Consider the following 130861-nt stretch of genomic DNA (forward strand, 5'->3'; position numbering starts at 1 on the left):
CCTCCATTTCATCAACAACCTCATCATAGTATTCATTATGCTCAAAATTATCTGTCTGCAGCATCGGTAAAACAAAAAAAATGAGATACAGACAACTTAACTCAACAGAGTCGCACAAAAATGGTCTTATACGGATAAAATCAGGCTGCCATAGTATATTACTACAAATATCATTTACCAGCAATTCACTGGCAAAAGGTGGTGTACTAATATGCACAAATTGCTGATAACAAGCATTGGCAAGCTGCACACACGATTGAATAAGAGCATAACACAAGCACCCATCCAAGTCAAGACTCGAATTTTCTTTGAAGACTAACATAAGCTATATGTTTCCTGAGTATCAAGAATTGGACAGAAAATAAATATAGAGATACTTCTTGGAGTATCACAACACGCATAATATGCATTAAATATTCACAAACACGAAATCGTATGTGGCTTAGGCCAATCGAATGAAAATATAATTAAGTTGAATAATAATAATCTAGTGCCACTCAAAAGAAAAAGTGTACTGAGCATGACTAACCTTAACTGGCATAGGATGTTCTTCAAGGATATCTTCTGAAACAGAACTTTTCGTTGTATTATTTTCAAAAATTGATGGCAGTGTACTTGGCTTATGGTCCTCAAGGAAGTCTGTCTCCACATTTCCCGAAGTTCTGGTTGAATGGATGCTAATTTGATTAGTTGATTGATCAGAAAGGGGGTCTAGTTTAACTTTTAAAGTCCCCAACTTTTTCTTTTCTAAATCTTGACCGTGATCAATATCAATGACTTCACCGGTATTCATATACGTATGCACATCAGAAACACCATCATCCAAAATGCTCAAACCCTTTTTGTTAGGACTTTCTTTTGCTTGTGGATCCGGCTGAATATTTAAGGCATTGCCAACCAAGGAAGCCTTATTATGTTTTGCTGATTCGTCGGGACCTGGAGCTTGATTCTTGGTGAAAAGCATATCTCTTGAATCTTTTACCTCTGGTTCTTGAACATTTTGAAAAGGGATCGTAAAAGAACTTTTGGTGAGCTCAACCGAGTCATCAATAGCTTGAACTTGATAACTGGCCACAGGAATGTCCTTCACATCTACTACTCTATCGGTTTCAAGAAAACTTGGAGAACTAGCTAGCTTCATGGAACTGTTAACATTTTCTACCAATTTATCATCAGCTTGAACTTGTTTGCATCCAGGCTGCACATCTTTCACATCATTTCCTTGCTCGGTTTGACATGCATTCTGATGCTCAACTGAAGTGATGGAAGTGGAATTCGAAATTTTCCTTTTAGTTTCAACATTCCGTCCTCTCCTGCCCTCAAATAAGTTCCTAGTGAAAGAATCTAAATTACTCCCGCCACTTTCTTGCATGAAATCATCCCAATCATCGGAACCAAAGGCTACGGATGAGTTAATAAGAAACGGATTTTCATTCTGGGGTTTCTCTTGCTGATAATAGTGGACATTCCTCTGCTGACTAAAGCCGCTCTTGCGCTCATCATCCGAACCATAGTTGTACATAGACCCCTCATCCTCTGAATACTCATTTCTAGATGATGTCCCTTCTTCCCTATCCATCTCTCCTCCATCAAATTCTTCAACTTCGGGTACAAACTGGTTCCGAATTCCTTCCCCATTCGAACCATTAGTCTCTTGGGCTGCCACACCTTCAACTCCAATATTATCATTTCCCACAACCCCCCTCCAAACTTCCATACCCTTTTCACTGTCCTCGTCACTATTATCCGAACCATACTTCACATCCGAAACCCCCCCTAAACCCGACGGTCCACTCTCAAGCTTCCAAGACATCAATTCATTTACATCATCAGCTCCACCAGCATCCTCATTGCCATACAATTCCAACCCACTAGACCCGTAACTCGCCCTCCTCCGTCCTCCAATATTACCATCCTCCTTCCCAAACTCAATCCTACCACTACTCAAACATCTCCGATCCTCTCGATTTCTCTCAATCCTCCCTCCCAAGCTAAAATTATCCAAACCACCACTCCCCTCCCCAAGTCCCAAACTTTTCAACGACCCAAATTCGGGCTCCGGGAAATCATTGAAAACCGTGATTGTGCTACACATGCTCGGCGTGCCCATCATCGAGTTGGCGCTGCAATAGCGCTCGTACTCGGACTCGCCGAACGAGGAGTAGCGCGACGGAGGCGATCGGGGCGAAACATCGCCATAGCAATCGCTACCGTCACCAACGCCGTCCGATTTGGGATCGAACGGGATGGACGGATCGGGAGAGGCCGCCTCGGCAATCTTCTCTCCATTAATCATTGGAAAGTCAATGAATCATAAATTCGAGCTCGAAATTTATGAAATCCAGAGAGAGGGAGAGTTAGAGAGAGAAGAGCGAGGAAGTGACCTGGGAGGAACCGACGGCTGTGATTCGATTGGGAGGTGGAGCTCCGATGGACGTGAGCGCAGTTTATGGAAGCCCAGATTGTGAAGCGAGTTTAGCATCAAGGATTCGGTTGCAGAGGGTTGAATAAGTGGCGTGAGGAGAGAGAGAGAGAGAGAGAGATTGAATTGAAGAAGTGGAAAGTTGTTATTTTTAGTTTCAGGTGTGGATGTGTGCGCGACTGGTTACTTGTGAGATGAGAAATTGCGATGTCGAAAATGTTGTCTTTGTTTTCGTTCCGGCTTTCGAAATCAATTAGCTTTGTGAGCTCTATTGCTCGGACCGGCTTCTCTGCCGTCCCACAACTTGTATATTCTTATTCTCTCATATTTTGTATGATCACGATTAAGATATATTAATTTTTTATATTAATTTTTTTTATAGAAATAATAAAATAATAATAATATAAAATGTTGACGTGATTTAACCGTAATCGCACAAATAGGAGGAGATAAGAGTATATGAAAAGTGGAAGGGCAGTGAAGTCAGATCTCTATTGCTCTCCATGTCAATGTCAACTTACTATGTAGTTTTATTATTTTTCTAATAAAGACACGACTTGCTAATATAGATGAGTTCTATCTAGTACAAATAATAATACAATTAAACGAAAAACGTAACATTTTTGCTATCGTATATTTTTTTATTATAAAAATAATGTTCAACGATTTATTTGTCTTTTATTAATATGCCAAAAGAAATTCGAAAAATTATTTTAAAACACATGCTTAAATTTTTTACTCTACATCCAAAAGTTCTACTCCAAAAATACGAACTAGTCTAAGTTTTTATTTATTTCTTTATTTTTTGAAAGAAAAAAAAACTAGAACAATTTTGTTGAAGACGATGTTAAGTTTTTATTATTGCACTGAGTGTTAGAGATGTAGAGTAATTTACAATTCTAGTTTCCCATTTTCTCACCTACCATTCTCATGTCTCATGTCTCTTTCATCGATTGTTTGTTCAATCAATTAAATATATGATTGATTTTTACTATTGAAAATGCTAGTTAAATTTGATTATGGTTTTCTCTCTTTGTTCTAACAGTTTGAGCATTTGAAGTTTCAACATATCTATAGGGAGAAAAACATGGTAACTAATAGTTAGGTTCGATTATCGTTAAATGAGAATTTGAATCATATTATTGCTAGTCAATTGTCAGGCTAAGCCCATTTTTTTTCTTTTAACATAGATAATATCGTTTATTAAAAAAAAAAAAAAAAAAAAGTTGATTCTCTCTTTTGACCTTGGTTGTAACTGATTTGAGCACCCACTCTTCCACTCGGTTTTGGTAGATGATTTTTGCGTTGTATCGAGACTGAGGACCATTTGTATAAACCCTCCGGATAGTTTTTTTTTTTTTTTTTTTTTGGGCTGTTTGACAAAAAAAAAAAAAAAAACAAAATACTAATTAAATACTATTTGGTAAATTTCTTCTTCTTTTTTTTTTTTGGTGAAAGATGCTAGATAGGTAAACTTATATAGTTTTTAGTTAGTTGTATGCCTCCTTTAATTATTGAGTAAATTGTAGCAATGTTCCTTCAACTTTAATTAAATTGAAGTAATGGTCTCTCAACTAAAAATCCATTATCATTGGTCTCTCAACTTATCAAAATTTGTAGCTATGGTCATTTTCGTCAACTTCGTCATAATTTTGTCAAAATAAGTTATGTTGGAAGGATTATTGCTACAATTGGAGTCCCTCAACTAATCAAAACGTGTATCTATGGTTCTTTTTGCCAACTTTGTCAAAATTTTGTCAAACTGAGTTATGTTGAAAGGACTATTGCTACAATTGGGTTAAAGTTTGAGGGATCATTGCTCCAATTGAGTTAAAGTTGAAGGACCATTTCTCCAGTTGAATTAAAGTTAAGGGACTAATGGTAATGGATTTTCAGTTGAGAGACCATAACTGCACGCTTTGATAAGTTGAGGGACCAATGGTAATGAATTTTTAGTTGAGGGATCATTGCTACAATTTACTCTTAATTATTTGCACCAGTTGAACTCGGAACTCCTCACTAGAGAAGGCAAATCGTCACGCAGACGTAATAACTTTGCTTTATTAACGAGTTATAAGATTCACTTGCATCGATGGTCGGAAATGATTCATTGCATCCTAAGGAAGTCACTCACTTGTGTCAGTTGTGTGTGAGTGATTGGTTGTGCATATTACTTCTCAAAAGAAACAGCCTTAAAATCTCATTTTAACATTACTAAGAGAAATACTACTAAATCAGAAGATTATTTATATCTCTTTTTTTTTGTATTTTTTTAGTATTTCAGTATTACTAACATATAAAAAGATATTTATCACGAAGTATGGTGAATTAAATATCGACATGTAAACAATAGCTACTCCCTCCCATTTAAAACCCGGAAATGGATATTTTTCGGATCCATTCTATCAAATTTACCAAATCAAAGGATTCGGTATTTGAAATTTAATCCAACGGGATCACTTTTTAAAATTATAATAGTTTTAACCGTTAGATCAAATTTCAAAGAGTCGGATTCGTTGCTTTGGTGGAATGGATCCATTCCTAAAACCCTAAACCCCTAACCGGTTGTCAGAAACAGAACACAAATCCAAAAGCTCGCATTTTCGCTCCATCTATGGCGTTCAATAACGATGCCCTGAATTCCCTGAAAGCCACAGAACCGACGCAGCTACTTGCGCCGAACCCCGCCCTCTCTCAAACGGCTCGAGCCGCCCTGCAGGGCATCTTCTCCTCTATCTGGCCGTTCACGCCCAAGTCGCCGTTTGACCAGCTCCTGGTCGACGGATTCGACGCCGAGCAGATATGGCAGCAAATCGACCTCCAATCTCAGCCCCTCATCTCCACCCTCAGCCGCGATTTGAAGCGGTTTGAGAAGAACCCGGAGGAGATTAAGACGCTGAAGGTGGTCGTGGAAGGGGAGGAGAAGGTTCTGGAAGCTCAGAGCCAGGGTTTGAGGGTTAAAATTGGGGGCGTTGACGAGGAATTGGATGGATTTGACGACGACAGTGACGAGGAGGAGGAGGAGGAGGAGGAAGAAGGTGAAGGGAGTGAGAGTGAGGAGAGAGATGGAGAGGAAGAAGAGGAGAGAGAGGAAAGTGAAAGTGAAAGTGAAAGTGAAGGGGGATATAATAATGCGATAGAGGACGGATTTTTCAAGATAAAGGATTTGAAGAAGTCTTTGGAGGAAAGTGAAGCAAGGGAATATGGGCTAGATAAGACTGATAAGAAGAAAAAGAAGAGAAGGGATGACGACGACGATGAGGATGAAGAAGATGAGGGGGTGAGGATGTGCTCGAATTTTTATGTTGGATAGTTTGTATGGTTTTTGGTCTGAGAATTTTGCTGATTTTGAAAGCTTTTGTCTTTTTTTTCGGTTTCTAACTCGATTCATTTCGTCATTTTAGCTTGGAGACTTAGACATTGACGATGATGAGGATGACAAAGACAAGTTTGCAAGGTGCTACATTTATCATTTCTCGAATTGCTTGGTTTTCGTTTCTATGTTTATTGTACCATTGTTGATTATATGACTATGGATCAATCAGTAACTGATTGCAAATTTAGGGTTCATCTGGAGTTGTTCATCGGGTATACCATATACCGTATATGGTGTATATTTCGTTTTAATCAGTTGTCTGTGCATCCATTATATGTTATTCATCTGTGGATATGTATTGTGGGAGTTCATGTATCCATTAGCATATGCTTAAGCTTAACTTTTGCTTGTGTGCGACAGATATGAAGACTTCTATGGAGGAAAAAAGGAAAAGCGTTCTACACGAAGATCAAAATTGATTGATGAATCAGAAGATTTGGGGACAAACGACGGAGAAGAAGATGAACAAGACGAGGAGGAAGATGATCAAGATGAAGATGATCAAGAAGAAGGAGATGAAGATGAACAAGAAGATGAGAAGGTACTTGCAAACCATGTAGTGTAACGGAATTTGGGAGCATGGTCTTGCAGTTGTAGATTCTTCATATTTTCAAAAGGAGTTTCATCTCATTTATTTTCATATTTTTAATATAGAAGCAAACAACTCTTTCAACCCATGAAAAGAAGCTTAAGAAGCTTCAATCCCAAATAGAAGAGATGGAAAAAGCAAATTTGGAGCCAAAAAGCTGGATCATGCAGGGAGAGGTAAGTTTCTGAAGTTCTTTTTTTGCTGGACAATAGTCATTTTAGTTATGTCATGATACCATGTATCTTTAAGTGAATTACATATAACAATTGTGGCTTTGGGAAACAGGTAACTGCAGCGACAAGGCCAAAGAACAGTGCGCTAGAAGTTGATCTGGATTTTGAGCACAATGTTAGACCTCCCCCTGTAATCACAGAGGAGGTTACAACATCAATTGAGGATATAATCAAGAAAAGGATCGAAGAGGTAAATAACATCTTTAGTGAATGCATTCCGGGGATTTGTTTGTTTATCATATTTTCTTATCTAAAATGTTCTGTTCAAAGTTAGCTATTTTTTTATGAATCGCATTTTGATCAATCACCTTTACTGGAAACTTTTCCACAGTTTATATGGATCCCTATAAGTCAGAAAAGAAATTAATACTCATGTTTTATTTGCAGGCAATTTTTATTCCTTCTGTCACCATTTGATTTATATTGTTGCTTGTTTCTTCTAATATGTGTGTGTGTGTGTAGAATACAACCAGTTCTAAATCTGCACTTAATATCTTTTATAGGGGCGGTTTGATGATGTTCAAAAGGCTCCTACTTTACCCTCTAAAGCACCAAGAGAACTTAAAGAGTTGGTCAGCATTATTCTTTTGCTATATTTGCATTCTAATTTCGATCCATTGTTTCTTAAATGAAGCAACTTGTTCAGTTTGTCTGATCCTTTTTGTTTAATGTATAGGACGAGAATAAGAGCAAGAAGGGTCTAGCTGACGTCTATGAGGTCTGGTTCTCCTGATGCAAAATGCATCACTTGATAAGCTGCCCAACATGCTTCCAAATTTTGATCTCCTTAAGCTGGATTTCCGTGCATCTAATTGAGATACATAACAATCCTTTGTTTGTCAATTTTCTGCAGGAAGAGTATGTTCAAAAGACGAATTTGGCTTCTGCTCCATTGTCATTAACAGACAAACAGAAGGACGAGGTGCATGCTTTTATCTTTGTTCTCCTATCTTTTGCTGTTTCATTTGTGTTAATAGTTGAAAATTAATTTCCTTGTATGCACACGTGTGTATACTAATATATGGTGTTTGTATGAGTATACTTTGAGATTTTGTTCTACATTTTGTATCCTTCTCTGTTCCTAAAGATGCTAATTCACTAACCTTGTGGTCATTATCTTTTATCAGGCAAGCAAGCTGTTCAAGAAACTTTGCTTGAAGTTGGATGCGCTCTCTCATTTCCACTTCAGTCCAAAACCTGTATGCTTCTGAGTCATAAAATTTATATTATATGCATGCATTGTATACTTTTGTAGTTTGTTAATTGCCAGGTTTGATATACGCTATGTGGCATAGGTTGTCGAGGATATGTCGGTACAAGCCAATGTCCCTGCTCTAGCAATGGAAGAGGTAATGTGAACTCTACAGTTTCTTTATAAAAATAAAAAAGTTCTCATGAATCCCTTGAAAGTACTACTTTTTCTGCTATAAAGTTGACAATCATAACTGAAGTATGTGATGTCTCTTCATTGGGCAGATTGCACCTGTGGCCGTGTCCGATGCAGCAATGCTAGCTCCTGAGGAAGTGTTTTCCGGCAAAGGCGACATCAAAGAAGAAGCAGAGCTTACACAGGCAGAGAGAAAGCGGAGGAGAGCTAACAAGAAAAGGAAATTTAAGGGTAAGCTTGGACAGCAAAAGTTAGATTACCCTCTCTTTTCTTTTCTTCTGTTTTATGGGGAGAAAAAGGGGTGATAAGTAAGAGTTATGGCCTTACGGGAGCTCAAACCTAGGCATGCCCCACGAAAGGGGTAGTTCGGAACCACTAGCGTCCCCATGCGTATCCTAGAGGTACTAGTGGTTAGGAACATTCGACTCTTTTGGCCAGATGATAGCTCAGTTCCACACAAACTGAATAATCATCTGGTCAAGTGAATTACTGTGGGAAATTATGTCTAGGATTGTTTTCCAGTTGGACGTGTTGTAGCAATTATTTTACTCTTGTAATGTATATCTTCTTGTTCATCCCACTTTTGTTACCAATATTCACCTTTAATTGTGGACAATATTACAGCTAGGGAAGTAAAGAGGGCGATGAAGAAGCCCCGGGGCAGCCTAGAGGATGTGAAATAAGCCGTTATACAGCAAGGTGCTCTCAACAAACGAATGAAATTGCTTTTGTAGTTTTCTTGTTGCTTTTTCGGCTCTAACCGTTCTGTATATTGCAGCCAAGGAAGGATAAGGGAAATGGTGGTTAACTCAACCCACGCCGTGGTCGCGACTCATTGATTGATTAGAAAAGAAAAGAAAGAAGACAAGGGTTAGGGGGAGTGAGCGAAAACGGCGTCTTGAGTTCTCTGGTTGTAACGACTACCCATCTGCTAAACAATTTCTATGTTGCCGAATTCGGTTTGGGTGGATTGCATCGGATCTAAAATAGCTCAAAGTACAAAATTGTAGTTTAGACTTTCCATGTTGAAGAAATCGGGACATAAATCAATTTTACGAAGAATATTGCATTAGGTAGTTAAAGCTTTGTACTTTACATATACAGCTTACCTGCCTTTGAGTTGTTCAAGCTCTTGATCCCGACGTTTGAGATTCGGTTCCTCATCTTACAGATTCAGTTCCGTGCGAAAGATCTCTATCCCTTCTAAGAATGGTTTAAATTCGTAGAGCCTGGATTTTGTGTCTCCGAGGTCGGGTTTAAACCGCTCAAGTCTTGCCCTTCACTTGTTTGACGGCATCATAGGGCACCCCAACGGTCTCTTCTAGTGTTAGAGCTGCAGCCCCTTGTGCACCATTCAACTAGAGCGTCAGGAGCCCTGCCAACTGAAGCCTATGCCACCATAACCTTGAAATACCGGTAAAAGAGCGCTAGTAACAAAGAGAACTTGATGTTGAAGCAAAGTATGAAAATAACATGCCTAAGCTAAGCCTTTACTATATTCTTGGTGGTGCTATTCACACGACCACTTTTACTTCTCAATTTTCGACTGTCATCGATTGAATTGAAGATCATAGACAAAAATTAACAAGGATGTATACGGGGAGTTCAAAATCTAACCTAAGTATCATCGTATAAGAAAATAAAAAGATTTACTGCATTTTACACCCTCAATATTCTTGGTGGCAATTCACACGCCCACTTTTATTTCTCAATTTTCGACTAACATCGACTGAATTGAAGATCATAGACAAAAATTAACAAGGATGTATACGGGGAGTTCAAAATCTAACCTAAGTATCATCGTATAAGAAAATAAAAGATTTACTGCATTTTACACCCTCAATTTGAGAATGTTTCAAAATTGACCATGAATTTTTTATTTTTCCATTAATTTCCGTTTCCTAATTGCTCTAAGGTTTGGAAATTCCTAAATATTTCCTGATTGCTCTAGGACCTTAGTATTATAAATCAATCTCCAAACTGCCGTTGGGTCTAGCTCTAGATCACTCAGAATTCACAGGTTCATTAAAATTGTGAAGAAGATGACGGTGCAGGAGAACAATGAGGGCTGGTTTTTGTTTATGTAGATGGATTTGGAGCTACTGCATTTCGATATTGGGAGATTATTGCCTATCGTTCCTGGAAGGTCGGCTATGGTGAGGCCTGAGTTTCAAGTCGTGAACAAGTATCGACTCCCAGATGGTAGTACAACAACGCCGATGGACCTGGCTTATACGGCGGTGGATGACCGTTTATACATGCTAGGCGGTAAATGGTTCGAGGGTAGCAGCTAGAACGGTACAAGCACAGGGAAGCAGTAGCAGTGGGGTAACCTCGAAGTTTATGAGTGTACGCTTGAGGTTGGTGATGGTCCGAAGACTAATCCCTTCCTTGTTTGCAAGAGAAACGACATTTTGAGTATGACGGGTCACAAAATCAACCCTATTGTGATCAACATTGACCACAAAATCTATGTCTTGGCCAGGACGTTTACCGGAGTCGTGGAAGAACACTAGTTGCCTTTTTCGAGGTTTTTGATCCCAACACTGGGTCGCGGAGGGTTCTGCCGAACATTCCTTCCATTGACGGTCCTTTAAACGCTACTTATATCTATAAACACTTTTCTTAGGGCAACAAGATCGTTGTAACATCCATGTCTCGTGCCATGCCTATTCAACCCATATGTGGACATTTGTGTTGTTTAAGCTCATATGTTTCCACCACCTCGATGCTAACGGAGAGGACAAGATTATCTGAGACGAACATTCGAAACAACACTACTCGTACATACATCACCGGGCCAGCAGACTCTAGGCGGCCCTCTACACCATCTTTGCCATTAGTGTCTTCGTCTTCTTAGGTATACGATTCTTCCAATGAAGGGAATGTTCGGCATAACCCTCCACAACCTAATGTCGGGATCAAAAACCTCGAAAAGAGAGCAGCCAGTGTTCTTCCATGACTTCGGTAAACGTCCTGGCCAAAACATAGATTTTGCAGTCAATGTTGATTACAAAAGGGTTGATTTTGTGACCCGTCATACTTGGAATGTCGTTTCTCTTGCAAAGGAGGACAAGATCGGTTTTCGAACCATCACCGACCTCGAGCTCACACTCATAAACTTGGAGGTTACCCCACTGCTGCTGCTACTTCCCAGTGCTTTTACAGTTCCAGCTGCTACCCTTAAAACATTTACTGCCTAGCATGTATAAATGGTCATCCACTGTCATATAGGGCAGATCCATCGGCGCTGTTGTACTGCCATCAGGGAGTCAATACTTGTTCATGACTTGAAACTTGGGCCTCGCCGTAGCCGATATTGCAGGAACAACATGCAATAATATCCCGATATCGAGATGCAGTAGCTCCAAATCCATCTGCATAAACAAAAACCAGCCCTCATTGTTCTCCTGCACCGCCATCTTCTTCGCAATTTTAATGAACCTGTGAATTCTGAGCGATCTAGACCTAGACCCAACGGCAGTTTGGAGATTGATTTATAATACTAAAGTTCTAGAGCAATCAGGAAATATTTAGGAATTTCCAAACCCTAGAGCAATTAGAAAACAAAAATTTGAGAAAATAAAAGAGAGAGAGAGAGAGAGAGAGAGAGAGAGAGAAATGGCATTGGGTTCTGCTCTTTGTCCTCCATCCTCCAACTGAATCACTTAGCAGTAAGGAAGGAAAAAAAAAAAAACCAGAAACAGTGAAAAAATGGAAAAAAAATCAACAAAAACTGAATAAAAAGCTTGTAATTAACAATTAAAATTGTGAGATTTTGATCAAGAAACAACTTATAGGAGACGATGGAAATAGTGATGGCAGCGGAGAGCTAAGGTGGGCTTTTGCTCCTCCCAAAGCAGCTTGCTTTTATGAATTATTGTATTTCGGAAGGAAAGGAAAGAGAATAAGTCTGAACCTTTGCGAGGGGAGATTTGTTGATGCGGATAATTGTGTTTTTCTATCGGCTGCGGTGTTCTATGAGAGTATGGGCTTTTTATTGGGCTTTGTATTATGGGCTGAATTTATTTGGACCCACGATGGGAAAAGAAAGGCTAAAGAAACTCTTGGCCCAATCCCACCCGCTTTCTTCGAATTGATATCCAAAGATTTCCTGTAAAAGGATGGTATGATGGTTTATTATAGGTTTTGGGGATATGAAAAGGATGAGCATGAGCATATGGATGAGCCGGAACATGGATAGCGTAGTGTTTCGAGCCAGCAATGGTATGAGGAGGGCTGTTATGAGACTTTTGAGGTCTGGGGCGACATAACTTCATATAAGAAAAATTATTTGCTATCATATGTAAGACTTCGATAAAGTTATACTTTAGAAAATCACTTCGAACTCAATAATTTAGACACGAAAAAAACTAATTTATTTTGTATTGAGAGAAGGGAACCAAAAAACCTTGGGCTTACAAGTAGATTGATGATGAGTTTTTTCTAAATCCTAAGGGGGCACAAAACAAACATGAATGGACCAAGTTGATATCATATATAATAAAACAATTATCAACATACTAACCCCCAAAGTTTTATGAAAACTAATATAGCATAATATGTGGTAAGTTTTTCTGAAAACCCTAGCATGACATAAAACATCTCATAAAGCATATCTTGTATATAGTGTAAATCACTAGTGAATGTCCAGTTTCACTCCAGGCCCTATGCCCGCTTCCCGTCCCTGCGCCATAGCCAGAGGAAATTTCTTCAGGCCCTATGCCAGCTCCGTGTCTCTCAGCCCGTAGCTAGAGATTATTTCTCCTGACCTTATGCCAACATCGTAAACCTCGCCCGCAGCCGGAATAGGGACTGCTAGGTAAGTACAAAACCATTGAACATAATCTTTCCAAACATAGGTACATATATCTCAAAGGCAACTTCATAGTATAAAGTCATCCATCATCTATACTATAAGGAAGTGTGTGAAAACATGTTCTAAATGGTATATCGTCATCCATCAGATACCCTACAAGAACATGGGTTTTATAGAAAATATGGTATTCCAAAATAAGCTCAGTATAACATGATAATCAATTTCTCATAAAACGTTCACAAAACGTATTCAGTAAACCATGTTTTTCATGTATGCATTTCTACTAATAAAACGTTCATTTTTAGAAGGGGTCCACTCATAGATACTCCGTCGTAGATGAGCCGTATGAAATAGGAATAACGGAATTGCCACTAGTAATTGCACCTAAGCACATAAAGGTTACAATTATTAAAACTATATTCAAATGGTTGAATTTGGGAAAACGGACATAAAAAACGAGTCCAAGACATCGAAATTAGCCTAGGAGGGGTTCCAGACGAAACCAGAAAAGTCAAGCCGAAGTCAAAGTCAACGGTCAACGGATAGGGTCAAACTAGGTCAACCGGGTTGGGTTTGGATTCGGGTTAGGTTCTAGGGTTTGGGTTGGGCCGATTAGGGCTCTATGGGTTTTGGGCTTTAGGGTTTAGTTACGTTTGGGGTTGGGCTTAGGGAATTTAGGTGGGCTGGATGCCAAGGCCTGAAGGCCTAAGCCCAACCGGCCTTAAAGCCTGAGACCTAAAGGGGTTTTGGGTTTCCAATTGGGCTAGGCACTTGGGCTTGGCCCGATTGTTTTTGGGTTTTAAATAAATAAATACAATTTAAATTAAAAAAGAAACAAGCTGGGCTTTTAAGGGTAACGAGCCTAGGGCCCGAATTTGGCACGGCCCAAAGGGCCTAGGTTTTTGGTATCTGGCCAGGGAAGAAGGCAGGAGCCTTCTGAGCTCCAGTCACCGCCAACACTTCTCCTTAGACTATGATTTAGGTACCAAAATGAAGTGCAAGGTGAGGGGAAGTGTTTTCTCACCTTTGATTCACTGTGGAAGGGCTATAAATGGCCGGGATCTGGGCTTGAAAGCCTCGGGGTACGTCGGGGTTTTTGAGAGAGGGAGGTGAGAGGGTTAGAGAGCTGAGAGAGAGAACAAGGGAGTGAGATCCAAGGAAAGAGAGATAGAGAGGAGTTAGAGGGCTGCCGCGTGGTAGCGCGGGGGAGAAAGAGAATCCAGATAAAGGGTCTGGATTAAAATAGGATAAGGGACCAAATTGCACATTTTTATAAACTTTCAAGGGGCAAAATGAAATTACAAATTAATTATGGGGGTGGGGTTTCACATTGCAACTAAATCATAAGTTTGTTTATGAGATTGCAATATTTTAAAGATGATGTATTGGTTTGTAATTGCCCTCAAACTTGAGAGTGCCAAATATAATTTACACTATGAAATATAACAAACCAACACCTTAAAGGTAGTTTATGAAGAAAGTTGAGGTTTCACTATGATTTACCCTTACGCACCATTCGATACTGCAACTCTCCTGCAAGAGCCCCGCCAAATAAAGCTTGTGCTGCCATAACCTACAATCACAACACCAGTAAAAGAACACTAGTAACAAAGAAAACTTGATGTTGGAGCAATCGAAACAAAGTATGAAAATAACATGCCTAAGCTAAGCCTTTATATTCTTGGTGGTACTATTCACACACCTATTTTTACCTCTCACACACTCATCTCTATTTTTTACCATCATCGACTAAATTGAAAAAAATCAATAGACAAAAATTAACAAAGGTGTATACGGGGTGTTTAATATCTAACCTAAATATCATCTTATAAAAAAAATAAAAAGATTTACTGCATTTTAGGCCCTCAATTTGAGAAAGTTTCAAAATTGACCACGAAGTTTTTATTTTTTCCCATTAATTTTCGTTTCCTAATTGCTCTAGGGTTTGGAAATAAGGAGAAGAAACCTCATTCCTCTTAATCCTAGAAATGGAGGGATTCCTAAATATTTCCTGATTGCTCTCGGACTTTAGTATGATAAATTGATCTCCAAACTGCCACTGAGTCTAGGTCTAGGTCGCTCAACATATCGCTAAGAATTCACAAGTTCATTAAAATTGCGAAGAAGATGGCGGTGCAGGAGAAAGAGAACAATAAGGGTTGGTTTTTGTTTATGCAAATGGATTTGGAGCTATTGTGTCTCGATATTGGGAGATTATTGTTTGTCGTTCCTGCAAGGCCGGCTACGGCGAGGCCCGAGTTTCAAGTCATGAACAAGTATCGACTCCCAGAGGGCAATACAATAGCGCCGATGGATCTGCCCTATACGGCGGTGGATGACCGTTTATACATGCTAGGCGGTAAATGGTTCGAGGGTAGCAGCTGGAATGGTAAAAGCGTTAGGAAGCAGCAACAGCAGTAGGGTAACCTCCAAGTTTATAAGTGTAAGCTCGAGGTTGGTGATGGTCCGGAGATCGATCCCGTCTTCGTTTGCAAGAAAATCGACATTCCGAGTATGACGGGTCACAAAATCAACCCTATTGTGATCAACATTGACCGCAAAATCTATGTCTTCGCCAAGACGTTTACCAGAGTCGTGGAAAAACAATGACCGCTTCTTTTCGAGGTTTTTAATCCTAACACTGGGTTGTGGAGGGTTCTGCCGAACATTCCCTCCATTGGCGATCCTTTAAACGCTACTTATATCTATAAACACTTGTCTTGGGGTAATAAGATCGTTGTAACATCTATGTCTCGTGATCCTGCCTGTTCAGCCCATTCCTTTTACACTTTCGACACAATCCAGGAGAACTGGGAGGATGCAAGAGCGATCGGGGTCGGAGGTTTTCCTAATTATCCTGTTTCTGATTTTGCTTATTACGACGCCTTTTTTATTGCCAAGCGTTCGTTAAGCTCAGAGGTTGTTTATCAGTTGGACTCCGATGGTGTCCTAAGGGAGGTTCGGGTGTTAGATGAGCTCCGAGGCATATTCTGTCCTCGTTTTGAGGCTGTACGGGACTCTCTTGTGACTCATTTGGGCGATGGCCTTACGTGCCTGGTATACCATGGCTTGGGTCTCAAGGAAGAATCGTATACCTCAGAAGACGAAGACACTAATGGTGACGATGGTGCGGGGGGCCGCCCAGAGTCTGCCAGCCCTGTGATGTCTATACGGCTAGTGTTGTTTCGACTGTCCATCTGAGATAGTCTTGTCCTCTCCGCTAGCGTCGAGGTGGTGGAAACATACGAGCTCAAACAACACAAATGTCCAAGAATTTGCTCGCCTTTTATCAAGCGTGGTGATTTGACCAAGCATGGAAGGGAGTTTGGAGATCACAGATGTTTATGAATTCAATAGGTTTTTTCTGTTTTGAGTTTCACTGTATTCCTTTAATGCAAGGAGGATTTAATAATTTGCAAAGAGGATCAATAAACCTAATTAATTCTTCTTGAGCATAGTTATAAAATCAAGAGCAATAGCGTTTTAAAATTCATACAGCCGACAGTGGGGTTAGGCTTTGAGGTTGTTGTTGAGCATAGTTGTAAACGAAACCAAAACAAACACAAGTCAACAACTCAAATCCATGATTACGTTCACAATTATCATATCATTACGGATTCTTAGATAATTCTGATGTTCGTTTTCCTAACGAAGAAAAAAAATGTTCTGCTTTAGAAATTGTAACATTTATACTGAAAACACCTTCAACAGATTCACCTAGTGTTGTTATTCCTCAATAAACGCAACAACGAATACTGCATGGTTCTTAGCTCATTTTACTAGTTTTTCTCGAAATTTTCATCCTTCTCATTTTGCGCCAGACAACGGGGAGGTCTTGCCTTACAGAAATTTATGTTCTACTTATTCAAGTTATCTTCCAGCCTCTCAATTGCAGCACCAACACCACTCCTTGCTTCTCTTTGATCTGAATCAGGATGTGCAGCCAGATTCCCTTCATTTGCCTTCCCTACCAGCTTCAAATGTGCCCACCCTGCCACGACATGCATCAACCCATGTAAGTGACATATGATCGATTAAACGTACACTTGGAAAATTACACGGGTGACTGTGTTACCTAGTGGAAAACCTAACACTGCTCCTAGGGTAGCACCTAGCATCACGTTTCTTGCTCGCCAAGCCAATGATCCAGGCACTGATTAAAGTGAAACCGAATGTTATATAACGAGAAAACATTGCATTTCACAAATTACTTCGAACATTCTGAAAGGGCCATAAGCATCACTTCGGAAGTCGATGCATTGGCACATGCCCAATGACACCAGTTAACGAAAAGAAGCCCAAAGATCAGATATACATACTTATTAGAGCGAACGTAGCAGCAGTGGCTGAACCGGCTCCAACAACATTGAAAACATCATGCTTGCCCCTTTTCTCAGCAAGCAGATTCTGTATACCACAAAAAGTAGCAGTAAACAATCCAAGGCGCACTCCACCAACTATCGAGCCCCGAGTGACACGAATGAACCTTTTCTCCATTGCATCTCTCATGAGACGATATTGTTCACGCTTGTCTGGCGTGCTCCCTAGCTTCAACATTACTTCTGCATCTTTGCTCTGCCAAAGCAAAGGCAGAAAGTCCTCACAAGTTTCAATTTTTAAGAAGATTGCGTACGATAATAATCAAACACCTCAGTTGTTCAAACATTGTCATGAATAACTACAAAGCACCAAATTAAGCAGTTTGGAACGTTGTTATTTAAGATACAAACTTACAACTGATGCAGCTGCTTCCTTGCTACCACCATAAAACAAGCCTGCAAACACTCCGATGACAGTTGCCGTGCCCCAGTTGACAGTTCCTGCTAGTTTCGCAGAATGCTAGTCCAAAGAAAACAATGCCATAGTCACTTTAACAGGAATTTCATCAAACATATGGTGGGCAATTTATAATAAACCCAAGTTCCAGAAACGCATAACAAATCATACCCAAGTTCCAAAAACGCATAACAAATCAAACCCAAGTTCCAAAAACGTATAACAAATCAAACTCAAATTTCAATTTCTCCAAATTTAAACAAGTGACACTAAATTCATAAACTTACCCAGAAACGAAGGAAATATAAACTAAAAATTAATTGGGCAAGCGTATTTAATTCCAAATTATTCAGTTTTAGAGAATTATCATATAAGAATACTAAAAAAGTTGGAAATTTTGAAGGTCCTCTTTACGTTTGAGACAGTGTCTTCGGATTCCTCCGGAGCTCCCATTTATCAAATAGTATGATCTTCACACGAACCACCTAAAGAGGACCTTCTATAACACTGGGGTGTTTGGTTTCCGAGAAAATTAGAGTTCTTCCTGTCTCCTTGGAGGAGAGGACGGCTGAATACAGCTAAAGTTACTGTTTTTTTTTTTTGTTTTTTTTTTGTTTTTTTTTTTTTTTTTTCTGGGCAGCCAAACAGAAAGGTAGGAGGCAACGCGGACGGTGGTACTGATCGCCACCGCCAGATTCTCACTTCCCGCTCAGTCAGGTGGCACGTGGAAAAAGATCGACATATATACGACAGGTCGTTTGAAATTGTACCCCACCATGGCTACGACTTGTCTTTCCTTTGGCAAATACTTGGTCTGTACGTACGACATGTCATTGTTTCGCCAAACACTTGACATGTGTACGATATGTCGGTATTTTATCTATCATTTGTTATGGATTTGACCTGTTGTTTAATAATTCAATTGGACCGTACGTTGTTGTTTTATTTATGTTGCAAAATCAGACATGTTAGACCATAACGAGTAGCCTTTTTGGTTGGCTAAATACTACCCATATTTTCAACATTTGTAATACATGAATTAAGACAAGTGATTCAGTAAAACTACGGTAAAATTTTAAGTTAGGTTGTTCTTTAATGTTGGATTCAAGGCACGGTGCTCACAAAAAAAAAACATGAGTGATTCTCTAACTAAAAAACTTTGAATACATGTAATATTTAATTGTCGTCAAATACTTGTTTCTTACTCAGTGAAATAACACGTGAAAACTACGAAATCAGTAATAAGAAATTTGAAAAATAACGTGTCTTTAAATCAAACTTATTATCTATGTCAGTAAAATATGATACCTCTTGCATGAGTGAAAAGCACTAATATAATACTATCGGTAGGGAAAACGCCTTCTTTGTCATAGTGATGGACAAGCAAAGACGTTGGAACATAAAGCAACCCCATCGGAATCATTTCGTGCAATTTTATTGCCGTCCCAAGACCCAAAAGCAAACTAAAGCTTCTGCAGGATTTCAATTTTTCAAAAGCATACACTAAAGTTTTTAAAAACAAATAATTCTCCAACCAAAAAGAGGAGCAAAACCCATTAACCATTCACCAAAAGATATTCTCAACACAAATCATCCAAGCAAGGTATCAATATCATCTGCGTTTTCCACTGTCACTCATATCACAAACCACACAGCTGACTCAAAACTCTCTCTCTCTCTCTCTCTCTCGCATCCATGAGTGGCTATAGTACTACTACTATGCTCATAATTCCCAGCTTCCTCCTCTGTCTTTTATTTTCTTCGTTTTTTCCATCGGGTTCTGCCAACACATGCAGATCGTATTGCGGAAACCTCACCATAGATTACCCGTTCGCCGTCCGCTCCGGCTGCGGGCACCCGGGTTTTCGAGATCTCTTATACTGTATCAACGATGTGCTCATGTTTCACATAAGCTCGGGATCTTACAGGGTCTTGGACATAGACTACACTTACCAAGCCCTCACGTTGCATGAACCTCACATGTCAACATGTGACAGCATAGTGCTAGGTGCCAAGGGCAATGGCTTCTCCGTCGAGCAATGGCGGGCTCCGTACATGAATCCGACCGCCGACAACGTGTTCATGCTGATCGGCTGCTCCGCTCAGTCGCCGCTCTTTCAAGGCTTTCCGGGGAAGCACTTGCCATGCAGAAACGTTTCGGGAATGAGTTGCGAGGAATACTATGGTTGTCCGGCGTGGGATATGTTGGGCCATAGGAGGGTGGGTTCCATGTTTGGTTCGGGTCCACCTGAGTGTTGTGCAGTGCCGTTTGAGGCCATCAAGGCCGTTAATCTCACCAAGCTTCAGTGTGAAGGGTATAGCAGTGCTTACAATCTGGCCCCGCTGAAGCTGGATGGGGCCCATGGGTGGTCGTATGGTATCCGAGTGAAGTACTCTGTTCAAGAAAACGATGAGTTTTGTAGAGCTTGTGAGGCTACCAGTGGCACGTGCGGGTACGGCGCTGATGGCATTAGGCAATTGTGTATGTGTGGGAGCTTCAATTCCACGTCAAATTGTGATTCTGGTTAGACATCCCCATGATTATTCTCCTTTCTATGACTCTAGCTACTTATAATGAAGCGATGCGTATATTTTAAACGAGTCTAATTTACAAGTAGGAGTATTTGTACTCGAGTTCAAGAGACGGTCAAGTCATCCTAGCATGCTTATCCAACCATTTACTAGTGCTCAACTTAATTGATCATCTTTCTGTCTGATGTGCAGTAAAATCAGCATCAACAAGAACATACTCTATGGCAGAGAGTAATACATTCAGAGGTACTTCCTTCCGCTCATCGTTATAGTACAACAACTCGTGTCAAATTTACCATTTTAATGACCTTATAAGGGCGCAAATTAGTTTCGAATGATCCAACTTTGGTGTCTAATCATTTGGGAATTTCTTTTTGCAGGATTGCTGGTGTGTCTACTAGCTTATATTACACAGAAACAATATTGAAACGGATACAGAATTTAGCATATGTAAGCAGAGAGAGAGAGAGAGAGAGAGAGAGAGAGAGAGAGAGAGAGATGTAAACATATTTTTGAAACTTATTTGCTTCCATTGTTTCACATATTTATAAAACTAAACTTGGTTTTCGAGTTGACAGACGAAGAAAAGTGTTGGGATTCTTTTCAATTCTAGTTAATTTTTCTCTAAAGTATACATGAATTCCAAAGAGAAGATTGAAAACACTCCAAAATACAACCCCTTGCTTTATTTTGCTCTCTCAACAGCGTCGGCTCAATAGCTCTGACGTCCTCAGTAAATAACCGTATCTTTAATCATTGTCTGCAATCGTTAACCAAAACGAATTAAAGAAAATGATACTTTTAATCACAAACTGAAGATATCAAATGTATGGCCAAACCACTTACATTGGAGAGTGCTACCCATTGATCAAGGATCCTAATAGCTTTCCCTGAAAGTTGTGTTTCCCGAGCCAAAGAAATTCCTTCAGCTAAGGTGTTCACCCGGCCGCTGACCAAGAGAGCAGCTGCAGCGTTTAAGATCTGGCCAATGGTTTTGGTAATGAACAGATTTGTCAAACATAGGAAGAAAGTAACAAAATTGACGCTTTATTGTAACGATTAAGGAAACTTACAAATGCATCTGCAATGGCACCCTTCTCCCCTGACAATACACGCTTTAGTGCATCGGCATTATACTCTGGGCCTCCACCTCGCAAATCATCTAGGGTGCAGCGAGGAATTCCAAAATCCACTGTATATAATGAAAATTATGAATTGATGAGAACACTGAGTTGAATGAAAAATCATCCAACAAAATATAAGCACAAGAATCAACAGTTGAAAACTAGAGACAAGATTTTCACATGGATCAAAAGAGAACTCCTCGATCTTATTGGGAGTCACATCAAGGATATGCCCAGGTCCTATATTGAAATCAATCACGCGTAAGTGAGGCTTTATGTTAAACTAGAAGCAAAATAATGATGATATTGTATTAGCAAATACATGATCTTAAAATAAAAGTAGGAATTTTACCAAGTGGGCTCATTTCGTCCAAGCCCTCAGAGTGAACGACTAGTGCTCTCTTCATTCCAAAGCTTTGCAAAGCTTTGGCCATCTTTAAGACCTATATAGATAAGAAAATTATAAACCACATGCACATGCAACTCAATAGTTATAAGGTAAAATCAAACTTCTCCAATCACTAAAATTCTACGAATAAACGATCACCAAGTCATCCTTGTATACACCAACAACAGCGAACGGTACTCTTGCTGGATTCAACATAGGTCCCAATATGTTAAACACAGTCTTCACTTTCAGTTTTTTTCTGACAGGGCGGATAATATGCATTGCTGGATGATATTTGGGTGCCATCATAAAGCCAATGCCTGCTTCATTCACACATCTAGTTACCCCCTGTTTCAAGAAGAATTCCAACCTGATTGAGCATTTGTCTGGCTAAATTTGATATCACTACTACACATTTTATTTACCATATTCGAAATAAAATATTTAGTGCACCGACCTCAGGGTCCAAATCAATTATTATTCCCAAAGCTTCTAATACATCAGCACTTCCACATGCAGAGGAACTTGAACGGTTTCCTTGCTGAGATACAAACAATTGTTTGATAGTATTTACTTTGATAAAAGAAACACGGCACATAAATATTACAATATCAATATAGATGGATGTTACCTTTGCAACTTTTGCACCACAAGCTGCAGCAAGTATTGCAGCCCCTGTGGAAATGTTTACTGTGTTTGCGCCATCACCACCAGTTCCAACAATGTCCACTGCATTGTCTAAGCCTTCTATCTTCAAACTGTGCTTCAGCATCGCCTTTGCTAATCCGACAATCTGTTTAATAATAATAACTAGTAAAAATAATTATCCAGGAAATAAGCTATATCACGGTACGCTTGACCTACTAAACAACAGGATCAGATCAGAAAAACAAAAGAAACACCCCAAAAAAACAAGCCATCACAAATGCAGAACAAAAGACCAACAAAACAAGACCAAAAGAAAAACTAGCACCCAAGTGCTACTCAGAACAGAAAAAAAAAAATCCCAGTTATCAGCTTATCACACGGACACTTATTATTAGGAAAATTATTCATATTTTTCCCAGACGAGGCTCTGTTACTCACACATTCAATGACCAGCTCACTGATTTCTACTTTTGTTCCAAATACGCCTTTCTAACGTACTCATTCCAGACAAAAGTATTGCATTGTAAGCAATTCTCAAATTAACGAGGTAAGCCTTTTCAATCAGATGCAACCATCCACCAAGAATCAGATTTTGTGAACCGGATTGGTTAGTGATCATAGATGTTGGTTCTTGTAAGAATATCAAACCAGAGTCTTTCGTGTAGATTGACTGACAACAAAAAGTAAGTGGAGCATGCTTCCTAGAATAGAGGAGCTCAGAAGAAGACTGACCTATACAATCCATTCAAAGAATCCGTCAATAACTTTAGATACCGAAATTTCACTCACCCTTATGAAGGCTAACTTAATATGCAAATTTGAACTGATTGATGCACAGAAAGGATGAAAAGTGGCCTTTCCAACGATTACTGTCAATATAGACTACATAGTCCACAAATTTGGTGGATATGAGAATAAATCACAAAAAAAAGTTCACAGTTTCTCTAATGGTAGCATCATTTTTTTAAAAATAAAATCGATTTCCGCACGGATTGTAGATTATAATATGTCCACGACGAAAACACAAGTAAAAGAATAGCCAAATCTACTAAAAATTCAAAATTTTCTGTTTTCGAAAAAAATACTTACTTCTCCATATGTCTCTCCTTTGGCTCTCAACAACACAAGAAAAGCACTGATCAAAGCCTCATTGGCATCATCCAGCAACAACTCCAACGACGCTTCAGCTTCCTCCTCCGTCAAATCCACCCGACTAATCAAAGACTCGATCAACTGCACAAACCACACCAAAATCTCACATACCCAATTCATGTTTCTCCACCAAAACAAAAACCCAAATCACAAAATCCACAGAAAATTTAAAATATAAAGAACCCCAATTGGCACCTCACTGAAAGAAGCTATCTGCGGCTTCGAATTCGAGCTGTCGGAAACACTGGTCGCGGTGGACAGTACAGCATTGACACGGGCAGCTGAGCTTCTCTGTTTTGTGCTGGAAACTGAAGGAATGCAGCAGCTGCTTCGGAATTCGAGCTTAGTACGGTGAGTCAACGAAGCAAGACTGGTCGGAGATTGGAGCTGCGTTGAAACTGCCATGGCAGCAAAACCTCTGAGATTTCAAACTGAAAAGAGTCCTACAATCAATTGCTAGGACGAAATCCCCACTGTCCAGAAAAAATTCGAGGGAAATTTCGGGGCTTCGAGGATTTTCAAAGAGTTTTGCCCTCCAAAGGCTCAGTCATTGGTGTCAGAAAAGCTTGGTGGAAGGGGATATTCTCTGTTCGCTTTCGTCTAATCCGTCCAATCAAACAATCTGTATACATTTAATCGAATAGCTAAAGTTATTATATTTTTAAAGGAAGCCCATATTTTTAACCGTTGAATCAAATTTTAAAAGTCCGAATTATTTGATAAGAAGAATTAGGTGGAAGAGATCCGGAGAATCTCTTTCTGTGGTTTTTATACTGTTAAACCATTTATAGTTTCCCAAAATAGATATACTATTCATTTGGATATACTTTTAAAATGATCAAAAACGTTTTTTATAAAAATGTTTTTGGAACCAATCCTTAGTAAAAATACAAGTAAATCTTACAAAAACACTTAAAATACTTTTAGAATCCAAAAATATTTTCTTTTAAAATGCTTTCAACCATTTTAAAATGACATCTAAACGAGCCAATACACAATTCCCATTTGGTCCTCAGTAACTTCCATAGGTCAATGTAAAAACCAAAGATGGGCCGCGGGTCATGCACCTTTTGATCTGTATTGCAAAGATTTTTCTTGAAGTGCTTGTTTGTGCTCCTCCATAAATTCTGAATTGGTAATTTTATTACGAGCTATGCTATAGATATTTTACCAAACATAAAATCTTATGGATATAAAAATAAATATCAAGCTTTGGGATCAAATGGTTGTACTGGCAATGACGTTTTATTGCAATGATAAAAATAAATAATATATGTGTATCTTAATAAAGATTCGAATCTCGTCGACTCATTTCTCTCAACAAATAACTGTCTAACTTACTAACGTCATTGCTCTACTAAAAAACAAATTTAATTGCATGATTTTCATTTGTTCATAAATTTTAGTTAGAATGTATTGAAAACTTATTATGACACATTTTTTTATCTCGAAAATGAATTTGATATCCATCCTTACCTAGAATAGTCAACCCAAGTCCTCCAAAGGGTTTATCTTTAACATATAAGACTCTACATTGTATCATAAGGTAAATAGTGTCTTCAAATTGTTGGTAATTAGTGTCTCAATTAACATGTGATTATAAAAACAAATCAAATTGTTGGTAATTAGTGTCTCGTTTAACATGTGATTATAAAAAAACAAATCGAAGGGTCCTCCGTAATCCTTTGCCAGATTTGTGCATCTTACCTACCTTAGATTTCACGAATCCTTGGGCTAATATAACCAAAACGTATGCATGTGTGCACATGCATGACTAGTGGGGATCAAGCATTTCATTAATTGGGATTGTCTTGGCTTGCCACATATAGAGGAAACCACAACTTTGAGAATCTTAATTTGATTTTGATCACCTACCTTTCATGACAGAAAGCAACTTCCTTCTTTTTTCGAATTCCAGGTGGAATTTCACACGGCACGTATGAGGTTCGATTTTTTGACTTTGGTGAATCACACGATGATAGTCAGGTGAATGTTGAAATGCCTTTTTTAATCTTTTCAGCTCTCAAAAAAGTGAATTGCCGTCAAGAAACCACCAATTAATCCTTTGAAAGAAAAAAAAAAAAAAAAAAAAACAACTTCCTGGCGTATTTGGTTTTGAGACCGCTATTTTTGTTTTAGAGACTTACTATCTCACACATTAGCACACTCTTAACAATGTTTATTCTCGTTAGAGGCCCTCTTACTGTCACTTAATTAGTCCTAGAGTCTTGTGACATTCGTAAGTAAGAAATTTAAATTCAAATCTCGTAAATAGCAAGTCAAGTTTCAAGACGTCTCAAAACTAGGTCAAACAAGCCCAGAAGGGCTTGAGGACCAGCCCATCCACAAATGACAGGGCCGTTTTCCAATCATTGGATTGGTCGTCAAATTATCGACATTTCTATTATGGATCACTTTTCAGTCAACTGAGGCCCATGACTTTAATCTAAATATGGAAAGGGCACAATACGCCAACTTTAGTAAGCAGCCCAAAATTGTTATGTGATTCTTAGTCCTTACCAACTATTTTTAGAGAGACAAAAAAAAAAAAAAAAAAAAGGTTTCCAAATTATTGTTTGACCTTTTCCATATAAAACTTTGGAATTTGAAGACAAAAACAATTTCGTTTAAAAATAATGGAGTAAATCAAATGCATGATATCATCGATACATCGCATGTATCATGTATGTACGTATGTATGGTATGTATGCTGGAACATCCAAAGAGATTCTGCAGAAATCGCATATAACCTCTTACAGAAGCAAACAGCTAACTGAAGCACACACAAAATGAGCACTCAATTTTTCAGTCAATCTGTGCAAAACATGGCCGCTCTGCCCATCATTTGTTGCATGCGGATGGAAGGTCTTTGCACGTAAACAAAACCCTTCTATAACACACACACACACATATATAAAATCAAGAACATCACAAACTTAACTAGCAAGTTGCTGCTAGAAAGGGATGGTTTGATAACTATTTCACTTATCAGAATACGTTTGAACTTTGATCGTCTCGTGGTGAGAGAAACAGATGAGCAACCATCATTAAGCTAAACATATTCTCCAGACGAAACAAAAGATAAACCCTAAACCCTAATGGCATGTATACAGGAGAAAAGGACAAAGGAGGGAGGAGGAAGACGAGGGAGGAGGCTATGAAAATGAAACGAAGAGTTCTATGCTTTGGTTTGGTTTATATAGAGGATGTGAGAGGGTCTTCTAGGGCAACTGGTGAGGGGGTTTGGGCAGCGGGCAGGTTGGTGGCATGGAAGGAAGGGTTTCGGGCAGCGGTGTCTGAGCTGCCCAAATAATAAACAAATGTGCAAGTTGGATGCTTATCTTTTGGGAAGGAAGGGTTTTGGGCAGTGGTGTCTGAGCTGCCCAAATAATAAATGTATGCGCAAGTTGGATGCTTATCTCTTCTTATGGTAGGTGATGCAGGTCACGAAGCCGCAGAGAATGGGAAGGGAAATAATAATCCGCAAGCTAACTCAATGGAAATTTCTATTCAAATTTGGTTACTCATCGTCTCAACTTAAGTACATCTTATTTAAACTCGAGAATGACACATATAATAATACAAGAGCCAATGTTCTATACACAATTCACCTACAAATTCCCAACATTATTAAGTATAATAATCTTGAAACTTGATGAGTATTTTACTCTTCCTCTTCGGAATTATCAGGTTTTCGTTTACTGACGATTCATAGTTGAGACCCAAGGGTGGCTCCTTGGCATTGGCATTGGAAATTCAAGTAATAATGGCATTTTACTTGAATTACATAAAACTTGATAAGTCGCATTAGAGATTATGGTAAGAGTTGCATTAGATGTTGTAATCTATTTGCTTTGTGCAATCGAAGTGAGTTGTTTCTCAATCTCAAATCAAGCGTTTTACTTAGCCATGTAGAGTGAATTAAAGATTAGCAACGTTGAGCTTGTTCCATTGCACCTGATTGAGTGAAGCTTACTATCCCTATTCTTTCTATTTATGTTTGGTACTTATAGGATCAATAGGTGTGACATGAAATTCATATATGTAAAATATGTGTGTGAATACACACAGTAGCATTTGTCAAAAGCATATTATAGATCAGTGTCATACAAAAGGGAATATACTCAAATTATTCCCGTTTTAGGGTCATGAGTCGGTGGAACAAAGAAAATAAACTCAAAGCTTGTCATAATCATAATTCATTATTTTGTTCTCCTCAACGCTTGAACTAGTTCTAAGAGCTCTTGTGGTTCATTATTTCATTCTCCTTATCACTTGAGATAATCTCAAGAACCTTGTGAGGAAACATATCTGAGAGACTAGCCATGTTTATTTTAGTATAATGTCTCTAAGAAAACATGAGCATGACTAAAGCGAAATGATTTATGCATTCCTATTTTTCCATTTGCACTCCTTCTAAGTGCAACGGGAGAAAAAGCTAGTGCAAAAATCACTTACTGTCATGTACACAAATGCATGCATAATACATGAACAATCTATTCCCAATGCCACTAGCAATCAAGTTTGTTTCTGAACGCCATGCCAGATGTATAATCTTGGAGCTTAGGTCATAACTACGGTTGTTACCGCACGAGCTTGAATTTTCATGCCCTGAAAAATCAGAAAAAGACGTGTTTCAATCTGCAGATGTGCATTCTATATAATAAATGGACATAGATACAATGAGGTTCAGAAGCCCAACCATGTCGGTAAAATCCTTGTGCTAGGATGCTCAAGGATGAACTCCTAGCCCTTGGAGCCGTGTGGAGACTTGGCTTCCTGCTTTCAAGTTCAGAAGGGAAGTAAAAGTTTCAGGGAGGAAACAAAACATAACTTACATACAATTGACAATTGAAATAATTTATGCACATTTCAAATCGACAATTGACTTGGTTTCAGAATTCCGACTCCCATGTACAAGCAAAATTTGCATACGCCCTCAAGTCCATGGAAACAACGAACAGTTATCAATGGAAAGTGAACCCTCCCCGCTTGACTATAAGGTTCCATTACACCAACTCGACAATTACAATTTGAGGGAATTAGAACAGACCTGTTGGGACTTATGCTAGCTTCTACTGTAGCTCCTTCTTCACTTCCACCTCCATGGGAAAAAATGCGCACTAGGTTGCTAAGTAACAATAAAAGAAAGTTGTAACACTTGGGCAACAGCAAGCAAATACAAGCTCCACAATTTTGATTGGTAACAAAGGAACTGTGACCTAAAAGGGCAATACCTATAAGACCGAGTCGCATAATGAAGTCCATCTCCACTGAAACAGCACCCAAATTTATCAAAAATGCGATCATTGTTATACAACTCGGATAACTGCAGGGGGTAAAGATGCTGTCAGCTGTAGGGATAACGGAGAAGCGGCATACAAGGTTGTACATATGAACTTAAAAATAAAAGCTGATGATACCCATTGTATTCTTTTGCAACTCAATTCACAGGTTGTTTTAGACATTAACGAGGGGGGAAATTTATGAAGGAAGTTTCTGCTCCAATTATCCACGGGAGCCAAAATGTTGTTTTTTCTTCCGCTTAGGGTGTAGGTGCTCGTGGATCTTGTATATTGCAACTGGTGAAGAGTCCATATGCATGTCCCAGAGCTAAAACAAAAACAACAGCAGCAATCAAATTAAATTTGGACCAGCAGAAGAAGAATTTTGAAAATGCCATCATAAACTTGATGACGACATAAATTTATAAGCATCGCATTTTAATAAGGAAAATCCAAAATCTAAAAGTATAACATCAACTAAAATAAAGCACCTTTAGATTCATGTAGTCGAGACTTAAGATGTGCCGCCTGTTGGTATTGACAAGAGTTTACTAACTCAATACCAAAATATGTGGGTGATAAGTTTACAAACTCTATCACACCTCTCACTTTCACTCTCAATAAAATTGGACTAACAAATGGAGAAGGGATAGGAAATAACAAGCTTCCACGAAACACACTTTCTTGATATATGAAATAAAAGGCAGTTTACAAACTGATAAAAAAAAGACAGAAGCTTACAAGCTTATGAACCTGAGAGAATACAATCAGAAAATGGGATTCGGATGATGCCTAAAGCCTAGCAAGAAAGGCCTATTTATACAAAACAGAAATTAATAAACAATAAGACAACACATGCAATAAGAGATGGTGTTCCAGCTGTTCAAACACATGCAGCATCATTCCAGGTTGTAATCACAACCTTTCGGCTAGCACATGGAGGAAACTTTAGTCTCCAAAGTTGCAGCATGTGTGGATACAACCTGTAAAGAAACTAACAGCCATTAGCTACCTTTTACAGCCTGTTTTGAGTTGAATTTCCAACACGCCCCCTCAAATCAAAACGCCTTCATGCCTAGCATTTCACGCAATAACCTGAATGTTTCAACTGGCAGTGGCTTAGTGAAGATGTCAGCCACTTGTTCCTTTGTGTGACAATAGACAAGCTCAATTGTCTTTTGCTTCACATGGTCCCTTAGAAAATGGAACCTGGTATCAATGTGCTTGCTCCTTCCATGTTGAACAGGATTCTTTGCAAGTTTGATTGCAGACACGTTATCCACATGAATCACAGTCGATTCCACTTGTAGATGACACACTGACTTCAACAGATTTCTTAACCAAATTGCCTCACACACGGTTGAGGCTACAGCAACGTACTCGGCTTCACACGATGACAAAGCAACAATTGATTGCTTCTTTGAAGTCCATGAGAAAGCTGTTGATCCTAGAAAAAACACATAGCCAGTTGTGCTTTTCCTTTCATCTTGGTCACCTCCCCAATCACTATCTGAATAACCAAATAATTTTGCTTCTTCACCAAAATTATAAAATAGACCATAGTTTAGAGTACCTCTTATGTACCTCAAAATTCTCTTGGCGGCCAGCCAATGAGACTCCCTTGGTGTTTCCATGTATCGACTCACGAGTCCAACACCATAAACTATATCAGGTCTTGTGATTGTAAGGTACCTTAAGCTTCCAACCAAGCTTTTGTACACGGTTGAGTTTACAAACTCACCTTCTCCTTCCTTGGACAGCTTCAATCCAGTTGCAACTGGAGTGTTGACAATATTGCACTTGTCCATATTGAATTTCTCCAATACATCTCTCATGTATTTTTGTTGAGAGATGTAGATACCGTCACTTCCTTGCTTCACTTCTATGCCAAGAAAGTATGACATTAATCCATTGTCAATCATCTCGAATTCACTGAACATGGATTGCTTGAACTCACAGAACATTGCTTCATTGTTTCCTGTAAACAACAAGTCATCTACATAGAGACAAATAATTAAGAACTCCCCTTTTGCACCATTCTTCATGTAAACTGAATGCTCGTATGGACATTTCTGAAATCCATTTTGGTGAAGGTAGTTATCAATCCTTGAGTTCCAAGCTCGTGGTGCTTGCTTGAGGCCATACAAAGCTTTCTTCAAACGATACACCTTATCTTCTTTTCCTTGTACTTGGAAGCCTTCCGGTTGTTCCACGTACACTTCTTCCTCAAGAACTCCATTAAGGAAGGCTGACTTGACATCTAGTTGATAAATTTTCCATTTATGATGAGCGGCAAGAGAGATTAGTAATCTTACCGTGTCAAGTCTTGCAACTGGAGCATAGACTTCATCATAGTCCACTCCATACTTCTGTTTGTAGCCCTTTGCTACAAGCCTTGATTTGTATCGATCCACACTCCCATCTGCAGTGCGTTTGATCTTGTACACCCACTTAACACCAATAGCCTTCTGATTTGGTGGAAGCTTTGTCAACTCCCAAGTGTCATTCTTCTCGATTGCATGGATCTCTTCTTCCATGGCTTTCTTCCAACAATCTTCTTCCACATCTTCATTGAATGAGAGAGGCTCGTGGTCTGCATACAAGCAGAAAAGATTGGTTTCTTCTTCTTCTTCTTGTCCATAAATCTCTGTGAGACTCCTTAACCTCACTGGAGTTGAGGAGCTGCTTTCCTCACTAGATGTAGGACCACTCCTTGCAATTCTGTGCACTGGAGTTGTTGTGATTGTTTGAGCAGGTTGTTGCTCAATAGGTGGTACAACTTCTGGTTCTTCAAAATCAGTGGAGACGATCTTCTCTTTACTGACTTCTTTGTTGTTCCACTTCCATGTCTCTTCCTCACTGAAGATGACATCTCTACTAACCACTAGTTTGCCAGTTAGTGGGTTGTAGAGCTTGTATGCCTTGGACTCTTCACTATAGCCCACAAACACACACTTCTCACCTCTATCATCAAGTTTCCTCCTCTTGGCTTCTGGAACTTGAGCATATGCAACACACCCAAAAATTCTTAGGTGTGTAACATTCGGCTTGTATCCACTCCAAGCCTCTTGTGGTGTCATCCTCTTGACACTCTTTGTTGGACATCGATTCAACAAATAAATCGAACAAGCTACAGCTTCTGCCCATAACTCTTTTGGCAAATTCTTCTCCTTAAGCATGGACCTTGTCATGTCAAGGATGGTTCGATTCTTTCTTTCGGCTATCCCATTTTGCTGTGGGGTATAGGCAGCAGTAAGTTGATGCCTAATTCCTTGCTCCTTGCAGTATGCTTGGAAAGCATTGGAGGTGTACTCTCCACCTCTATCTGATCTCACAGCCACAAGCTTGTGGTTGCTTTCAGCCTCTGTGAGTGCCTTGAACTCCTTGAAAATTTTTAGGGCAGCTGACTTCTCCTTGAGAAAATAGACCCAAGTCTTTCTACTGAAATCATCAATGAAGGTAATAAAATACCTATTACCTCCATAAGACATGGGATCCAATGGACCACATATATCTGTGTGCACCAACTGCAGTGGTGCCTTTGCTCTCCATGTATCACCAACAGGGAACGATAGTCGTGCTTGCTTGCCAAGCACACAACCTTCACATACTTGGCGTGTGGCTTTAATTTGGGGTAGACCACGAACCATTCCTCCACTTGACAGCAACTTTAGGCCATTGAAATGAAGATGGCCAAATCGAAGATGCCATTTCCATGACTCATTTTCCATTACACCGATGTTGCAGCTTCCAATCTTTGTGTTCAAATTCAACGGAAACATCCAGTTCTTTGACATTCGAACACGTGCAATAAGCTTTCTCCTTGCATTCCTGAGAGTGAGAAGCATGTTCTCCATATGTATAATGTACCCTTTCTGGAGCAGTTGACCAATGCTTAGAATGTTGCTCTTCATACCTGGTATGTAGTAGGTATCGGAGATGTATTCTTCTTTACCATCCTTCTGGATGATCTTGATCTTCCCTTTGCCTTCAACTGGCAACTTTGAGGAGTCACCAAGACTTACAGATCCATAGGCCTCATCTTTGAGTTCGGCAAAAAACTCCTTCTTTCCACACATGTGATTGCTTGCACCAGAGTCCAAATACCAAACATCTTGTTGGCTACTGGAATCATGGTGTGCTAGCAAGACTGTAAGTTCTTCATCGGTATTTCCACTTGATTCTGCCATGTTGACATGCTCACCATTTTTATGTGAACATTCATTGGCATAATGTCCATATTGCTTGCAATTGTGACATTGGATATGCGCCTTTCCTCGAGTAGATCTCCACTCTTGAGACTGACCTCGATTTTGTGCATAGCCTCGACCTCTTCCTCGAGCTCGTCCTCGGCTACGGTTAGATGAACTCCCACGACGTGAGTTCCACTGCCCACGACCTCCATTTGGTTTGTCAATATTCAACTTTGACTCCAAAGCTTGCTCTAGCGTTGTGGGGTTTGCATTCTTCTGAATGCGTTGCTCGTGAACTAGGAGGGATCCTAGTAGCTCCTCTGCGCTCATCACCTCCAAATCCTTGGATTCCTCAATGGCAGTCACCACATGCTCAAACTTAGATGTGAGTGACCGGAGTATCTTCTCCACAACTCGTACTTCATCGAGTCTCTCGCCATTTCTCCTCATCTGATTTACTATCACAATGAGCCTTGAGTGATAGTCGGAGATGCACTCCCCTTCATTCATATGAGCAGTTTCAAAATCTGCTCGAAGTGACTGTAACCTCACTTTCTTGACTCGATCTACTCCTTTGTAGATTGTACTGAGTGTATCCCATACTTGCTTGCTCGTTGTTGCTTCTGCAACCTTCTCGAACGTTGAATCTTCCAATCCTTGATAAAGAAGATACAACGCATTTTGGTCCTTCTTTCGTAAGTCCTTGAGAGTGTTCCTTTGATCCGCAGTATATACGGCTTCTTGCTCGGCAGTGGGTACAACATACCCACTACTGACAACTTCCCATAGCTCCTGTGATCCAAACAATGCTTTGAATTGGATGCACCATCTTTCATAATTTTCTTTCTTCAATGTGGGAACTTGGAGTTGCACTAAATTGGACGCCATAGCTACTGCACTTGCCAGAATGGTATTCTGGCTCTGATACCAATTGTTGGTATTGACAAGAGTTTACTAACTCAATACCAAAATATGTGGGTGATAAGTTTACAAACTCTATCACACCTCTCACTTTCACTCTCAATAAAATTGGACTAACAAATGGAGAAGGGATAGGAAATAACAAGCTTCCACGAAACACACTTTCTTGATATATGAAATAAAAGGCAGTTTACAAACTGATAAAAAAAAAGACAGAAGCTTACAAGCTTATGAACCTGAGAGAATACAATCAGAAAATGGGATTCGGATGATGCCTAAAGCCTAGCAAGAAAGGCCTATTTATACAAAACAGAAATTAATAAACAATAAGACAACACATGCAATAAGAGATGGTGTTCCAGCTGTTCAAACACATGCAGCATCATTCCAGGTTGTAATCACAACCTTTCGGCTAGCACATGGAGGAAACTTTAGTCTCCAAAGTTGCAGCATGTGTGGATACAACCTGTAAAGAAACTAACAGCCATTAGCTACCTTTTACAGCCTGTTTTGAGTTGAATTTCCAACACCGCCCATCATTCGAAAACTTTAGATCAGAGATGGATGCAATAACTAATGCAAATTCCAAGTCCTCTTTCATCTCTACAAGGAAGAGACTTGTAGAGATGATAACACTATCAAAACTAGCCGTCTGAGTTTTGTAAAGACCATTACATCCAGATTTACATAAAGATTATTGCTAACAAACCGTCTAGTTCATGTGCTTCTTATACAGCAAGATGCAACTCCCACACCGGTATGATAGCAAATCATGTTATTTCTTAATTTGAGCTTCAAGCCATCCATAATTTAGTTTGCTCTTCTCTAAGAACTCCGTACCGGTCTTGGAAGTACAATTGTAAAACTAATCTCCAATAAACAATTTAAAAGATGCATTTTCCATGCTTGTGTTCCATCGGAACCAATAGATCCAACAGTAGAAACAGGGTTTGGACCATCCCAAGTCCTGCGGCCTGACTCCGGAACAGAATGTCCTGGCAAAGCGGGAGGAGGAACGTGCGCTGAGCATTGAACTCTTCTCCCAGTTACTGTTTCGCAACCTTTCCTCCTCAAAGCATACCCAGCAACCGATGTTTTTAACAAACCAAAAAAGATGTATTACACATTATACAATACTGTCAGTGCTGCAACAATATAAACCCAGATGACAAATTCGGAGCTTCATACAAGTACAATTTCAACACAAAAAATGCACTTCATCACGGACTTTCAGTCATACAATAATCAATTGGTATTAGAATTTCTCTGTTCCACATCAGCCAGAAAGCTTGAGAACAAACCCTTTAAATAGAATTATCCACTCTAACTAACACTGATGCCTTTTGTGATAAAACCCCACACCTAACAAATTGAGCAGGTGTTCAAGTGGGGACAGTTTCGGTGTTTTTGGAGTAGGCCCTCGGCCCGTTTACCTAAAATTTAACATGGTATCAAAGCCAGGGAACGAGCCTGTACATCCACGTGAACGGATGGATCCCCTTTGATCCCGTGCAAACGGGTGAGCCCCGACTTAGCTCCACGTAGGCCAAGAGATGCCACGTGAATGAGTGGTCCCCATTGGCTCCACGTGGTTGCTGATGTGTGGAATTTCACATGTGACCTATAAAATGGGGTTTCACGTGCGGGGGAATGTTAGAATTCCTCTATCCCACATCGGCTAGAAGGCTTGAGACCAAGCTCTTTAAATAGAATTACCCCACTCTAACTAACACTGATGTATTTTGTGATAAAACTCCACACTTGACGAATTAAGCAAGGGTTCAAATGGGGACAATATCGGTGTTATTAGAGTGCACCCTCACCCCGTCTTAACAATTGGACCTCATCATTTTACAAACACAGAAATCATAGAATGAAAGTGACAGATTTGAAATGTAATGTAAGCATGCACTTTGGATTCTTAGAATGCTAAAAACGGAAACTGTTCCCATTTTGTTAGTTTTCCAGCGTTGTCTCGAAACAGAAACATAGGAACTAAAGAAAGAGAGAATAGTAACTGAAATATGGAAGCTTGGGGAGGTGGCAGGAGTTGTGGAATTTTGATGAGGTAAAGAAGAGTACCAAATAAACAAACAAAACAAAATCCATGAAACACTACCTGCAGAGATCATAGTCCATCAACGCTCAGTCAACGCAAGAAGCTCTATGAACTAATTAAGACTCTCAGAGAACAGCTTTAGCGGATCGATACCATCTGAGGTAGGAGAGCTCACTGAGCTGCAAGTAATCCTCGGTCTAAGCGAAAAGTTCTTCTCCCGCTAAATCCCATCATCCCTCGGAGACATAATGAAGTTGGAGAGACTAAATCTCTCTTCCAATCATATCCAAGGTGAAGTTCCTGCTCCACTTGGAAAGTTGACAAGCCTGCACATGCTAAACCCATCAAAGAACCATCTCCAAGGTCAAATCCCATCAACCATTTCAGGATTCCCACTCAGCTCCTTCTCGAGGAACACCAATCCCTGCGGCCACCATTGGCGTCATGTGTTCAGAATCTCTAAGGCCTAGGTGGAATTCCAGTGCCCGTTGTTTTAACATCTGCAGTAATATGTTGCTTTATGGCATGTTGAGGATGTGGTGCAACTGGAGAAGAGTTTCCGTTTCGAAGTTGGACGGCGTGGGGGCAGCGGAGGCAGGCGGGGCGGATTGCAAGAGGGAAGAGGAGAAATAGGGTTTTAGGAATGAGAAGAAAGGTGGTGGACTCTTTAGCTCTGGTTTCGTCAAACGATACAGAAATGCGGCATGCATTAATTCTATTCTACAACCCACAGTGAAAAAAAAGATGTCATTAAATAGTAAATACCGTTTGACTATTAGCTGGAACAAGCACTACAACCTCAAAGTTAATGTCAAGAATAGAGCACCAAGAGTTCCTACTCATAGCGGAGCAAGAGCTATAGAGGAAGACATTATATTCTCAGAATCAGTGGAGTGTTCTCTATATGAGCGAGATAAAACAAATGATCAAATAGGCGATAATGGAATCTTGTCAGATGACATTAGGCAAATCATGAAGTTAGTGCTAAATTTTTCGTTCCTTTAGCTGTATTTTTTGTGTTTTAACTAATTTAAGTTATTGTTCTATACTTTTTTTAAAGGTTATTGCTCTTGGGCTTATGAATTTCCATAAGCGGCTAAACCGTCTCCATGGAAACATAAGTGCCAAAACAATCTTTTTGTCGGTAGGGCGGGCAAAGCTAGGGTGCACCCGCTCAGGTGTGAGGGTGATTTTTATTTAGGATGTGTGGGACTTGCGATGCTCAAACTGATCTTCAGACTTCAAAACCTTCTAGAACTTCTTCAAATGTGTGACAGCATGAAGCAACCTGAGTAAGTCAATTCTACTTGGTTTGGTTTTGTTATTCCGTTCATTAGTGGAGAGATGTAGGAAATGATAGAGGATTACATCTGATTGTCGAGCTCCAACTCTTTTTTTGGACAAGTCTAGTCCTAAGTCTAATTAGTGGAATCTTGTTAATATCATTATTTGGTTAATCTTGGAAATCATAAGATTGTAACCGTATTAGGTGAGCTTCTGCACTTGCCATCGCTCTGCATCTTAAATTTAAGTTGTCTATAGTCACTCTGTCAATTCTCTCTACTTCGAATTTGCTTTGTTTGCCACTTAATTTTTTTTATTTTTTTTACTCAAATAGATGGATTTGCCACTTAATATTAGTTGGTAGTAATTGTAATCTTTCTACTTATTTTAACTTTGGAGGAGTCTGAGTCTTTGGCATTCATGAACATGTTTAATAATTGAGTTTAACTTTTTTTTGTAACTCAAATAGATGGATTTGCCACTTAATATTAGTTGGTAGTAATTGTAATCTTTCTACTTATTTTAATTTTGGAGGGGTCTGAGTCTTTGGCCTTCATGAACATGTTTAATAATTGAGTTTAACTACCAATTTACGATTTAGATTTACCATTATAATAATATTATATGTTTTGCCTCAATCAAGTAGCAAGTAGCCAACATACACAGTCAACTCTAGGCTTGTTTTTTGTTTGCCTGTAGGTGTTTTCAAAGACGTGCTATTTAGTTTTCAAGTTAGAACCTCGAGCACATGTTCTATGTGTTTCTAAATTCCTTTCCATTTTCATTTTCAGTTTTTTCTTGTTTTTTTTTTATTTTCTTTTTATGACAACCTTCAAGAGAGATTTCCGGTAGCACGTATACCAAAGTGAGCGCATTGAGGAAGATGTAAGTTTTTAAAGACGTCTTCAATGAATTTAGTGAGCAGGATAGGAATTCAAGGGACTTGTATCGTTTCTCCATTAGCCAGAACAAGCACTACATCCTCAAACTCTTGTTTTGGCTAATGGAGAAACGATATCAGTCCCTTGAACGCTTATCTTGCTCATTAAACTCATTGAAGAAGTCTTTAAAAACTTCAACATCTTCCTCAATGCGCTCGCCTTTGGTATACATGCTATCGCAAATCTCCCTTGGAGGATGTCATAAAAAGAAAATAAATAAACAAGAAAAAACTGAAAATGAAAAGGGAAAGGGATTTGGAAACACATAGAACATGTGCTCGAGGTTACATCCCGAAAACTAAATAGCATGTCTTTAACAGCAGCTACAAGCAAACAGAAAATAGACCTAGAGTTGACTGTGTATGTTTGCTACTTGGCCGAGGCAAAACACATAATATTATTATAGTGGTAAATCCAAACCTCTATGAGGTAAATTGATAGTTAAACTCAATTATTAAACACGTTCACGAAGGCCAGAGACTTAGACCCTCCAAAGTTAGAATAAGTAAAAAGATTACCAACTAATGTTAAGTGGCAAATCCATCTTTTTGAGTTAAAAAAAAAAAATATATATATATATATATATATATATATATATATATATTAAGCAGCATACAAAGTGAATTCGAAGTAGAGAGAATTGATAGAGAGTGATATTGACAACTTAAATTTAAAATATGGAGTGATGGCAAGTGCAGAAACTAGCCTAATACAGTTACAATCTTTCATGTGATTTCCAAGGTTAGCGAGATCATGATAACAATATGATTCCCCTAATTAGACTTAGGACTAGACAATCAAATGTAATCCTCTATCATTTCATACATCTCTACACTAATGAACGGAATAACAAAACCAAACCAAGTAGAGAGAATTGACTTACTCAGGTTGCTGTCACACATTTGAAGAAGTTCTGGGTATTAGAAGGCTTTGAAGTCTAAAGATCAATTTGAGCATCGCAAGTCCCACACATCCTAAATAAAAATCATGTTCTTCATCATCTCTCCTTCTACATTCTTCATGCTCTTACTCTTCCATTTTGATTTTGGTGACTATTAGGATGGATGTAGGGTTTATATGGAGAAAAAAAAGAAAGGATGAGATTGTAGATATTGCCAAGTGGCATGCCGTGATTAGTTAAAAATCTTATCGAAATCTATCAACAATGATTCTAAACAAATAGTGACACGTGGTGCGACGAGATTGGTTAAAAATCGTATATAAATTTATCCACAAAATTCTTACAGAATCATTACATGTGGCACTACGAAATTGGTTAAAAATCTACTAAAAAATCTATCCATAAAAAATTGTACTTCCAGATGATGACATATAACGTGATGAGGTTGATTAAAAATTCTATCCAAAATTGAAATGAAATTATCTTTTATTATTTCCTAAAAAAAAATAATAATATTTTAACACCAATAGACTGGCTATTTATTTTCGGTGTGGAGGTGCAGTTTGCTTGGGCAATTTGGTAGGGGTGGAGTTGCTCTAAAGGCTTGAGGAATTTTGTAATGATATTCCTCTTGTTTAATGCCTTTATTTATAGTGTTCCACAAAGTTTCATGATGTCGGATTAGTGATTTTTCAATATTTGTTGGAATCTAAATAATTTTAGGTTAAAATGTTTATAAAATTAAATTAGAATTAGTCTACATGATTTTTATTTTTTTAAAAGTTACTTTAAGAAAAAAAAAATATCCTAAATTTATTCTTTAATAATCTCGGACTAAAAATTTAACTCATAATAGTTGGAGCAAAAAAACTGTTTTTGGGTTAAAATTTAAATTTTTTGGGTAAAAAATATTAGGTTTAACCCAAGGGTTGGAGATGGTCTAAGAGGGAGAAAATAATGTGTTCTCCAAGTAATACTAAGTCAAATAAAAAAGATCTTCTTAATCTCGAAAGATTCCTAACTTATATGTACTTAGGATTTACACAATAGTTCTGTGTGAAATATTAATTACAACATTCCTTAACTGTGTAAATACTCAAACTGTAGATGCAACAAATCTTCAGGCAACTATGAAAGTAGTTGATGAAGACGTCTCGTAGGCACAATGAGCGAATGCGAGTCTCAAAATATCGTGTTTTTCTACAGGGTTCAAGTATATTGATCTAGCGTATGACTTGTATCCCTTATCTTGGTACACAACAGCATATGTAGTGATATGCTCGCCTTGGTTTAATGGGTGTTCATTTACATTTGTAAGTGAAAGGTCTCAATTTCAGCAACAAACCAATAAAGTCGACTTTTACCTTAGGGGTAGGGACTCCAAAATTATTGCGTGCCCTCTCTTCGGTCTTTACGCATAAACTTAGCCTACGCTTGACACAGCTGATAGGGGCCGCTCAATGCTTTTAGGAATGAGAACTTAGCCCATCTTAATTAACTAATTTTCTCACTGGTAGTGATAGTCAATCTTAACAACACAGGTTCTCTTTGTTAAAACTAAAACGGGTTCTCCACAATGCGAGATATATCTTGCGGGATATTTGCAAAATACAAGTCCCCAGTCAATCATCATATATAGCTGTCTATCCACACCTAGCAACTATCCTCAATAATATTTTGTCCTTACACATACTAATAACAAAACGAACATTAGTAAACGAGGAACATAACCAAATTGAGTTCATTATTAATCATGTACAACGAGTTAAAACAGGATGGTAAATTGCCAAATCAATCCTTGGTAAAACATGGTCCATAAAGACTGTCCATGACAGCAAACTGCATGTTCTCTGATGGCTTCCAATGGCGCTTCCTTTGATTTATAAACCAGTTATTAATTTGTTTCTGATCCAGTCCAGTCACTTGGGCAAGACTAATTTTATCAGCTTCCTGCACCATACCAGATAATTAGAGTGATTAATTTTCACATTCCATTTTCTCCTTCTACATACTTCGTTTATTTTTGCCTTTCAGATTGAACAAGCCCAAAGGGATCGATGGACAAATAGTAAACAGAGTTGTGCAAAAGGAGAAAACGGGTATGACTGTAACCTATAAAATTAAGCCTTTTTAAGTTAATAGTTACCGTTGGGTAAGGCCATTTATAGTGAAGGTTCCACCAATCAAAGAGAATTTGCCTTGCTTCTTTTGGGAGCTTTCCTTTCTTCTTCGTCTTGGAAAACTCATGTTTAAGGGTGCTTATATAGCCACTGTATTTACGCAACAGTTTATCCTTGAGCTCATGATCTTCCTTTGTCCGCGGAGAGTCTTGTGCCTCTATCTCTCCTCCGCTCCCTTCTTCTTCGCCCGATGAACCAGCAGCATCGTCTGCAATTGAAGAATCCCGACTCACATAATTGAACGGAAATCAATCATGCCAAATTTTAAATAACTTGTTCATACTTAGGTAGCAGAAATGTGCTCACAAATTAATCCACCTTCACAAATAAAGGTCACAAAAGAAAGAAAAAAATTCATCCCATAATATTTAACTTGAAAACTGCTTTAAGAAATGGAATTGGCTCCACACTCAAGTGCTTTAAAGTTTCATTCCTAACGTATTGTACGACGTAATCACATAATTAGTTTCTCCATTCTAATTGTAGAGAAAGAATAAATAATATAATCAATAGCCACAATGCAACAAACCTTGGCAATTCCCTCTCAATTTGTTAGGTTTAGACTTGAGAGTTGAGACTGAGTCTCGACCATAGAACAGAATTGCGGTATCAGTTCAGTGGATCAAGTAGTGGGCCAGCCATGCACCCATATACATATATATATATATATATATATATATATATATATAATATATATATATATAAAATATATATATATATCAATGAGAGACCATGCATGCATGCATGCACACATGGAGAGCAAGATTTCGTGTTTCCAGGGATGTGATGTATCATAAAGCCATGATGCTACATGGATGGCGGGGTCCGGTAACATCAACTGACAGCCTCAAAACAAACGTTTTGAATTAAAAAAGAAATAAAAAAAATGCTGAAACAGTTCGTTGTGTCGTATCGCATGCAGTCAAATGTGAGTGGGCTCATCGATCGATCTGTTACTTCAGTCTCAGAGACAGAGGTAAGGGTAACGCGTAAAGCAAGCACTCTACGTATTTTCTTCTACACTCAACTCCAAAGAACTCTCATTGCCTGACTGCCTGACTGCCTGCCGCGGCCTGCTCCACTCTCAAATCTCCATCAGTTCAGTTCACTCTCAAATCTACCGTCAACTCTTTTTCTTTCTATTTCTTGCAGTTTCGAGAAAGGTTGCAGAAAGCATCCATAACTTTGTTCAGTCCTTGGGAATTGATGTGCAACCCAAATTCATACAACCAAAGTAGAAATTTTCAATCTATTTATCAAAACAACACAAACAAAACCCTTTTTCAATCAAATCAAATAACAAGTAACACTTTACATAAATGATACTAACAGAAACACATAATTTATGTGTGAATAATTTCTCTTAATAAATGCATATATTTTTTTTTAATATTACATAATTATTGTTTTGATCTTCTTATATAAATATTATGTATAAAAAAATAAGAGTAAAATTTAAAAAATATGATTGTCATTATCTAAAAAAAAAGGGTAAAATAGAAATATAATTGTCATTTTATCAAAAGATACAAAATTACTATTTTACCCTTTTTTGTCAATAGTGCAATAGTGTATTGAAAGTCAGGAAAAAATATAAAAAAAAGAAGAAAAAAAGTTGACATAGAAGATTTTCTTAACAATTGATCCTGAGCTTAGAAAACAATTGATCCGGTCAGTTAAAATTCAATCAAATGGTTACAAACAAGAAGATTCTACTAAAAATTATAATAATTATAATCGTTGGATCAAATTTCATCGGATCGGATCGGATCAATTGATCTCTGGATCTAGATCCGTATAGAAGATTTATTTATAAAAAAAAAATCTAAAATGGTAGGATATAAGTAATAATAATTTTCATGCACAATTTTTTTTCTTCTAATACCCTTGTTTATTATTTCAGTCACTAGGCTACCACTTTCTGTCGCGCCCTAAATTGAACCCAAACTGGAAGTGCAACAGTGCCATGCTCCAATGAAAAATAAGGTTAAAATGTATAGTGCCAACATCATACCATTACATATTTAATGGAATGTTAAATTAAGACGAATAGTAGCAGCAAAGCTTTTGGAAATTAATGAAACTTAAACCTCACTTGTAAACACAAAACAATCTGATATAGTTTCGAGAATTTGGTGGAGTGATGAAAGTTCAAGTAACATAAATCTGTAACATTTTACCAAAAGGAAAAAAAAAAAAAAACAATTCGAAAATGTCATAAATAAACAAAGGTATGTAAGAGAAAAGCTTGTAAAAATTAGTTCCCTCATAAAAGTGTTCAAATGAGTTTAAAACAAAGGTGTACATGAGGGACTTTACTTGTTAGGTATGTAAATAGTCCAAATTCTGAGTCTGAAAGTATTAAAAAATGAGTTCGAAATGTGTCATTAATTAATATGACCTACTTAAAATAGTAAAAGCTTGTAAGAATTATGGACGCAGATGTTAGTATTCCGTGAGTGCTACAAGACTGGTTAGGGTTTAGTGCCACAAATATGGATACAGAAGATCATTGAATACACATACCACCTAGGGAAGAAAAAAGCATCGGATGCATGCACCAGCAGCCACCGCAGCTTCAACCACTGTTGCTTCAACTTTGAATCCTAAAAGCAGAACCCTACCTGCAGCGGAAACTGCGGGAGTCCTTGTGGTCAACAAGTCAACCACTTTAACACTTCTTCACCCTATCCAATCCAACCAATTGACCATTCTACCCTTTGCTATGCCCTTTGCTTTTTGTTGTGTCCTAATAATAATACACGGTTTCCAATGCCCTACCTCACCAGCTAGTGGGTGCACACTTACTATTGCACAGCATGCAATGAAATTTCAAATCACCCTTGCATGCACAGTGATTAAGCACATGTGGTAAAACCTAGCTGCTTTATTTAGCTGACAAGGTATATCTCAGGTGAAGTTTTGGACTTCATATCAATCCAGGGAAGATAGAGAAATATTGCTGAACCTACTTGAAAAAGGTCATACTATATGTTAATCTAAAGCTTTAAGGGAGTTTTAACGAAAAATTCACAATTCATTTTAACGAAAAATCATATTTTTACACTAAAAAATCAATCATAATACTATTCACTTTATCCTTTATTTTGTTCTTATTATTAAAATTCAAAATTTTCAAACCCTTTTCATTAGTTTTCCTAAACTTTAATGGTTGGGATCATGAAATCATGTTGTGGAGCGGACTCGAACACAATATTAAGAAAACGCTGGGCGCTTCTCTGTGTGCGTATAATGTTTGTATTACAAATTTTTTCTTGATTGATTTGCTTTAGAACAAAGAAATGATAATGGATATGCAGATATAGGACAGTCACAGTCACAGTTACAGTTCAAACTTCAGTAGCTAGAAAAACAGAGGTTGAAAGAATACCTAGTGATTAAAACGTAATCCTGATGCCTAAGCACCAATTTTCAATAAACTAAATACTATGCTTAATCACTTACTATTTGCATGCAAGTTTTAAGTTTAACATCTATATTTTAATTCATTTGAGTACTACACCTGTATCTAGCCCTAAATGACATAGCAGTTACGGCAAAACCTAGTGTTATAGCTAGAGGTTACAATGAAGGAACATGGATTACGTATCTTTGACGCATTTGAAAAAAAGACCAAACCTATTACCTCCCAAGTACATTAGGGTTCAATTCTGACCACATCACATTTCAAAGACACATTTTCCAAATGCTACCAAAAAAATAAAACGTTTGACCTATATTTAGCCAATAAGAGCTACTTCTTATAGGACAAGGAGTAGCTAAAATTTGAAATTATTTTGTAAAAGCATTTTGTTATTCGCACTACAAAATAGTAAGTGAAAAAACAAAGGAGGTAGGAATGAGACGATCATTCTAGAGTGTTAATAACATTTTCGTTCGAAATTATAGAGATAAAACTTACTAGATATGATTTAAGACTTTCAAATTTTAATCATGAACAGCTAATAAAGAAACGTTAATCTGCCGGCAGAGAGCACCCAAAACATACTTGTGAAAAGCTTCAACAGCTCTTAACCATTAACAACAAGAAATAGCACATGCCAATTTCATTCGATCGATCTTAAAGACTGCATGTATATCTAAGGCATCCTCGAGATATAGTATTTGAAAATTCAAAAAGAATCTGCTCAAGCATGTCATTAAGAGAAAAGAACACACTGCTGGCACATTAGGTAATAGAACCTTTCAAACTCAGTAGCCAGGTGCCTTGAAGGTGATGAAATCTTTTGACTGCCTATAGTTTTATTGCATGCCTAAACCAATTAAGTAGTAACAACCAAGTTCCACACCAATGGTCCCCAACAGAATCTATATAACATCCCATGAAAGAAGCTTTCTTTTAAAGTGGTGCAAAAAAAAAAAAAAGAGATTGTCATACTATATCTGTAAACTTGTTGCCTTAAGCACAAAAGGTAATGCTAAACTAACAATTTCTGCGACAAAATCGATCTGTTGCAAGTACGAACCTCATGGATTCAGCCATTATATAAGTATATGAACAACCTCAAAAGTAGGATATCAACACTAATTAAAGGAATACAAGGTCGGTCCCCTAGGCAGACATAATATTTTGGAAATGCAACTAAGTGTACTTCTCCTGCCATGATATATGTATATTAAACTGGTGTTCGTCACAGGATTCCATATTAGGAATCTCCTTGTCTTCATCATGTGGATGATTAGAAGAAAAGTGGTCTATTTCAGCTTGGATTGTATTTTATACAATTGAAACCGCCAGCAGTTATTCTTAATCATTCTTCTAAGTACTCTTTATTTGGACATACGAAAGAATTTGATCAAGTATAATACCTTTACCAAGGTAAAGTTATTAATTCCCTCACATGGCACGCACCAAAACTCATGCTCTATGGATCATATCCAAATAACTTCATTGAAGATTTAATTTTAACATACCTACAATCAATATTGACCATTTCAATAAATGCAAGTTTAGTATAAATGCAAAAAGCAAGAGTCATTACCACAAGGAAGATTAGGCCAATCTACTAGACGCATACATTAGTTGTCTCCGATTAGATTACACACGTGTGGCAAGGAACCAGCTTACATTAGATTTTTCCCCTCTAAACACTGCCTTAGAAACTGGTCAACCAATTCATGTTAGCATCTCCGTAAGTTGGATTAAATAACGACCGACTTTACGCCCACAATACACGTATTAAAAAGTTAAAAACATTGAAGAACACAGAAGTGGTGAAAAAAATATTTTTTTACAGGTATGCGTAGATACCAACACAAGTGATCTAATCACAGGCCAATACAAATTACCTATAAATAAACCAAATTAAAGCTCCATTTTTATTTTATCCTTTGTGACAGTCACTCAATTACCTAGCCAGGACCATAGGCAGCTGCTAGACTTGAAAATACCTTCACATGACACTGTTTATGATCTATTTTTGGGTCTCTTTTATCTATTCTAGGGTTTCTTAATTCATCTGCTTAAATTTGTAAGATAGTCACATAAAAAATTACAGTACTGCTCTCTTCCTTCTCCTAAATGGCTTAGCTTTGAGTTAATTTGTGCCCTTGTACTTAAAATGTGCAAAGCGCCAACGTGCGCCTATAGCTAAACAAATCGCATAAAGAAAACAAGGATTTGGGTTAATTAAAGAGAGAAAGTTTAAGAAGAAGGAGTACTGGTATTATTGGCGAGAGTGTTGAGCTGCGTCTCCATCTTGTTCAAGAAGGTGATTGCTTCATCAAATGGCCTCGTAAGATCCGATCTGAACTTGAACAATATTTCGCAGTAACTTTCCTAAGAAATTAGAGAGAGAGAGAGAGAGAATTAGCTAGGCAAAAAACAAAGGAGATTTCATCATTCACAGAGTTTGAAGAGAGAGAGAGAGAGGGAGAGAGAGAGAATTAGCTAGGCAAAAAACAAAAGAGATTTCATCATTCACAGAGTTTGAAGAGAGAGAGAGAGAGAGAGAGAGAGAGAGAGGGAGAGAGAGATACCATGAAGAGATCGAGGTCAGGATCGGCAGTAGAAATGCAAGTTGAAGCGGTGGGTCTCGTGGAAATTAGATGATCACTTTGCCGCCGGATTTCGTCCAACACACTTGCTATTTCTGGTGGCGCTCCCACCTACACACATTTAATATTGTTATTCAGCCAAATTAAACACAAACACAAACAATATAATTAAGCAACTTAAGAGAATCAAAAGCAAAAAATTAAGGCACTTAATTACTACCTAAATGTTTACATATAATTATCAAATATTCGAATTTGTTGAAGATTAGATTAGAAATCGTTTGATAATCATTTTACTTTCAGATTTTGTATGTTCTTGTCTGAAAACTCAAAAATTATTTGCTAACGGTTCTTAGCGAGACTAACACTTATAACATCTTTATTTCTTGGTATTCTTTCCGTTTCGTTTGCAATTTTTAATTTTCAGAACAATAAAGTTAGATGTGTTAGGGTTACTAACTATATAGTACTAGTACTCCACCTTTTGGCAATCGATGTAAGCTTGAATAAGCTTAGGGTATAGAGGATGTGAAGCGATCTTCTCAATATTCATTTGACAAGAAACCTCTTCTCCCCAAGCTCCTCCTCCTTCTCTTTGAATCCCAGCTGCCACCACCGAAGCAGCGTCTGACACTCCGGACGACGACCCTGAAAACATCTGGTCGGGCCTCACCGTCCCGGGTAACCGCTGCTCCCCCAGAGCCGCAGCTAAAGGCTCAAAGCTAGCGCTCCTACTCCTGTAGTTGTCGTAGTAGTCCACCTGTTGATCAAGAACCGTCTGATTCGCCGGAAAAGGCATAGCAGCCATTGATGAAGAGTAGTATTGATCAGAGCTGAAACCAGCTGAAGGCGTTGACGATGGGCCCCCGAGGCCGTACAGCTCCTCCATCATTGTTGCGTTTTCACCGAGAGGGAGGGAAGGATGAGATTAGGGTTAGCTATCTGCTTAGGGAAAGACACAAAGACGAGAGAGCTTCCGGCTTTATAATTATAGGGATGGAAAGTGGGAGTGTGAGGCCAGAGAGAGCGCACACATTCAACATTATAAGTTAATTTAATAATTAATTAGGTTGAAAGTTGGTCAATAATCATAGCAAAATAACTTATGGTGCTAATGACTTTTTGTATTTTGGTTAAGTGGTATTGGAAAGGGCGGATCCATTCCACTAAATCTATTCTATCACCTAATACGAGTTTTTGCAATTTGATTCAACTGCTACTATTCAATCATTTAATACAGGTCTTTAAAATTTGATCCAACGGCTAAAGTTATTATAACATTTAAGAGAGTCTTTTGTTTGTAGCTATTAGATCAAATTTCAAAGGCCCGAATTGATTGATTGGGTAGATTTGGTAAAAGGGATCCAAAGAGGATCCATTTCCAGTGGTATTATCCTTTATCTTTAAGAGATGATAGGTAAATTGCTATGTAAATTTTTTTTTATTTTTTAACAAACGAAATTAGCTATACTAAAGGGTCAATGACAAGCTAAGCTTATAATGAATTAGCAATGGTGTGGTTCAAATTTTCCTTTAGCGAAAATCGAATCTAAAATTTTTTACTTATAAGTGTAAAAAAATACCACCAAAACAAAATTCTAAATGACAAATTGCTGTGTGTGGTTAGAGTCGTCTTTTTCTTTTTTTGAGCTAACTGAGTTCAAGGTCTCCTCCTTTTAGTATAATTTAAAGTAAATCATGTTAAAAACATTATAAGGCTATATCATGCATGATGTATGTATGTAGAAATTTTTTTAAACTAGAATTTTTGTGAACAAATGTATGTATGTAGATTTAGTTGTAGAGAAGTCAAAAAGTCAACTAGCATTCCATCCATTTTGTAGAGAAGTCAAAAAGTCAACTAGCATTCCATATGGTCCTCTCACTAAAATTTAAAAGCACAATTAGTTGATTAGGCACTTGACACTGAAGTTAATGATATTTTTCTCCAATTGTGTGATAAATTTTGTGTTGAAATTTTGATAATGGCAAGTTCAATATTGAATGGTTATACTTGAATTATCATGTGTCTTTGTCCAAATCTTTCAATACTTAATATTAAATAGAAAAATATTAGGAAGATTGTGTTTTTAAATAATATTTTATAAACCACATGATTTGATTATTGATAATTGATACATTCTTGACTTAAAATAAGGAATTTAACCATCAACTTTCACATAATGTGTTCTTCAGAATATATATTATTCAAATAAATAAGCTATCTAGTGTCACTTGTATAAATATGTTATTGTGTTAAATTGAATAGTCATCAAACAATAATAAAAGATTGAGACAATTACAACTTCCTTTATTGAATTTCCTTTTACTTGATTGAACAACTCAAAATTCAGTTATTTCAACCACATCAAGTGCTCTTTTAAATTGGTCAAGACTCTTCAATTCAAGGTTGTTTCTCTATGGTACTAGTTGTTGCTTCATTAATAGGCTCACGATTCGACTTTGATCACTATGACTGGTACCATGATCCAATCCTAGACAAGCATACCTAATTTTAATAGCAGACACAGTAACAATCAAAATGGCTCCTTCTTTAGTATGATTATATGAACAAATGCCTGAACCAAAATATGTTATTGCTATGAGAGCATGCACAATTATAGGGGGATGTCCCGTAACGATTCTTATAGTATTGTTCAGGGAGTTGATAAGCTAATTCCTGTAGATGTATCTTTGCCATAAAAATAATTAATTAATTAATTTAGTTGTAAGTAAGGGGTTGTACATTGGGAGTGTAAATTTTAGTGTACGTACAAGGAGAAACTGGAGCCGTATCTTATTCGCAACATGATTTTGCTTATTTTCATTCTCTGATCACGACTTTGATTTAACCATCCAAAAAACACATCATCACATGGTCCACGCAATTGAACAGCGCGTCCCAGTCACTTTTCATGCCCTATAAAACAACCTAAAGTGGCCATGATGTTGTTTCCTAATTTTAGAGAGTCGTTCTACAGCACATTGACTCTGTAATGCATCAAATCTACGGTAAAATATTTAGTGTATCTCATACATGTATTGTATAATTTTAGTTCTACAAGTACAACTTCAAGCTCAAAGAGAATGCACTCCTTGTAAACAAATCAAAGTTTCACATGTACGACTTCAAGCTCAAAGGGAATGCACACTTAGTAAACAAATCAAAGTTTAACGAGCGTGTATGATCTTTTAGTTTTTTTTCATTAAAGTTTTGCTTAATTGTAAGTAACTAAGTAGTGTTTGAAGCTTTTAAGATTCACAACCTACAAACTATAATCATTTCATTGTTGTGTGTAAAGTGAACTATTCCATAATAAATTAGGGCAAAATTGGACTAATGGTCTTCGTAGTGATAATATATTCAGATGATAGCCTCGCAGTTAAAAAATTAGAATTTAAATCCCCGTGATAAAAATTATTAGCAAATTTGATCCAAAGTGAGATTTGTTTTAACTCTTCATTAGATGTCAGGATAAAAATGTCCAACCCCTTCCTCTCTCTGATCTTCCTCAACGCTGGCTTTCTATCTTCTCAAACCCGTCGTCAACGAATCGTCATTCATGGTCAATCTCATGTCTTCTCTCCCAACGACCCTCCCTTCTCTCACATTCTCAAGGCTGATTCCTCAGTTAGGTTGTCTGCAATCTCTTATCCGCCACTGCCCATAACCAGTTATAAACGGTTAACTATATTCATGACCACATACCCATTTAACCATAACAGCATACCCATTTAACCATAACTGCATAGCCGTTTACCCATTTTTAACCCGTTTACTCTTTTATTTACCGGTCTAGCTATTTTTTTTACAACTTGAAAATTAAAAAAGAAATTTGTCATAATTTCCTTTTTCTAACAATTAAACACCGTTATAAGTATATTTAACATGTATTTTCGTATTAATGGCAATATTATTTATGAATATATGTGATATCTCCCAGTTATTTGATGGTCAATCTATTACAGAATCATGCATGGTTGTAGGTTAATTAATATTCCTCTCTCTCTCTCTCTCTCTCTCTCTATCTATCTCTCTCTCTCTCTCTCTCTCTCCCCCTATATATATATATATATATATATATATATATATAAGTATGCATCAGTTTGCTAATAAGCTAACTTGATAAATATTTGGATTTTTATTTAGAAATATGTGTTCATCAATCCAGGCCGTTTAATTGATTTCTAATTTTTTGGGTCAAATATTTATTGAAAACTCAAGGTCAATTAAATTTATATATATAGGTATGCATTAGTCGGCAAAAACATGCTTTTAAAGGCTTCATGTAATCATTGTCTTGAATACTAGATGATTCAAAACTTCAAAATACTCCAAAATAAAACTTTCAAACACTATAATGTTTTAGCACGTTCAGTCACATATATTGAACATAGGCCCGTTCAATCAACGATATTTTTCTCTCAAGTGAGGCATATATATATGTATATGTATGTGTGTGTGTGTGTGTGTGTGTGTGTGTGTGTGTTTGTGTGTGTGTGTGTGTGTGTGTACAGACCCCTTAACAAGAGGGATCTCAAAATGGGGACACCATCTTGATCGTTGGACTGACTTTAATGAAATTGTGTGGTTGAGATTAAATCACATGTTACACAATCTTAACCACACAATTTCATTAAAGTCAAATCCAATAGTCAAGAGGATTTCCCCGTGTTTTTAGAAAAATGGGAATCCCTCTTGTTAAAGGATTCCTATATATATATATATATATATATATATATATATATATATATATATATAGCCCATTATAACCAGTTATGTCTCGAGATACTAAACTTAGCTAAAAACTAATGTTTTTTTTTTATATATATACATATATTAAAATAAATGGTTAAATGGGTACCCGTTTATAACAGCGGGTAATACTCATAACTACCCATTTAAATTTCACAGGTAAACGGTTATACTCATAACCGTTTATTTATCTAAACAGTTACTCATAACCATAACCGTGAGTTTTAAATGAACGGGTAACTGCGGTTACCCATACCCTTGGATATTTTGCTCATCCCTAGTCATAATATATATTTTGCCAAATATAATTGCGAGTTGAGATTTTGAGGGCTCGTTTTGTTGGGATGAATCTCATATTGATGAAATGAGTGATTTTGAATGGGTTTATAAATTAGTTAAGTTACTCTCTATACATTTCCAATTAGTTTTATAGTGGAACATCAACTTTTTCATTGTATCAGAGCAAGCTCCACGTCACCCCGTTTGTGTTGTTCACGTGTTAGACTTGAAAATTTGTCATACATGATGAGGTGTGTTGAAAGTGAATCACATATTAATGGGATGAGGACCTTGCATGAGGTTATAAATAAATTGGGCTAATCCCTATATTGTCATGTAGCTTTATGGTGAAATTTCAACTTTTTTCACATTTGATGTCTAAGATTGGCTTAGTTTGAATACCTCTCAATCCTACCATTTTTACGAAGATTAAGAGAATAAATTTTCTTCAGAATTTCTCCATCTTCTAACTTTATTTGAAAAAAAAATATACAAGGGCAACCAAACTTTCCTTCCTTGAGCAAGCCAAGTTAGACATGAGTGTTCTTCGTTCTCCACGCGTATTAAACAGCGTTTAGGCATGGATTGTTTGGTTCAAGTCCTCGAAAAGGCAGAAGAATAACACAAGCATGTGATACGAGAAGGGATGCCACCCACTTTATACACTATGCTACCTACTGACTGGTACGACTGTATCACTCTGTGTGTATACATATATATCACAGTTTTAGAGAGAGAGAGTCAGTGGTTTATACTGTTGAGTGAATGAAATGATACACCAAATTACCAAGAGCGTATCGGAACCTGATCATTTTCATTTTCGTCGTCATGGTTCTCTTAATGCTTTGATGCTGACCGAAATTCGTGTATTCTTTTCAATGATAATGGCGTTCGGTTCTTTATAGGTCTCATTCCATGGTTAGATGTTATTCTCTTCTCCTTGGGTTGATTCCTATTTATATCTAATTAATCTCCTATTTTTATACAATCCTATTCCATCACCATAATAAGCAGCATATATAATGTATGTTAGTGAAGGTGCTTGCTTTTCTTCCCTTAAACAAATATAGATTGAGATTATACGAAAACGAATATCAAAACATATATTCTTGGTTTTCCTTAGATGAAGTCGCCAAGATTCCAGCCGACGATGGTTGGCTTTGTTGTTAAAGTCCTTTTTTGTGCGTCGTCTCATTAAGGTTCGAGTTTCATTGTCAACAGTCTCATTGGTGTACGATATGTAAATTCATGCATAAATTCGTATCGATGACAGTTGGCAGTTGGGTATCACGTACGCGTAAGTTCTTACAACTCAAGATTATGGGTATATCATAACATTGGTGGTAAGAATAACCAATTTCCTCCTAAATTTTTCCCAACCAGAAGGTACCAAGATTCTCTTTAGTTTTTTCTTTCTTTTTGGGTGTTATTTCAGTAATTATTAATAATTATTGCACATTATTAGACCTCATAAATGAGTTTATTGTTTTCAAGTCTAGGTTGAACACTTTAGTACTATAGTCTTATGTTATTTCTTTCATTTGTAAGTGAGAGGTCTTAGGTTCGATTCTTGTCAAGGTTCAATTTGAACCACATAATTACTAGCCAATTGTGAAACTAAGAAATTTAAGCACATCCCCTCTCTTTAACGTAAATAATATCGTTGTTCGGAAAAGAAAAAAAAAAGTATGTTGAACACAAACTCTTTTCTTAAAGATTGACACGAAAACAACCACAATAAACTAGAGGGCATCCAAGCACAAATATGAACTTCAAAATAAACAAGTAACAGATAACATAATCCATTTCGCTTGTTAAGAATTATACTGTAAATTCATTTTTTTAACAAAGAATAAAAGTTAATACATAAGAAACATATATTCAAAGAAAATGTCCAGAATATATAATCAATGGCATAAACATAAAATAGGATACAATGACTTAATTTATTAAATGGTTACTAACGAATTTTGCGTGTTAATACAAACATGATCCATTTCTAAACGGGTCCATCTGCTTGTCAACATAATTCATTAAGGCTCAAAACACCGAATTTTTCGTGCATTTTAGTATCATGTTAACCAATCATAAATGATTTTCCCAAATCTAGCGTAAAACAACATATAATTGTGGTAAAAATTCGATACTAGATGGTGCTTACTACGAGTGAGTTAAATATACAAAGAAAAAGCAAAATAAATATATCAATTTGTCTGACAATACCGATTAGAAAACATTTCTCCGCGTACATCAAGGTACGACGGTATTGCCTTATCGATCGTATTGGGGCCAAGCTAGTTGGTGGGATTATTTTTTAAGCAGCAAAGCATATACAACTTTTCTTTAGCACGAAATTAAGGAAGCCAATTCTTGTACATCATCCAAATGCAACAATGACATTTTCAAAGTTACTAAATTATAAAAACTTTTAAAATGATGATAAAGTAAAAGTTTAATTAATTAAGTAAATTACACGGCCGAATTAGGGTAGAGAAACGTGACTGAAACCCTATCTGTGGAATAAAACTGATTCGCCACAAGCTTATGTCTCCAAAAGCAATTCTCCTGTGGCCACAATCCTATGTTCTTAAACCATATTATATACCAAATTAGAAAATTAGTAGTATATGCATCTGTGACTTTGACTTTGGATATATCTTGAGTCCTGATCACTTTATGCCGAACTTCTCGACATGCTCAACTGATGATTTTAGAGTTAACCATCCATTGGCTATTTTGATTACAAGCTTGCAAAGCAACTACTTAAAAGCAAGGGACAAAATACCATGCATACCTAACTTGGAGGCCCTAAATATATAAAATAATGCATAACAACGTGAGAGTACTGGAGAGTTAATTTCACCTAATTTTAAAATATATTTTAGTTAAATATATAAAATAATATATAGCAATTTAAGAGTATCACGGAATACCTTGAAGACATTGCGTGACTTCTCATCTCATACGTAATATAAATGTATGGGTACCATAACCCGCACTGGTTAATATCTACACATAGTAGACTGTAGAGGTACCTGATGATTTTCACTTCACAAAGGATTTGAAGATTACTAATTGGAGGGGTTCAGGGTAGTAACTAATTGGGATGCTTACTCCAATGAGACTCTGTGTTTGGGTTTCAAGATTGGATTTGGGGTCACATGCAACTTAGAAATCCCATACGGCCGAAGTAACTTTTTTGGCAACTTTAAAATGAGTTTTTCCAAAATGAAAAATATTTCTGCACGGAATTTGGAGAAACCAAAGTTCCACCAGAATAGATGAGACTAATTCAATTGTCCACTGTGTTGAGAGTGAATCCCATAGAAGAGAAGGGAGATCCTTGATGCAGTAGGACATTTGATAAGAGAAATCGAACGAAATCTCAATGCTAGAATCAACTGTCAAGCTGTAGAGTTCACTATGAAATAGAGAGAAAACTCATGTTTATTAAGTAGTTGTTGAAATATTACAAACCTAAGTCCAAGACGACCTATTTATAATGTAACTTGACCCTAACATCAAGTATTGTAAATCTCGTCATTTGCTTCAAATCCATCTATCACAAGCCCAAAACTGACATGCCAAATCAAAATTGCATTAATCCAGACAACACGAATAGTCCAAAACATTTATTTTCTAAATATGACAACAGCAAATAATCTATTAGCCCTTGAATTTCCATTTCTTCAATCACTTTGGTTGATTAAATGTCACTTTTTCCGTCTAATTTTATTGCATGTAAAATAATCCAATCACTTTGGTAGAAACCTAATTTTCTTCTCACTATAGCTATATTAAGCCAAAACTTATATAGTGACATGACATGGTGACTAGCGAAAGAACTTGGCCTTGATACATCAAAGCCCATGACCCAGCCCAAACCCGACTCTAAAAACCGTATCCGAGGACTATTTCAAACACAATCTAATTGAAACAGAGAAATAAATAACAAGTGATGCATTATATTATGCTTTATTTCTCATTTGTATCTTTGACAAGCAATTATTTTGATGAATGCGTTCAGATAATATGAATATATAGCTTTAAATATTAAGGGCAAAAAAAAAAAAAAAAAATAATAATAATAATAACCATGAATTCTTAAGACGAGACGAAACACATTCTAATGTGAAAAGACTAATAAAAAAGATTTTGAGCTATATTCGGGATTAATGGTTTATTTTAAAATGATAGCGGCATTCACACATCAATTTTTATCTCGCACATTCTTATTATTTATTGTTCATTAATTGTCTTCAATTCATTCTATCTGTTGACAAAAAATTAAGAAAGATGTGTGAGAAGCATAAAATGCTAAGGGAATACCGCTACCCTTTAAAAAACAAGAAAAAATTGAGCTGTGTTTGGGGTTAAGGGTTTTTTTCAATAGTCGTGTCCGCAATCTCTACGTAATAACACACACCCGCCAAACACAACCCAAACCTCGTTTAAGTCCTTCGCACCCGTTTTGCGGTTAAAAAAAACCCGCCAACGAACAACGGTAACATCTTCTTCTCCTTTGATCATATACCTATATACGTAATATAATCAAGCTCATAGATTTTCTTTTCAATTATTGTATTACAATATTATCTTCCTAATCACAATTAAAATTAAGAATCTAATTTTTGTCAAAGGCCACACCTTTTACACGAACTGTAATCACTTCAAGTTTATGCATATTACGTGTTTGACGAAATGCCTAAGTAGTTTTGAATCGACGTTGAATCGTCAAATGAGTATGTAATTTGTTTGAAAGTGATCAAGGAATGGATGTCGCACATTGTAATTTGGAGGGCAATGCCGATGCCGTAGAGTTTTGCCCGCACGATTCATACCGCCATGTTCTGGCAGCTTCAACGTACACGCTGCGAGAGGGTGAACAACCGATCCGAGCTGGAAGTATATCGCTTTTCAACGTTGGTGCTGACTTGGGTCGGCTTGATTTGTTTCAGCGGATTGAAACGGCAGGGATTTTCGATATAAAGTGGAACCCAGTTGGAGACAGCGTGAGTCCTCTTCTTGCTCTAGCCGACGCTGATGGTTACTTGAGAATTCACGGTCTGGAATCCTGCTCGGATGAAGCACAAGGTATGGAATGCTTATGTGTTCCTTGAGTTGTAAGCAATGAAAATATTTTAGCTTTTTCAATATGATCACTGTTATGAAATTTTGGTGCAGGGTTTTCTTTGAGGGAGATAACTGATGAAAAGATCAGTTCATCCATGTGCCTTTTCCTGGATTGGAACCCTTCAGCCACTTCTATCACCGTGGGGCTTTCGAATGGCTTTGTCGCGATAGCTTCAATTGGGGAATCCCAAATTGAGACACAAGAAACATGGAAAGCGCACGATTTTGAGGTTTGGACAGCTTCCTATGATATCCACCAGCCCCAGTTGGTGTACAGTGGTTCAGATGACTGCAAATTCAAATGCTGGGATTTGCGAGACGGTCCTTCGAAGTTGGCATTTCAGAACACCAAGGCCCATACAATGGGAGTTTGCTGCATAGCCAAAAATCCCTACGATTCGAATAGTGTAGTTACTGGCAGCTATGATGAGTACCTGAGGTTGTGGGATGTAAGATCAATATCAACACCAGTTAATGAAACCTCTGTTTGCTTAGGGGGAGGAGTGTGGAGGATCAAGTTCCATCCTTTTGTGGCCGGTCTTGTCTTGACAGCTTGTATGCACAACGGATTTTCGATAGTCAACATTAATGAGGATAAAACTGAAGTGATTGAAACGTACAGCAAGCACGAGTCACTTGCATATGGAGCTGACTGGCACAGAGACAAATCGTTCCATGAAGGCAAAAGGAATAGCACTTTAGTTGCTACTTGCTCATTTTATGACCGTCTTCTTCGTTTATGGATGCCGGAAGGTGATTTGCAGGATTCTGTGCTTTGAGTACATCATTTTAGTTGAGCTGGGAACGATCCAATGGCGTCAATTTGACAGATTCTGCATTCGCACATTATTAGGTACGGATTAGTCATGAACCCTATCTTTTTTCGTTCAAGTTAATACGAGACTTTCAAATTCTGGCTATGTTAAGGTTAAACAACGAACATGATTACTACTTTATGATCTAAAGCTAAGACAGGAACCCACGAAACATGGTCTGCTTTTGCTTCTACGATAATTCTCGGCGGAGTTTGCATTAATCTTTTCATTTTTGTATTAATTGCTTCAAGTTCTAGTTATCTTATGATTAAACAATTAACACTTCACTATTTGCTAAGATTGGACAGCAACCTTGAAACAGGGGGTCCTGCTTTACTGGGATTATTTCCGGTGAAAAGCCACTTTAACTGTGAGCCTTGTGAACTAAACAAATAGAGAGAGAAATACAAACAAAATAAGAAACAATAAACTAAGGTGTTCAAGTTTTTCGATGACAAATTTAGATGAATGTGTTCCTTCGAGTGATGCGTAGCACTTTTTTAATGACGGGCGAGGTGTTCGAATTTGGGATCTCGAAAGGAGAAGTAGCACTGTATCACTAGATTAAGAACTAGCTGGTAGCATAGCGGCATAGTTCAATAGTTCCAGTGAAGTTTTTCTCCTTTTGTCGAGTCGGATTTCATACCGAACTCTGGGGATTCACCTGTCCTGGTACTAACCAAACTTCTCAATTCAATACTTAACGATCAATGATTGTACAGAATTTATGCCTGCTGAAAAATGTTGTTGAACGTTTGGGCCATTTTCCAGGAACTCTACAGCTACAACAAGCCAAGTGAAGGAAAGATGTTAGGTACATGTGAAGGTCATGTTTGTGTACAAAAAATGACAATGTTCTTTTGTTTTGTCTCCTTTTATTGTTTGTCACGTTGTTCTATTACGCTGCAAGGACCGACGTATACCATACACCGAATCCTTAGCCCATCTAAGGATAAAAAACCTTAGGGTATAAGATACTTTGAAGCATAATAGACAACCCCATTCCAATAATTAAAAATTTAACGACAAAAAATCTTGAAGTGTAGAATACCACATAACGTAATAGAAAACCTCCATTTTTTAAAAACCAAGAATCTAACGATCAAAAACCCGGTATTTTTATCAGTGTCCTTTCCTCCTAGCACTGTACTGAATGAGAGAGATAATGTTTTTGAGGTGGAGCATCCATGACAATTTTCAAATATATATTTCTATAGCAAGAATTAATGTAACTGTCACACTAGGGTTCACAATCTGACAATAATCTTCCCCAATTTTTGTCTTTGCTTTATTTGTTTCAATGCATGTGTGGCCCAAAAAGTACGACCCCAACAAGACGCAAGTCACTTAATTTCACCCCCTCTTTGTCCATTAAATTCCTTCGTGGTTTACATTTACTCTTGAAAATACCCATGGTCCCCATGCAAACTATTGGCCATTCAGTGAGAATCAATGCGATATATTAAATTACTCTGATTTACGGGTGAAGGATTGAACTCGGATGCAAGAAACAAACACACTGTTTTGGCCAACTAGTGTAAACACTAAATTCTTTTATTTAAGGGTGGAGGATTGAATTTGGACGCAAGAAACAAACACACTGCTTTGACACACTAGTTTAATTGTTTAAGTACTGAAGACTTATTTGGAAGTGTTTTTAAAATGACTGAAAGCGATTTTGGTGAAAATGTTTTTTAAACCAATCCTTAGTAAAATTCCAAATGTATCTTAGAAAATTACTTGAGTGCTTCCTGCAAGAAACACATATATGGTGCTTCTTCCAAAAGCGTTTTTAGTCATTTTAAAAGTACTTCCAAACAAGCCTTAAATTACTTGATTTACATGGAAGATTGACTTCGAATGCAAATGACAAACACACTACTTTGGCCAACTGATTTAACCCCTATCCGTTAAAGAAAAGAGGAAGCGTCAAACAGGGATGGTCTACAAATTATCACAATTTGAATCTTTCACTGGCTGCAATTGAACAAAGAACGAAAGACGCACAACAATTTGGCTTTATTCAAATGAACGTTTGCATCTTTGAGAATCACATCATGATTTAGATGTAACAATATTTTTGTTACTTTTCATTTTTTACCAACCAAATGATTGGTCTTTGTGGAGAACATCATAAATTTGACTCTGCTGTTGCTATTTACTGCAGAAGTAACATGCCCCAACATTTTTTCGTCTCCTTTATAAATTATATGAAGTTCTTTGGACTAATGACATTTTTACTAACCCGTATTCAGAATTGGAATTTGATTAATTTATTAGTTGCTCTCGAGTGGGATTATTGGAGCAAATCTGCTCTCACATGTATCTATATTTTTTGTAGCAGAGTAAATAAAATATGAAACATTAAAATTATAAAGTTCTGAGAAGGAAAACATGGGTCTGCCTCTCTTTTGTCCCTGGAAGCTATCCATGCACGTGGAAATGTTTTTCTTCACCAAAATTTTAAACAATTAAAACTTGTCAAGCAGTGATTAGGGTCCTAATGCACAGCTTATTATTTAATTAAAATTTAAGCTTCGACAATCTGCAAGCGGTGAATTACCTTGGAAGATAGGGTCTTCTTCACTCACTGTTTTTAGGTTCAAACTCTCCCATATTTTTTTAGTGCAGCTTAAATTAGTAATATCGATTGTAAAAAAAAAAAAACTCCGATGGTTTAACTTCACATCTGTTTGTAACTTTGTTCAATCTAGCTTAGACTTGAGGGGTAATATTAAAGGAGATTAAAAAGATATTAGCCACTAGTATGTTACTATTCTTGGTTTAGGAGCTCCCACTTTAAGACTTTGTGGCTGACATTTGGACAATTGAGCCTGCAGTTCATTTATAGCTGATAACAGCAGTGGTGTTTCTTACCAGTCTCTCTCTCCCTCCCTCCCTCCCTCTCTCTCTCTCTCTCTCTCTCTCTCTCTCTCTCTCTCTTATCTACCCACCCCCACCCAGGATAACACTTGTTCTTGCTATGCCAGCCAACTCTTTCTAGAGGCACCAATTTTTTATCTGAAACTTCATCAACCACTAAACACCCCAAGTCATCCTGCTAACTCCTCTCACTTCCAATATTTTCCTTAATCTCTCTCTCTCTCTCACTCTCTCACTCTCTCTCTCTCTCTCTCTCTAACCCAAAACAAAATTTATAATGCAGTGTCCTGCTCTTATTGCTCAAAACACTTTTATATAGATATGTCAAACTCACACCTTTTACAGTAAATTTTGGTTCATTGAGGCTTCATCTGAAATGGGGTTTCTTAAAATTTCATGGGCAGTTTTGATTCTTTGGGTGGTTCCATATTTGTGTATGAAAGCAAACTCTGATGGTTCAGAGGTTTCTGTTAAGTTCTTGAAGGCTCCACATGCATTCTCTCATCTCAACTCAGCCACATTTTCCTTTGAAGCTTTGGTTGGAGGAAATGCAGAGTCCTGTACAAATTGTAGCTTCAGTTGCAAGGTTTCTCTCTCTCTCTCTCTCCTCTCTCTCTCTCTCATCACTCAAATTTTTTCATGTTCTGTGTTGGAGTTTTGTTGTTTATTTTATATGAATACTGAAAGTGAAGAAATTGGTTATGTAATATGATGCAGCTGGATGATGGGGTGAGTTCTTATTGTGGAACTCGAAACGTTTCGTACTCAGGCTTGCAGGATGGAAATCATACAGTTGAGGTCTGCACCAATGGGCCTCCAGGAGTTGCTTGTGCTTCACATAACTGGACTGTTGGTTAGAACCCTTCCCTTATCCTTTTTGAGTATTACTCTTTTCGAAATTTATTCTCCGAATCTTAGTAATCCCGCCCTTGCTTAAAAGTTAAGTGTCTTTCTACAAAAGAAGTTTAATGGAGTCAAATTTTTCAAAAAACTATCGCGTACTTCGAAATTTAAGTTTGAATTTAGTTCTAACATTAAGTTATATGCATTTCTGCAGATACAGTACCCCCAACAGCAACTGTTACTGCCTCTAGATCTTTTACGAACGCTTTGAATGTTTCTGTAAATATTTCTTTCAGTGAGCCCTGTAGTGGTGGAGGAGGTTTTGGATGTTTGTCTACGAACACCTGCAACGTGAGTAGGTGCAAACTCAAAATTATAATGCTAACATTTTAGCATGTATTCTTCTGTATCGTGCTGTGTTTACGAATTTACAATCATTTTTAGTCACGCTTTTAAAGTAGGAAGATTCATTCGGCAATTTTCCATTCCTAAACATAGCTTAATCAGTTATAACGATGAATAAGATCTCGTGTTAGTATAATTAACAGATTTAACATAGGTGCTCACGTACTCTAGGTGCACTTTGTTATTGTGAATGGCTACTTTTCCTCTGGCCAGCGATTTTTGTTGTAAAGAAAACAAGGAGATTTGATGGATTTCTCTTTTCTCTTTGCAGCTGCTAGTCTATGGGGCTGGCCAAGTTGTACCATCTTCACTCAATACTCTGCAGCCGAACCTTAGATATTCTCTTCTTGTGGGTTTATCACCTTCTGTTCAATACGGACGAGTTATCCTGGTGATGGACAAGAATTTCTGCACCGATAATGCTGGAAACAGTTTTGTAAGAACGGAAAATTCAAGATTCTATATACGCATTGGTGAGTGTTTTTTTACTTCTCGAGGGTACATTGGAAGAGGATATGTATATCTTTGTGAATATGATTGTGAATTTCGTTGGAAAGGATTGTTGATTTTTGCAGTATTGTTTACCTTTGGAATGCAGCATCTCACTTATAACTTACACTGAATGCTAATTCGGACTTAAATCTAACTTTTGTTTTCTTTCTACAAAAAAAAAATTGTAGCCATTTTGTCACATACGAAATTATATACTCAACGTAAATGTACTCAGAATGTATTCTTTTCATGGATTTTTCTGCAGATAGAAGAAATGTGTTTGTCAACTTGAGGATTCATATTCCCGAAAGGCTACTTCAGCTGAATGGTGAAACCAGAACAGTGCAGGCAACTAACAATTACAATAACCTAAAGATTTATTTGTACTTCTCAGAACCAGTTCTGAATTCATCTGCAGAAATTTTAAATTCCCTCAACATAAGTCAGGGATCACTTCTCCCTGATAGCAGAAAGAACCTCGGGAATCGCAGATTTGGCTTTGTGGTTAGTTGGTTTATAGATTGATGTACCTTAGTTTGAATTTTAATGTTGTAGATGTTAGGCGTATCTCTCCTAATCCTTGGATTTTGGTCACATGATTCCATTTCAGGTTGCATATATATCTGGCGTCGCTATAGTCACAGTGAGCCTCAATTCGAACTTGATAATAAGCAGACAAGGGACTCCAGTTTCTCCAATTTCACCGACAACTTTCCTTTTTGGTACGAACTGCTTGATTTTGTAGAGCTTTCCTGGAGTCCATTCATATGTTCTCCATGATATTAATTGTGATATATATGTTTGTATAACTTTACATTTTTGCTCTTTGAAGTGATGAGCCCTTACATTGACAGAAGAAATTCAAACATATCTTTTTGGTATGCATTAAAGTAGTTTTACATGCGGGTTCTGACATTTGGTTCTTTTCTTCACTTGTTAATCTGGATATCGAAAACCTTAGATTCAAAAAGACCTGCTGTGAAGTTGAGTACACCCTCAAGTATGAGAACAAGAGAACACAGTATCCCCGTAGTTATAAAGTTCGTGAAGCCTGTATTTGATTTCAACTCTTCTTCTTTGGCACTATCAGGAGGGCGCTTACAAAGGCAAGTAGTTAATCTTTCCCAACCTTCCTATTCGTACATGTTTTTCATTTGATGCACAGTACTATGACACGATGAATCAATAGCGTATTGCTGTGAAGTCTATTGCATATTTATTTTTGTACACCGTTTGAGAATCTTTACTATCTACAGCTTTCGCGAAATAAGTAAGAGCACATACATTGCCGAAATAGAAGGAGTTGATGACATTGTTTTTGTCAATGTTCCTGAAAACACATCTGGAGATGTTGCTGGAAATAAAAATCTTGCATCAAATGTTCTTCGAGTGACACACTGTAAGGATCAAACTTTTTGCTAGTTAATTAATTGCTATCAGCAATTCAACCGTCTTTCTCTCTTTTTCTCGTAGTTATCAGTGATGAACGTTACGGACATTATATGCAGATTCGGTGCCTGCGATATCTTCTGTCATATCAGCATTTGCAACCGCTCTTTTTGTGGTGACGTCCATAGCTGCAGGGCTGCTTTCGATTTCAACTGCAAGCCTTCAATCTCTTTGGTCAATTAGCAGACCTTCTTTGGCATCTGAACCAGCAAGAAATCTTTTTGTACGACACTCAACTTCTTTTGATGCTTCATCTTAATAAACAGATACTTGTATGATTCACCATTTTTCTATCATTGTAAATCTAATTATTTTCTTCCCTTTTTACTCTTATCCAGAGAATTGCTTGCCATATTCAAGTTTTTGCACTCTCTAGATGGTTGGCAGTTACGCTACCCGTTAATTTTTATGAACTAATAAGGGGTTTACAGTGGAGCATTCCTTACTATAGTCTCCCATGGGAATCAGGGAATGGCTTCCCAGTCTCTAATCCTTTCACCAGCTCGAGTTCCTACATGATCGAGAATTATAGCTCCGAAATTTTGCAAAGTGTGCAACTAGAAGAAGAGAGTTTTAAGAAGGATGCTTCACTGTACGGGTTGCCACTTAGTCCAACAGAATACAGAATGTTTTTTGAGGTGATAAATGTTGGCCTTTCTTGTAATTAGCGATTTTTATTAGTGTCCAGTGGATATAATTATGATAATTGCATTCTGCAGTTGGACGGTGAAAACATTAGACCTGAAGCTGAGTATCTCTCCAATCCTTATAACGCTAACCGGTAAGTTAATGGTATTTATTATGTAGATATGTTTCTAACGCAGAGACTTCGAAGTGGGAGGAATAAACACAAATTCAATAGGCATGCAGCATGCCAAAGAAGTAAACACAATCCAAATTTCTACATTTTTATGAAGATTTTGTAGATTAACTCTGCAAAATATACTAATCATCGTCCTTACAACGTCATTACTAAATTTTGTACTCCGAATGCTGCAGTTTCTTCTTTTGATTGATACCTTGTGTTAAATCTCAGGCGAAGTATAAAGAGACAAGTTACTTTTCTAAAGATTTTGTCTCCTGTGTAGGTGGAGGAATTTTGATAGAACGATGTTCTGGTTAGCTGTGTTTTGTAGCAGTTTGATTCTGTTACGTCTTTTAGTTCTTTTTATCCTGAAACTGAGGAAAAATTCTGAGAAACGGGGATGTTATGGAGCACTCACATTCCCCAGATTTGAGATATTTCTTGTAATACTTGCATTGCCTTGTATTTGTGAGGCCTCTGCTGCTCTAGTTAGAGGTACAATTTACTCAATACTGTTTCTTTCGTCCTCTCATTTCTCTAAGGTTTTTTCTTTGGCAGGAATCAAAACATCTTTAGCTTTGCTTAGATTTTCGAATTCATGTTTTAGTATATACCAGACGAGTAATTGGATATCAGCATCGAATCATAAACCGTTTATTTCCTCAAACTAGAATCCCAATAAACATTCAGTTTTGTTGTTATTTTGTTCTCATACAAGACTTCCGGAGAGTAAACAAATCTTACTTTGACTGTTTTAGGAGGAGTTTCATCTGGGGTTATAGTTGGCAGTCTGTTGCTGGTTGTCACATCTTTTCTGCTGCTAGCCTTGTTCTTGTTCCTCTCAGTTGGCATTACATTCGGAAAGCTGCTTCAGTACAAGGAAGTGCATCGCGAAGGCCTGAAGTTTCACTGGTATCAAGAGCTAGTCCGGGTGACCCTAGGTCCGGGCAAAAGAGGTCAGTGGACATGGAAAGGTCAACAGAACTCTGTTTATCTAATCATTTTCGGCCCTCTCTTTGAAGATCTAAGAGGCCCCCCAAAGTACATGCTCTCTCAGATTTCTGAGGGCAATGCTGGCAAGCATGGGGACTCCATTATGGCTTCCGATGATGAAACAGAAGATGCAGAAGCACCTTTTATCCAAAAGGTGTTTGGAATACTGCGAATATACTACACGCTGCTGGAATGCGTGAAAAGGGTTGCTGTTGGGATCATGGCTGGTGTCTACATGGGCAAATGGTCCTCGAAAACTCCTTCGATCACCTTACTTTGCATAACCTCTTTCCAACTCTTTTTCATTGTTCTCAAGAAGCCCTTCATTAAGAAAAAGGTTCAGCTGGTGGAGATCATCTCGATTTCCAGTGAAGTCGGATTATTTGCAACATGCTTGCTTCTCTTGGAGAAGGATTTTTCAGCTGGCGACAAGACTAAACTTGGACTTTTCATGCTATTTCTATTCCTAGTCGGATTTATTGCACAGATGATTAATGAATGGTATGCATTGTACAAACAAACATTGCTGCTGGATCCTGCTGAGAACTTCTTAACGGGTCTGAAATTAGCTTCAGTTGGATGCTTCCTGTTATTCATGCCGCGGAAATTGATCAATACCTTGGAAAGCAAGTTCCAAGTGGAGAGCGAGTTCCAAGTGAGTCAGCAGACCGAGGGAGCAACAAGGGATCCTAGTTCATCTACAGGAGGTTACCGGAGCTCAGCTGCAACAGATAAACCGTGGCTAAAACAACTAAGGGAGATGGCAAAATCTAGCTTTAGTAAAGAAGGAAGTGGAGTTACGAATGATCCTTCGAGTAGTCACACTCGAACCAGATGGAGCGGGTTTTGGAGTGCGAAAGGGAGCGGGAGCTCCTCAACGCCAAATTCTTCCGTTGATTATAAATCGAAATCAAGAGGGCTGTACAAAGATTTAGAGGCCATTTTTGCATCCAAGTGAAAGAGACAAAAGGGAAGTTTTCCCTGATTACCAAACAAGAACAAAGAGAAGTTTTCCCAACAGCAAAAGATGTTCCAAATTGTTTTGCAATTGCTTGTCTCTCAAGTCTCAACAGATAATGTATAGTTGATTGATTTTCAATCTATAGTACTTGTGGACATAAAGTACTCCTTGAGCAATACCTTCTGTCATCCGAAAAAAATTTCTCCAATCTAATTCTGACCAGTAGCTGCCAGTAGATACAATGCTACGTCTTACTCATTGGTACGAGTTTTATACATGATCTAATCATTGAAAAGATACATTAGATCCCTATATGCAAGATCTAACTGTTAACTTTCCGGACTACTCAGTCGAACATATTTCAGAAGAAAAATTGTGAAATTTTGTTCCTTCACTTTCCAATGCTTCTGTCAGTAAGAAGTCACAACTATTTGAACTCCGTCAGGTACACATCCTTTTCTTTTCTGGATCTGCAGGGTGCATTCAGTCTCTCTATAGTTTGAGCAGACTGGTGAATGTGTCCCAGCCGGACAAAAGGAATGTTGAGGCTATGAATCCAATTATTCTTGCAGGCCAAGCAATCCCTCTGCTCCCTGAAAGCCCATCATCATCACAGCTCAATCCTTTTTTTAATACAAGTAAAATTTAACATGATCCGACGCACCAAGTGGTCCAGATGTCTCAAGTTCGAATTCTCATTGATAAAAGATTTGTTGAACACATCTTTTACTTGTAGCTCAAGTTGTCAACTTGCTATTCGGTAGATGTTTATCAATGTCAGATTGTATAATTTGCAATTCCAACCCTGGAAAACCCATGTTGTGAATTATGAATATTCTAATGTGAAAATCTTTGTTCTAGACAAATTAGTTGTCGGTGTAGTGTACTTGTTTTATAAAAGTTGGACGATGTTGAAAATTTCCTCTTTTTTCTTTAGTTCAATGTACTTGTCTTTTTATGATATGGTTACACCCACATCTGTAGCTGAATAACAATAAAAATTTGGTGCCATTAGGTTTAGTTTGGATTGTAGGATTTTACAGGATCAATCTCTAATGTCGTTAGACTATTGATTAAGCACACCAAAGGGAAGAAGAGAGAACTTTTTTCATATTGGATCATTTGTCTGGAGAAATGAATCCTTCTTTTATAGACTTCATCTTACTCTTGAGAGAGAGTTGTGAGACTTCTTTAAATGGTCTTATCCTTTCATGATAAGACATATAACTTACAGAAGGGTTATAACTCTTATGATAAGTCAGGCATCTTATCACACTCTTTGATTAAGTGTATATCACTACACCAATCTTATGATGTACCTCCACACATCAAATACACACATAGTAAAACCAACATCATCATAAGCATATTCCAATTGAGCCCCTGAAGTGTTTGTATAAAACTTATAGTTTCGGGCTGTTTTTTTTTTTCCCAATTTAATACACTATTTTCTCATCTGCTTGCCAGTCACTCTCTTCCAATCCCTATCGACCTTCTGGCAAACTCATGGTGACTGAGTTGTGGGAAAAACAGGTTAGAGTTTGAGAAGAGCAAACAAAACTGGAATTCCTGCGTGTTGAAAAAGCAGGTTCTTTGGAAGGTGGAAGAGATGTAGCTTTATTGCTCTGTAGCATATGAATCACCGAAGAAATTGTTGGTCGATCAGCTAGAGCTTATTGAACACACAAAAACCCTACATGGATACATCTCAAAGCTTCATCAGGCTCACTGATTCATCAATCACCTCCTTTCCTCTTCCTTCTTTCCACAACTCTCATGCCTAATTAAAATGTTGAATTTTGCGGTCATTTGCAGTTGCAAGGCTTAAATATTGAATGGTCATAAGTTGGAATGTTTTTTTAGCACTTACCCATCTAGCAAGAGTTGGTGAATGTTCAAAGCGAAAAAAAGCAGCATTCTTCTTTCCACTCACAATCTCCAGCACCAGCACTCTGAAACTAAATATATCTAGTTTCTCAGAGAAATGGCCATACATCTAATTTCTCAAAGAAATGGTCATATCATACTCGGGAGACATGTAGCCGCTGCATCAATTAATGGTACGATAAGCAAAGGTACTAAAGTAGCGATTGCATAAGGTTTAGATGATTGAAAGCATGTTCCATATAGCCTTACAATGTGCCAACAATCCTATTGGTATTTGCTTCAGTCCGATTTATCTTGAAAATCTTTGCCATTCCAAAGTCTGATATTTTTGGGTTCATCGAGCCATCCAACAAAACATTACTTGCTTTTAGGTCCCTGTGAATGATTTTCAGTCTAGAGTACTTGTGGATGTAAAGTACTCCTTGAGAGAGACACCTATAATTCGAAAACGCTTTCCCCCATCTAGTTCTATTTTTTCACATGGATCTGGTTGGACAAACCATGAAGGACAATGAGCTAGTGTTTTTTCGATGGAGAAACCTAATCAAAAATCTTAGAAATAATGAGGATATACCAAACAAAAGTTTGTCCAAACTTCGATTGGGCATGTACTCGCAGATCAGTAGCAGCTCCTCCTCTTCGACACAGCAACCCAAGAGCCCAACAAGATTGGTATGCTGAAGCTTGGCTATAAGCTCCAACTCATTCCAAAACTCCAGTATGTCCTTGCCCTGACTTCTTTGACAGCCTTTTTATCGCTACATCTTGATTTTCCGACAAAATTCCGTGTAGAGGAAGGGAAATGCCGCTAAGAGAACCACCACGGTACCAATATTACTTAATTAGGTAAAAGGTTACTAAGACAAGTGAGTTCTCTGTCACCAATATTAGGTAAAAGGACAGAGCAGTCACCAATATTAGCTGCTAAACTCTGATGAGGTTTCATCAAGAAATCAGATGAGCTTGCAACTGAGTTCTCTGTCAAATTCTAAACAAATAGGATTTAATGAAACAAAAATAATCTTATGTACTCTCTCTCTCTCTCTCTCTCTCTCTCTCTCTTGCATTTTAAGAATCTCATTTACAAAATCCTGCAACTACCTTCTAACTTTGCTTGAGACCAGTCAAATACTTCAATGGCAATTTGCTGTCAAACTCCCGCCTGAGCGGAACTAAACCACGGAAAAAAAGGAATCTGGACCCAACTGAGATTCATTTAATTTTCTTGAGAGAAGTCTGATGGTAGTGTCACCGAGTTACATGATCCGTACATGATATTGCTGGCTTTAGGGTGGATTAGTGGTGGTGGAAGAGAAGAACCTCATAAGGAAACTTGAGAGAGACCAAATGCAGATAACTCCAAGGCATTGAAGGACATTCAACAGTGTACCCAAAGAACTGTTTATTGCCAAGTTGTGCGGTGTCGTCTCAGCTCCTCTGACTGTAAAGGACAGAGCAGTCACCAGTTGCGCTGCTCTATTCAGTTGATGCAATCTATAGACCTGCCAATCGTAACGAAAATAAACCCTTTGATTTGTAGGCCAGCATATTTACACAATTATAAACTATATACAGGAGGTCCTTCATATCATTTTTATCGTTTTTCAAATTGATTCAACTGACATTATCAAATCACATGCAGTTTAAGGACGGAGATTGATTGGTGCATATCTAATTAGACAGGCTAGAATTTAAGAACTGTCATCCAGTAGTAATCTGACAACCTACTAGACAACAAGAGACACAAGATTTTTCCTACGATCAAATTCAATTTTTATGCAACATCCGTAGTGAAAAGGAAAGGATTGGATTACTTGAAAGATGACTGGGATAACAGGCCACGAAGGTGACTTCTTATATCTTGCATACTGCTCAAATGCAAATTGGACCACTATACCAACCAGATACGGAGCAAGAGTAGCAGAAGCTGCAGGGCCAGTCCATGGCCAAACATAACCCATAGTCACCATAGGAATTATAAGACTGAGTACCAAGGAAGCAACAGACGAGATTCGCTGTCCTAATTGAGGGGCTGGGGTTCTGTTACTGGGGACAATCAATTCTGGTTCAGTTGTCCTCCTTAAACGGTCAATCAGAAGAAGAAACACCGCAACACCACTGTAGAAGAGAGCTTCCGTGAAGAACAAGATGAGAAAATCTGAGAAGAAACATATTATGGTTTAGACAAGAGAAAAAGGTTTACTTTCTAAACTGAAAGAATTAAATGAGTTCACAAAGGAAAATAGAATGTATATGTTAAGAAGGATATAGGCCAAAAGTTGTGATATGCTATAGACTTTATGAAGATGTCAACTTTTTACATAATGCCAACTTTCATTTATTCCCAAGAGTTGAACCAACAACAGACATTACTTTGCCAGTCCATTGAACCACATCTAACGTTACTTCTTAGAACTTCACCTCATTATTCAATATTTTCATCCATATTCAATTGATTATTGCCCTTCACTTGTAGTTATTTCTCCCCTTTCTCGTCTATTTCTATCATATTCATGTTGAAACTTTCTAACCTACGTCACACGTCACCCAAAACCACTTCCAGTCACCCAACCCTTCCCTACCACTAGGACTTGTTCAAGCAACAAGTTGGTATGGCCCCTTTCATACCTAATCCCATGGACATATCTGATCATTGAATGGAGGCCCTCCACAGGGATAGATAACCGAGTTAGGTATCAGTCCCACCTACCAATCATTAGTACAACGACCTGAAGCAAAACTCTCCTTAAAGTTTCCTAGAATCATTCCTTCACCAACAACTTTTAGAGTCCCTAACCCTCATCCATTCGAGTGGGCTGCACTAACTTTCACCTAGTATAATCACACTAATAGAGTCACTCCAACACCCCAAGATAGTCTTACGCAAAATAAAAAATAATGCAAGTTGTGGCATGGAGAAAGTGATACACAGAAAGGTGTATATAGATATAAGGAAACAAAATCTCAAGCTGACAAGACAAATTTTCTGTTCTGCCTATCCTATCTACTGCAATTAAGGTTTTAGTTAAAAAACATGTGATGAAAAATATCTGGACTTTAATAAACATAAAATCACGACATATAAATATGCATCCTCACCTGTCAACAATGAATCCTCAAATATAGTAGATAGTATTTTGCGCAGATAGAGTGAGGGGAAAATGAAAGAAGCTAGGAGAACAGCTGGACCGATGAACCATAAGAGGCTGTTTTGGTTCCTTTCTGGATTATTTGTAGAAACTTCTTCTTCCTTTTTATATGGACGGTTATAAAATGAGACTAAACCTGGTTTTCCACCAGTACCATCAAAATGGATATATGAACTGTTAGAAGGAAATATATCTTCAGAATTAGGACAGTGATTTTCTAGCTCCGTAGCATCTGGTTTTATATCACTATATTCTGACTGGTCTTCAGCAACAGCAAAGAGAACACTGTGACTGTTTGGAATCCTTTTGCTTGCCTGCCCTATTTGATGTCTGAACACACATGAATTACCTGCTTACAGCAACAGAAAAAATAGACCAAGCATATTTAGAGCCAAAAAAATCTCGCACTTTTCAAAGTAATGGCATTACAGTTCAAAGACTATTTGGTAAAAAAGTTACCTAATAATGGTCAAATTAGAAAAAGTAGATACAATAAAATGAAATCCATAGGTTCGCTTCTACAATTTCGCTATACTCATTATGTCAGGGAAAAACCACATCTTATGCTGGCTACATTGCACTATAGAGAAAAAAAAAATTGAAGGCTTGAGTAATTATAGACCAAATATGAAGGCTACCTTTAACATATCTTAGCCGCTGAGCACCACATCGTTGGCTGCAGTACGGTACATGCAATAAGCTCAACTGGACATCAAGGGAAATATATTTATAAGCTGAAGACTGGATAAAGTTCTTCTAAAAGGAGGCAGTCATTTGACACAGACTAGAGTCATATAAGACAACTAGATGTGGATTAAAAAAATCTCAAGACAAATGACTCTATTTAGAAAAATGACTCCGATTGGAAGTGAATTCAAGCATGGTTTACTTCAGCATAGCAAAATGACACCAATTAGTCAACAACGGTAAAATCTACCGCACAAGGTGCATTTCAAATGTGTTGATGTGAATCAATCCTAGAAGCTTAAGCTGAGTATAAGTGAAAAAATATACCTCATTCATGTAGGAGATAAAACAATAGAGGGTATGAACAAATTACTCTTGATATGGCATAATTGCCCCAAGAGATACCTCTAGCTTCTCACAAAGCCATTCCTAAATCGAAATTTTTTGAATACTACGAACCCGAATACAACTAAATCTCTCCCAAACTAGATTCTTTAACATCATAATACCCTATTTCTTACATAAAAGACTAAAAAGTATCCCACTTTTTCTTTCCTTCTTTGTTTTTTGACCAGTATTTGCAGAATCAAAATTCACCTACCAATTCCACACCTTTTGGCCTAAAAAAAACACCAATTCCAAACCATTTAGCTACCAGAAACAACCCCACTACACATTCCACAAGTTCATATGCAAACATGAAAACAAAAAACAAATATTTTGGGAGATATCAAGACTTTTTCTCAGTAACCAAACGGTCCTACAACGCACCTGGGAACCCCTTCTCGTTTGGCAATGGGAAGCAGGAGAAGTGGCCAAGCAAGAAAACGAAGAACCACATTTAAGCGTCATATCTATGAAGCAATAACAAGAAGCCAAGGCAGAGTCAACGGCGGCATGTTGCGGGATTATAACGCAAACCCGTTTGATTCGATGAATATTTAAGGCTGCCCATGAAGAAAATTTTCCGGGAAAATGAAGGAAAGGGTGAGAAAGTAGAGGAATTCGAAGAAACTGAGGAGTGGGGGTTTTTGGAGTTACTGAAGCGAAAGATGGCGGCTTTCGTTTGTGTGTTCGGTGGGACGAAGCGGACGACGATCGTTTTGGACAAAATCCTACTCCCAACGTTACATTTATGCGGATATTTTGTTTTTATTTCCGTCCTTTGCTTCTCACGGGAGTATTCTCTATTTTTGTTTTTTGGAAATTTCTTAATACCGCATAACACCGAACAATAGAAAATTATTAAAAATAACTTCAAATTTTTACATTTTAATAAAAAAAATTCCGTCAATTTTATTTAATAAAACCTAACAAACCCAACTTGCGTAGAGCACGTTCCACCTTTTTGTCCCATCGTCAGCTACATTAATAGTTTTTTTTTTTTTTTTTTAGCTTAGAACAAGAAAAATAGTAGTCATGATGACAAGAAACTTTTCAATATGCCCAAAATACGGAATGGTACACTTTATACAAGTTGTGATATTCTTGTGTTAAAAATTTAATAACATTAAAAAATAAAATTTTCCACTACTTCTATAATAACATGTGGCATATCATTTATGTTACATACACAAGGAAAAATTTCTCCAATATGACACCCAAGCTCAAGAAATTGGATGGAGAGTTACATTTATTATTGTAGATATATAAAAAAAGTGAGGAAATTTTAATTTGGTAATTGAAAACAGCTTTTTAAATATAATTACTGAGAACATAATATTCTCAAGGTTTTGATCTAAAGAGTCACTTCTTGGTTCATCATTTTTGGCGTAGTGGGTGCTTTTACAAGACCAAAAAGGGTTGCAAATCTTATGAAATTGAACTAAGAATTAAACATTAATTATAAAACTTCACCAATAAGTAGACACTATTTATGAAACGAAAAAAAGAATTAGGCATTATTTAAAAAACTAAACCAATAGGTGGAAATTGTTTATGAAATTGGACTATGCACTATTTATGAAATAGGCATTTTCGTTAAAATTTAATTCTTTTTTTTTTTATTAAATAAAGTTATAACACGGTTTTTTGTTAAAATAAACTTAGCCCAAAGCCTTATCATGAAAGTTCCCAACAATAAAATGGTGAACTACTGAGATTGAAAATTGAAGATTTAAATAGTTGTGAAAATTAAATCTAATGATTAAAATACCTGTCATATTGAATAATACGTAACATTCAAGTCACACCTTTTTTATATCTTTAGGGCATGTTCAACATTTGTTTTTGAAAAGCCTAAATGCAATTATAAAAGTGCTTAAAGCTGCATTTAACAGAAAAAGTTAATAGTGTTTATGAGTCATAAAAACATTATTTGGAGAAACACATATTAGATCCTTATTCAGAAAACACACAATTTTTTTTTGAAACTGTTATTAACACTTCATAAACCTCATTCTACACTTCTCACAAGTGTATTTTTCTTTCCAATTATAGAAAATTTGAAGTGCCAAATAAGATTTTTAAAGTACTAATAACAATTTTCTTTTTTATTGAAGATTTTATTTTAACGTGTTCATAACAAAATAACTATTGAAGATTTTTTTAACATGTTCAACATATGAACCAAGTATTTTGTACACAAGCTTCCCAAGGGAATCCTTTCTTCTTCTTTCTCTTCAACTCTTTTGTAGTGTTGCAATCACACCGGCACATGATGTTTCTAGTACATTATCATCCGGGCATCCATCCCGGCCCTACTTCTATCTATTCCAACAATCAAGCCCCTACAACTCGATCCATCCTTGAACCCTAAACGGTTTTCGGAAGAACGAGAGGAAGAAAGGATAGGGGAAGAATACAGAAGATTTAAGGTGATATGCATGATGATTCTCAGACTAGCTACCAAAGCACAAAAAAGAAAAGAGCAAGTTCTACAACATCCAATTCCAAACCCCATCTCATCATGGAACCTCAAAAGCATTCGCGGCAGCTGAATACAATACAGAAACAAAATGATAGGGACCTCATCCAAAAATTAAGAATGCTACCTTGTAAAAATTACAGAAACCGGACAAATCCGCTTGTCATGATCCTTCGACTAGCTAGACATCAAGAACAACCCCGGTCTAAAATGGGGTCCGCTGGCTCTTCGAAAAGAAACTCAAACTTCTAAAACCATCATCAGGAGCAACTCCGACTTTCAGCCATTGCTCTCACAGAAGACATTTCTCAGATGCATCTAAATGAGATTAGCCCTCTTTAGGAATCTGATTGTTCTGCAGTAATAAGGCCATATTGATTCCACAAAATCAAGGTATCTCTCGACTATCAACTCTTGCAGTGCTTTCAGCTTTCTTCTTGATAATTTCTTGTAGTCTAAATTCTTAATGTTCAGTAAAGGTTGCCAGAAACGAGTCCGTATTTCCTCTTTAAGCTTCCCATGTGCAACGTTTGTATAGGCCACCATGTAGTAGGAGGGTAAATTCTTGATTACTTTAACAGTCTGCTTGAAGCTGAAAACATAGAGTGCACACAACCACTGAAGCATCTTGATGTAGAGAGCTACAATGAAGGGTCCTAAAACCCACAAAGGCGTCAACTCCTTTGAAACTTCGGCCCCATAAATCGTATTAACTGCCAGGTACATGGGTATGCTGCATATTTAGTGAACAATTAACATGACGTCATAGATAAAAGCAAATAAATCCAAGATGTCTCACGTTAACCCCATAAAACTAAAAGTTCGTGCAAACAGAATAATCTTGGACTTGGAAAAACAGACAAGCAGATGGAGAGATAGAGCACACATTATACTTACAATATAAGTAAGGGTATCTTTATTGTAGCATTTAGACTGAGAAAATTGCACCAAAACATCCGTAGAATCCCATCCTTTTCCTTGTTTTGAACCTCATGCTTAGTTTCTGATGCCTTCATTGAAGGCGGTTCTTCCCCCAAAAGCCCATCTTCTACTTCACTTGATGATGGTGTTCGAAGCATTCTCAGCCATTTCTTAAATAAATTATGAATGATGGGGGACGATGCAATGCTTTCATTTGCTTCAGAGGCGTAAGAAAGAGGAATATCATTTGCCTGAGATTTCGTAATGGTATCCTCATTCTCTTTCAGTTTGACTGAATTCTTGGGAAGCTTTGATCCACTTGTTCTACCTCCAGATTTACCATTCTGGGCACTGCCCTTGAAGGCGGAAACTCTGAAAGGTTTAACTTTTGGTCCCCGCATGAGAGAAGCCCCTACACTGTGAAACAAGTTCTCTGAATTTAAATGATCAAGATAAAAAAAATGTGTATTTGGTGTGGATGTGGGTGTGCGTATCCATTCCCTCATAGTGCATATGCGACTCCCACAAGTGCAAGTAGAAGAATTTCAATGCAAAGTGACAACCACGAAGCCTAAAGGAAAGTAAATAGAACAATTAACAAGATAACAAACTTATAGAGGAAAAACTCCCACCTCAAACAAAGGTTGCGCTTCAATATAAAGCACCTCTCTGTCCTCACCATTTGATGTGTTGTTACACACTGCTTCAACTTCATCCCTTTGCTCCATGACAAGGGCCTTGAGGGATACGTAACATAAGTACCCTGAAATGCAATAGTAAAAAAACAAGAAGAAACTTCAGCATAAAAAGAGAAAGCTAGTAACAGAAAGATACAATCCCAAATTCAAGAAATCGCCGAGGTAAACTGAAAACCAAGGGGCAAACATGGATCGTCTCTCTAATAGGTCAAACGGATACAATGTAATATGAAATTCAGGGTACTCTTAATATCAATTACCTGCATTTGATGCACGACCAATGCCATCGTCTCCACCTCAACAACCAAATCATTTACTCAGCAGGGCCTAATCTCATAAACAACCACACATAAGCACCAGCTCTTGCAGCAAGCAAAGCAGAAGGAACAACTCAACACCAATAAACAGAATTCATAAACTTATCACAAACAGTTAACAATTAAAACCAAGAACACCAATTCATCTCAAGCTAAGAATATTTCGAATAATAGAATCGTAATTATTCAAAAAAAAAACCCAGAAACAAAATTAAGCAATAGCTTGAAAACTCGCATCCCTCTCTCTTTTCCTCAAAATTCCCAGCAACCCAACAAGCAATGGATTCCAAAACCCACTAAACCACCCAAAAACACCAAAAAGGAGCTGAATTTTCAACAAAACAACATAAATTTCATAGCTTTAGAGTTCGCTTCTTCCCCATTTCCTCCAATTACGAAAAACCCAAACAACCAAACAATCCCAGGCTCACAAATCAAACCCTAACCAAACCAAAACAATTATATTGCATAACTGAAAGTCAGAACGAAAGAATTGGTGGGAAAATTCAAACTAACCTGCCATGAACTTCCCTCCCTTCACAAAAATTAGTGAAATTTGGGGATAAATGCTGCTTTTATCTTTATCGCGCTCTCCGAATTGAATTTTGCCAAAAATAGAGAGTGGATAGAAGAAAGAGATAGACAGAGGAAGGTCTTCGACCCTTTTGTGGTGCAATTAGGGTTTTTATATGCAATGTTTTTTTAACAGCGGAATGTGGAGTGGAGGATAATGAAGCACGAACAACCAGAGGTTAAGGTGAAACCAAAGCCGGCGAGGAGCCACGCCAGGGAGCCAGATGACAAAATTCCCTGATAAAATTAAAAGAAAACTAATAAAAAAAAGTTTTAAAGAAAACTAATAAATTTTTTTTTTTAAACTTTAGATTTTAATCATAAGGAAAAAATAAAGGATAAAATGAATAGTGAGTTCGGTTAAACCACACAATGAGCAACTTAATTTGGTATTGAATTTGTCATCCACGAGATTCGAACTTAAGATCTCTCACTTTCCAATGAAAAGGAATACATCAGACTATAATACTGAGTGGCTGCATAATTAGATTTTTTAAAGGTCAATAATATTTCCGTAACTTTAAGATGAACAGTATGAGTTGTATAAGTGTGGGCATACAAGTCCTTGGACCCATGAATCCAGACCACATCCGATTCGATGTAAAACTATCTGGTTCTTACTTTTAATTTTCAATATGGTTCTAGTTAGACTCGGCTTGTGTAAAAAAAAAAAAAAACAAGTCCAAAACTGAGTTCAAATTTTGTTATGTGCTAGTAACCTAGTCCAGACCATTTAAGAGTTTCTAAACGATTACCATTTTATTAGTGGTCCACAATGAAATTAAGTAACATTATACAACATTAAATTAAATTAAGTAGCATGAAACAAATTAAACAATATGAAACAACATTAAATAACATTAGCCAACATGCAAATTATATAACATAAAAAAAACATTTAACAACATGAAACTTAAACAACATTTTTAAAACATTTAATAACATAAAACTTAAACGCTTGCTCTGTTTTGTTTGTTGCGCCTTACTTGAACTTTTTCATTAGACTCCTCATCTTCTCGTCTCATTTACGCCCATTTTGCTTCCAATTTGGAATTGGATGAGGACCTCCAGTTGGAATCCGAAGAGAATCCAAAGTTGGAATTCATTGCAAACTTGAATTGAAATATATTGAATTCAAAGTTGTGTGAATAATAGCCCAATATCTACCCTAATTATAGCAAAAAAAAAAAAAAAAAAAATCAAATCCATCAGCTAGATAACATCAGCATGATTTCAGCTACCAACGGCTAGCTGACGTCAGTTAGCCTTTGGATTTGAATTTAAATTGTAGTTTTTAAATAATAAATTATATTAGGCTCTATGGCCATTTGACCCTCGGTTGGAGACGGAGACAAATATGACCATGTACTGTTCATTAAAATATTAATATCTTGGAGGACTAGAGGGCTAAAACGAGCCCTCTGGCCAACCCTCGGTTGGAGATGACTTAAAAATATATGTGTGAATAGCACCAGTCTTCCTTTTACGACAATAGGCTTAATTTGAGTTGTTTTTTATCACGCCACTACAATCACTCATCTCGAATTGACATGAAAAAGCCAAAGTAGAGGTAGATAAAAAGTTCATTTCTTTTAAAATGATAAAAAATGCTTTGACGAAAATATTTTTTAAACCAATCCTTAAAAATATTTTCAATCCTTAAAAATATTTTCAAACGAGTCAAAAGCTTATGCTTTGCAAAAGAAAAAACACAGATCCATTTGATTCGTAAAACCGGACCGTATCAAACGAATTGAAATGAGTTGGTTCCACTAATAAAAATCACTAAACTTAGATTGGCCTGAACTCGTTTAAAATAAAAAAAATAAAAAAAAATAAAAAAAGTCGAGTCCAGATCCAAAAAAAAAAAAAGGGTCCCGGCTCAACCAGCGACCACTTGTATTTATAATTTTAATATTGTTTTCCTGTGTTGATCAACCGCGGGATGACATGACAATTTGCTTTCAGGTTCACTTAACCATTTTCAAATACAATTTTCCTTGTTGATAAACAAAAAAATATTTTTACTTTAATTAGGTAACAATTTTCTTTAAAAAAACTAATGAAAAATGCTTGAAAATTTTGAGTTTTAACGAAAATAACAAAATAAAAGATAAAATGAATGATACCACAATTGACTATTAATGTAAAAATATAATTTTTCATTAAAGTAAACAATACGAGGAGCTTTACGTTAAAACTTCTTTTTCTTTATCCCTTACAATTTTGGTGACCTACTAACCATAAAGTGAGTACCATATCTAACCGCATAGGCATATTAGACCGTTAGATGATGAATATATTAAGTAACGCATGTTTTGTTAGGTGACACCCCATTTTCGCTTTGTTGGATTTACGTTATATATTTTAATTTTGGCCAAAAAAACTACTAATCAACAAATAGATATAAACAAAGCGAAGCGATCGGGCCAAACAAAGCAGAGAATCGAGAGAGAAATCATAAGCTATCTCTAATTTCATTCCTTTCCCGCCGCTCCAATATTAATATTTAGAGCCAAGGCAAGGGATTACGAGTCACTCTAAAACAGTAAATACAAAGGCCAGAACAAGAAAAACAAAGTTAAAATCGTTCCGTACGAAACAAGGGGTGACCATATCACAATGTTTCACATCCCATTCAATTGAAACAAGAAGATAAATAAGAACTACGACACGATTGACTACCTCCAACCGCGGCTATCTACTTCAGCACCGTCTACTTTGCCGCAAGCCCTGCTCGGTGGACAGAAGCCGTCAGTTGTCTACTTAACATGTATGAACACTAAATTTGACCAATTGATAGAATACCTGAATGCTATCATGCGTGAGTGGGAAAAAGGTGGGTTTCAATCGATAAAAACCTCATCTTCAGAATCTTAAATCATTCAGCTACTGCTCCATGTCTGCATCTACTTGGGAGGCGCCACTTTGCCGTCCATGGAAGTTACCCCCACCACGTCGCGGATGGGTCTGGCTTCTTTCCTTGACTCTTCCACCAGTATTGTAAGAACCATCTCGCGGTTCCTCGGAATTGTTGAACTTGTTATTGATGTTGTTCGGCCCTACTGGCTGGTACTCAAAATGCGGGCTGTGCCTCTGTCTCTCCCGGTTTGCAGGGTGGTTGTGCTGCCTACTATCATGCCCTGAGTAATTCCAATCCCCACGAGACTCTTGACCTCTCCCAAAACGGCTGTTTTGGTTTCCATTCTTGCGGAACCCAGTGTTAAAATGCTGCTCTTGTCTAGTATCCATACTAACAGGAGCTGTTTCAACTGGGGTATCATGACCCTGGATTGGAGAGCGGGGGCGTCCCCTGAATGAGGCTTTCCTCTCTCTCTTACTATGTCCTTCCCCTGCATTGTTTCTCTCAGATATCACCTGATCATGTTGATACTGGGCCACATATTCAGTATTATCCTTGTTAGGTGTTGCCGGACGTGGCACCGCACCTCGGGGACTGGTCTCCTTTTTGAAAGTCCGACCAACTTCCACAACAACGTTTTGACCACCACTGGCCCAATTTCCCAGTTGACTATTGCCTGAATGTGCCGGAGATTTGGGTTGCCAATGAGGCGCTGCACGTTCCCCAACAGCTCGATTCTCTCTGGAAGCAGCAGCTAAGTCTGTTTGACCCATTTCTGAGGCTGAAAACTGATTGTTATTTTTGTAGGTATCCCCTCTGCTATTGTTCTTTTCATCCAGATCATGATTGTTTCCCATGGCTCTGTGTCCCTTGAATAGATGCTGCTTTCCCCTTCTGGTATTTCCCTGGTCTTTTGCAGATACAGAGACTGGTGCAACAGCAACAGGCTCTTCAGGCATGTTCCATCCGTCAGAATCATTCCAATCATAACTCTTTGGTTGCTCTATCTCTGAGACAACATCAGGCTTCTGGGGTTGATGATTCTGGACTGAATTTTTATCAACATTTGAAGCATATGACGGTCCATCTTCCGAACCATGCATGGCAGTTGATTCTGTTGACCCCCGGTCCTTCCATGATCCATGTGCTTTTCCGTGCTTACTCTGTCTACTACTCCCATGCCTCGGCTCTATGGCAATCCCCACTTTTCCAATAGTTAGAGTAATAGGTTGAGAACTTTCAGCAACTTGAGAACCAGAATCTGATCTCTCAATGGTCTCATTTATTGCAGTTTGATTGATTACAGAAGCCACTGGCTGTTGAGTGCTTCCTTGATGCGCCATCTCTTTAGCTACAGGTTTTGGAACATATCTCTCCATTTCAGCCCTCTTATTTTTTGAACTATTTTGCACTTTATGTTCAGTCTTTACAGCACTAACAGCCTCAACTTCATTTTTGGGGATGACTTCATCAGGTACATCAGCTTTGTTCTGTGACCGCACAGGTGCCCAGACAACAGCATCAGTGCTGTGAAATTTTTCTGAGTGCTTAATAGCTTGCGAATTCCTTGACACCCTGCGAAAATGCTGAGGTTTCCACTGGCTATTTCCTTTACCTTTAGATTCTTCATTTGATAGAGACAAGTGTTGCTCCGAAGTGTGGTATGCATCTCTAGGAATGGTCTGTGACTGACCCGAGCTAGGATCCAACTCCAACTCAGATACCCTTGGCCTTCCACTTTCAACTGTAGCATTTGCAATATCTGTTTCTTTCGATGCAGATGATGGCATTGCAGCTGCCGTCGATGTGCTCTCTGTTTTCTGCTTATTCTTTCCAATTCGGTTGTTTTTCTTTCTGGGATGAGAAGTTGACTCAAGTATGACACTGGGATTAGCAGTCTGGCTTGACTCACTGCTTGAGGCTGTTTCATTTGGTACAACTCCAAGGGATTTGGAAACATCAACCAGGGAATCTGTCTGACATTTTGTTGCATCATCTGTGCTGGTGGAAGTAAACTTTCCAGTAGGCTTCTTTTCTAACTGATTGTTCTGCTTTTGTTTAGGGGCCTGCTTAACCCTAGTAATATTGCTTTCATGAGCCTGGGGAGCATTGTTGTGATCAACGACATTAGCAACAATAACCTCCTTCGGCTTAGGCATAGATTCATCGTGCATCAGAACAGGTTCCTTGCAGACACTCTTTAGCGTGTCTGAAGGGAGGTCACTAGCCAGAACAGTTGACTTTTCAGCTTTTCCAGTGCTACTCTCATTAATCAGTGAAGCACCATCAAGATTAGATCCCAGAGCTGATTTCCTGCCACCACTTAGTGGTTCACCTACGGTTTGAGAACCTTCTTGCTTAATCTGGATGGCACCACTTGAGTGACTTTCAATCTTCTGATTTGAACTCTCCACTTGAGTACGTCTGTTCAACTCTTCCAATTTTGCACGAGCCTTGACCATCTGCCTTCTTGTCCGTTCCTCCTCTTCCTCCTGTAACTGTTTGGTACGTTGCTTAGCTAATTCCCTCATCTTAGCACGCTGGTAAAGAAGAGATGTTAGTTGCAAAGCTGACACAAAATCTAACAAGAATATGACTAACGTGTATACCTGTGCCTCAGAATCATTTGGATCAACCATTGGCATGGCCAATTCCTCCTCACATCTGCCTTGTGGATAAGATACTGACTTTTCAATTGCTTCCGTTGAAACAAGGTGGTCATAAGGAATTTCAAAACGTGCAGTTGATACAACAGTTGTTGGTTCTGAGACCAAGGACTTCTTTGACCACCCTTCACCTTCTTGATTATTATTCCTTCCTCTACCACGATGATCTGATCTATTATCATGCATGGCACGATTGGATTGCCTGTAGATCAGAAAATCAGCATATTCCATTAATTTACAATAACATGTACATTCTCAATGGAAACCATAAAGTCGCCAACCAACCTGGAGATGGAAATTGTGCTGCCCACTTCAAGAGAAGGATTTATGCTCTCTGTGGCATGAGATCTTTCCGGATTTACAATACCACCACCAACAGGTTCATTAACTGAATTGTGAGCTTTAGCATTGACTTGGAATCTGTTCTTCTGCTCCTCCCTAGTGGAAACAGATGAAGTATCACTTCGTCCATCAGAAACACGTGCCTTTGCATTTAATCCCTCTATTTTCTGAATCAGACTGGAGTCTTTTGCAGCATCCAGGAGTGGTTGTGCAACTTCCGGCGTGCCATAGGCTTCGGTACCCAATTTCTTCATTGAGATGACATCAACTGTCTTTATCTGTTCCAAACTTTCAGGATACATCACTTTCTCAGGAACTGAAGCGGCTCCTTGGTTGTCAAACTTCCTTGAAGCAGCTTCTTCACCGACCATTTTCCTTTGATCCCTCACTCCCTCCTTTCTGTGATCTGATATCCAATCACGCTCTGCTCCCAACGTACTAGGATGATCCTCCCTCTCAAGAGATGATGCATCAGTTGAAAGTCCTGTGACAGCACCCTCATTCCTTTGCTCCTCATTTCTTCTATCCCAACCATCATGCTGCTTCAAAAGAACTTTGTAAGGTCCACGAGAATCAGGCGGATGAGCAGATTCAAATTGCTCCGACATCAGCTTGGGGTTGGGGGGACCGTATCCACTGGGTCTGCCTTGAGAAATGGCAGGCCTGTGAGCGCTTTGGCTAGGGTAGTTATTATAAACAGGGGGACCAGCTGTCATTCCCACATACGGAACATCTCTTTCATTTGGATTGCAGTAGCCCCTTGGAGAATTGTAATAGCCCTCAAAGGCCACTGGACCAGGGTAAAAGCCAGGTCTAATTGGCATACCAGGACGGATATATGCATCCTGCATATGAGGTCTGTACATATCTCCATTTTTAGGATGGTGTCCTCTTGGTCCTGCTCCAGGTGGAGGAATGGATTGCTGATTGGCAATAGCAGCAGGTGGAATCTGTGGAGGTCCTGGAGGATAATATGGAAATGGTTCCATAGGAAAGCCACCAGGAGGGATCGGAGCTCCATAGGGAGCTCCTGGAGGTCCTCTATACCAAACACCACCTTGTGGATTATTTACTGGACCACCATGCCATCCATCATAGTGCTGGGGAGGAACATTAGCACTAGGGTAAGGGTGGGGATTTCCCTGCCACTTCTCCATACCATGTCTACCTCCATCTTCATTGTACGAGGGATTTTCTCTTTTCCATGAATTAGCAGTTCCACCCTTCATGTTTGCATTTTCAGAAATCTCGCCTAAATATGGAAACCAAGCACATACTTATATACATGAGCGAATGAGAAACCACGGACATTAACTAATAAAAGATCAATATTGCAACACTCTAATAAAACACAAAAGAGTTAAGAGCATGTGCACAAACCAACTACATAAGTCCCAGTCGTCTCTTTTGCCACTCTACCACTAGAAGAGCCAGGACGACTGTAAGAACTGTGATCTGTCATAAATGATTGATCAAGCAATCAGTAAACCAAAATGGAGCATCAAGTTCATTACAACAACATAATTGTTCCATAAGAAAAGAAATACAAACTTGAACTCAAAAAAATATGCATAGTTTATTTTTTCAGCTTCTTTTTTTCTTCTTCCATTTGGCAAAAAAGAAAATGTATATAAACACTGGAATAAGTAAAATTGGCAGCCATTCTGGACGTGCTGGAAAATTGGCAGCTAGGTGTAAAGTTTTGCAAATTATTTTGTAAACATGGAACGGCAATTTACATGTCAGTGCCACATCAATTAATAAAAATCTGATGGCACTGCCAAAAACAGTTGATGAGGTAATGCAATGTGTGGCATGCCAACTTAACCATCATGTGAAATTTGAAAAAAATCTTGGTACACAGTGTCTTCAAATGTTAAATTATATAAGTGAAATATAGGCATAAGACCTTGTGGCTCGGCACTCTTTCCAGGATTATCTTTTTCTGAACCAAGCGTCGGAAAATCTCCAGAAGCAAGTGAAAATCCATCATTCTTCGATGACATCATCCCCTGCACGTGTGACAGCAGTTAATCAAATTAGACTTCAGATAAATACTGGGCTGACTGCAAGAGAGTAGAAATAGCAGAGGCAGTGTTCAACCACCTTTGGGCTCCCCTAAGATTGGAATGGGTAAAGCATATGGGGCAAAACCTCAATCCTAACCCTATTTTACCTTTAATACAACTCCCCTAACAATTAAAATTATTTTCCTTTAAACTAACTAAAAGCAAACTAAAAAAAATGTCAACCTACACTTCTTTTTATTTCAATATTTCCCCTCCATCTAATTTCATTAGCTAGAGTGGATGAAGGAAACACTCAACATCTATAAGTTTTTCCCGTAACAAGTCAAATTACTGCTTTCACATATACATATGTGGGTCTCATGTGGTCAATAACAAACCGTATGTTTTATAAAGGGTGTAAAGTTTCCCAAAAAAAAATTAATAATAATTTGCTACATATAGAATGTAGCTATTTAGTCCGGAAGTACTTATCAACATGACCATATTTTCCAACTTGTCAGAGCGTTTGTAGAAGCAGCATAAAGAGGTGGGATAGTAACCGCATATAACTTACAAGGTCAGATTGGATGGTTGGAAAGAGTGGTTTGGACGAATAGCTGATATCATGCTTAACAGAATTGGATGAAGATACCAAATTGACCAAATTTGGAAAATACAGGTTAATATGGTTTAATTAAGACTAGAAATACCATATTAGCACAAACTGGAAACTACATGGTTAACATGATTAAAACTGAAACTAGAGCCATGGTGAAATGTTCGGTAAACTACAAGGGACCTTGACAATCGTATACTCTTAAGAATGAGCGTGTTATATGAATAAAATTTATTCAACACAATCAAACATAAGACATGATCAAGGAATGCAACATTAATACAATCTAACCGATATATGGGGGTATATTTCTGATTTGGGGGATTACCTGCAAGATCTGATTTCAATCCAAACAGTTGCCAAAATATTTGAACATTCATTCTAAGAGATGGAAAGGGAGAGAACAAAAGGTACTAATCAGCTCTATTGCCGACATATGGATTCTCCAGTGACATTTTCTGGGCTTTTCTTTTTCGTTTTCTTTTTATCAAAAACCCCACCACCCAAGATAAATTCTTATCTAACGAAGACCGTAGCCAAAACATCCAAGGCTCACCTACCACCCAGCTAGCTAGCAAACACACACCTAAAGGCTAAAAAGGATACGGTCTTCATCAAATCAGGTGTTAGGTGAGTCTTGGATGTTTTGGCTATAGTCTTCCTTTTTTTCTGACATTCCACTAACATCAACATTATAAAGGTTTCTAACTGAACCATCTACATCGAAATGAGAGATTCCCAGGATGATCACTCACTGGTCGTAAGCTTTATTAACCAAGTAAGTGTTGCTAATACATATTCAAACACAAAGCTTACAAATGAAGGACAATACCAATTTTTCTGCGGTCCCAGGAGCACTCCACGCCACTGGATGGTCAGAGTGTTCAGCAAATCTTGACAACTGTGAACTACCAGGTCTTGTGTCTGCACTGCGAGGACGCAATGAGGTCAGTGTTGTCTGATTTGATGTCAAGGCCCCAGAAGCCGATGATGGCCTAGAATTTGAACCCCATGGATTAGAAGAAGGTTCATGCCCTTTGTCGCTACCAGCAGTTGATGGTCGAGTGCCACTTCCAGGTGAAAGGTGGCCACTGAGATGGCTTGGTGATGTGCCACCATCAGCTTTTGGGGACAATGATGGCGAACCCCATGCATTTGATGCAGAAGATGATCTACTGCCCCAACTGAGGGTGCCCCTGCAATAGTTGAAATCAAGAAACACCTAGGTGATGCGCTTGTACTAGTAGAAATAAAATATTACACACCGATCCCAACAGAAAATGGATTGGAAGGATGGAGGGAGGGAGGGAGGGATGGAGGGAGAACTTACTTGGGAACGATTTCCACACTTGGGTCTGCACCATGATTTTCTAACCTTGAACAGTCAAGACAAGAAAAGAATTTTAGCCGAAAGACAAAGGACCACAATAAATTGATTTAAGGGTAGTTTAGTAGAAAGACATACCTCTTACTGGGTAAGTTTACAGGTTTTGGAACTTTCCCTAAAACAGTCATTCCACTTCTTCTGGAGGAAGTCATCCTGCAACAGCAATGACAGAATTAAAAACCACCAGAGGATGTTGATATCTATGTGCTTGTCTGTCTCTGTATGTAAATCAGTTTTCCTAGAAAATCTCAATGCTTTTTCTTTAAATCTCCCAATATCGGACTACTCAAAAAACTTAAAACCAACAATTTCCGATGGCTGAAACATTGTGAATGTTGCCAGATTTTCATACCTCCGATCCCCAAACAACATACTCGATGTCATGTTTCAATTGTTGCCACACGATCATTCAAGCCAATTTATCAAAGCCTGGAAAAATAGAAGACAATTGAAGATTCCATCAGCATGACATTGCAGTAACTGAACCACGTAGTCAAATACAGCATAGTTTTCTTGACAAAAATAAAAATAAAGCACAGTTTTAGCAGGGTTAGCAAGTGACATAAGACACCACAAAAACTCAAAATTATCATATCTTCTATGAATATTTTATAGTTCATGTTGCATGCTTGCATGAAACACTTTTTTTGTGTTACAACTAAAAATTACAACATGACTACTTCCGGTGCATGTGTTTGCACCTACAAAGCACAAAGACGCAAACTTCATCCTTCTTAAGTAAGCCTCTGCTGTATGATCAATGCTAGGTCTTAAAATTTGTTACTCTCTTTTCTTAACCCTTTTTACAATAAAGCACTACTAAAGTTTGAGCAATTTATATAGCTTCGATCGCCAAACTAAACCTATCAAGTTTTCCATTCCAAAAAATGTACAGCACTGTTCAAGCGAGACCCAGTTTTCGAGAACAACAAAAATTCCCTGACATCGAAAACATTTGTAGTAAACAATGGCCCAATACTATGATAAGAATCGATCCAACCATGACAATATCCGAAAAATCGTTCATCACTCAATGAAACAAATGATAAGCATATACCTAAAATGATTGGTAAACAGATACACACATATACATACTTAACAAAAAAGCACTGAATCCCACCACACGAATGCGTTCGCTTAGTTGGGCAACGAATCATGTGAAACGATAAGAACATTCCAAAACAGATTAAGCGTAGAAATTACAGTTTTCAATAGCAAATTCTAATTAATTTCATCCACTTTTTACAGATTTTCTATTCCCTTTATTTTCCGGGGAAACAAACAGGCCAAATTAGCATAAAATAATCGAGAAAATTAAATAACAATGACTTGCCTGGTAAAAGAATAGGTTTCTATGAGGCTCGTGGAAACCCTAGAAAGTTGATGTGGGTTTTGGGAGAGAATGAACGACCGAAACGCAGCGTTTAAGGGTTCGTGAGATCGCGAGGAAGGTTCGGAGAAACAGAGATCTCTGTGAGTTGGAAGAGAATCTGAGTGTGATCGGTTTCAGATCAAAGGAAGGCGAAGGGGAAGAGAGAGCGCGAGAAGGAGAAGAGGGGGGGGGGAGAGAGAGAGAGAGAGAGAGAGAGAGAGAGAGAGGGAGATCGAGGATGTACGAGATGCAATCCGATAAATTGTAAATTTGTAAATACAGGAACTTCTCGCAAAATTAAATTTGAAATTTAGGGCTTTTCCAGAATTTTTTGGAATTATGAGGAGTTTTAGGATTTTGGAGAACGTATGGGTTTGGTTTTTAGATGGACTGCAGCAATATCCAATTTCGTCAAATAATATCTCTATTAATTAATAAAATACTTATTGTTAATTAAAATTCTATAAAAATATCAGTTTAACTCTCTAATTAAAACAAAACATGAATAAAAAATATGGAGCAGAATTGTAATTTTACACAACCAAATTTTACTATTTTTTTTCAAAATCTCACATACATATAATTCTAACATATCTCTAATTAAAATAAATAAATAAATAAATTTCCCGCTACCACATTCTCTATCACTCTCTTCCTCTCTCCTTCTATTTCAAAAACAAAAATAAAAAATTTTCTCACACCTTATGTGTGCCCATATACTAGTTTCTAACTCAAAAAAGCACCAAGTGGTGACTCTATTTCAATTTTTTCAAAAATTGAGAAGACTCACAAAGATATTTCAGTCTTTCTTTGCCGCATCGTGCGATTTACCAGCTAATGTGTCGTTCTATGGTGATTGTGCTATAAATCCTTGATAATTTGTGTTTTATAACTTTTTTTTTTTTGTTGAAAAAGGGCAGAGTTCATTGTATTTTTGTTTTATCAAGTGATGTGGGAGGGGTAAGAATGTCATTTTACATTACTAGTAGCGAGATTAGGTGTAAAATGTCCTTATCCTAATTGCTTTTGTTTTAGGATATTGAATGGAGGGTTGGGATCATAGGATTATCCCTTTCACAAGTAGATTTAGTCAATCCAACGACGCTAAAGAAAGTTTAGGTGACTCTAGTTCTTACTAAACAAAAAATAAACGAGCACAAGTGTTTGTTGCTCAATCAATTAAAAACATTCACTAACGCATTCAAGTTTCGAAATTTATTTTCTATAGAAAATGGCTTATATACTCATTCCTAAAACCCAACTCAAGTATTACAGTTTACAGTCCAGTGTTATTTATTTTTACTTGTAAGTGAGAAGTTTTAGATTCAATTATCGTCAAAGGTGAATTTGAACCACATTAGTGCTAGTCTATTATGGAGCTTAACTCACTCATTTTTTAGAATAGATTATATCGTCTATTAAAAAAACCTCAACCAAAATAAATGAGATCACGCCGACAAAAAGATAAATTAGACAGTCCGAACCCAATCCGAACTAGAGAATGGGTAGTATTGGGTTCGGGCCCAAACAGCGTAGAAAACCCACCGAAACACGCACGCAAGTAGTTTATACGGTTGTATGCGACGGGAAGCTTGATGAATGTTTTGCAGCCGAAACCAGAAGCCAGGTAAACACTGCTTTGCTTTAATTTCTTTCAGGCATTTCTTTATTTGGGTGGATTGGATTGGATTCAGATCTCTTTCTTTCAATCATGTCATTTTCCACATAATTATAGGCCTTTTTTTGCACGTCTCCTTTTTCGCCTACCTATCATTTTCTTCTGTGATGCCCATTTTAAGCAAACTACTTTTCCGATTTCTTGACAAAGATGGAAACTTTCTGGCTTTTGGCTAATCATGGCTGCTGGTTTTTTCATTCCTATGCTCTGTTTGGTATTTAGGATTGTCTGATTGAATCTGGCGAATTATCCAATCCAATCCTGGCATCGAACAAGGCATGACAGATTTGTTTGTTCAATGCTGATTTTATAGGTTTTCCGGCTCACTTTTTATTTACACACTGAAATTTGCTTACTAAGCATGACCTTTTCTGCAGCTTTGCCTGGCTATTTTCAATTTTGTTTCATCGAATTGAGATCGCGAAAGTTATGTCGATTAGGTCACATTCAGTTGAATGGTTTTCGATTTGGGTTTGATTTTGATCAATTGAGTAGTAAGGAAGTAGGACATTGATTGGTTTACAACTTTAGACTATTGTGCTATCTCCTAGTTGACTTGTAACAATAACATTTAGGGCTCGTTTGGTGTCCGGGATTGGATTGGATTGGATTGGATTGGATTGGAACGGATCATAATTCAAGGTCTGTGTGAAGGTAGAGGTGAATGATTTTTCATTGATGGGATTAGAAGGGATTCAACATTAATTCGAAACTTATCTCTCTTCTAATCCTACAATCAGTGTATTTCGAAGTGGGGTTTGACGGAAAATTGAAGGTGAAGTGAGCGTGAAAGAGCTGTTCTTAAATTTGGGATGCATTTTTGTTAGTGATGCATCTATGGAACCCAAATCTCCTTCAAAACTTAAGCTCTCAATCATGGGATCTACTCAATATAAACAGGCATTTAAAACAAGTATTGTGATCATAGTTATAATGCTCTTGTTCTTTGGTGCGTATTTCGGATTTAACTCCACGAAAGGCCGTAGTGCATCTAAGAGGTCATACTTTACTGTGGTGGTTGATTGTGGAAGCACGGGTACCCGAGTTAACGTGTACGAGTGGCTGGTAACGGGTGTTAGTGGTAAGGAATTGCCTACATTGTTGTACTCTTATCCGGATAATTCAACTAAGGGTATGGTTTTCAAGAGCTGTAAGTATCACTGTCTGCAAACTGAGCCTGGTTTGGATAAATTTGTTGGAAACTTGTCAGGAGTAAGAGCGTCTTTGGAACCACTAATTACATTGGCTGAACATAAGGTTCCTTCCGAAAGACGCAGAGAGACTCCTATTTTTGTTCTAGCTACTGCTGGATTAAGGAGATTGGCAGTGGAGGATTCTAGGCAGGTCTTAGATGATATCGAATCCGTCCTAAAAGCATGTTCTTTTTTGTACAAAAATAGTTGGATTAGGGTGTTGAGTGGCAAAGAAGAAGCTTATTATGGTTGGGTTGCTCTAAATTATAAAAGCCGTAGTTTTCAGAATCCTTCAAGGTCGCCCACTTTGGGACTTCTTGACTTGGGAGGTTCATCGTTGCAGGTTGTAGTGGAAACTGATGGTGCAAGAGAAGATGCAAACTTGCTGAGATCAAAATTTGGCTATGTTGAACACGAGATTTTAGCCTACTCATTGTCAGAATTCGGATTAAATGAAGCATTTGATCGGACAGTTGCTATGCTGAGCCAACGCAGAGAAAGTGCTGCAGGTGTATTAGAGATCAGACATCCTTGTCTTCGTACTGATGTGGTCCAAAACTATACATGCTATGGTTGTGTCCGACAAAATGGTGCTGATCAGAAAATGTCATTGGCCAATTGCAAGAAACTAAATTTCCTTCAGTGCATCTGGTTGGAGCACCGGATTGGGAGCAATGCAGAACACTTGCTAGGGCAGCTGCTATCAGTTCAAGCACATCTGACGCAGAACAAAGAACAAGGTCATGTTCTGATAATGGCAAGTACTCCTTTCATTCCCCACCAGCTACAAATTATTTTGTTTTCTCAAAATTTTGATCTTTATGCACTTTGACTCGACTCATTCAGTTAAACAAAGTCTTTCCTTTGTCGAAAAGTCACATACTTTCGCGGAGAAATATATCTCAGAAAAAATTTATGTTCATTTGGGTGAAAGGCGGGTCTCAGTTTGGCTGTTTGCATGCCCAAGTTCGAATTCCCCTTTTTTCGTTCATTACATCGTTATAACTCTATTTGCATTACTCTGTTTACTTTCTTTTTCCTTCTCATTGAAGTTGATTTTGAGGATTCATATCACAGTTGTAATTGATTCCCTGCTCATTGTCACAGGCAGTGAAATGGTGAATTTGACAGCCGTTGTTCACCCCACAGCTCGCTTTCACGCCTTATCTGGATTTTTCGCTGTTTATGACAAGTTGAATTTGAGTGGCCGAGCCACCTTGCCCAAGATATGGGAGAAAGGCCAGCAACTACGCTCCAAATCATGGTCTGACCAAACCAGCATCTCACAAAATGGTTATTTTGCTTGGCAATATTGTTTTCGGGTACCTTACATGGCATCACTCGTTGAGGATGCTCTGTGTCTTGGTGACAAAACAATCGTTTTTGGTCCTCCAGACGTTACTTGGACATTAGGAGCTGCCCTGGTCGAAGGAGAGTATTTATGGTCGAGTACAATTCGATCTCGGACTAGCATTTTGACCCTAAACATGGAGGTTGCATCATCTCCCATTTTTGTACTTGTCTTACTTCTTTTTCTTCTGTTGGTTGTGTATTGTAGTCAAGTCAAGCTGCCGATGATCGGCAAGAAGGGTGCAGCTAGGGCATCTTTGCCAGTAAGAGAACAGAAGATGATGGATTAGATTTTACGTACTGTGAAAATTCTTTGATAAATACAGAAATTGTGATACATATGCTACATGCTTCTGTGTTAACGGATCACCGAAACTCAAAAGCACGACGCTTCTTGTCAATTGAAAATTGTTACATTGAAAGCCAGTTATATTTCTACAAAAAAACATGTACTATAGTGCATCAAGTCAAAACTTGAGAGTAACATTTCTCAGTCTCTAAATTTAGCTGGCACCGTTGCTTCTGTAAAGTACTCCTTCCTGACGGTCTCCACGGAGCAAAACCTCACCTTCAAAAGACAATTTCAAATGAAATGAAAGCAGACAGATAACAAAAGACAATTACTTCAAATGAAACTGCAGAAAGTAGCGGTAGGGAGGATGCATCAGGTTCACAATAGACACCTAATCACTTTCGTAACTTAATTGACAGCCCACATTGAAGAAAAAATTTAAGAACTCCGTGGTAGAAAACCTCAATAGTTTGCCTAACGTCACGGAGTAGAATAAACTTTCAGAAATTCGTGGCTAAGCATGCTTCTGGTTTGTAACGCTACATCGGTTGTTTACTTGTTCCCCTTTTCCTTTTCTCTTACACAAATTGGTGGAGGAGTTTCTTAAAGCAAAACTTTCAAGAACTCTGTCGGATATCCTCTTCCTCTTAATTAGATATGCACATACTAAAGGTATCAAATTCGAATGTCGTTCCAGTACAGAACGCATTATGAAACTTCCTTTTGACCCAGAATAGGTTTTTTGAACAATATGGTACGTAGATATTCATCTTTAACTGCAATACATACCAGCGAAGAATACGATTTTAACAGTGGTTTGGCGAGCAGCCAAATTGGCTTGAATATAAACGGAGCTTCCACGAAGAGGACTTGGCCCAATCGCTTTGGATAATAGTAGTAGAAAATATCAAACTGCAAGAGATAAGGAATCAACTCACAATGGGCATCATATAATCGTCTTGACGGTTAATATGTAACTAATCGAGAAAATCTGATTAGCAGACCAAAGTTCTTTAATTATGATGCATGACAAGCAGAGGCAGCAACAAGAAAAACAGCTAATTTCTTTAAAGTAAGTAGTCAAAGGAACAATCAGCAGGTGGCTCGTAAAGCTTACCAAAAATGTTATGAAATCTAAATCTGTATTTTCTCTACCAAACCCTCGTAGATCGAAGATTCCGAGTATTTCTTCGCTCCCTTCTGGAAGGGCACTCAACGCCTTCTCAATCAAAAACACGCAGAGCTTCTCATTCTCAACCGGGTCATGCACCTGTGGCACTTTTTGTACAGTTACCAATGTACCATACAAAACTTGAACTAAGCCAAAAGTGGCAAAAGATTGATCACAATTTTCGACATGGTGTACAAACTAACACTATTTTGTTGATTAAAATTGGTATGCAACACCACAAGAATATTAAGTTTATATGGTATGGAGTCGGACATGACCAAAAGAATAAAACTTACAGCAGGAAGATGCTTAGAAGCATCCACTATGAGAACTGGCCTGCCGTTAACATCGAGAAAGTCATGTACATAAGCTTTTCCAGTTTCCGCTATACCCTTCACTGAATCTTGAGACAATTCGGACACTCTGAATTCTTGACGCCATTTCTATCACATGATTAGGGAAATACCAAAAAAGAAACTGTATTCATAATTACCTTTCCTGCTTAAGGTGTGAAAAATCTAAAAGGAACGAACTTTTCCAACGTAAAATGTAAGTGACTGAACATGTTCAAGCAACGACTAATGCTGAACATGTTCAAGCAATGACTAATGCAAATTATGCAATTGATTGAGCTAGCGAAGGATACAATTGCTTTATTCAATCTTTCAACAGCATCTTCGACCGAAAACTTGCGGTCCTTGAGAAACCAGAGGATCATATCCTCATCATCTCTCCCATTTTTCCCTACAGGAAGACTTCGATAATCCATCTCAAGCTTCTCCTTCACTTCCACAACCAGCTGCAACTTCTCGAAGCACAGAAGATAAGAACAACCACAATTTTCTTATCAGCAATTCAAAATACAATGCAAGCAAAACCAATTCGAACAAGATTAAGAAACATACGAATCTGTTTTTATGCTCATCAAAATTCAAACTTGCATATCCAAGAATAATAATTTACAACTTTCCCAGTCACTGTCCCGCATTTTCCGAGTATCCAAACAGAGTACAGAGTTCAGGATAATGTAAGAAACCCAAAGATTAAGAAACATAAAAAAAAAAATTGTATCTTTATGCTCCCCAGAATGTGAATTAAAAAACCCAAATTTTAAAAATTCAAACTTGTATATCTAGGAATCATAATTCACAACTTTCCCAGCCACTTTCCCACATTTTCCGAGAATCCAAACTTCAAAACTCCAATCTTTCTGATCCACAAACTGTGAACCAAACATACAAACTTCAAAACTCAGCTGGCATATCTAATAACCATAATTTACAACTTTCTCAGTCACTTTCTCACATTTTCTCAGAAACCAAACAGAAACCCGAGTTAGTGGGAATTGCAGGTGCACTGACCTTGTGTGATTCGTTGACGTCTAAGCGGCAGCTCCGAACTGAGAAAGTGCGAATTGGGAAGGATTTAATTTGGTAGGAACAATTTGAGAGCACGGGAAGATGACGCAGGGGATTACAGATACTACGGAGCTCCATTTTCTCTGATTAAGTGGTCCCAAACCGCTGAATCCCATCGCGGATCTTGGTAGGAGGACGATGAGGGCATCTCACTGTGACGCCACGTAGCCAAAAAAAAAAAAAAAAAAAGCTAATGAAACACTTTGAAAATTTAAGTTTTAAAATAAAAGGTAAAGTAGATAGCGGTATGATTAACTTTTTAGTGTAAAAATGTGATTTTTCATTAAAATAAACATTATCAAAAACTTTTCGTTAAAGTTCCATAAAAAAAAAAAAAAAAAAAGCTATTTGTCCAAGAGGACTGGTTGGTAAATAGATTTAGAAAAGAAACGACATTGGGGCGGATGCCTTATGTTAAATTAGAGATAATTCATCCAGAATTATCTTCGTAATTATCGTTTGTATTACAAGAATACATAATCTTGATGCTTAAATAATTATCGTTTGTATTGGAGGAATGTAATTTTCGATTGTAATTAGTGTAAAATTTCAATCTAAATAGAAATTGATATAACCTTATATATTGTAATACTTCACACAACTTAATACAATGAATCATATTTCTACATGGTATGATATCGATACATATAGTAAAAGTTAAATACAGATAATTACCCATTGTTTTGGGTGATTTCAAATTGGCCATAACTATTTAAAACATTTTCAATAACTATTGTTTTAAAAATTTGACATTGATTAGGTCACATACGTTAAGTATGATGTTGACAAATATTGAAGTTGGTTTTCATTGATCGTCATTTTTTGAAGCTCTAGTCCCTAATTCGACACATTTAAGCCAAATTAAACTGCAAAAGTGATTAATTCGGGGACTCGAAGCTCTATAAATAATTGAGAGTTATAATGTGCTTCAATATTTGTCCACGTCATCACTTAACATTAGTGAACGTATGTTAAATTTTCAAAGCGTTAAGTAGTTGTTTAGAATATTTTAAAAGGTTGGATCAATTTGGAATCACCTCTCCTTAACCCCAATATTAATCTTGATCATTAATAATAATATAGTTGCAAGCTGATAATCTGCCTAAGTTTTTTATACAAATATAATTCAACTTGATATCGATCGGTCACACAAGTTCAAGAAATAGGCTTGCTCTTGGATGCAGGCCAGCATCCTTGAGTGTGATCCCCATTTGATCAACTCCGTACACTTTTCTTGGGAAGCTTGATATCAATCTGTAGTTTCCTCCTATATCAGGAACACCCAATGAATCAATGTATCTGTAAACTGCCTGCAGTTTGTCAGTGCACAAGAAGCATTGCTCTCGTCTTTCGCCGTTCGGAAACCTTATCAGTATCCGGGCAGCCTGAGGATCTTGAGGATCAATGGCAGCCTCTCTAGTTTTTCCATGCTGTTGTTTGGCAGAATGGTTCTGAAGCCTCTCATGACTTGCTTTGTTTGGGGCTTCTGCTGGTTTATGAGGTCTAACAGCTGGAGGTAAATTCTTTAGTCTCTCCTTTTCCTGCAAGTAGGCAAGAATATGAGTTCCTCTAAGACTTTCTATTTGGTTTTGAGCTCCATTAAATTTTAAAACGCGTCAATTTTCCCTCTATCGTTAAATGTATTACATTTTCTATTAGTTTCCCCACTTGAACGGACAAAAGTAAAACCGTAAGTTTAGGGGTGTTGCTGAAAATTTTCCTTTAATACAAAAGAAGTGTAAACAAACCTCGTCTATTTGTAGAGCTGCAAGATATGCTGCATCTTGTTCTTCCCTTAGACGGCGGTCTGCCATTATTTTTTCTGCCTTCTTGGCCTTTGAACTGCGAAACGCCAGCCCTTGTTCCTCCACCGTCCGCTGCAGAATCCCCACCAGCTCAGTTGGGGTAATTGGCCCTTCCATCTAAACATGGACAGAGAAGAGAACAAAGAGAGTTGAAGTATCCTTATCATTAGTAGTGGAAGTTGAAACTGTTGTTGTTACTAAAGAGAGAAACTTACCTACAAAGGGAGTGTCACTGTGGCGGCATCTCAAGTGAATATTATATATGATACGTTTTAATTAGCTTGTGTCACATGACATTGAGTCACTTAGGATACCGTCACAGTGACATCTCGTAGCAGGGAAGTTCTGTTAATATAGGCATTGATGGATGCAAATTTGGGCATTCAATAATAAATCTAGAACTAATGGATGACAAGTTCATTCAAATCCTTCAAGTTTAAGGTTTCAATTAACCTGCTGCAACACTGCTATGTTATCACCAGCAACGGGAGCTATAATAGCACAGAATGGAAAGCAAGTAGGACGCAGAGTTGCAGCCATTTGAAGACCTTCCTCTCCATCTGCAATTGCTCCCCAGGAAACAAAGTTAGCATCAAGAAACTGCACCACCACCTCCGAAGACAGCGTCTCCCTACAGAAAGACGGTGTGAAAGGGTGTTCCGGTGAGTGGAGATAAATGAACAAGAACTTATGCTCATCTTCTGCCATCTTTAAGGCGTCCATAAAACTACACGCATAAAAGAACGGATGCATGGTGCCATACTGCTGCTCGAAGCTAGTTAGAAAAGAAGCCGATACTTCTGGAAGGATCAGAGGCTCTTCTGGATTCTGCATTGGAAAGTTTGATGGCAGGGTTTGAGTTCTTCTTCCTGATCCTATTCCTATGAGGTGTCTACCGTGCCCCACTGCTCTCGAAAATCCTCCCATAAGGCTTCTCGGAAGGCTTACCATCCGGCGAACTATCCCACTGCAAGAGGGCTCCGCTGCCGATCTTATGCCTTCCCTCATTGCCGACAATTGAAAGTTTCTTTTGTAATAAGACCAATTGAGACAGTCCTTAATTTTTTTTTTTATATACGAAAGACAGTTAATTACAACGAGAAGCCTATAGGGAAGCCATTACGAACATTATCAAACACGACAGCGGAGCTAATTGAGATATATGGTTGTTCAAAGTAGTTCAACAATCAATCAGTTCCATTGTTGCTTTATTAGATGAAAGTTCAACTGTGGAGATAAAAAGAGAATTATTAAAGAATGTGAAGATGCTTCTTTTTTAGCGTCTACAAAGATGAAAGGAGAGGATTATGCTTTGCTTGTGATACAATCCACCGTTGAATGAGCAAGAGATTCATGCAATATGGAGCATCTCTATAGACTGTAACAGATTGGTCCATCTTTTAATCGATCCTTCCAGAGTCGAATTTGAAAGATTTGTTTTAGGTGGTGCTATCTATACACCCATTTTTTACCTGTCACACATCCTTTTGGTCGTCAAATCGAAAAAAGATTGGATCACAGAAATTAACAGGAAGTGTGTGGGAGGTAAAAATGGATGTATAGACAGCATCACCCTTTTATTTTTGAACGTAAAATTACGAAAGAATTCATGCTTTTTGCACAAATGGATATTTCCTTAATTAAGGCCATTTCCACTGATTGTACAAATTAATCTGTTTATTTTCAGAATCTGTTCTTCCATGAATGTTTCTTTCAATACCAATTTTTGAAAAACTCTAAAAGTACCAAATACTTGAAAGCTGGAAAGTGAAGGGCGGCCACAATCTTGGAACAAAGATAAAAGTTAAAGTGAATATTATGTGCGACAATTTCGTTTTCACATATCTTGGAGCTTTCCCTTTTCCTTTATGCAAAACGAAAATGGGGAAGGGGGATTTGAAAACAGGAACTCGTGGTGATACATAAAAGTTCATAAAAAAAGGATAATGAGGAGGGGTGTATACGAAGATGAAGACAGAACCTCAAATATAGGAGTAAAAGTTCTTAATAAACGATAATTAAAAGGGTATTTGAAGACAGGACCTCGAATGAAGAGATAAAAAAATTTAACCGTTTGAGCTCTCCAAGCACGTTGTAGAGCAAAGACAAAAGCTAAAGTGAATATTATGTGTAACGATTTTTGGAATTCAAATGTAGGACATTAAGTGCATGAGTATTTGAGTTTTTAATCACTTCAGCTAGGATCATCTTTTTTAGTTAGTCAATAAAGCACAACTGAAAACCTGTACCTATATATCATCATGGGTAGCCCTGTTCCCAGATTAGTATGATTATTAACTTCAAAATGTCAAGTTTAGCAACCGATAGTGGTTTTAGTACTTGAGTTGCTTGAGCACTTCCAGTCTTCCAGACCAGTTTTCTCAGAAGAATTCAAAGTTGGTCTTTCTTTCATTTTTTTTTTCTGGGTAAATCATGATGCTAAGAAATCTTTTTGACCTCCAAACCGCAACCCATATTTTCTGTCAAACTTTTAATAAAATAAAAATAAAAACCCATATAAGTTCTAACATTTTGTGGCGATGGTGGCTACCCATGTGACTGTGATAGTCCCTACATTGTACAATTCCATCATACCTTTGAAGGTTTAAAGTGTTTTCCTTTTAAAAAAGGCAAATAATTTCAACTTTTTCTTTCATATATATAAATAGTGTAAAATAGTGTAGCTCCTATACAAGATAAACATCACATGGTCACCGTATTTATATCAGATTATGAATTTGTATGAACCATCACCATCTTCAACCTTCAAGGTAGGCACTAAGATATACATACATATATATATATATATATATATATGTATGTATGTATATATAGTGGGACTATAGCTTACCCCTGCATTATGTTCTGCAGGCACTTCTCTTTTAAGACAAGATATTCATGCTTGGTAAGCAAGCATCGCATTCAGTACTTCACCCTGGCTTGCTAGTGCTTGTACTATATATGTCTCCTGAGCTAAAAATGGACTGTCTCATGATGGGTGCTGAAAAATTAGGTCAAGAAATTTGGTGAATTTGCCAATGGGATTTTTTTCAGTTTGTACCATTTTGGTTCATATATTTTCAATTTTTTTAAAAAAAAAAACATCATTCAAGTTACGCTGATCAAAAAACATCATTCATATATGTATATGAGTGTGTGTGTGTGTGTGTGTAGTGGGACTATAGCTTACTGCTGCATTATGTTCTGCAGGCACTTCTCTTTTAAGACAAGATACTCATGCTTGGTAAGCAAGCATCGCATTCAGTACTTCACCCTAGCTTGCTAGTGCTTGTACTATATATGTCTCCTGAGCTAAAAATGGACTGTCTCATGATGGGTGCTGAAAAATTAGGTCAAGAAATTTGGTGAATTTGCCAATGGGATTTTTTTTTCAGTTTGTACCATTTTGGTTCATATATTTTCAATTTAAAAAAAAAAAAAAAAAAAAAATAAAAAAAAAAAAAAAAAAAAAACATCATTCAAGTTACGCGATCAAAAAACAACATTTAAGGTACAAATTGTTATACTATTACTCCAAGTGCACGTTTAAATCTCAAGTCAATATATGTTTTTTGATGTAACACTTGATGGACCTATCTTTTGCTAACATAAATGCTATATATGTTGACGATAGATGGGTGATTTTTCATATTTAGAAGGTTAGAGTTTTCCCGTAATTCGCATTTTATTGGCCGGGCATCCATTTAAACAAACAATGAACTTTCCAAGTGCTATGACAACAAAACAAAAGTTAACTTGACAACTAAATAGATGAAGGATCAATGATATAACAATTTGTAACTTTAGAGTTTGTATTTTGCCAATATTTAGAAACATTGGGATCAAACTGAACCCAAATGTTGCATAATACAAGATTCCCTTCTCTTAACCTGCAATCTTAATCATTGAATAATTATGATTATATTATATTGTTCTTTCATTCCTTAATAACTACATGTACACAATTCACAAGAGAATCTTCAATCTACCAGCTGGTGCGTGCCTTCTGCTACAAACAATACAAACAGCAGATGATGGAGACATTGAGTACAATTTTATATCATCCTAATCACACCAAGCTTGAAGAATTAGAGCAAATCTCAGCATAATCCGAGCTAGCAAGCCCCACGAAAAATTACATGGTAACTAATTGTCCTTTTGCCGGTTGGTGCTCCCTTTCAAAAAGCACGAGAATGGCAGCCTTTCACTCCAAGTCAAGTGACACAGTATTATGCACCAGAAAAAAAAAAAAGTTAACAGTTTTATATAGTTTATGCCATGAAATGACATTAACTTTATGGATTACCAGCACAAATCACAAACCCTAAAATTATAGGATATAATCCACCCTAAGAGATCTTAATCTTTTCGATTACTTCAAAATTCAACCATGTAAAATTTCAAAAAAAAAAAAGTATTCTTTTCACATAAATATATATAATATATATTTAAATTTGTAGCTGGAATCAATTCTGGGAGGCCTTTACAGAAGGGAGGGCCATGGAAGTACTTAATGAGCGTGGTTTAGAGGCTGGACCAATATATATACATATTCTTCATACTGGTTGCTGCAGAGGTTGTTGGGAGTGTGAGTTAGTGGAGGGTCTTTTCTGAAAAGAAGAGAGAATTTTAAAGAATGCATGGTGTATAATTAACAAACAGTGATAAGGAGTTGGGAGGCCATTTGAAAGTGGCAAGCACCTTTGCTTGACCAGGACCTTAGAAAGAGAGCCAAAGCGCAAAGGGCCCATACCTTTCTGCCTCCCACAAACTAGTGCCCTAGAGATTCATATCTTCATATGGTATAATTACAAAATTACTAGGTCTAGGTAGGAATCTTTTGACTTTAATCGTAATTGGTAATCCTACCTTAAAATAAAAAGCGGTAATGACATATTTTCGGTATATTGTTAGGTCGAGTTACTGAATTCACTTGTGTCATGAGTATTTTTATTAGTATCATATTCTAAAGTACAATCTAGTTAATTACTTCTAGTATAATTACACATCAACTACTAACATTATGTGACGTTGGTATGATAAGACAAATAACTTCCAAGATTTTGAGCCTAATATGATTACACATTAGACTGGTATATACATGTGGCCCTCAAGCTCTTATTATAGAGTTTAGATTATGTAATCTCTTGTGACATTAAGCTAGCAAAGGTATAGATGCGGATTGTTACTATTGGTCGTGTACATGCAAATGGGTGGATCATTATGTCCATGTTTTATGTGTTCTACAAGCATGAATGGTCAGAATCAACTCAGTTTTACATGCAAAATTAATCCTAACATCTTCTTCCGAAAGTTTGGTTAATCACCAAAATTGAAGTTAGTTAGAATATCAATTCCAACAGTAATTCTGTTACCATTCTCTATTGGAGGGTTATTGGGATGCATCATATATGGCATCACAAATTGTCGGCATACTAGGCTTTTACATGCTTGACCTTTGGCGTCAGTTACTCAAGATCAATAGATTATGACATCAATACATGGATTTCAGGATTGGACCCATCTAATCAATATGTACCGTGACCCATCTAATCAATATGCACCGTTTTCCTTGGTAAATTCTGCAATAAATTTGATCTGCCCTGGGTGAAGTAGATATTGACCCGGTGATTGTGGCTAGTTCGCAAATTCTACGTTCCTCTGCGGATACATATTCTAGTTCATTTTATTACGTTGCAGATTAAATCGTTTTTACTTTTACTAATTTAGCTGAGAGGGCTAGTTAGTTAGAATTAGGATACTTTAATAAGCTTTGCCAACATTTTCTGTTTAAATTTTTTAAGTTTCTGTTTAGTTAAAAACTTGAAACTATATATATCATTGACTTTTTGAATTTTGGATGAATTTCAAGGCATTGACCATCCAGTAAACAAACAATAAGGCACACCAATTTAGCAAGTTAAGCGCTGAGAGAGCACAAGAATCACATGCGGCAGAATTTTTCCTCAAATTTTCACTTGATCTAACCAATTACAATACCATATTTTTTTCTTCTCTTTTCTGTCATAACTAATAAGTAATTCAGGAATCTTTTGATTACCAATAAGTCTTTGTAGTCAAAAGAAGTTATCCAATTGTAAAGTGGGAACTTATCTTTCTCTTTTTCTTTTTTTTTGTTGTTGTAATTTTCATGGTCCAATTTGAATGATCAATATATAAGATTAAAGCACTAAGTGTTAATCAAGCGACAAACAGGGGTCCAGGCGATTTTATTAATTTTAATTAAATTTATTATATAGCATATTAAGAAATTTCTACTTATGCTTAATTAGAATGACATATAGATTATAGAGCAGTAGAACATGTGGAAAACATGGGGAACAAATATATAATGAGTGTTCATCCAAATATTCAACAAGTCTCTTACAATTTATTGAAAAAATAAAATGCAAAATGAAAGTTATCTATTTTCTGTCTAAATGAAAGTCACTACCTAAGCGGGTCTAGAAGGGCAAGGTAGGCCCCTAGGTAGCTTTAGACACCCTTTCTTAATTTTCAAACCCCTAGAAACTAATTGAGATGATGGCCAACCACCTTGCGTCGCGCTAGGCGGAAATTTTTAGAACAGTGTATAAGACACTTAAGAATGTAAGGTTGTTTGTGCATTCCAACTGTTCCACTTCCTAGTGGTAACTGGTGACAACACCACCATGATAGGTCATTTTGTTTATTGAACATTATAGTTAGATAAAAAGAAATGAAATAATGAGACTGGAAAGATGCTGCAAGGGCCAAACATGGAATGAGCTTTCAGAATTGTAAAATAAAAAGATTCTTTTCCTTGATCGTGCAGTTCCTCTAACAATTAGTAATATCATGACGTGTTTATTTATTTAGAACAAAGTCATGAATTAAAGAAATAAACAAACACATGAAAAATCAGGACTTGGAATGATCAATACACATGCTTTTGTAAACGCAGGAGAGACGAGAATTAAAATACTTCAAATGCGCATGCAAAGTAAGTACAAAATGCTAAAATGCAATTCGGTGTAATAACAATCGCGTAAAATAACATTTGGATCCATGACATTTTTTTATATTCAAAACGGAAGTTTAAAAGTGCTTCCGACTATGAAACGGAGCTTTGAGAAGCTTATTTGCGAAGCAACGACGTTCTTTTAGCCAAAAAGAAAAGCATACAACCCGTAGGCCGTCACTTGCTAGCCATACTACTTGACTTAGCTCTCAAGCAGTCGCATATCTCACCATTCTGTAAATAAACCTGAACTTGAATCACCCGTATCTTTCTTGCCCCCCTTTGTGAAAAGAATTTAAAACATTTTTGACCAAAGCCCTAATAGTTAAAACTTGGGGAAGTACAGCCCCACCCATCTTCCCCTATTTTAAAATCCTCATGCTTGCAAGTTTTTCTTAGGTGTCAGGACCACCAAAAACCAAGAAAAACGCAAGAATCTCTCTCCTCAGAAGTTGTAGAGAGAGAGAAAGGGGGAGAGAGAGGGAGTTGTTTATATGCTGGAAATGGTGAGGCAGTGAGTCAAGCGAACAACTTAGCTGGCTGGCAGTGGCAGCGGCAGACTCTCACATCTTTGATGGTTGCTTCTGTTTTGTAAGGACATGAAGGGAGTAGGAGAAGAAGGTTTTAATCCTAATCCACCACAACTTCCATGGACAAAACTGAGGAATGTGATATCCCACTACACAACAACAACTAGACAACCAGTCCAATGCAACCAAACACAAACTTCTGATTCCGTTTTTGTACCAAACAGTAGACAGAGACAGCAGCAACAACAACCTACTCCACTAATCAAACCCAAACATTCCTCTAAACTGGCTCCTCCTACTTATTCTCACACCTCCACCTCCTTCTCATTCGTCTCCATGCTTCTTGTTCTCTTACTTCTTGTTGCTTCTTCTTCTCTCTTTACTCCTGCATTGTCCCACCCAGTTGTCTTGGATTCCGGCCTACCGCGCCCCTCCCCGGCCAATCGGACTTTTCGGACCAGCTCGGAGATCAACAAGTTGACGGGGTTCCAAGTCCAATCATATTTAAAGAAAATCAACAAGCCTGCTGTCAAGACTATTCAGGCATGGCATTTCCCTTTTCTTTGATAGTGATTTCTTTGCAAATCTTCATTTCCTTCTTGTCTGCAGTTTTCAGCTGGGAAGTGATTTTCGCACTTCTCTTTTTTTCCTTATGCACTCTTTATTGAATATAAACAAATAGAGAAGGACAAAATGTCATTCATAAGATTTGAAAATTATGCGCCGCTAGACTAAATAGTTATTAACATTTTCTTGTTTTTGAGATTTCTTGATTGGCTTCTTGTTTATTTTTGACTGCAAACTAAGTGTCGTTAAACCAAACAGTCATTTACGTTCTCATTGTTTTTGAGATTTAACGATTTGGATTCTTCTTTTTATTTCTTTTGCAGAGTCCAGATGGTGATGTGATAGATTGTGTTTTATCTCATCTCCAACCAGCTTTTGATCATCCTGAGCTCAAGGGGAAGAAGCCATTGGTAATTTCCACAATAGCCCTTCTCAATTTTATTTGAGATGTGCTATTCACACACATCTTTTGTTAATTTTTGTCTCTTGATATTTTTCAATTCATTCAATGCTAAAAATTAAAAGAGTGTGTGAGAAATAAAAAGAAGGGTGTGAATATCACATCCCTTCTATTTTTGTCAATTTTGGGATAATTAACTTGTAAATTTATGATTAAGGGACTAATTAGGACAATGATTTTACTTTTACAGGAGGAACCAGACAGGCCCAAAAGCCATAACAGCACAGATATAGTAGGTGAGAGCTATCAGCTATGGACAGACTCAGGTGAATCATGTCCACAAGGAACAGTACCGATCCGGCGGACCGGAGAGAAAGACATTTTACGAGCAAGCTCCATCAGAAGATTCGGCAGAAAGCCGAGAAGACATGTGAGGAGAGACTCCTCAGGCGGTGGCCATGAGGTTTGTTATTTTTTTTTTAATTTTTAATTATTTTCGTTTGTTAATAACGACTCAATAAAATATTAGACGACTAAAACTGCACACTACGTATGCCATCGTACTATCAAAAGCAGCCTACTGTCATCTCGCTCGGAGCTATTAAATGGTGTCCAATAATTCAATGGTCAACTACTAATATGTTGACTTTATTTTGGGTTGGATTTTTACAGCATGCGGTTGTGTTTGTAAATGGAGATCAGTACTATGGAGCAAAGGCCAGCATCAATGTGTGGACGCCACGTGTCACTGATCAGTATGAATTTAGCTTGTCTCAGATTTGGGTTATCTCTGGTTCTTTTGGCCATGATCTCAACACCATTGAAGCTGGATGGCAGGTTTGTCTTTTTCTTGGATTCTTAAAAAATTTAAGCGGAAATCGTCGTCTAGTCCTTCTCCTAATATCGCTTGTATAAAATATTTATTAATTGCGAAATTTATCATTATCTTTTTTTTTTTCCAGGTTAGCCCAGAGTTGTATGGAGATAATTACCCAAGATTCTTTACATACTGGACAGTGAGTTTTATTAAAATTTTTAATTAAATTCTTCTTTTTTCTTCTGCATAGAGAAGAATACAGACATAAATTATGAGGAAATAAAGTATGATTAGTGCTAATTTTGTTGCTTAATATATAATTTCAGACAGATGCATATCAAGCAACGGGATGCTACAACTTGCTTTGCTCTGGATTTGTCCAAACAAATAATAAAATTGCAATTGGGGCAGCAATCTCCCCAAGGTCCTCTTATGGTAGCAGACAATTTGACATTGGCTTGATGGTTTGGAAGGTGAGTTTTTCAAGTCAATATTCAAATCCAAAAAAAAAAACAAAAATAAACTCAAGTCAATAGATGATAAAAATATGGACATATTACTAGTTAATTTGGCTAAAGGGGTGTTTTTTTTTTTTTCGCTTAAGTTCCATCCCCTTTTCGCAATTTAGATAAATTTAGTCTTATGTATAATTTTTCCTATATGAAATTTCAATTTGTTACCTTCAGGTTTAAGGTAGCCAAAACAAGAAGTGTTTTTTTCGCCAATTTTTCTTTTAAAAAAAAAAAAAAAAACCTTTTTCGAATTTTTTTTCATCTAGTCCACTTGTATAAACAACCTGGCCAAACATACCTTTCAATCGATCTATTTCTTTCTTATTTGAGGATATATTTACTCGTCACTCTTAAGTGATGATAACATTTAGCACTTCATTTATGATAAGTTTAAATTTTGAGATCTGTACATTGAATAAATAAAGTATTACTTGAATGTGATGAATAAAAATATTTTCATTTTTTCTATTTAAAGAGTGAGATTCTTTCACTGCCCCAAGGATTTTTTTATATTTAAAGAGTGAGATTCCTTCACTTCCCCAAGATCATCCCACACGTGTCAACTTTGCTGCTTTATTTAGAAGAAATTTTTAGTTGTGATGGAAATATAAGTGGTATATCACGTGTTTTAATAGGAGTAGTGAGAAATTTTATTTTTTAAGTTATTAACTTTTTAGCACACATATCTCACAATTTGTATAATGATATGTGGTGTACCATTTCGTATACCGGTTACATTGAAAAATCTCTTCTTATTTAAAAGAGCATTTGTATTATTTACATGTTTATTCTCTCTCCTCCAACTGGCTTTGAAGCTTTATCACACAAAATTATGGTTTTATCCTGCATGTCGTTTTCTTTTTGCTTTTATTTTCTCTTTATGCGCTCTTCTATAATTTTTCAAAATTTAAATTAGGTAAATTAAAAGAGAATCAAAAGACAAGAAAAAAAGTATATTGGTGCAGTCATATAAGCCCAAAAACTCATCATTATGTAGTCAAGGAAAACATTGCAAGACAAAAGAAGCTAAATTGATCACAACTATTTTTTGTTTAAAACAGAGTTAATCAACATGAAATCATGTATTTTTGGCAGGATCCAAAGCATGGACATTGGTGGCTAGAATTTGGAAATGGCCTACTGGTTGGATACTGGCCAGCATTCCTGTTCAGTCACCTGAGGAGCCATGCAAGCATGGTGCAATTTGGGGGTGAAATCGTAAATAGCAGATCTAGAGGGTACCACACATCGACACAAATGGGGAGTGGACAATTTGCAGAAGCAGGGTTTGGAAAAGCATCTTATTTCAGAAACTTGCAGGTTGTGGATTGGGATAACAATTTGCTCCCACTAGCAAATCTCCACCTCCAGGCTGATCACCCTAATTGTTATGATATAAGACAGGGAAGAAATAATGTGTGGGGAACTTACTTTTACTATGGAGGTCCTGGAAGAAATGTGAGGTGTCCATGAATATAATAACAGCATAGTAATTTTTGTTTATTTTTCTTATTTCTTGTGTTTAGGTATTTGATTATTTTTTCTTTATAGACCATATAGGGAGAGTTTCTTGTGTCCGGACGTCCGTATAGGGCACCAAACACAAAAGGATGAGTAAGACCAAGGGTGCTTTGGGTGTGTAGTTTGACTATCCACACTTGAGAATTTATCAACAACAGAGTTTGTTCTTTGTTGTATTTTTACAGGTGTTTCTATAAAAAAAAAAAAAAAAAAAGTGTTGATAGTATTGCATGGGATCTAGGTCATAATTGGGAGAGTTTCTAGTGTCTAGACGTCCGTATAGGGCACCAGACACAAAAGTATAGTGAGACCAAAATACAAGGGGCATGGGGTGCTTTATGTGTGTAGTTTGGCCGTCCGCACTTAAGAATTTATCAACAACATGGTTTGTTGTATTTTGTAGTGTTTCTATAAAAAAAAAATAAAAAAAATAAAAAGTGTTGACAATATTGCGTGGGATCTAGCCTCTAAGTCATTATAGGGAGAGTTTCTTGTGTCTGGACGTTTGTATAGGGCACCAGACACAAAAGAATGAGTGAGACCAACATACAAAGAGCATGGGGAGCTTTGTGTGTAGTTTGGCCGTTTGCACTCAAGAGTTTATCAACAACAGGGTTTGTTGTATTTTACAATGTTTCTATATATATAAAAAAAATATATTGACAGTATTGTATGGATCCATAGTGTCTTTCTATTTCTTTCTTCAAATTCTTTCCACATGACAGGAGAATACACCACCGAATATAAGGAAAGCAAAACTGAAAAATTTAAAGACGGTTTGATAATTATTTCAGTCTCAAATTTAAAAAAAAAAGCATGTGCAAAAATTATTTCTCTTGCAAAATCCACACTGCTTTTAAAAGTACAAAACTTTCTTCTTCCCAAGCACATATAATGCATGATTTTTTTATGTATTTTATAGGTAAAGCAAATCCTTGTTCTAAGGCCGAAGCATGTGGGCAGCAACAAGGAAGCAGACAAGGAAGCAAAGTGTAAACAAATCCAGCACACGTAACCACTTAACTACTTGGAACCTCTTTTCTACCATTATAATATTATATCCTAAGCTTTCTACATCTGCATGTAATTACAAGAATCTCAGTTTTCACACAACAACAACAACAATAATAAATAAATAAATTGTTGAAAGAAACTGGTGACATTAACATGTAGTTGTCAACCCCAATAAATATATAAAAAGCAGAAGTTTGCATTCCCAAGCCAGAGTTCAAATTTTCGGTGTCCAAAATTCGGTGCGACCTTTCTATTATTTATCTACTTGAGCGAGATGTGTTTTTTTTATTTATTTTGTTGAAAAGATAAGTTGAAGAATTAAAACTCTTAAGTGAAATTTAAATATATAATCATATGTCAGCAAATGAAATAGTTCACAAAGAGATCACAAAAACTTTTGAGTGCAGAAGATTTGAACTCTCCCGACTAGTGGTCTTTTTTTTATGGGTTGAAATGACCAGAGAGTGTACCACCTACCTGAGGACAGGGTGTTCAGTTTTGTAGGACCTGGCTTTTCTACCCTCCCACTTCTCATAAATTCTCATTTTCTTCGATTTTGTGTGATCACAGTTAAAACATATCAATATTTTATATTGATTTTTTTATATAGATAATAAGACAAAAAATAATAGTAATATAAAATGTTAACGTGACCGCACAAATAAGAGAGGATGAGAGTGTAGGGGAAATGGGAGTGCAGAGAAGCTAGGTTTGTTTTGTAGATGGAAACTACCTACCTACCTACCTAACTCCATACTTCTCAACCAATTCTTTCATCACATCACCATCTTTTTGTGCTTAAGGTTAGGAACAAGGATGTGACAATGATTTTATGGGGGAAAGCATACTTTGGTCCATGTGGTTTGGGCAAAGTTCTAGTTCGATCTCAGGAGTTTCAATTGTCGCGATTTAAGTCTTATACGCCGTGTTTGATAGAGAATGTTGGCTTACATGCAATAATTCATAAAATTCAAGGCACATTGAATGAAAAAATAGACAACTTTTTAATTAGGTAAGTTGAGGGTAGATGATAAATCACTGATGACAAAAAAACTATCCCTTCTAATCCTACAATTTTTGTAGTTTACGAATGATTTTTATTCTTGTTTTTTCATCTTCTACCTTTAGTTTAGACAAAATTCGAGGCATGGTGTACTAATTCTATGTTTTTTTCACACATTTACCCTCACACACTCATACACATGATAATTTTGTTAAAAAAACCTGACGGGTTTAAGCTATTATCAAATTACAACCATTAGTAAACTACATAACTTTATAAGGACCAAAGTGGAATTTTGACAAACTACAGATAACACAATCAATGTTTGGCCTACAATATATATATATATGTATGTATGTATGTATATGTATGTATGTATGTATGTATGTATATGAAAAAGCAAAAGCACCAGAAGACCACTTAACGTGAAAGCAAATAAAACAGGAGGAGAAGGAGACATTTCTTTTTAGCTTTTACTTTCTGGGGCAGATGAATCATGAAATGCGTTAATAGGATTCAAAACTTCCTATTTACCAAATTTAAACATCATTAAAGTACAATGCAAGTAACAAAGTAAAGCAAGCTGAACTGCTTAATCATCATTTGAACTTCATCCAAAAAGAACATATATACAGCGGTGCACGGAGGAAAAGAAAGTGATCGTTTAGTTAAGATGAAGATTCATAGAATGATACCAGTGGATTCAGCGACTCGGTAGAGCTGTTCAAACTTCGAGTTGGCATGACCATTCTTGCCATTCGGATCCCACAACCGAAAATCAAACCTTCATAAACGAAAAGGGCAATTGTGCTTGAAGTTTAACAAACCCTCATAAGCCGAATAAGCAGCGCTGCAGACAGATTTGTATCTTGGCGTTGAAGCACCACAAAAAGGGGTCAAGATGCACAGAACCAGTAGTTCACCATGGACATCTTGTAGCTGGATAACAATTCTCATGAAACTCTTTTCATTATACAATTTAGAGGGCGAAACATCTTCTGCAGTTTAAACATCCATGAATTCCGCAACAGCATGCTCTATAAATTTAACAAGACCCTTGGCAGTACAGACTTGAGACCTACAAGTTCCTACAATGTCCATGTCCCTCATATCATCTAACCAAGCTTTCTTAGAAGGGAGAGTTCTATTCACTTACAACACATTTTTGTCATTTTGATTAAAACTCAAAGTTTTCAAGCCTTTTTCATTAGTTTTCCTTTCTTAGTATCACAATTCCAGTCCGGTTGCATGTGTACCATCCCATATATACTTCCCAAATCAGTATTAAGTTTAAAGAACTCAGGATCAGTTAAGGCTTCCCGGAAATCCAAACGAAATCCATGACTTCCTGTCAGATCTTCAATATATTTTATATTAGATGCAACTTTTTGAACAGTTGCAAGGTTAAAGGTGAAATTCTAAGCTATTGGGGATGAATTCCGAGTGTGATTTCCATTCTTTCTAGCAAGATAACGAAGTTGGATCAAGTTGGCCGAGAAGAACCGTGCAAGGAAGATTAAGAAATCACTGAAGTTCATCCTGCATTAAAAAGAAACAATTAGCTAGTAGATTATGATTTTTCCTTTTCTTTTTCTAAAATCCCGAATTCCACCCCTCTCTTCCGGAAGCTAAGTTGATTATGCCCATGTGCTTCGGAATAGCCACTGGGGAAGTTTAAACAAGCTTTAGGCTATAATTAAATAGATATAAATTAGTACTCCCTCAAAAGCAAATCCCACTATAATTAAATAGATATAAATTAGTGCCATAGAACACTGGCATCGCCAATTTAACACGATATACTTGGCATTGAACCAATTGTGGTTAATGGAAATTCTATCTTCCTGAAAGCATTACGAACATGAATAAGATGATAAATTTTATGATAGAATGGAACAACAAGCACAAAACAAACTTGAAGAAATACCAAATTATGGACTTGATGATACCATCTGCTCGGTACAAAGATAATCTCGTTTGGTTCTTGAAGGCGCTCCAACCGGATTGCCTGCTCAATAGAAGAATACACAATCTCAACACACGAAAAGCAGCAAAAAATACAACTAGACAAGAGAAAACTTGAAGATATAGATTGATGATTTACCTTTGAAAAACCAGGAACATTAGTTTCGCTAACATCACCAGAGATATTATATACACAGCTTTTAGCTACAGAAAGAGAGAGTAAGAGTTGGATAAGCAGAGAAATACACGCTTCTTTCATCAAAGCAATACAGTATCAAAATATCCCGACATAGATCTAACTGATTATTGCAGGTAAATGTAAACTTGCCTGCCAAGCACAAGATGACTTTGAAAGGCGAGATCAAAATCCACCGCTTTTTGCCACACACATTCGCTGACCAGCTGTATGACCTGAAAACATCAGCATGAAGGGGAGTCTAAGTACCTGCATAAACCAAAGAAAGGGACAGCTAATCTCAAAAAGTTTGAGTCTGATCATATCTAAGACTAGAGAGCGAGAGAAAGAGAATGAACGTATCACTAATATTCTGTAACCTTTTGCTCCCATGTAAACAAAACGATAATCCGAGCAACTTATTTCATTATTTTTCTGAGTAAATATAGCAACATTTGGCTCATAGCTTCGTGACCTGAAGCCTCACTATGCTCCTGAATGGAGTCCCCGAGCCATTTCTCGACAAAGTCCGCAACGGTCATTTTTTCGTTCTCTTCTGTTCTGTGAATTCTCTAGTACCACAATCTGCAACCTTTAAGTGACAAACTATACCCTCACCTTAAATTAATCAAATACACAAAGCCTGAACCTTTAAGCCATTAATTATACTACAAACTACAGAAAACCAAGCAAAATAAAAGGGATTATGGGTTCTAATATCTAATTACCAAAATGCTAATCTTCTTAGTTATGTTTAATTCCTCTAACATACTTCTTAATCATGACAATCACACATCACCTTAAAACTAATTAGCATTGCAATATTACACCAAACGTATAAAGCTTGAATCTTTAACTACAGAAAACAAAAAAGAACTGATGGGTTAGCTAATATCTAGTTACCACATAATCAATCCTCTTAATTATGATTAATTCCTTCTAAACACACTTCATAATTCATGAATTTCACTGAAATCAGCTTTCTTCAAGAAATTTAGTACCTGAACTTTGGAATTTCCGAAATGGGTGGCGAAAATTTGAAGACTTGACAAGCCATTGTCGGTGACCCAGCCTCTGCAAGCCCTCCAATCGTCCATGAGACCTGTGAGCATCACAGGCTGGTTTTTCTCCATGTACCCTTCCACGAACTCATTGTACCCCAATTTTTTCCCGTTCACCTTCCCTATTTGCCCCTCAATTTGAATACCCATGTTTCTTCTTGTAACTTATGCTATCGAGTTAATCCGGATTTCCATTTTTTATGGTCAAATAATAATTTGGATTTCATACGTTCTGTTTCTCCGCGCGCCCTCTTTGATTTGCAGAAGAATACTTGAGGCCAGGCCAGAGAGAGCCGAAGTGATTTTATGGCTGGGCCCAATAAAATTTTGTCAAAAGTATTTGACTTTTTTTTTTTTTTTGGTCAAGGGTAATTTGAATACCAACAGAACAAAATTATATAAAAGGAGGTCCAAATTTCCACTCTAATTGTGATTTTCTACATTTCTCTGCTTAATTCTATCCCTTGATTTTTGGCTGAGGTATTCAATCAAATGACTAAAAATACAAAAGTGCAAAAATCACTCTCTCGTTTTCTTTTTATTTCATAGAAGCAATAGTGCAAAGGCGAGAATCAAAATTTTAAGGCATGTTTGATATTCTACTTGAATCCAACCTTTTAAACTCAAAAATAAATTTCAAGTTTTAGGCTTTAAAAACTTGTTTAATAGAACTATTTTCAAAAACTGAACTCAAGACTAACTAAAAAATATAGCTTATTATCTAAAAACATAAAAAGTGAGTTTTTAGAGTTTTTAAACTTAAACTCACTATTTTCTTTTCTGTTACTCTTCCCCTCTCACTCCAAATCTATCTCTCTATTTTCCTCTTTCTCTCTATTTTTTTTTACCTTTTTTGTCTCTCCTCTAATCTGCTATCTTCATTCTCTTGGTTCTTTTTCTCACTCCTCTTCCTCTCTATCTCATCCGATCCTCTCTATTCTTTCTCTTTCCATCAATCATCTCTTACTTTCTTTCCTCCTCTCTCCTATTTCTCCCTCTCATGCAACCCCATCTTTTTAGATCTCTTTGTCTAATTTAAGTCGTAAGATTTAAAAATTTTAAATCGCAAACCAATCAAGTTTTTGAGTCTTAAAGAAAATTGTTTTCAAGAAATGTTCTGAGAAATGATTAAAATTTTCAAATAGGATACCAAACATGCCCTTACCTTTTTCATGCATTTCTCAATTTTCAGCCGTCGAATTGAATGAATTAAAAATGATTAAATGACATAAATTAACAGGTGTATATAAAAGATAAAAAGATGTGTGCAGAATAGCACCACCCTTAATTTAGCAAAAAAATTATCAATTTAAGTTTTTTTTAATAGTAGATTACAAGTACTTAAACCCCAACAACTGAAGCTATAACGACCCAAGTGGAACTTCGCCCAAATTACAGGGATCAAACAATAAATAATCCATAAATTTTCTGTTGGCAGAGAAGTATCTTTTTCCGCAAGTAACCGGAATAAAACTCCTACTCCTTTGCTGGAGAGACCCCCTACTCCTAATCGGAATAGGTGCACTCTTTTCTCTATAGCTCCTTATAAATACGAAACACCTTTCTCACCGTCTCATACTTTACAGATTTCCAAACTCGCAAAAGCCTTTCGTTGACGATCGAAAGAAACCACCAAAAACCAAAACCAAAACCAAAGAAGCAGCAACAATGGCGCCACCTAGTCCATCTGCTCCTGATCAATCTCAGCCGTCTTCGTCCTTGGACCCGTACGTATTCGTAGCCATATGTTATTGCTCTCGCAGTTCGTATTAGCCTCTGTTTGTTTCGTGTGAAAATTTCATGAAAAGAACCTAACTTCTAAAATCTTCATGAAACTGAATAGGGTTTAGGGTTTACGGCAGTGTATATGTGTCTATGCGTGTGTTTTTTGTTTTTGTTGATTTAATGTAAACGGTATTCTACTTTAAACTAATCTAAACTTCCCCGACTAAATTCAAACTCAGTGCACATGGGGAGCACATCCGCTCTAGCTAATCTTGAACTCCATAGATTCAACCTTTCTTTTTTTTGCACCATATTTTTGTTTCCAAAGAATGCTCGTGTACTGCTGTGTTTGTATTGCTTGGTTATGGTAGGGGGAGAGAGCCACATAACAATTTTGTAGCGCAAAATTACCGGGGAGTTCATGTTTAACTTTTGCCGAAAGTCTTGTATTGCTGGATTTTGGTTTTGAATGATACAATTTGATATTCGTTAGATTCTTAATTTATGCACATTGGTGATTTTCCTTTTTGGTTTTTGATGAGTGCTTCGTTACGAGAAAGGAGAAACTAAAGTATTTATTTTTGCAAATACAGGAAAAGTAACAAGAAAGATTTTTCGACCGCCATTTCGGAACGAAAGAAGTCTCCTAATCGCCTTGTTGTTGATGAAGCTGTCAATGATGATAATTCTGTGATTTCCTTGCACCCTTCTGCAATGGAAAAGCTTCAGTTTTTCCGTGGAGACACTGTTTTAATTAAGGTATATTTCGCTCTTCTATGTTTCTAATGCCTCGAACTTTAAGTGTCTAATGGTTAGAAATTAAATCTCACTATTTCATTTTTTGGGTGTACAGGGGAAGAAAAGGAGAGACACAATTTGCATTGTTATGGCTGATAACGAATGCGAGGAGCCGAAAATCAGAATGAACAAAGTTGTGAGAGCTAATCTTAGGGTTCGCCTCGGGGATATTGTGTCTGTTCGTCTCTGCCATGATGTCAAGTATGGAAAGAAGGTTCACATCCTTCCAATCGATGATACAATTGAAGGCGTGACAGGAAGCTTATTCGATGCATATTTGAAGCGTGAGTATTCTCTTCGAAAATTATTTCCTTTTTGACTGTTTATGTCACACATAAATATTTTTTTTGCAATTACACTTTGTGCTTCTGTGACATGTCTCTTAACATTGTTACTTGGTTGACAGCATACTTTGCGGAAGCTTACCGCCCTGTGAGGAAGGGTGATCTTTTCCTGGTTCAGGGCATGATGCGAAGCATTGAGTTCAAGATCATTGAGACAGACCCTGATGAGTACTGCATTGTTGCACCGGATACTGAGATTTTCTGTGAGGGAGAGCCTGTCAAACGCGAGGACGAGGAAAGACTAGAGGATGTAGGATATGATGATGTTGGAGGTGTTAGAAAGCAAATGGCTCAGATACGCGAGTTAGTAGAACTGCCTCTTAGACATCCACAGCTCTTCAAATCGATTGGAGTGAAACCCCCGAAGGGGATTTTACTCTATGGGCCACCCGGGACGGGGAAAACATTGATTGCAAGGGCTGTAGCAAATGAGACTGGAGCGTTCTTCTTTTCGATCAATGGACCTGAAATAATGTCCAAGATGGCAGGTGAAAGTGAAAGCAACTTGAGGAAGGCGTTTGAGGAAGCTGAAAAGAATGCACCCTCAATCATTTTTATTGATGAGATAGATTCTATTGCTCCGAAGAGGGAAAAGACCCACGGTGAAGTGGGAAGGCGTATAGTTTCCCAGCTCCTGACTTTAATGGACGGCCTTAAGTCCCGTGCACATGTCATTGTAATGGGAGCAACGAATAGGCCAAACAGCATCGACCCTGCTCTAAGGAGATTTGGAAGATTCGATAGAGAGATTGACATTGGTGTCCCGGATGAAGTTGGAAGATTGGAAGTTTTGCGAATCCATACAAAGAGGATGAAACTTGCAGATGATGTAAGATCTTCTATCCTCAAATTTTCATATCGTTTATCCTGCATTGCGATAAATTATGTTAATTACTTGGTGTTTTGCTACTATTACAGGTTGATCTCGAACGAGTTGCAAAAGATACCCATGGTTTTGTTGGTGCAGATCTTGCCGCTCTCTCCACAGAGGCTGCGCTCCAGTGCATCCGTGAAAAAATGGATGTTATTGACTTGGAAGACGATACGATTGATGCTGAGGTGTTGAATTCGATGGCTGTGACGAATGAAAACTTCCAGACCGCACTGTCCTCTACAAATCCTTCTGCCTTGCGTGAAACTGTAAGTTTTTATTTATTTATTTTTTTTTTGAAGTTTTGGGGTAGCAAGCTTTACTTGTTTTTTAGAAGTTGCTACTCAGAGAGTTAGAATATCTTTGGACTTGAGAATGATAACTTGTTTTCTTGGTTTACAGGTTGTGGACGTACCTAATGTTTCGTGGGATGCCATTGGCGGGTTGGAGAACGTCAAAAGAGAACTTCAAGAGGTTTGTGATTCGATTCATCTTCCTCTTCAATACGTAATATTTTTGGACCAAATTTATACTAATTACTTTACCTCTGGCAGACTATTAAACTCCCCGTGGAGCATCCAGAGATGTTTGAGAAATTTGGGATGTCACCTTCAAAAGGCGTTCTCTTTTATGGACCACCTGGCTGTGGGAAAACCCTTCTCGCCAAGGCAATTGCCAATGAATGTCAGGCCAACTTCATCAGTATCAAAGGACCTGAGCTGCTAACAATGTGGTTCGGAGAAAGTGAGGCAAATGTGCGCGAGATATTTGACAAGGCTCGCCAATCCGCTCCTTGTGTTCTTTTCTTTGATGAGCTGGACTCAATTGCAACTCAGGTACTTACGATTATATTTTTGTTCCCTTCAATCACATTCTAAATTCTGTTTGCGGGTTCATTTACTTGTTTCTTTTGAGGTTAACTATTTTTCACTTTGAACTAACTCACAAACCCCCTCCTCTATCAGCGTGGCAATTCTGTGGGGGATGCTGGTGGTGCCGGAGACAGAGTCTTGAACCAACTTCTAACCGAAATGGATGGAATGAATGCAAAGAAAACCGTCTTTGTCATTGGGGCGACAAACAGGCCAGACATTATTGACCCGGCATTGCTCAGGCCTGGACGTCTTGACCAACTTATCTACATCCCGCTCCCAGATGAGGCTTCGCGCCTTCAGATTTTTAAAGCATGTCTGCGCAAGTCACCCATCTCTAAGGATATTGACCTAGCAGCTCTTGCCCGTTATACGCGCGGTTTTAGTGGTGCAGATATCACCGAGATATGTCAACGTGCCTGCAAATATGCCATCAGAGAAGACATTGAGAAGGTAAGAGGTTTTCTCCCACTTGAGTTAATTGAGCAATTATTTGCAGCACAAGCAAGAAGCCTAATTGCAGAAGAAAATTTATGCTCCTTACAGATTTTTTTCGTTTTCTAATACAAAATTTCCTTAACATTCCTTGACACACAAGAAATCTAATCGCAGCATAAACATGATCCATAGATGATGGTTGAAGTTGATTCTGAATTTTTATTATAAATCACATGAAAATCACAACACTCGTGAAAATTATGCTAATCTTTTCCTCTTTTCAAACATTTATAGGATATTGAGAGGCAAAGAAGAAAGAACGAGAACTCCGAAGCCATGGAGGAAGATGAAACTGATGAGGGACCCGAGATCAAGCCAGTGCACTTTGAGGAATCGATGAAACATGCCCGAAGAAGTGTGAGTGATGCAGACATCAAGAAGTACCAGGTGTTTGCTCAGACTTTGCAACAATCTCGTGGGTTTGGATCTGAATTTCGATTTCCACAGACAGAGAACAATGGAGGAGAAGCAGCTCCAACCCCATTTTCTTCAGCCACAGTTGCTGGAGAGGAAGATGATCTCTACGATTGAGAATTACAACCAATTCTTTTTTAGCTTTTAGATACTTTAGCAGCCTAGGTAAATATTCAGCTTTGAGGTTATACTTTGATGAGGAAGAATTGTCATATTAATGTAATAAATATTAACTTTGAGGTCATATTTTGTTTATTGTATAAATATTTGGATGAAAGTAAATTAGACTACCGAATTGGTTATTGTTCTGCAATCTTTGTCTGATAAATAACAATTATAGCCTCATTTGATAGTGATTTTAAAATGATTGAAAGTGGTTTTTTTTTATAAAAAAAATGGGTTTTAAAAATAAGTGTTTTCTGTAAGAAGCACCAGTTATGTGTTTTCTGTAAGAAGCACCAGTTATGTGTTTCTTGTAGGGTGCACTTTCAAGGGTTTTTTAAAATTCATTTGGATTTTTTATTAAAATTTAATTTCAAAAATATTTTTACAAAAAAACGTTTTTAACTATTTTAAAGGTAGTTCCAAATAAACCCTACTTTAGTGACCTTCTACCAAAGAAAACTAAACTCTCACATTAACAAAGACAACGTCTCTTTTGGGTCTTAAATTTTCAGATGTACCCTTTCTCCCTCCCAACAAATTGAAAGTCACAAATCATATTTTATGCGTCTTACAAACATGAATGACGAAAACTAACCAGATCAAAAAGTATGGACGGCCATAATCAACCCGTGCAAACGTATTTGCGACTGACCTAACATTTCCATCTGTAATAGTAACTAAGAATGTGAATTACAAAAACTGGGCTCCACGCCTGCCTTGGTTTCCTTAGGCCTTTGAGCATCATATAGCCGTTAGATCATGAACAGTGGACCCTACAACGTTGCAAACTGCTGCATATACAGCCATACAAGTCCCTCATGATCTACACTGGGAATCTTTGATGTGTGCTTTTGAAAGAAAAAAAAGTAATATCAACACCAAGAAAATAAGAGATCTCAGATCTCTCATCTCACATGCTAGCACGTGTATCACGTGAGCTCAAGCGAGCAAAAGGATCACCAGACAGGTATCCTTTCTTTTCTTTTTTTTCCTGTCTACCTTTCTGCACCAGTATGGAAGATACTGCTAAATATTTTCATTTTATAACTTTTAGGTTTTTAGGTTTGGAGTGATTTTTAAAATGGATTATAAATTTTTAATTTTTTCATATTGGAGGTCTTAAAATTGTTTTAATATGTGTGTTCGGTCGGATTTATTATATGATAATTCATTAAACTGATGATTGGTGAGCTTGAGATCCTTATATAAGTTAACATGTAAGACAAATTTGCATTGTATTGACAAAAATACTCATCAGTTTAATAGATGGTTAGATGTTTAAAGAGATAAAAGGTGTAAACGGATACAATTTCAAAACTTAAGGGTGCGATATTGAGAAAATGAAACCTCAAAAGTCACCTCAAACTTGAAAGGTATAAAATGTAGCTAGCCATAAATTAAAGCAGAAATACAGAATAAATACTCTTATGATACAATATTGTTTTCATACAAGCAACATTTTATTTTATACTAATCCAAACTACATGAATGATTTATCATAAAACCAATTGCCAAAATATAGACTAACCCAACTCGTTATAAGGACATACAAGTTTGGCTCAACTCAATGTTAGACATTTCTTCAAATCCTAAAACGGCCACATGCGTGTGATAAGGTGTGAGGAATTTTCCGTTCTTACATATAAACAAAACAAATCGGATGACGTAGAGCACTTGTAAGCCTAGGCTTCACACATGGATTAACTTACTATAATACCATGAACAAATTTAAATTATCCTATAAAATTAATTGACGGTATGAGAAATAACCCGACTCTGTATTAGTAAATGCAATCTTTAGTAAACTTCCAAGGTGAAATTCTTTACAATTCAAACTCGAGTGCATCCGTTCTAAACAATGTAGCTACAACCATGATTTCATAAAAAGATTTAGATATTATTTGTTTATTCTGATTAAGATAAATTCTTGTGTCCAATACTATCACATGGTGGGCCTTGATGCTGCTGATTATCTTTAAAACAGCGACTGTGGGAAAGATAAGGAGGTTGGCTTCTCAAATTATAATAGCTGCCCACATTTCCCCACCACACATAAATCCCCTACCTTTCTCTCGCCCACCTTCACATCCCCGAGAAGAGAAAAATAAGACATTGTATCTGCAATCTGCATGCACACAACACACGCATTTTTGAGAAACAAATTATGGAAAATGACTTCACATTCAAGCAATAGAAGTAGTTTTGTTGTCCCCCCTTCTCTCTCTCTCTCTCTCTCTCTCTCTCTCTCTCATATTATCGAATTATAGAATTTCTCTGTGTATGACGTTTGTTCTTTACTCTAGAGAATGAATGCGCATCGATATTGTTGAAATTGCTTCGATATCATGTCTGTACGTTATGTTGGTCATAGTAACATTGACATGGTGTTGATACTGTATTGAAATTTGTCGTTTATTAAAGAAAAGAATCAGGCCAATGGCATGGGAGTTTGTTCCATAGCCCGACAAATTGAATTAAGCGTCATTTTCAAGGATAATGCATGTGATTAACTGATATTTGAAAAGACTTACGAGCTAATAAAAATCATTAACAACCGTTCGTACGCGTGCTGTATGTGGATTGCAACTCATTATCCGTAACATTAATAAGATGTGAAAGTAAATTGAAATTCAAGAAATTGATGGCTGGCCTCTCATTCATTACTCACTAATTAGTACAATAATGTCAAGTTGCTGTACAATCACTGTGCTCAACTTGTGATATCAATTAATCCATATCACTCTTGCAAATTAAGCACTCTTTGGCAATGCCCATATTATGTTGCCCTAATCCTACAAATAATCTCACACCTAATCCTAATTCCTAACGAATAATTATATGTTTTCAACAACATATGACATTATTGTTATTGAGTTCCTGACAGATAACCAGCTGAAGCAGATGAGTAAGCAAGTGAGCAATGAGAGGAGCCTTGCAGCTGAAGCAACTGAGCCGGTGTCACAGAAGACGATGAATTCTTCAAGGCGTTGGTAGCCGGCTTATGCACCTCGCTTGCCACCGGGCCCTGATCGTGTCGAATTTCTCTCAACAATGCCGCCACGTCCTTCATCGTGGGACGATCCTCCGCCCGGTTGCTGGTGCAGAGGAGTGAGATTCCAAGAGCTTGGAGCATTTCTTGTATCTGTGTGTCTGGATAACCTTGAAGTTTAGGATCAAGAATCTCAACAGGGTCCTTCTTGCTCTTCAGGTGGTCTCGGACCCACTGAATCACATGTTGCCCATCTGTGAATGATGGGTCCACTGGCCTTTTCCCAGTTATGATCTCCAAAAGGACAACCCCATAACTATACACATCGCTTTTTGCAGTGATTTTTAGCATGCAGGCATATTCTGCAGATAACAACTGAATTATCAGCTTTGGTGTTGTGGAAAACTATGCAAGTTTTTAAGGAGATTTTCTGATATATACCGATGAATTCTATATATCAGGAGTTTTAACCGTTAGATTTTTCACAAAAATACAATACCCGAGACTTAATAATTAATTTTTATTAAAAACACGACACTCAAAAGCACCGTAAAATTTTCGGTTTTCTGAGAGGAAGACAAATGCAAAAAGATGAAATGAAAACCATGCAAATATTGCTGAAAAAGTAAGCATCTTTTGATGTTAGCTAGCACCAAGAATGTGATGTTTTGGACACTTGATATATCAAGGTGAAAGACATGTCATGTCACACAGTTTAAAGCCCCTTTTTCCAATAACCCCAACAGCATATGGACCATATAGGTGATTTAACTAAACAAATACCAAGCAACAAGAAAAGCTACAATTAGAAGGGTCCGTCTACTAAAGCTGTACTACTACTTGCCCATCTTGAGTCCCACTTAGTGGATTCTAGCTTTCCATCCCAGATACAGCGCTCTCTTTCTATCTCTATCTTATCATGTGATGTGAGTGATACTGATAGCGAGAAAAAATTCCGAGTACATCTAAGTGGATGAAAATTTGGTAATGGCGGAGGTTCTCTTCCTGCTAGACATATTAACATCTGTCATACTCACATCAATTCCATCATATTCATCTAAAGTCACCTAATCAAACTCATAATTGAACCAAAAGTCTAATGGTAATCACTAATTGATGTCAAATTACTGTCTAGAAGCTAAATTTGATGTGTTTAGACCTAAGTTCTTTTCCTAGACATGCTTAATTAAAAATCTAATTACCACAATCAGAAGTCATTCATAACGGGTATAATGACTGAGCAAAGACAATGATGGTTAAAAGTAAAACCCATGATTAAGACAACTAAAACGAAATTAATTGTTTTTTAAACTTTACCCGGCGCAATGTAGCCGTAGGACCCGGCAAATTGGGGGTTGGCTGAAAATGGACCGTTTGGATCGTCCTCCACCAGCCTAGCAAGTCCAAAGTCCGCCAAAACGGCCTCGTATCGATCCCCCAGCAGAATGTTTTGCGCCTTCACGTCGCGGTGTAAGATAGCCGGCTGGCAATCGTGGTGCAAGTACGCCAACCCCTCCGCCACGCCCGACGCTATCCTGAACCGGGTGTCCCACTCCACTAATCCTGCGCACCCCTCGTGCAGCAACGAACCCAGATTACCGTTGACCAGATGGTCGTAAAACAGTAACTTCGTCCTCCGGTTCGCGCCCCAACCGAGTAACCGTACGATGTTACGGTGTCGTATTCTTGCCAACGTGGCAATCTCCGAGGAAAATGCGGAGGCCGAGTATTTCTCTGACGGACGGAATCTTTTTACTGCGATGGATAAGCCTGAGGGGATGGTGACTTGATAAACGACGCCCGAGCGGCCCCGTCCGATGACGTTGCAAGGAGTTAAACTTCGCGCCACGTCGACAATCGACAGGTCGAGCTTCTGGTAAAGCGTAACCTCCCACGGTGGGCCCACGTCTAACTCGCTGTCGTCCTCCGGGTCGGGCTCATGGGACCCTCCGAAGAGTCCGGCCGGGCCCCGCATCTTTGCTCCGAGGATAATGTAGAACGCCGTGAGAAGAAGCGTGCACGCGGTGCACAGTAGCACCACCATGGCCACGCGCGCTGCTACATTGCGGCGGCGGGATCCGTCGGGATTTTTGTTCGCGGCGGAGCACTGGTTGTTTCCGGAGAGACAGAGCGAGGGATTGCCGGACAAGACGCTCAGTGGAAGCTTCGAAAAGAAGGGCGTGTCTGGGACTCTCCCTGAGAAGTTGTTGTGCGAGATATTGAGGACCACGAGATTTTGCATGTCCGCAAGAAATTGGAGGTCGCCGGAGAGCTGATTGTGAGAGACGTCTAGAATCCCGAGCTTGTCCAAATCGGCGAACTCCTTCGGTATCTCGCCGGAGAGTTGGTTCAAGCTCAGGTTCAGAGCGATTTCCAGCGCGGGAATCTTGCCCAAGCTGGCCGGAATATTCCCTGTCAGCTCGTTCCCGCTCAAATCCAACAACTGTAGCTTCGAGCACGAACCGAGTTCACTCGGAATCGCACCCGCGAACCGATTATTTCCCAAAACGAGCTTGGTGAGTGAACTCAGTGATCCGATTGCAGGTCTCAACGTCCCTTCGATCAAATTGTCTGAGAAATCCACGAATTGGAGATATACAAGCTTATCAAAACCTCCAGGCAAATCTCCCCCAATCGAATTGGAATGCAAATCCAGAAACGTCAGATTCCGGCAGCCGGAGATCTCCTCCGGTATGGTTCGACTAAGCCGATTCGATCCAAGATCCAAGAAATTCAAGTTTCTCAAATTCCCAATCTGCGGCGGAATCCCTCCCGCGAGTTTGTTGCCGCTGGCCCGAAACCGAATCAGCGACGAGCAGTTTCCGATCTCCGACGGAATTTCACCGGAGAAGTTGTTAGATAGCAGCAGCAGCTTGGTGAGATTCTGGAGATTGAAGAGCCCTCCGGGAATCGGCCCCGTCAAGCCGTTCTGTGACAAATCAACGGACTCGAGGTTAACACAGTTGGAAATCGACGGCGGAACGCTTCCTTCGAGCTTGTTCTGCCACAAGAAAAGAAGAGAAAGGTTCGACAAGTTTCCGAACTCCGCCGGTATCGAACCGGTGATCTGGTTATTGTCGAGCTCGATCTGCGTCAGTTTCCGGCAGTTTCCGAGCTGCGCCGGAATCTCGCCCGATATTTGATTGACGCTCAGCTGCAGCTCCTGAAGCGAAGTCAAGTTTCCGAAAGACAGGGGAATGATTCCAGTCAATGAGTTCATCGAGATGTCGATGACTAATAGCTGCAGGCAGTTGCCGAGCTCCGGCGGAATGACTCCCACCAAGTTGTTCTGCCAGAGAAGAAGGTTCTGAAGGTTGTTTAACTTCCCCAATTGGCTTGGGACCGATCCCGTTATCGAATTCTCATACAAATAGATGTCCCGGAGCTCGGAGCAGTCTCCAAGCTCAGGTGGGATCGGACCTGAGAGTAAGGCGGTGTAGATTGCGAGTGTTTCGAGTTTCTTGAGGAGGCCAAGAGATGGAGGGAGGAAGCCCGAAATGCTGGTTTCTGCCAATCCCAGCATTACCAAATTGTTGCAGCTTCCAATCTCGTGGGGCACAGGGCCTTCGAGGTTCTTGTTCCCGCCGGCTCTGATCACTTCAAGATTGTGCAAATCGCCAATCGATTTCGGAATGTTGCCGCTGAGCTGGTTGTCGTAAAGAACCAGCCATTTCAAGCTGGTGAGGTTGCCGATTTGGGTTGGGATTTCGCCTTCCAATCGATTCGCGCTGAGGTGAAGCTGCTCGAGCTTGGGCAGCGAGCAGATCTCGGTTGGGATTTCGCCGGTTAATGCATTGTCGCTCAAGTCCAGTACGGTGAGGTCTCTGAGAGTGGAAATCTGTTTCGGGATCGAGCCGGTGAGGTTGGTGCCGGAGAGCGTGAGCTTGGTGATGGTCGACAACGAGGTGAAGTTACAAGGGAGCTGACCCAGCAAATCAAGGTACTTCAAATTCAACTCCACAACTTGGCCGTTGGAGTTGCAGGTGACCCCAAACCACCCGCACGGCGCTTCGTCATTCGGGTCCCAATTTCCCAATGCGCTCGTGGAAACAGAGCCGTTGAGACTCTGCTTCCACGAGAGCAAAGCTCGGCCTTGCGGGTTCAAGGCCGAGGCGGCGAGAGAAAAAGAGAGGAGGAGCAACATGAATAAGGAGGAGGAGGGGAGGGTCATCCATGGATGAACAGGCATTACAACAAACAGCTGGCTGCAGGCTACGGAAAGAAAGGGGTGAGAAGTCCGAGGAGGAGGAGGGGGAGGAGGTGCAGCAGCTGCCTAGGAGGGAGGGACAAGGAGAGGAAGCCAATCATGTTGGTGGGCTAGGATGTTATATATTAAATAGGGTTTAGGACCCAAAAGCTCGGGATCCAAGAAGAGCAACAGCCAGGCCATGATGTTTGAGCAGAGTGAAATGGAATTTTAGATGGTTGTTTTTTTCTGCATTTTTTTATTTGTTTTACAGTTGAAGGAAGTATATAGGTGGAGGGAAGAGCAGGAGGGGATAACTTTTTTTTTTTTTTTTTTTGAAAACAATTGGTGGGGGAGAAAGAGATGGGTGGGTGAGATTTTTCTATATATTTTTTTTTCTTTGTTTTTTATGATAAACTTTTCCTTTTTTATATTTTTAGGCATCGGACATGGACAATGATCTTTCACTGTCTCTTGGATTTGTATTTCTTTTTTTCATCATATTCTTTGATTTTTTGCATGAAATTCAGAAAACGATTGGACTGAAAATACAATATTCAGACACAAAAAATTGACATAGTTGTTGACAACTTGATGTACACTCTCTGTAAAGAAAGATGTAATCTATTTTTATTTACGTGTGTCGGCAAGCATGTGAATTTTGTGTATCAAAATGGTAAAATTGTTTATGTCCAACCACAAATTGATATCCTTTTCGGATCTCTCTATCCAAAGTCGACGGATCTCGAAATCTGAACCGTTCAAAAGCTCGATTTTGTATAAAATAAACTTGTGAAATAAATTAATGAGTACCAAATAATTTAAATTGAATGGTCGGACAGGCGACTACGGACACAGAGATCTGGAAAGTTTTCGATTCCAAAGTCACCATTTAAAAGTTTTTCAAAAGCTGAAAAATGAAAAACAAAGCTGAAAGGTGAAATACTATATATTTGTTTATATTGGCTCCATGTCCATATTATTTTAAGCAATAATATTCATATCTACTGTAAAATTGCAGATCCTAATCCTAACGTTAAAACTGAGCTCAGATTTGGATCCAAATCTATATTAGAAAAATATGGACTCGAACAGAAATGTATGGTTCTCAATAGAGTTTGCATTCAAGTACTGCTCCATTAAGATATTGCATTATACAGTAATCCATATACTGTATATACACATTTATACATATACACACATAATACAGCGCTAAACACTAGTATGGACTCGGACCACATAGTAATTTCATGATTCGATCAATTTATTTTTTAGGTCATCATTCATATAACATCTTTACAACATCTTTATAAAAAATTAATCAACTCAAAAAAATCATTCAGTCATTCTATTATTATTGTGAACATTTCATTGTTTATCAACAATTATGTTCGTCTCTAGTCACAATAAGATAACTAAACAAATTTCGATTTGAGTGAAATATTTGCACAGAGAAATTTTATTTGAACCCATATAATCACCTCTATACCCAAATTTATCCTATTGCATAATTACTATGAAGTATAAGATGAAATTAACAATGAAACTAAAATTTATCAATAAACCCACACTCAATAATCAATCTCTACCACCACGCAATCTTTATCTTATGTCCATTCTGGCTAAAATAAAGAGTTACAAGAGAAAAAAAATAAGAGACAAAAGTTTTAACTGAGTTATCCAAAAAGATCATTGATCTACACTATAACAAGTTTGGAACCATGACTCGCCAATTTTTAAATTAAAAACCAAAACTCCAATTGAATTAAATTCTTAAGTCAATACTCCATTTTTCTCATCAGAATGTGATCATGACAACCAATACTTACAATAATTTTTTTTGTATTTTAAAACATAAAAAGAAATAAAGAACATGGATATGGATATGGAGACTATACCATGAAATTTTAATTTCCTTGGCATCAGTCTATGATTTAATAATCAAGGCCTGCAATTGTTCACCTCTTTGTTGTACCTTGTTGCTTTGGTATCGACCTTCTTTGCAACATGCTTCGGTACAGTTCTTAATGCTTCATTTCAAGTATCATACGGTTCTCGATTTTGGATTTATATTTTATAAATGGGTGTAAAGATAAATTTACGTATTGAATTGGGTTTGTGAGAGTACTTTAGGTTGTAAATTTGGGTTAAAGAGATATTGATAGATTAGTTAAAAGTAATATGGGTGTAGAAAGTAAGTTGAGTATAAAAAAAGGTTATATGAGTCCAAATAAAATTTCTCATTTGCATATTATTCTTTCAATGATAACCTAAAATAAGATATGTTCATATTATTCGAAATAGATCTAGATTATCTCCCCTCTCGTTCTTCCCTCTCCTCCCCTCCTATTTGAATGCTCAAGATTAAGCCGCATCATCATCTTGTTTTAGCTTCTTTGTAGATAGAGAAAAAAGAAGAGGAAATTAAGAGAGGAGGGGAGGAAGGAGAGGGGAAAAGGCCAGAAAAGGGGATCATTGGAGATCGAACTCGCATCAGAGTGTATACGTAAAATTGTGTTTCACCACTACAGTAAAATGTCATTTGCTCTTATTGCTTGAGCTTATTTCATCCTATAAATTTCATATTCTTTTAGAATGATTCCTCTGGATAAGAATTTTAAAAATAAATAAATAAATAAAAATAGCACACCAATCTGATTTATTTAGCTCTCAAATCCATCATATTTTTACTAGATCAAAATCTAGCTAAATAATAATTTCATCCAATTATAATTAACCAGATTTATATTGCTTGGTGGGATTGTTTGACTTGGTGGCCTGCAACCCACTAAATCTGCCACCTTAATTTTCTATTAAATACTTAAATCCCACTAACACTCGAGAATTGCAATTAGTGGGGGGAAAACCGGTCACGTGGTGTCGTATGACAAGAGGCCATAATGAGAATAATACGAATCCCTTGTGTTTTTAATTAAGATTTGGGTTTTGATTATATTATTTAATTATGTTTAGTCAGCCACACACATAATGCCTTGCTTGCTTGCAACCTCGTGACTTGACTGAGTGGTTTGCTATTAATCCAATCAAATTATCTTACAAGTGTGTTTAATTAGGATTCCAAGCACTTGATTGCGAGGAGGGCTAGTTAGGGTTTTGCTTTGCACATGAGAG

The 130861-nt window shown here is 37.6% G+C and overlaps 17 protein-coding genes and 2 long non-coding RNA genes across 31 annotated transcripts in view; 7 read left to right on the plus strand and 12 right to left on the minus strand.

The window, feature by feature from the left end:
* Positions 1–2745, minus strand: part of LOC137710999 (uncharacterized) — a 5244-nt gene extending 2499 nt beyond the window's left edge. The window contains exons 1-3 of one of the 2 annotated variants that reach the window (XM_088695459.1): positions 738–2704; positions 530–662; positions 1–55 (exon numbers count right to left, since the gene is read on the minus strand). The exon at positions 1–55 is cut by the window's left edge and continues 932 nt beyond it. In XM_088695459.1, the coding sequence (XP_088551585.1) occupies positions 1–55; positions 530–662; positions 738–2296 (1747 nt within the window). In that variant the 5' untranslated portion in view covers positions 2297–2704. Of the gene's footprint in view, positions 56–529 lie in introns of both variants that reach the window. The other variant, XM_068450186.2, reaches the window with a different exon arrangement.
* A 1139-nt stretch (positions 2746–3884) lies between these two features.
* LOC137711030 (M phase phosphoprotein 10-like) lies at positions 3885–9083 on the plus strand. 2 transcript variants are annotated; one of them, XM_068450225.2, is made up of 13 exons: positions 3885–5702; positions 5827–5879; positions 6159–6339; positions 6453–6563; positions 6673–6810; positions 7124–7192; positions 7297–7338; positions 7474–7542; positions 7748–7819; positions 7916–7969; positions 8097–8238; positions 8632–8706; positions 8786–9083. In XM_068450225.2, the coding sequence occupies exons 1-12, from the start codon at positions 5037–5039 to the stop codon at positions 8688–8690; spliced, it is 1656 nt and encodes a 551-aa protein (XP_068306326.2). In that variant the 5' UTR covers positions 3885–5036; the 3' UTR covers positions 8691–8706; positions 8786–9083. The 2 variants fall into 2 exon arrangements, with proteins under 2 accessions (XP_068306326.2, XP_068306327.2); XM_068450226.2 differs by having other exon boundaries at positions 6456–6563.
* Positions 9084–16410: 7327 nt separating this feature from the next.
* Positions 16411–18317, minus strand: LOC137711605 (uncharacterized). Its single transcript, XM_068450861.2, has 5 exons — positions 18017–18317; positions 17561–17665; positions 17146–17401; positions 16902–16979; positions 16411–16817 (listed from the first exon to the last, which is right to left on the minus strand). The coding sequence occupies exons 1-5, from the start codon at positions 18053–18055 to the stop codon at positions 16684–16686; spliced, it is 612 nt and encodes a 203-aa protein (XP_068306962.2). The 5' UTR covers positions 18056–18317; the 3' UTR covers positions 16411–16683.
* An 865-nt stretch (positions 18318–19182) lies between these two features.
* Positions 19183–20713, plus strand: LOC137711219 (uncharacterized). Its single transcript, XM_068450445.2, has 3 exons — positions 19183–20126; positions 20327–20380; positions 20515–20713. The coding sequence occupies exons 1-3, from the start codon at positions 19298–19300 to the stop codon at positions 20559–20561; spliced, it is 930 nt and encodes a 309-aa protein (XP_068306546.2). The 5' UTR covers positions 19183–19297; the 3' UTR covers positions 20562–20713.
* On the minus strand, positions 20632–24065 carry LOC137711218 (anthranilate phosphoribosyltransferase, chloroplastic). The gene is made up of 10 exons (XM_068450444.2): positions 23642–24065; positions 23384–23527; positions 22278–22439; positions 22104–22187; positions 21806–21994; positions 21611–21701; positions 21439–21498; positions 21208–21326; positions 20981–21115; positions 20632–20894 (listed from the first exon to the last, which is right to left on the minus strand). Exons 1-10 carry the CDS (start codon positions 23849–23851, stop codon positions 20865–20867), a joined length of 1224 nt encoding a protein of 407 aa, XP_068306545.2. The 5' UTR covers positions 23852–24065; the 3' UTR covers positions 20632–20864.
* Positions 24066–40616: 16551 nt separating this feature from the next.
* Positions 40617–48251, minus strand: LOC137710699 (homeobox protein knotted-1-like 6). The gene is made up of 5 exons (XM_068449802.2): positions 47710–48251; positions 47211–47339; positions 46893–47010; positions 41177–41418; positions 40617–40980 (listed from the first exon to the last, which is right to left on the minus strand). The coding sequence occupies exons 1-5, from the start codon at positions 48118–48120 to the stop codon at positions 40822–40824; spliced, it is 1059 nt and encodes a 352-aa protein (XP_068305903.2). The 5' UTR covers positions 48121–48251; the 3' UTR covers positions 40617–40821.
* Positions 48252–56610: 8359 nt separating this feature from the next.
* Positions 56611–59082, plus strand: LOC137711644 (uncharacterized). Of its 3 annotated transcripts, none has more exons than XM_068450897.2 (3): positions 56611–56767; positions 57026–57357; positions 57448–58404. In XM_068450897.2, the coding sequence occupies exons 2-3, from the start codon at positions 57036–57038 to the stop codon at positions 58173–58175; spliced, it is 1050 nt and encodes a 349-aa protein (XP_068306998.2). In that variant the 5' UTR covers positions 56611–56767; positions 57026–57035; the 3' UTR covers positions 58176–58404. The 3 variants fall into 3 exon arrangements, 2 of the variants coding, with proteins under 2 accessions (XP_068306998.2, XP_088551588.1); XM_088695462.1 differs by having other exon boundaries at positions 57034–57357; XR_015963395.1 differs by lacking the exon at positions 56611–56767 and adding an exon at positions 58983–59082 and having other exon boundaries at positions 56778–57357; positions 57448–58249.
* Positions 59083–61041: 1959 nt separating this feature from the next.
* On the plus strand, positions 61042–67284 carry LOC137711009 (uncharacterized). 3 transcript variants are annotated; one of them, XM_068450198.2, is made up of 13 exons: positions 61042–61680; positions 61812–61947; positions 62152–62288; positions 62614–62815; positions 63100–63338; positions 63445–63556; positions 63796–63940; positions 64091–64233; positions 64343–64506; positions 64622–64921; positions 65003–65064; positions 65372–65583; positions 65847–67284. In XM_068450198.2, the coding sequence occupies exons 1-13, from the start codon at positions 61471–61473 to the stop codon at positions 67037–67039; spliced, it is 3255 nt and encodes a 1084-aa protein (XP_068306299.2). In that variant the 5' UTR covers positions 61042–61470; the 3' UTR covers positions 67040–67284. The 3 variants fall into 3 exon arrangements, with proteins under 3 accessions (XP_068306299.2, XP_088551589.1, XP_068306301.2); XM_088695463.1 differs by having other exon boundaries at positions 61050–61680; positions 62152–62292; XM_068450200.2 differs by lacking the exons at positions 61042–61680; positions 61812–61947 and having other exon boundaries at positions 62156–62296.
* A 2503-nt stretch (positions 67285–69787) lies between these two features.
* On the minus strand, positions 69788–73885 carry LOC137711048 (uncharacterized). Of its 2 annotated transcripts, XM_068450246.2 has the most exons (5): positions 73537–73885; positions 72717–72783; positions 72029–72427; positions 70744–71087; positions 69788–70431 (listed from the first exon to the last, which is right to left on the minus strand). In XM_068450246.2, the coding sequence occupies exons 1-5, from the start codon at positions 73615–73617 to the stop codon at positions 70216–70218; spliced, it is 1107 nt and encodes a 368-aa protein (XP_068306347.2). In that variant the 5' UTR covers positions 73618–73885; the 3' UTR covers positions 69788–70215. The 2 variants fall into 2 exon arrangements, with proteins under 2 accessions (XP_068306347.2, XP_068306348.2); XM_068450247.2 differs by lacking the exon at positions 72717–72783 and having other exon boundaries at positions 73537–73822.
* Positions 73886–75628: 1743 nt separating this feature from the next.
* LOC137711212 (uncharacterized) lies at positions 75629–78397 on the minus strand. 2 transcript variants are annotated; one of them, XM_068450429.2, is made up of 5 exons: positions 78084–78397; positions 77511–77577; positions 77185–77315; positions 76529–76969; positions 75629–76364 (listed from the first exon to the last, which is right to left on the minus strand). In XM_068450429.2, the coding sequence occupies exons 2-5, from the start codon at positions 77535–77537 to the stop codon at positions 75950–75952; spliced, it is 1014 nt and encodes a 337-aa protein (XP_068306530.2). In that variant the 5' UTR covers positions 77538–77577; positions 78084–78397; the 3' UTR covers positions 75629–75949. The 2 variants fall into 2 exon arrangements, with proteins under 2 accessions (XP_068306530.2, XP_068306531.2); XM_068450430.2 differs by having other exon boundaries at positions 76529–76964; positions 78084–78388.
* Positions 78398–80586: 2189 nt separating this feature from the next.
* Positions 80587–89812, minus strand: LOC137709874 (protein MODIFIER OF SNC1 1). 2 transcript variants are annotated; one of them, XM_068448851.2, is made up of 11 exons: positions 89357–89812; positions 88376–88452; positions 88102–88176; positions 87967–88011; positions 87469–87832; positions 85921–86023; positions 85392–85466; positions 83955–85263; positions 83613–83871; positions 80949–83543; positions 80587–80873 (listed from the first exon to the last, which is right to left on the minus strand). In XM_068448851.2, exons 2-10 carry the CDS (start codon positions 88405–88407, stop codon positions 81030–81032), a joined length of 4776 nt encoding a protein of 1591 aa, XP_068304952.2. In that variant the 5' UTR covers positions 88408–88452; positions 89357–89812; the 3' UTR covers positions 80587–80873; positions 80949–81029. The 2 variants fall into 2 exon arrangements, with proteins under 2 accessions (XP_068304952.2, XP_068304953.2); XM_068448852.2 differs by lacking the exon at positions 85392–85466 and having other exon boundaries at positions 89357–89734.
* Positions 89813–91762: 1950 nt separating this feature from the next.
* LOC137710674 (putative apyrase 7) lies at positions 91763–93962 on the plus strand. Its single transcript, XM_068449768.2, is given in 3 exon segments — positions 91763–92859; positions 92862–93027; positions 93378–93962. Coding segments are annotated over 3 exon segments (1644 nt in total). The 5' UTR covers positions 91763–91910; the 3' UTR covers positions 93907–93962.
* Positions 93908–96677, minus strand: LOC137710675 (uncharacterized). Of its 3 annotated transcripts, none has more exons than XM_068449771.2 (6): positions 96441–96675; positions 95726–95878; positions 95376–95522; positions 95026–95178; positions 94698–94820; positions 93908–94184 (listed from the first exon to the last, which is right to left on the minus strand). In XM_068449771.2, exons 1-6 carry the CDS (start codon positions 96573–96575, stop codon positions 94107–94109), a joined length of 789 nt encoding a protein of 262 aa, XP_068305872.2. In that variant the 5' UTR covers positions 96576–96675; the 3' UTR covers positions 93908–94106. The 3 variants fall into 3 exon arrangements, with proteins under 3 accessions (XP_068305872.2, XP_068305871.2, XP_068305873.2); XM_068449770.2 differs by having other exon boundaries at positions 95726–95884; XM_068449772.2 differs by lacking the exon at positions 95026–95178 and having other exon boundaries at positions 95726–95884; positions 96441–96677.
* An 863-nt stretch (positions 96678–97540) lies between these two features.
* LOC137709761 (plant UBX domain-containing protein 10) lies at positions 97541–99484 on the minus strand. The gene is made up of 3 exons (XM_068448744.2): positions 98756–99484; positions 98246–98419; positions 97541–98038 (listed from the first exon to the last, which is right to left on the minus strand). Exons 1-3 carry the CDS (start codon positions 99308–99310, stop codon positions 97643–97645), a joined length of 1125 nt encoding a protein of 374 aa, XP_068304845.2. The 5' UTR covers positions 99311–99484; the 3' UTR covers positions 97541–97642.
* A 5992-nt stretch (positions 99485–105476) lies between these two features.
* LOC137711155 (protein neprosin) lies at positions 105477–109640 on the plus strand. Its single transcript, XM_068450363.2, has 7 exons — positions 105477–106375; positions 106723–106809; positions 107050–107262; positions 107472–107636; positions 107762–107815; positions 107943–108089; positions 109224–109640. Exons 1-7 carry the CDS (start codon positions 105902–105904, stop codon positions 109599–109601), a joined length of 1518 nt encoding a protein of 505 aa, XP_068306464.2. The 5' UTR covers positions 105477–105901; the 3' UTR covers positions 109602–109640.
* Positions 109641–113378: 3738 nt separating this feature from the next.
* LOC137709779 (uncharacterized) lies at positions 113379–113915 on the minus strand. The gene is made up of 3 exons (XR_015963398.1): positions 113771–113915; positions 113594–113674; positions 113379–113404 (listed from the first exon to the last, which is right to left on the minus strand). It is a non-coding gene; the product is annotated as an uncharacterized LOC137709779 (long non-coding RNA).
* On the minus strand, positions 113913–115117 carry LOC148696133 (uncharacterized). Of its 2 annotated transcripts, none has more exons than XR_015963396.1 (3): positions 114808–115117; positions 114187–114391; positions 113913–114042 (listed from the first exon to the last, which is right to left on the minus strand). It is a non-coding gene; the product is annotated as an uncharacterized LOC148696133 (long non-coding RNA). The 2 variants fall into 2 exon arrangements; XR_015963397.1 differs by having other exon boundaries at positions 113951–114076.
* A 1418-nt stretch (positions 115118–116535) lies between these two features.
* LOC137711666 (cell division cycle protein 48 homolog) lies at positions 116536–120587 on the plus strand. Its single transcript, XM_068450922.2, has 9 exons — positions 116536–116594; positions 117186–117351; positions 117446–117674; positions 117797–118563; positions 118653–118874; positions 119008–119079; positions 119160–119441; positions 119571–119930; positions 120210–120587. The coding sequence occupies exons 1-9, from the start codon at positions 116536–116538 to the stop codon at positions 120504–120506; spliced, it is 2454 nt and encodes an 817-aa protein (XP_068307023.1). The 3' UTR covers positions 120507–120587.
* Positions 120588–123183: 2596 nt separating this feature from the next.
* Positions 123184–127999, minus strand: LOC137710391 (uncharacterized). The gene is made up of 2 exons (XM_068449363.2): positions 124861–127999; positions 123184–123905 (listed from the first exon to the last, which is right to left on the minus strand). Exons 1-2 carry the CDS (start codon positions 127730–127732, stop codon positions 123421–123423), a joined length of 3357 nt encoding a protein of 1118 aa, XP_068305464.2. The 5' UTR covers positions 127733–127999; the 3' UTR covers positions 123184–123420.
* Positions 128000–130861: the final 2862 nt, after the last annotated feature.

Source organism: Pyrus communis, chromosome 6 (assembly GCF_041283825.1).
Source record: "Pyrus communis isolate YQ-2024b chromosome 6, ASM4128382v1, whole genome shotgun sequence".
NCBI classification, from domain to species: Eukaryota; Viridiplantae; Streptophyta; class Magnoliopsida; order Rosales; family Rosaceae; genus Pyrus; species Pyrus communis.

Bases quoted from the DNA above. Each gene is read 5' to 3' on its own strand.
- LOC137711644 (XM_068450897.2), top strand. From the start codon at position 57,036: ATGGATGTCGCACATTGTAATTTGGAGGGCAATGCCGATGCCGTAGAG. The intron at 57,358-57,447 runs GTATGGAATGCT...ATTTTGGTGCAG, and splicing joins CTGCTCGGATGAAGCACAAG to GGTTTTCTTTGAGGGAGATA.
- LOC137711155 (XM_068450363.2), top strand. From the start codon at position 105,902: ATGAAGGGAGTAGGAGAAGAAGGTTTTAATCCTAATCCACCACAACTT. The intron at 106,810-107,049 runs GTAATTTCCACA...TTACTTTTACAG, and splicing joins TCAAGGGGAAGAAGCCATTG to GAGGAACCAGACAGGCCCAA. The intron at 108,090-109,223 runs GTGAGTTTTTCA...TATTTTTGGCAG, and splicing joins TTGGCTTGATGGTTTGGAAG to GATCCAAAGCATGGACATTG.
- LOC137711666 (XM_068450922.2), top strand. From the start codon at position 116,536: ATGGCGCCACCTAGTCCATCTGCTCCTGATCAATCTCAGCCGTCTTCG. The intron at 117,675-117,796 runs GTGAGTATTCTC...CTTGGTTGACAG, and splicing joins ATTCGATGCATATTTGAAGC to CATACTTTGCGGAAGCTTAC. The intron at 119,931-120,209 runs GTAAGAGGTTTT...AAACATTTATAG, and splicing joins TCAGAGAAGACATTGAGAAG to GATATTGAGAGGCAAAGAAG.
- LOC137710391 (XM_068449363.2), bottom strand. From the start codon at position 127,732: ATGCCTGTTCATCCATGGATGACCCTCCCCTCCTCCTCCTTATTCATG. The intron at 123,906-124,860 runs GTAAAGTTTAAA...TGTTATCTGCAG, and splicing joins CTACGGCTACATTGCGCCGG to AATATGCCTGCATGCTAAAA.
- LOC137711009 (XM_068450198.2), top strand. From the start codon at position 61,471: ATGGGGTTTCTTAAAATTTCATGGGCAGTTTTGATTCTTTGGGTGGTT. The intron at 61,681-61,811 runs GTTTCTCTCTCT...AATATGATGCAG, and splicing joins ATTGTAGCTTCAGTTGCAAG to CTGGATGATGGGGTGAGTTC. The intron at 62,289-62,613 runs GTGAGTAGGTGC...TTCTCTTTGCAG, and splicing joins TGTCTACGAACACCTGCAAC to CTGCTAGTCTATGGGGCTGG.
- LOC137711030 (XM_068450225.2), top strand. From the start codon at position 5,037: ATGGCGTTCAATAACGATGCCCTGAATTCCCTGAAAGCCACAGAACCG. The intron at 5,880-6,158 runs GTGCTACATTTA...TGTGTGCGACAG, and splicing joins GACAAAGACAAGTTTGCAAG to ATATGAAGACTTCTATGGAG. The intron at 6,340-6,452 runs GTACTTGCAAAC...TTTTTAATATAG, and splicing joins ATGAACAAGAAGATGAGAAG to AAGCAAACAACTCTTTCAAC.
- LOC137711212 (XM_068450429.2), bottom strand. From the start codon at position 77,537: ATGGCATTGGTCGTGCATCAAATGCAG. The intron at 76,970-77,184 runs GTGGGAGTTTTT...CTTGTTTCACAG, and splicing joins AAGCGCAACCTTTGTTTGAG to TGTAGGGGCTTCTCTCATGC. The intron at 76,365-76,528 runs GTAAGTATAATG...CTAAATATGCAG, and splicing joins AAGATACCCTTACTTATATT to CATACCCATGTACCTGGCAG.
- LOC137711218 (XM_068450444.2), bottom strand. From the start codon at position 23,851: ATGGCAGTTTCAACGCAGCTCCAATCTCCGACCAGTCTTGCTTCGTTG. The intron at 21,702-21,805 runs GTGATCGTTTAT...TTATCTATATAG, and splicing joins GTGTATACAAGGATGACTTG to GTCTTAAAGATGGCCAAAGC. The intron at 21,499-21,610 runs GTAAAATTCCTA...ATTTCAATATAG, and splicing joins GGACGAAATGAGCCCACTTG to GACCTGGGCATATCCTTGAT.
- LOC137711048 (XM_068450246.2), bottom strand. From the start codon at position 73,617: ATGACGCTTAAATGTGGTTCTTCGTTTTCTTGCTTGGCCACTTCTCCT. The intron at 72,428-72,716 runs GTAGCCTTCATA...TGCTGTAAGCAG, and splicing joins GCGGCTAAGATATGTTAAAG to GTAATTCATGTGTGTTCAGA. The intron at 71,088-72,028 runs GTGAGGATGCAT...GTTTCTTCTCAG, and splicing joins TGAGGATTCATTGTTGACAG to ATTTTCTCATCTTGTTCTTC.
- LOC137710699 (XM_068449802.2), bottom strand. From the start codon at position 48,120: ATGATGGAGGAGCTGTACGGCCTCGGGGGCCCATCGTCAACGCCTTCA. The intron at 47,340-47,709 runs GTGGAGTACTAG...AAATGTGTGTAG, and splicing joins CTTACATCGATTGCCAAAAG to GTGGGAGCGCCACCAGAAAT. The intron at 47,011-47,210 runs GTATCTCTCTCT...CTAATTTCTTAG, and splicing joins CTGACCTCGATCTCTTCATG to GAAAGTTACTGCGAAATATT.
- LOC137709761 (XM_068448744.2), bottom strand. From the start codon at position 99,310: ATGAGGGAAGGCATAAGATCGGCAGCGGAGCCCTCTTGCAGTGGGATA. The intron at 98,420-98,755 runs GTTAATTGAAAC...GTCCATGTTTAG, and splicing joins ACATAGCAGTGTTGCAGCAG to ATGGAAGGGCCAATTACCCC. The intron at 98,039-98,245 runs GTTTGTTTACAC...GCCTACTTGCAG, and splicing joins CAGCTCTACAAATAGACGAG to GAAAAGGAGAGACTAAAGAA.
- LOC137711605 (XM_068450861.2), bottom strand. From the start codon at position 18,055: ATGGGAGCTCCGGAGGAATCCGAAGACACTGTCTCAAAC. The intron at 17,402-17,560 runs GTAAGTTTGTAT...TTGCTTTGGCAG, and splicing joins AGGAAGCAGCTGCATCAGTT to AGCAAAGATGCAGAAGTAAT. The intron at 16,818-16,901 runs GTAACACAGTCA...ATGTCGTGGCAG, and splicing joins AGTGTTAGGTTTTCCACTAG to GGTGGGCACATTTGAAGCTG.
- LOC137711219 (XM_068450445.2), top strand. From the start codon at position 19,298: ATGAGTGGCTATAGTACTACTACTATGCTCATAATTCCCAGCTTCCTC. The intron at 20,127-20,326 runs GTTAGACATCCC...TCTGATGTGCAG, and splicing joins CACGTCAAATTGTGATTCTG to TAAAATCAGCATCAACAAGA. The intron at 20,381-20,514 runs GTACTTCCTTCC...TTCTTTTTGCAG, and splicing joins AGAGAGTAATACATTCAGAG to GATTGCTGGTGTGTCTACTA.
- LOC137710675 (XM_068449770.2), bottom strand. From the start codon at position 96,575: ATGGAGCTCCGTAGTATCTGTAATCCCCTGCGTCATCTTCCCGTGCTC. The intron at 95,179-95,375 runs GTAAGTTTTATT...AAAGTGCCACAG, and splicing joins CTTCTAAGCATCTTCCTGCT to GTGCATGACCCGGTTGAGAA. The intron at 94,821-95,025 runs GTAAGCTTTACG...TATCTCTTGCAG, and splicing joins TAGATTTCATAACATTTTTG to TTTGATATTTTCTACTACTA.
- LOC137709874 (XM_068448851.2), bottom strand. From the start codon at position 88,407: ATGACATCGAGTATGTTGTTTGGGGATCGGAG. The intron at 88,177-88,375 runs GTATGAAAATCT...TTGCTGTTGCAG, and splicing joins ATGTTGTTTGGGGATCGGAG to GATGACTTCCTCCAGAAGAA. The intron at 86,024-87,468 runs GTATTGTCCTTC...TCACACGTGCAG, and splicing joins CTGGGACCGCAGAAAAATTG to GGGATGATGTCATCGAAGAA.